General features: G+C 33.9%; 2 long non-coding RNA genes across 6 annotated transcripts; one reads left to right on the forward strand and one right to left on the reverse strand.

Annotated features, from left to right (window-relative positions):
• Nucleotides 1–3,711: 3,711 nt before the first annotated feature.
• On the reverse strand, nt 3,712–59,991 carry LOC144318576 (uncharacterized). 5 transcript variants are annotated; one of them, XR_013384621.1, is made up of 8 exons: nt 59,761–59,981; nt 58,279–58,386; nt 55,866–56,018; nt 54,369–54,533; nt 26,715–26,822; nt 18,680–18,836; nt 6,670–6,756; nt 3,712–3,841 (listed from the first exon to the last, which is right to left on the reverse strand). It is a non-coding gene; the product is annotated as an uncharacterized LOC144318576 (long non-coding RNA). The 5 variants fall into 5 exon arrangements; XR_013384623.1 differs by lacking the exon at nt 6,670–6,756 and adding an exon at nt 24,634–24,878; XR_013384622.1 differs by lacking the exon at nt 6,670–6,756 and having other exon boundaries at nt 59,895–59,991.
• LOC144318573 (uncharacterized) lies at nt 41,060–67,326 on the forward strand. The gene is made up of 4 exons (XR_013384616.1): nt 41,060–41,172; nt 64,237–64,268; nt 66,182–66,319; nt 67,142–67,326. It is a non-coding gene; the product is annotated as an uncharacterized LOC144318573 (long non-coding RNA).
• Nucleotides 67,327–144,179: the final 76,853 nt, after the last annotated feature.

Consider the following 144,179-nt stretch of genomic DNA (forward strand, 5'->3'; position numbering starts at 1 on the left):
TCTTCAAATATATCCTGAATTTAACTAGTTCCATTCACTTTTTCTTGTTGTTACCACCCATCACCTGTTGTCAGCACTATCTTAGTAACTAGCTGGTTGATTTGTTTCCAAGTTGGTTGCCTTAGACTCTGTTTTCCAGGCAGCAGCCAGAATGATCATTTAAAAAGTTAAACACACACACACACACACACACACACACACACATAAAAATAAAAGATAAATAAGTTAAACACATCATTCCCTGTTTTGAACCATTTTATAACTTCCCACTGCTCTCAGAATAAAATTAAACCTCTTATTATGGTCTAAGAAGCTTTGCATAATCTTTTACTGCATAACTGTGGGGCCTGCTCTCTTATATTGTTGTTCTTGCTCACTGGACTTTATCCAGTTTGACCTCCTAACGATTCTTCAAAACACCAAACTCGTTGCAAGTGTATAGACTTTAGTCTTGCTCTTCTCTCTGTCCATACATATTTCTCCAGATCTCTCATCTTTTTGTATCTTTTTTCTCTTTTACACAATTATGCATCAATTTTCATTCCAGCATTCACAAAATCCTCTTATCTTTTTCATTCACTTTATAGATTGTATCACTATCTCATCATCTCACTGATAAAATAGACACAGAGGGTGGCTACATTAAAATGGTAACTAATGCAATAATAACAAAAAAAGGTGCTTAGGATCTTTCTTAGCACATGATGATATTCAACATCATTGTCATCTTCGACATCACATCTACGAAAATATTTTACTAATTTATATGTATTATTATTGAATACTGTCTCTCTTAGAATAGAATGAAGTTCTATGAGGGGAAAGACTTTGGCTCGTTTACCTTTTATAACAAGAACTAAGTATAGTGTAAGGCATGCAGTGAGGAGTTAGGAAATATTCACTGGATGATTTGTCTAAGAATTGTAGTCCAAATAGTAGCTCTATATTAGCGCTTTTAGTTTTCAAGAGGCACAAGTATTCTCCTGTTACTCAGGTGGTGGTACTTATGTTAAGAGAACACAGGGAAGCCAAGGAGAGAGAAAACCCAATGCCTTATCAAAAGGGCAAGATATCAAAGAGCACTAGAAAATCATTTATCACCATTCAGACCATAAAAGTAGCTCCAGTGACCCATAAGCAACTCTAATGACCCGGACAGTAGATATAGTGAGCCAGTAATTTTGTTGTTGCCTTTGAATCAGACATCTATTGCTTTTTGGTCTAGTAACCTGCCACACTGATGACTCTTTCCTCCCTTGTCTGTTATGATTTCTACTTTCAGCACTTCTTAACTATGTCTCTCCTTTCACTGTGTTATCTATTTAGCCATGTGTTTAAACTCTCTATTATGGATTTGATTACATAATGATCATCTGTGGCAGATGCTGACATCTTTGGTTGTCTACTTAATAGCCATCACTCATATATTTTTGCTAACAGAAGCTCTATTTTGTTTAGGTACCAGTGGTCAGTTATGGTTATTATTCATAATTGCTTTAGTTCAGTTATGCTTGTCTGACTCCCAGTGAAATAGAATGTGAGTGAGAAATTAGGGGTTGCCTATTAGAGAGCTTCTGAGAAAGGTTTTTGTTTCCTAATAAAAATTGAGTGTCATGAGAAGACACTTTTGCTCCGATTTACTTCCATTTCATACCCCATGCTGTCTTGGGACCACATGATGCCTGAAACTGTGACAGCCATCCGAGAGCTGTGAAGTTTGAAGCCTGAGATCTAAAGATAATATGCTGAGAAAGGTTTCATGTAATGATATAGTTATGCCTCAGTGTTGTTCTTGAGTGGCTCTGCTCCTCAAATAGCTACTTAAGTGAATGATACATTTCCTGTGGTTCAAGCCACTTTGGGCCAGTTTTTGTTACTTTCAGCTGAATAAATCCTGATACACTCACTACTCAATGGATAAACATATTAATGAGTTGGTTTCTCTACAAAGGACACCAAAACATCATGAAATGCCTTTAATTTCTAGGGGAAATAATTGATCTAGCATGTTGTGACTATGGCACTGGAGTCACAAGATTCAAAGATGGCCAATAATGGGTAAAGGACTATTTGTATCCTCTATGCTCAGAAGATGATGCAGTCTGAGAGATACTCCATATATTGATTCCCAAGCGGTGCCAAATAAAATGCCACCATTTCAAAATTTGAAGAATTAACTTTTTACATAAGACCCATAACTGATCACAAAACAGCATAGATGTGTTGTATATCACTGACTAAATCTTTGTCCTGTTTTTCCTTGCCTCATGCTCCCTTATCCAACTCTTACATAAGTTTCCAGTGGGAGAAGATGACTCAGAACTTTTGTCACATAGAAGAAAAGTGGATGTTAAAAAGGTGGTAGGTAATTAAGGAGATACAGATTATTGGGTGCAAAATAATGCTGTGCTCTCACCTCAAAGACTAGAATGCAAATATTAGAACCTAACACAGAGTAATTAATGGACAGTGTTATATAAATTTATAAATGCGTATTTTTTAAACCAAAATCACCAATATAGGGCTAGTCTTCAACAAAAGGCTAGTTATCTACTCTATATCTAAATACACAAGTAGTTTGTTAAAAAACTTCAGAATAAGTGTACGTAAAAAAGCCCAAAAAATAGTCTATTCTACTTTTGAATATTTCTAAATTGACTTACTCTTTGTGTTCCCTAATGTACTCAGAGTTCATTGTTACTTCTCTTCTTCATAAGTAATGACAAATAAGCCGCTTAAGCAAATCTGATTATTCTCTCAGATAACCCCTTTATAATGTATTTTGTGTGTGTGTGTGTCTGAATCAAGTGTTTGTAGTACTTCTTTGAAAAGAAGGAAACACTCTCCAACTGAACTGAATTATTAGCATTTCCAACAATTGTATTTTTAAAGTATGTCAGAAAGTGACATAAAAGTACTAGTTACAGTCAGTCATGAAACCACGTTATAAAGTGGCCTATCACATTTCAAACCTTGCATTTTGTCATTCTTAGAAGTAGTCTTCTTCCTCCAAAAGAGGAAGGGGGGGAATCTATCACTAAAAAATGACATGAATATCAGATACTGCTGACAGACGGAACCTGTCACCTCATCCGTGTAGTGCTGTAGGCTGCTGAGGGTTTGTTGAAAGATGCACAGTGACAGAAAATTTTATATACCCAGTTTTTTTTATATATGTTAAATAAATAACTCAAAGTGATGTGTTATAAAGCAACATTTCTTAATCTATGGTAAATACTTAGAAGGAATTATCATATAAATATGTAAAACATAATAGTTTATTAACACATACCTATAAAGCTTTAGAAAATGGCTAATTCCGAGTCATTTCTTTTCTTTTTTAAAAAGATTTTATTTATTTATTCATGAGAGACACAGAGAGAGAGAGGCAGAGATACAGGCAGAGGGAGAAGCAGGCCCCACGCAGGGAGCCCGATGCGAAATTCGATCCCAGGTCTCCAGGATCAGGCTCTGGGCTGAAGGTGGTGCTAAACCGCTGAGCCACCCGGGCTGCCCTTCCGAGTCATTTCTTTTTTTTTTTTTTTTTTTTAATTTTTTTTTAAATTTTTATTTATTTATGATAGTCACAGAGAGAGAGAGAAAGAGGCAGAGACACAGGCAGAGGGAGAAGCAGGCTCCATGCACCGGGAGCCCGATGTGGGATTCGATCCCGGGTCTCCAGGATCGCGCCCTAGGCCAAAGGCAGGCGCCAAACCGCTGCGCCACCCAGGGATCCCTTCCGAGTCATTTCTGATTAAGAATACTTTTTGAAACCATGCAGGTAAAGTAAATTCGTTCTCCTTTAATCAATAACTTTTTTCTTTTTGCCTTCACATCATACCTGTAATGGTTTAACAAATTATTATGTCACTTTATTTTATATCATCACACATATTTTACTCATTGGATCTTAAAACTATTAATTAGCTGACCCCAGCAAAATTACAAGATACTTAAGAAATTTGTCGATTGAATCAATCTTACTTACTATACTTGTTTTAGCAATAAATTACTCTTTTTTTTAAAGATTTTATTTATTTATTCATAGAGAGAGAGAGGCAGAGACACAGGCAGAGAGAGGGAGAAGTAGGCTCCATGCAGGGAGCCCGATGTGGGTCTCCAGGATCACACCCCAGGCTGCAGGCAGTGCCAAACCGCTGCGCCACTGGGGCTGCCCAGCAATAAATTATTCTTAAAATATGTTTTAGTGTTTTGTGGAATTGCATTATACATATAGGCAGTGCACATGCGATGTTCAACTTGACGTATTGCTGCAAACTAAATACACCCATAGCAGACATAAAGTGCAAAAATCTTAAATATACAACTCAATTTTTATAGATGGCTATATATGTATAGTAACTACCAAAATTGAAATACAGAACATTTCCCACAACACACAAGGCCCTTCCTATTGATTCTGAGTCAGTATGCCCCCAAAGCTAATCAGTTATTCAGACTTGTGTATTCAAAGAGTATATATTTTTGCTCTGTTCTTTTTTCCCCCATTCTTTTCTTTCTTAGAGTATTCTGTTTATATATTTTTATATTGAGTTGCTTATGTTTACAAATTCTGTATTCTGCTGTGAAACTCATTAAGCACCTAGTTGTATTTTACAGTTTTAAAATACCCATTTGGGTTTTTGTTTTGTTTTGTTTTGTTTTCGTTTTCATCCATTTTACTTCACTGTTGAAATCCTCAATTTTAATCAGTTTTTTTCTGATCTTTTCCTATATATTTTTTCAAAGTAGTAATCACAAATAAAAAAAATCTCGTCTGCTATCCCCAGAGACTAGGTTATCTATGCATTTGCTTTCTTTTATCTCTCCTTTGACTTTTGGTCATATTTTCTTAACATTTCATGTACATTATGTGTTTTTGTTATATAGCTAGACAAAAAATTATAGAAGCTTCAAATGACATCTTCCACAGGAGAGGGTTTTCCTTTGAGGCTGAGAGTCTATTCACCGCAACCAGAGCTAGGTTGCTGGTTTAGTAAGACCCAGTCATTCTTGTTCTTCAGGATGACCCTCCTGGTATTTTTAAGACCCTTAATGGATCTCTGACATGTTAGACCTTTGGGACTTCAAGAGTTTCAGTTCTGCCCTTAAGATTTTGTGCTTAGCTTTTTATCCTTCTGTCTTACATGACTTCAAAAGTCAAAAAGGAAAATATTATTTATTTATTTTTGTGTGTGTGGTAGATTCCTTCCTTTAGTGGAACTTTGTCTCCTAAAGTGTTACTAAGCTCTGGAAGATTTCATCCCGCCTGGCCAGTTCATCCCATTCATCTCCTCACTGTACCCAGAAGTTATGGTTAAGCCCAGCTATGAATTTGAAGCTCTCTTGGTTGCAGTCCATCATACCAGCCCTAACCAACTGCCAAAACATCATTGCTTTCTTTCCAACAATAAAGTCTCTCTGCCTGGGCCAAGCAGCATTTTCAGCCTATGCTCAGAAATGGCAAGCAACTCTGCATTTTAAGTTTATCTGATCCTCATTAATTCCACAGTCCGTCAGTGTTTTTATTTATTTTTTATTTTAAAGATTTTATTTATTTATCCATGAGGGACACACAGAGAGAGAGAGGCAGAGACACAGGCAGAGGGAGAAGCAGGCTCCATGAAGGGAGCCCGACGCGGGATTCAATCCTGTGTCTCCAGGATCAGGCCCTGGGCCAAAGGTGGCGTTAAACTGCTGAGCCATCCGGGCTGCCCTCTTCAGTGTTTTTTTTTTTTTTAATTTTTATTTATTTATGATAGTCACAGAGAGAGAGAGAGAGAGAGAGAGAGGCAGAGACACAGGCAGAGGGAGATGCAGGCTCCATGCACCAGGAGCCTGACATGGGATTCGATCCCGGGTCTCCAGGATTGCGCCCTGGGCCAAAGGCAGGCGCCAAACCGCTGCACCACCCAGAGATCCCCTCTTCAGTGTTTTTAAAATAAAGTTTTAAAGCTTATCTGTCTTCAGCAGCATTAAAAGTTTTGGCCAAGATTTTCCCCATCTTTTGTCATAATGATACTTTCCATATAAAGATGTATAGTGTAAGAGATTTCTTTTTCCCTTCTCCTTCCAATTAAGCCCTTACCTGCTCAGAGTACTGTTTCAGAAATCTAATTTTTAGAAAGATTACAAAAGCAGTAACATTTTTAAAAAAGATTTATTTACTTATTTTAGAGAGAGAGAAAGAGAGTGAGCATTAGCTGGAGGGGCAGAGGGAGAGCAAGAGAGAATCTCAAGCAAACTCCACACTGAACATGGAGCCCAATGCACAACTCAGTCTCACAACCCTGAGATCACAACCTAAGCCAAAACCAGGAGTGTGAAGCTTTAACCAACTGTGCCAGCCAGGTGCCCCCAAAGTAGTGACTTTTTAATACACATATGCGTGGATGTATGGGTGTATGTATGTGTAACCATTTGAAGATGTTCCAAAAATATGTCACATTCAGTGTATCATAATCAAAGTCTTTTCCATCCCCACCATAATTTTGTTTTTCTTCCATCTCTATTGCAAAGTGCCCATTGTGGTGGCATAAGGCTAGAAGGTGGGACATTATCTCTTTTATCTCTGGACATGAAACTTATAAATGATTCCTGAGTTTCTCCTTGCTAAAATTGTCTCCCTTTCCTCCATTACAGCTTAGTCCAAGTTCATTTTTTTAGTACCTTCATTACAGCCACCTCCCAGTGAATTTTTCTCTTCCAATTTGATGCCTTTCTGATCAGTCTTTGCCATAATTGCCATTTATATTTCTAAGAGAGGAAAGAATTATATAACTTTTTTTACTTAAACATTTCTGAATAAATTTGTTAGTAAGCACAAATATATTGGCTTTGTACATCATGCATTTCATAATCTGATTTCTGCCTACCCTCCAGTGTCCTACTCTTGTCTTCTACACCCTTTATCTAGACTATAATGGCCCCTGCAGTGTCCCAAATGCAGAATGACATTACCATCTCTACATTTTTTTATGATGCTTTTCTCTCTACATGGAATACATTTTAAATTTTCATGTGTGAATAACACCTACTATTCCTTCAAAAGCACCCCCACATGTTTGTCTTGATGTCTCATGAGTGTTAATAGAGCCTCCTTTGTTGAACATCCAAAATATCTCCATGCATACCTCTGTCAGGGTGTTATCATAGTCATTTTAAATATTTGCAGTGTTTCTCCTGCTAGAGTGTAAATACCTTGAGAACAAGCATCTTATTTATTTCACTTTATATTCTTAAGACTTATCACCATATCTGTTACAGAGTAAAGTTTGTTGAGTAGAGTAAGATTGTATTGATGAATAATCTACAAATTCGTTTATTGTGCCTTTATTCTTTCCCCATATTACAGTGTTAAATCAGTAGTGTAGGCATATTACTCTCAAGAGGACAACTTATTATGGAGCAATCTATTATTTTTATCTTTGAGTTATTCATTTTACTTTTAATTATTTTCCTTCCCTCAAGAAAGTTTTAGATGTTTTGTTATACTTTTCAAAAATTCTTAAAGGTCAGTATCCATTAGGTAAAACACTTATTAGATAAACCTTTTCCTAAAGAATCATGTTTTCATTATTTCATTTTCTGTCAATGTTATTTATTGGTAAATACTGGTCTGTTTCAGGATTAAAATTTAGCAAGAATATCCTATTTATGTGCCATTTTTTGTCAGATTAGCACACGATTTCCAAGTGATTATCTAGAATTAGAATTAATAGGTTTTTATTTTAGCCATGAAACTTTGTAACCATCAATATGAAATCTTCATAATTTGAGATAAAATTCATCTTACTGCATCCTTTTTCCTTGACTTTTCACTGAATTAAATATTAGAAGCTGGTAACACCCTAAACTGATGCCATCTGCTGTGAGGACAGAATTTCAACATTGTGACAGCAATGTCATATCAAACATAAAGACTGATAGATTTAGGGAGAATTAAATAGTGTAAAAAGAAATGTTGAAACAATTAGTAAATATGTTAGTGAACATTTTTTAAAATGTGAAAGGTAAATGGTATGATACAGTTTCAGTTTCCTGATTTTTCTCTTTCGTGGAAACAATGCGTTCACCATGTTTTATTGCAGTAGTATTTTATTTTATTCTATTTTATTTTTTTAAAGATTTTATTTATTTATTCATGAGAGACACGGGGGGCAGGTGCAGAGACACAGGTAGAGGGAGAAGCAGGCTCCATGCAGGGAGCCCGACGTGGAACTCGATCCCGCAACTCCAGGATCACGCCTTGGGCTGAAGGCAGCGCTAAACCACTGAGCCACCAGGGCTTCCCTGTAGTAGTATTTTAATCAAAATAGAACTTTTTTATGGCAGTGGATATGTTCTCTATATATAGCTTTCTATGTGATATGATTTCAGGCCCTACACCTTAATGGTTTACCTAAAGGAACAGCTCTGGATTATAGAAAAACTCCTTAGCATAAACTTGGTTGCAGTATAGGAAAAAAAAAAGAAAAAAAAAGTTGTACTGGTTAAAGATGCTTACCACAAATATTATAATATAAGATAAAAAAAAGTGTTGCATGTACTAAGAGATGCTAAGCAAGTATGGTCACTCATGTTTCTTTTTGGTTTCTTAAGTCAGAGGCACTATTATACTCAACTCTTAGCACAAGTAAGAGGCTACAAATGTTTAATACCAAAATAAACCTAAAATCACATAGTGAAAAAAATCAACTTTAAAATAGGCACTGATTAGTATATCAAAAAATGAAATATAGAATATACTCTTCAGGTCTATAACTCTCAATGATATAGGATATCTGTAAAAAATTTGATGAATCTGCAAAATCAGTGTTAATTTTAAAATGTGTATCAATTACTTTTTGTGAGATAATTTTAATTATTCACTTTTAATACTTTAATAAATTTTATTGTAAACTGATATTACAGTAATCTATACACAGTACTTAATACTTTACTGAAAAAATGTAAGCTATTATATTTCTAGTAGAGTTTTACTCTACTAGATCACATATATCTAATCAACTAATATATCACATAGGCTTTTAAGTGCTGAATTTTATGGTATAGATAGGAGTTTATAGAAAGGAGAGACCACAGCAGCAGGTCAAATATTTAGAAATGTTACAAAACAACTGGATTTTGAGCTGGACCTAAAATAATGTGAAGTTTTATAAAGTTGAACATAATTTGAATAAAGTAGTATTATAGTATGAATAAATATAAAATAATTATTGTATTCAACAAATCCATAATAACTTCTATAGATAATAAATATGTAATAGGTATATATTTACTTCAAAATAAAATGCACATATCTTAAATATTCAGATCAGTGAATTTAGAGAACTATAAACGTAGGTAGCCAACCCCAAAACAAGATACGTAACATTTCTGTCACCCTAATGTTTCCCTCTTGTTTTTCCAGTGATGTTTCTCTCTTTCTGCCTCACACACTCCCAGTTTCTGGCTACCACCTTTTGATGTCTGTTGACATAGATTGTCTGTTTTGTCTGTTCAGGGGCTTAATAATAAATTCAATTATACAGAATGTAGTCTTTTGTGAATGACATTTTTTTTTCTCTGCATATATTTTTTTTAAAACTCATCATTATTTTTCAGAATCAATGATTCATTCATTTTTTTGCCAAAAACCATTTCATTGAATAGATTACTACAATATATTTATCCGTTCACCTTTAGTGAATATTTGAGTTGTTTCCAGTTGGTGAAATGTTATTCATAATTGTGATAAATATTCATGCACAAGTATTTGTGTAGATAAGGTGCTTGTTTGCCATCAAACATTCCTTTGGATATTAATCTTTTATGTTATTTTACTTCTTATTGGTATGTTATTATGTAAGTGTTCTTTATATATTCAAGATAAAATTCCTTTTCAGATATATATATATATATATATATATATATATATATTCACATATGTGGCATGTTTTCACTTTCTTAATGTCTTTTAGAAAGAAAAGACGTTTTAAAATGTCTTCAGAAAATACACACACACATGCATGTATGCAGTCTATTTCTAGAATTCCTGTATGAATTCTGAATGCCAATAATATATTCTTTTGATCAGTATAGGTTGATAGCTAGCCTTAAAATACGAGTGTAAATACACCAACCTAGTCCTTTTTCAAAATTGATTTAATCATCTTAAATTCATTGCATTCTCATAGAAATTTTAGAATCAGCTTGAAGCATTTACAAAAATATCTTGTTAGAATTTTTGAGATTGTGTTAAATATATAGATCAATTTGGAGAGAATGAATATGTTAGTAACTGTAGATGATGCAAACTCTGAGCTGAGAGAATGATAGATCTTTCCATTTGTTTATGTCTTTTATGTTTCTCCCAGCAATATTTCATAATTTTCAGTATACAGATATTATGAGCTATATTGTGTTTCCCCAAAATTCATGTATTGAAACCCTCATCCCTAGTATCTTAGAATGTCATTGTATTTGGAGTCAGGGCCTTTAAAGAAGTAATTAAGTTAAAATGAGTGGGCCCTAGTCCAATGTCTGGTGTTCTTATAAGATTAGGACTCCAAACGATGCCTGGATAGTTCAGCGGTTAAGTGCCTGCCTTCGGCCCAGGGCATGATCCTGGAGTCCTGGGATCAAGTCCCACAACGGGCTCCCTGCCTAGGGCCTGCTTCTCTCTCTGCCTATGTCTCTGCCTCTCTCTCTCTCTCTCTCTGTCTCTCATGAATAAATAAAATCTTAAAAAAAAAAAAAAGATTAGGACACAGAGAGCAAAGGTCCCACCACGTGAGCACACAATGAGAAGGCAGCCATCAGCAAACCAAGGAGAGGGCTGACCTACCACTTGACCCCAAATGCTTGAAATCAAAAGACACATCACCCAGGCTAACCAGACCTGAGAACCCACAGCTGATCAATAAATTTGAGAGAGAAATAAATGGTGCCTTGTTGTATGTCAGTAAGTTTTGGGGGATCTTTTTATATAATAAATATTAATTGATATAATTTAGATTGAAAACAGAAATAACAAGAATTATAATAAACTTTAATCAAATTGTAAAGTTCACAAACAATTATGTACTGATAAATTTGAAGGCATAGATAGAATGGAAACATTCCCAGAAAATATAGAGTGTGAAAATGTAATAAAAGAAAATACAAAACTTTAAAAGACCTATGATGAGTAAATAAATATAAATCAACCCAGGGCAAGATGATTATAAATACGAGCTCTATGAAATTTTCAAATAAATTTGTTCCAGGAAGTATAAACATCAGGAAACTCAAGTTTTCATTTGATACAGTAAGTATAATCTTGGCACTATACCAAAGATTGTACTAGGGAAAAAATATTGATTTTATTTATTAATATAAATGGCAAAAATCCAAATATAATTTTTTAAAAAAATTTTACATTGTGATCAGGTAGGATTTTTCCCAAGAACTGAAAAAATAGTTTTATAAATTGTTTATATAAAAATGGTTATATATGATTTTATATGTCTATATCACTAATGTAATTATATCAATACCCTAAAAAGGGGAAAATTATATCATGGTTTCAATATTTGTAAAAAATGTATCTGAAAAATTTCAAAATGTAAGTAAGATTAAAATTCTAAAAACACTAGGAGGAGAATAAAATTTCCTCCTATAGAAAAACTAAATTAAGAGGGTTACAGACACTTAAGACACTTAACAGACATTTAAGGTCAGAAATAAAACATGGATTGCTACTGTCATTTTTGCTGTCCTTTATGGTATTGGATGTTCTGTTTAATACTTTAAGTAAAGAGAAATGTAAATGATTACATTAGTTTGCTGGGGCTGCCATAAGGAATTACCACCAGGACAGTGGCTTAAACAACAGAAACTAGAAACTTACTGTCTCACAGTTCTGGAAGCTGGAAGGTAGTTTCTTCCGAGGGCAGTGAGGGAGAAACTATCCCATTTTCCTGCCCAGCTTCTGGTGAATCACTGGCAGTTGTTGGCATTTTTGGCTTGTAGAAATATCACCCTTCTGCCTTTATCACCCTTCATAGTGTTAACTGTGTGTCTCCAAATGTCCCCTTTTTCCAAGAACAGCAGTCAGTTTGGATTAGGGCCTAATGACCCCCACTTTAACTAATTACATCTGAAAAGACCCCATTTCCAAATAAGGTCAGATTCTGAGATGCTGAGGGTTAAGACTTGAACATAGACTTTTGCGGGGGAGGGGGTGTCACAGTTTAACCTATAACAATGCTATAAATTTGGAAAGTATCATTCACTTTAATGCACATTAAAGGCAAGAGAGAAATAACAGACTTATAAATAAATAAAAGATTTCTGTATGTTTTCCAAATTTGATGATAATATCTAGGTACCAAAGTTTAACACGTGAATATAAGACATTGCTTGATCTGGGAGGTACAGCCCAGGGAAGCAAACATGATGAGAAATGCAAGTGGCGCAAGAAATAATGTAAATCATTGCTTTTGAGTTATTGCTTCATAAGAACTAACAAAAAGAGCATTTCCTCATTGGATGAATGAGTCTGTTCACATGGAGGAATTTTGTAGAAACTTTGCAGCTGGAAGTATGTCTTGAAGCATCTACATACGAGATAAAAGAGATGGAATTTTCTTCCTGGTTGCCTCACATCTGAAGTAGCCTGTTGATCAGTGTTTAGCCATTGGTAGCAAAATTTCTCACAGTTCTGATTTGCTTTTCTGGCAAAACAGCTCTTTTACATAATAAAATAAGATGCTAGTGAGAGATATTATTCCTTGAGCTGCAGTGATAATAGGTGAAGAAATAATACCTTAAGTATTAGTAAAGCAACCTTGGCTAGCTAGAAGATTTATCTACTGTATTATAAATTGCTTCTTAAGTTACCGTTTTTTTCCCTTTACCTGGTAACATTAGCAGAGCACTAGAAATTGTGCAACCACTAATCTTTTCTGTAAACCATATTGCCCAAATGAATGTGGAAAAATAGTGAGCATCTCATTCAAATAGGGATTTCTAAATATACCAATATATTCCTGAAGCTACATCCTATTGTTATGCTATACATAATCTTTCTGCTTCTTTAAATATTCATATCTAGGGATAGAGATTTTAAAAGGAGGGATTGATGTATCCTGCATCATTCATTAGATACTTTTAGTGTGGGCATTATTTTGAAAATGTCTAACCACCATTCCTTTAACCTTTAATCTGCTGCCATCCTAATATCCCATCTGTTATCATCTTGGAATTATTACCTAAAATAAAACAAACTGAAATAATGAAATAATGAAATAGTGTGCATGCTTTGAGTCAGATCTATTGCCAAAAGCAGTAGTCCAAAGGGATCAGTCCCTTTAGTTCTTTGTTTGCCCGAAAACATAAAGATACAAGATAAAGCTGTGTTTCAATTAAATATCAAACAAAATCAAAGTCATTAGATTAGTGTAGACCACACAGGGTTCTTATGAAGAAACTTTTGAAAAGTGTGTCATGATAAATCCCCTAAAATATATTGACTTTGCCAGCGTTAGTCCACATGGCAGATCTTCCATTCTGCAACCAGCCTATTTCATGTAGAGATTAACCCAGTGATCCTACACTTGAAAGAGAATGCTCTAGGACTTAATTTATATTCAAGCCTCACTGTTCTTTGGGGAAAGGCTGGGTAATCCATACAAATTGCCAAGTGATGAAACCGAGAGCAGAAATGGAAATGACAAAACTGTCACTGAGTTAGCTACCTTTAGAAATAAAACTTAAAAAAAAAAAAAAGAAATAAAACTTAATAGAAACTGGTTAAAATATGTTACTGTTGACTCCTTATAAATCATGACTTAAAAGAATACATCATTCTCATGATAACATGGAAATTTTTGGCTATTAAATTAATATTTTCTGGTCATAGTCACTGACTTTAAGGCTGCCTAATATTTAATGTTTATAATTAGGTTATACATTTATTTTAAAACTGCAAAGTTTATGTTTAAAATATCATATGGGGTGGGGGCACCTGGGTGGCCTAGTTAGTTAAATGTCTGCCTTCAGCTCAGGTCATGATCCCAGGATCCTGGGATTGAGCTTTGCTTTGGGCTCCCTGCTCAGTGGGAAACCTGCTTCTCCCTCTCCCTATACTGCTCCCCCTGCTTGTTCTCTCTCTGTCTCTGTCTCTCTCTCTGTGTACCAAATAAATAAAATCTTAAAAAAAAAATCACATAGGGAAAAATTCTTCTTAATAAAACAATGAAAAACCAGTAACAATATATCACTGCAATGTGAAATTTATGATTTCATTAAATGAAACTTCCTTTGTGATGGGTCTATATACCATAGTTATATGGTATCTATTTAATATACATAATACGTAGATACAGATAAACAACATCTGATTTTATAAAATGATAACTTTTATATAAAGTTGAAATTATATGAATTACATAAATGAAAAAACAGTTGAATATTGAAAAATCTTGGCATATGAATAGATTAGTATAACTCCAAATATATAGTATGTAAACACAATGATTTTATACTTCTTTTTTTTCTAGAGTATCTCTTTTTTTTTAAGATTTTATTCATTTATTCATAAGAAACACAGAGAGAGAGAGGCAGAGACACAGGCAGAGGGAGAAGCAGGCTCCATGCAGGGAGCCCGACGTGGGACTCAATCCAGGGTCTCCAGGATTACACCCCAGGCCAAAGGTGGCGTTAAACCACTGGGCCACCAGGGCTGCCCTCTAGAGTATCACTTTCTATGTGACATATACATCCAATGATAAAAATCTCTTATTAAACAATTTTAGAAACATATTTTATCATTCATAACTACTGAGAAAGCAAGTGCCAGGTATATGTGAATGTCATAGGATGATAGAAAGATATTCCATTCAACAAATTTAAAATATAGTGGCATAGAAAGATTTACACACAGTGATCTACAAGGTCAGATAATTGGTATCAGGAAGATATAAACAAGGTACTAACAGTAATGGTGAGTGGAATTCCAGGCAGAGGGAATGCTGCACAGAAAAAAAAGTAAGTAATTCCTACGTCCTAGATTCAAGAGTGTCTGGAGACTAGAGTGTGAGTTTGTGTTGGTGTCTGTGTATAGGTAAATAAGCTCATCTGTGTTTATGGAAGTGGAGTTGTAATGAGCTTAGATTTTAAAAAATTTAATTGAAGTTATGGGACTTTCTATAAACCAGTTCCTACAAAAAGCACACCAAGTTGCCACCTCCATTACTTCTGTGAGTTTACAAAACCACATTGAACAGTGGATGCTAAAGTTCCTCTAGTTTCTCAGAAGCTGTAACTGAGCAATCCATCCAAAGGTGTCATAAGTAATTTGTGTACAGACAAGAGACAAACAAAGTAGAACAATAGGTCCCTCTTTTTTGTTCTGTAAATCTATTTAAGTCATCTGTCTCTATGTGTTAGGGCCACGTCCAAAGCTTCTCATGTTTACCAATTGACAGACATTCAGACAGTTGTTAAGGGGAATTAGATGAAATAAGGCTGTGCTATTTGAAATAGAAAACTAGATAACTTTCTTTATATGTCTATTGTGATATAAAATTCTAAAAACTAAATTTCTTAAATAGCAACTATTTATATGGTTACTGATAGAATTAATTTAGTATATTACAGGATTTATAGGATTTAAGTTTGCTTGTTTTTGATTTAGGAAATATGGATTAAAAACACTTAAGTTTATAGAAAATTAGTTTGAAATTAGTTTTTGTGGTTTTTTCATGTTTTATGTTTTCATTTAAATTCTAGTTAGTTATTGGTTTCAGGAATAGAATTTAGTGATTCATCTCTTACATATAGCAGCACCCAGTGCTCATCACAAATGCCCTCCTTAAAACCCATCACCCATTTAGCCCACCTCCCAACCCCCTCCCCTCCAGCAACCCTATTTGTTTTCTCTAGTTAATAGTTTGCCTTCATCTTTCTCTTCTTTGTTCTCTTCCTTCCCCTGTGTTCATCTATTTTGTTTCTTAAATTCCACATATGAATGAAATTGTGATATTTGTCTTTCTCTGCCTTATTTCACTTAGCATAATACACTCTAGCTCCACCCATGTCATTGCACATGACAAGACTTCATTCCATTGTGTATATGTACATCACTTCTTCCTTATCCATTCATAAGTTGATGGACATTTGGGCTCTTTCCCTAATTTGGCCATTAATACTGCTGCTATAAACATTGGGATGTATGTGCCCCTTTTGAATCACTATTTTTGTATCCTTTGGGTAAATACCTAGTAGTACAATTGCTGGGTCATAGGGTAGTTCTATTTTTCTCTTTCTGAGGAACCTCCATACTGTTTTCCAGAGTGGCTACACCAGTTTTCATTCCCACAACAGTGTGAGAGGGTTCCCCTTTCTCCACATCTTTGCCAACATCTATTGTTTCTTACATTGTTAAATTTAGCCATTTTGACAGTTGTGAGGTGGTACATAATTGTGATTTTGATTTGTGTTTCCAGGGGATCCCTGGGTGGCGCAGCGGTTTGGCGCCTGCCTTTGGCCCAGGGCGCGATCCTGGAGACCCAGGATCGAGTCCCACATCGGGCTCCCGGTGCATGGAGCCTGCTTCTCCCTCTGCCTGTGTCTCTGCCTCTCTCTCTCTCTCTGTAACTATCATAAATAAATAAAAATTAAAAAAAAATTGATTTGTGTTTCCCTGATGATGAGTGATGTTGAGCATCTTTTCATGTGTCTGTTAGACATCTGTATGTGTACTTTGGAAAAATGTCTGTTCATGTCTTCTGCCCATTTCTTAACTGATTATTTACTTTTTAGCTGTTGAATTTGAGAAGTTCCTTATAGATTTTGGATACTAACCCTTTATCAGACATGTCATTTGCAAATACCTTCTCCCCATCTGTAGATTTCTTTTTAGTTTTGTTGACTGTTTCTTTCACTGTGCAGAAGCTTTTTATGTTGTTGAGATTCCAGGAGCTCAGTTTTGCTTTTGTTTCCCTTGCCTCCAGAGATATGTCTAGCAAGAAGTTGCTGCAGCTGATGTCAGAGAGGTTGCTGCCTGTCTTCTCTAGGGTTTTGATGGTTTCCTCTCTCATATTTAGGTCTTCCACCCATTTTGAATTTACTTTTGTGTATGGCACCAGAAAGTGGTCCAGTTTTATTCTTCTGCATGTTGCTGTCCAGTTTTCCTAACAGAAATTGTTGAAGAGGCTGTCTTTTTCTCATTGGATATTGTTACCATATAGTTGTGGGTTCATTTCTGGGTTCCCTATCATGTTCCATTGATCTGTGTGTCGTTTTTGTGCCAGTACCATACTGTCTTGAGGACTACAACTTTGTAATATAGCTTGAAGTTTGAAATTGTAATACCTCCAGCTTTGTTTTTCTTTCTCAAGATTGCTTTGGCTATTCGGAGTATTTTGTGGTTCCATACAAAGTTTAGGTGTGTTGGTTCTAGCTTTGTGAAAATGCTGGTGGTATTTGATAGGGATTGCACAAATGTGTAGATTGTTTTAGGGGTAGTGTAGAAATTTTAACACTATTTGTTTTTCCATTCCAAGAGCATGGAATGTTTTTCCATTTTTTTTGGTGTCATCTTTGATATCTTTCATAAATGTTCTATAACTTTTAGAGTACAGATCTTTTACCCCTTTGGTTAGGTTTATTCCTAGATATCTTAATGGTTTTTGGTGCAATTTTAAATGGGAATCAGAATTCTCCAAGGCGTCACCTCATTCCTACTGAAGAAAGTGATAAAAGTATAATGTTTTATTCCTTTTCTGACATTATACTCTTTCAGTCCTGCCTTACTGAATTTTTAGATAGACTTTTCTTGTCAAACATTTACTGGCTATATTTTATAATCTCCTAATTATATGATTTTGCTTGAGAGAATTAGAACTATTTAAAAATGTAATACAATTTTAAATTAATAGATTAGTTATAACTTCAAGCTTTGTATATTTTTTATCTATATTTATACTTTATGACCTACTGTATAGTGTGCATACAAAAAATCCTTGCTATTACTTGTGTTGCTTACAAAAATAAGCAGTTTAGTTATAAATCAATGTTTCTCTGTTTCGGATTCTGAGCACCTGTCTTTGTATCTTATAGTAAGAACTATAGCTATACTCATTAGGATCTCCAACTTTTGACACAAGAGTGGTTCATTTATTTATGAAAAATATTTTAAAAAAATATTTTGGCCGCTTATTGTGAACTAGACACTGTTTGGACTAATGGAGAGCTAGAGAGATATGAGGCATGCAATAGCTCTGTTCTCATAGAATATATATTGTGTTAAGTGGAAGAAATTGATTTGCCTTATGTTCTTCCTACAGTATGTTGGTATGTTTGGGGGGGAGGGCAAAAGTCTACACACAGAAAGAGAGAGGGAGGGAATTAATATTCAATTTCTTCAGGTTGTTTCATTCATTAATATTTCAACAGCACATTTTGGAATATGTAATAAATTCTAGAGCATATTTTAAACTACTGTTTTCTTGCTTTGTTTGCAGCATGTGCCTTTCTCAATCTGTATTGTAGTTATCTTGTCATACCTCAACGGCGGTGCTCTATTGCTCTGAGGGAGGACTGTGTCCATGTTCTTGGGTCCCTAAGATTCTTTCACATTGACATCAGTTTAGTTGTCCTTAAAAAGCCATTGCTTTCCCATTGCCCTTCAACATTATTAACATTCACTTACCTTCAAAAAAGTCTCTTTCAATTGGCTTATATGTTGTCATTCTTCTCAAAATGATATTTAGACTCTCAAAACTCTCTTCTTAGCTTCCAGTAGTGTGGAACTAAGACTTATTGATCTTCAGATTGGAATGTTGTCCAATATAATTTGTGTTTATTCACTGAAAAATGAAATTAAAATCAATCACTCTGGAAAATTAATATTGGAGTTCCCAGACATACAACTATAGAAAGGTTTGAAACACATACATTTCTGAAATCATCTCACTAAAACCATGAAATAATGTATAACCCTACTATGCTTAAAAGAAAAAAAATTAGCCCTTTACATTTCTCAAAATAGATATTGAATATTTTAAGCAGAACTGTCAAAAGTGTATTAGTGAAATTTATAACTTTTCATGTTTAAAAAGAAATTCAGATAGTTTAGTTTATGCAATATTATATGTATATTATATTAAAGTAAAATTATAAGTTATATATGCCATATATACAGTGTAATATAATAATACATATTGATGTATAAGGAACCTAATTGTTAAAGCTAAGATTTACTGTTTATAAAAAACTCAAGCAACCAGTGTGCCCATCACTCTCTGATATTATCTCTAAATGTAATTAAAGGTCAGAAGGTATGCAGATTAATTGATTTACTTGTTATTTTATGTATTTCTGTCTTTCCAACATCACATTTAAGATTTTACCAGGACAAAAACCTTCACAGATTTAGTCACAATTTAATGCGCTGTACTTAACATGTTGTCTGAGTTCACAAAAGGAGCTCAATAGACATTCAGTCAATGAATTGTAAAATGAATACTTTTATTATGTTTGTAAAATAAAATGTAGCCAATACAAATCCTGAGCATTTATATAAAATATGAAAAGAAAGCAAATATAGGTACATAGTATTACATTAATAGTTTTATTGAGAATTCCTTGTGCAAATGCTTTTCTGAAAAAAACTCAGAATACAAAATGTTTAAATGCAGCATTTGATTAGAAGCAGACAGTCATTTCAGAGTCTCACAGAGATGTCTTTTCTAAAGTCATGACATATAAACAAATGGGAAATAAGCCTCTGGTGCTATTTGTGTGTAAAGTGAAGGAACAAATTGGACACTGAGACAAATGTGAGGCATGGGCAAAAGAGGCAAAAGAGAGAGTAGTTTACGTGTCTGTCAATCTGTGGGGGGCATTAGGAAAATTAACAAGATGATAAATTTGCTTGCTTACTCCATCCTTAATGTCATTTATAGTTAAATTCAATTTTTATTATTTTACCATAGAAGTTCTTGTTTGACCAGAAAGGGGGGGGGGAGGTAAATTACTAAAAAAACCCTCTAGATTCGAAAGTTATTTATACATATTCGAAAGTTATTTATACATATCATTGAATACATATTCATTGTATTCATATTTATACAATACAATTGTATACAATATGTATACATTGTATACATATTTATACATATTCGAAAGTTATTTATACATATCATTGAAGAGCAAAACTATCTAAGGACAAGAATTTTTACCAGTTATGTTCCTGAAAAAACAAATGATCATGATGTTTTGCCCTCTAAGTCATTAGTAAACTAATAGTGACTGAAGACATGTTTCTTTTTTTATTCACTATGGATTAAGCTGTTGATTGAAATAGAGGCAGAGAATATCATCAATTAAATTACTAAGTAAATATACCTTTTCATGAACCGGATACAATTTAATTTTGAACACTGAATGAAGAAGAGTTTTATGTTTCCAAATGGTGATCTTTACTCATCATTAAAAAAATAAGTAGGTATTCCATCTTTGACATCAGCTTATTAAATATCAGTGAGTTAGTCATTTGTACATGAAGATGCTAATGCCACACAAAAAAGACCTAGCAAAGGTAAGAATTTAATAAGAGTTTAACCTAATCTTGAAATTCCTGAATAGAGCAAGAAGAGCAAGCATGTACTAGGGACTTCAATCCATAGTAATGAATTATTTGACATTCAAGAATCCATTGAATTCATGGCTAGTCATTTTCATGGCTAGTTTAATAGTTTTCTTTGAACTATATGCCTGTTTTTTAAGGATTTACAAAACCCAGAATTATCCAAAAAATTAGAAAATACTTTATTTAAAAGTAGGTTATAATCTAAATAATGCTTTCAGAAGAAAAAAAAAAACTTTACTCCTCTGAAGTAAAAACTTCTGCAACTTGTAGCAGAGATCTAAAATTTCATTAAGCTGGAATATTTTTCCCCCTCAATTTAAAGTGTTAACTCTGCATCAAGATAAAACACCAATATGGGATAGCTGTATTTGAAAATCTAAAGGAAGATTTGATTGAAAATAACGAGTCAGGAGCCTTCACAGGTGAATGAGAATGATTTCCCAGATTGTGTAGAGCTAGAAGAGAGGAAGCCAAGAACAGAAAGGTTAGGGACCTTAGTATGGAATGACCAGGATGAACTGAATCAGTCATGTTAAATTACTGACAAAATTCTTTCATACGTGGAGAGAGGGGAGAGGGGATAGACAAAATGGGTGAAGGGGAGTAGGAGATACAGACTTCCACTTATGGAATGAATAAGTCATGCGGGTAGAAGGTACAGCATAGAGAATATGGTCAAAGATATAATAATAGTGTTGTATGGTGACAGTAGCTATACTTGTGGTGAGCATAGCATAAGGTATAGAGAAGTTGAAATGCTGTGTTGTACATTTGAAACTAATGTAACATTGTGTAAACTCTACTTCAGTTTTTTTTTTTAAAGTGTCAAAGACTCAGAAAAAAACAAAATCGTATATACATTTGGTCAAATCACAATTCCATCCTCAAAAATATTTTATATAAAGATGAATGCTGATATTAAATACATATTTATGATTTGTAATGATAATATTAGGAATATTTTTGTGCATGTACAGAAACAACAAACACTTCAAAGTATTCCTCTTATAAAAATTAATAAACACATTAATATGATTTATGCATTGCATGAGAACTAATACAATTATTTTGCTCTATGTAATATTTCACCATCTTCTTAACATCTATTGAAGTCTTTTGTAAATAATCAAATAATATAAAATATAACTCAGAGAAGCATTTATAATCTATAATATGTATAAAAATTATATATGAAAAGTAATGATTAAAATGGAATGTAAGTGATACATATGCAATGCATATTTAATTTTTTCTAAATATTAAAATTGCTTATTACTCCATAATCACCATTTTCTAGAGGAAATGTTTTTACAATTCAATAAAATTTCATTAAATGGAGGAAGTATGTAATTTGTCATTATTCAAATGAGAAATTTCAATTAAAGCCTAAAGTCAGTATTTAAATCTATTTTAAAAAATCTATTTTAGCTTTAGTAAGAGTTAGTAGCCTGATGTTGCTGACTCATTATGTATTTGGCTATAACTTAAAATGTATGCCCTTCAATTATGTATCTTGCACCTGGAGTATATAGGTTTCCCCCAGATCTGGTTTAGGTCATTTTGAGGAGCACTTTTCTTTGGTGATTGTGATTATTCACCAAATATTTTTTAATTCTTCTTCCTTCTATTTACATGTTAGACTTGCATTTTCTGGCTTTCTCATAGATTATTGTAACTGATTAATAATGGTTAACGAGAATGTTACTTCCAGACTGAACATTTAATTACTTTTTTGAGTCTTTCTAAAACATCTTTGCCATGGCAACTAGCAATGTTTAAGGCTGTGCCTACTCCATCATCCTGAGAGAATTTTCTATCTTTGATAAGTATAGTGTGACCAAGAAATAAATTTTTATTATGGTAAGCCACTAAGATTTTGCAATTTTTTTTTGTTACAATAGCATAATTCAGCCTATCCTTACTGATGTAGAAATCGGTACCTGGATCGGAGATGCTACTGTAACAATCAATTACAGATGATTTGGCAAGCAAAGCAAAAACTATAATTAAAGGGTTGGAGAATGGAATTTGTAATGCAGTGGAAAAACATTGGGTAAACTTTTGCCTGCAATGGTGTTAAAACAAATGTACCTAAGGAGTTATATTCCAAAAGGAGAGGTCAGAATATAAGCAATCTGTTCATTACTATTGTCTGTATTTACAAAACACTACAAGGAAGAGATGAACAAAGAACAATGAAAAGAAATAGAGGGTCTAGAGATTGGGGGAGTAGGTGAGTTAGAATAGGCAACTGCCACTCATCTCTAATGTAAATAGTGTACAATATAAAATACAAGATTTTGAGCAACAAAGTCTGCTTAGCACTTATCCTTTTGCATGGTTGAAATCAGAAGTATAGTAGTTACACTCACTCATATACTCATTGCCAAGATAAATGTAATTTATCACCTGTTTTTCTTAATATCAATTAAAGTAATCATCACTGTGTGTGCATGACTTTTCTTCTGAAAACTGGCAAGCCCAACACAATGTAAAGTTTTCAAGTTATAGAGAAACGTGTATCTGAACAAATAACAAACGAAAATACTCTGTGAAATTGTTATTACATGGATCTTGGTAGAAGGTAGAATAAGGAGGCTAAGTTTGTGGAATGCACCCCAAGAAATGATAATTTTTGTGACTTAAAACAACCCTCTGCTCAACTTTCTGGATATGGAGCCATACCCAGAATTCATGTAAAGACTATCATCTCTTTCTGACTTCCTGGACTCTGGGTTAGTGTAGGAACTAGATGAACTCCTTGAAAGCAGTGAGGGAGGTAACACATTTTTAGGGTGGGAAGGAGGGTGAGTTTTTGAAAGATAGAAAGGAGGATTAGTAGTTCATTGCTGCAGTTTGCCAAATATCTCTATTCCCCTCCCCTTTTGGGTGAAATGGTGGGATTTTGTTTCTGGTTTTGCTTATGTTTGAATGGGAATATTTGAATAGTTCTGGCCTGTGAATTATATATGAGCATAAGTGATGCATGACATTCCCATGCTAGGCATTTACTTGGCTATTCAAAACCTCAGGAATAACATTTTCTCTGGAATGGCATACAAAATTTGATTGAAGCTTCTCTATCAACCTAGAGAACTAGGTTGGCTGATTAGGGGACTGTCCCTTCTCTACCCATAACTGACTTATAATACACATGTAGCACAAGGAAGAAATATACTTTTGTTGTTTTGTTGAGATTTGGAAGTATTTATGACTGACACATGATCAAGCCTTTGGTAACTGACACAGGGAAGTATGTAAGTTTGGTGAATTCTCCATTCTCAGTGGAGTCAACCTCTCAAAGGCCCACCTAAACCATGAAAATTAAGGCTGCGTGTAGTATGACACAATTTCAGTATGTCCTGTATTATTGAAGAGGAAATGGGTGAGGATACCAGGTTTCCTTATGTTGTGTTCCCAAATGTGGTTTGGTGGCTTATTATGGCTGGTATTACTATGAAGGAAAGTTTTAGTAAACTACAAATTTATGAACTGGGAAAACCAGGATCCTCATAGTATTTGTGACAGAATTAGATTCTGACCAATAACCTCCTGGTTTAGTCATTATGACTTGTCATTTATAAGTTGAGGCTTCTCATTTTATGATTAAAGAGGTTGAGTTACTTTCTTCCCTAAGTATTTAGTAGATTACAGAGTATAATCTTAGGACTGTCAAACACCTACGTAAGATTAACTATAGATCTAAAAGTACACCAACCAGGTAGTCTTTAATAAGATCTTTAATAAAAACTTTTAAGTCATAGAATAAATTTAAGTGCAAGAAAAATGTTCCAAACCTATAGGTATATCTACTAGAAAAGTTTCCTATGTCTCAAGTATAATTTAGGAATTCTAGTAGATAAAAAAAAATCCTCAGACTAACAGGAAATTATAGAAGTTTGGCCAAATTAAACAACATTCTTACTCTTGGTATGACCTTTTTTTGCAACACATTTAAAAATAAAATAAGATTAAAAAAGGAAAACAAATCTGAGTCTGATTAGAAAAGTCACCTATTTCAATTTCACTCTTCACCCTACTTAAGGGATAATTTGATAAGAAGTTGCAATTGCAGAGTGAGACGGATAGGATGCTGGATCATTTTGGAACATTTTGAAAGAGCAGAATATCAGTTTGTTTTTTTCTGCCATTTTTGCTTGAGGAAACATCATTTCTTGTTAGGTCATTGTCCATAGTGCTGGGCCAGTTTAGGCTAATGATGTTCACTCCCAACTGGGCCGTCATTACTACAACAATCCTGGGAGAGGAAGTGGATAACAAGTACTCTTAAGCTGAAGAATTTTTAACCTCCTTTCAATAATAGTTTCTATAAACTCCTACATGTTTTACATAGCATAACAATATGATTCATGAATTTGACAGGAATTCACAAAATTACAAAATCATTATTTTAAACTAAATTTTAGGGCAATAGAATAAAACTGTTAGCTAACCCCAATGTTATCCCATGTTTACATGAACAAATCAGATTTTGCCAAATAAAAGAAGAAATGTGAAAGGGTCAGGAGGTTTTTCTGTGTAGTGTTTGGTGGAAGCTCTAATGATGGCAGTTACTCAAGAGCAATTTCTGCAAGGAAGGAGATTACTTGTATACACTACCAAGATTTCTGTTTGTTAGGTTTTCCAGATAAATAAATAAATAAAATCATCCTTCCAGGCTATAAAAGGATAAAATTCAAAGCAGAAATGATAAAGGCACACTGCTTGTATTCAGAACCAGCAATAATTCAGGTGGGGAGAAAAAAATGAGTTTTGGTACCTGAAAATAACTTAAAACTCTGAAGAACAAATATTGCACATGTGGAACTTACTTAAATTTTAACAACAAAAACAAAGTAAAAACATTGGTAGGAGAAACAGTCAGCAAGATTGTCTCTAGAGTCATGATTCCTCTTTAGAAAAACAAAAGTACTTGGTTTAGCATTGAAATAATTTGGCTTTTAACACAAAGATGAAATATAACCTTTGATTTCCAGATCTCCTAACTACCTGGGTAAGAAATTAATGTATTGCATTATCTGAGAAAATTCTTCTGAAGTGTATTCTACTGAATAGAGTGACATTTTATGATTTATTTTGATTCTTTGATTAAAAATAGGCATGTATGATCTTATGGATTTTATCTTATTTATGTTATTCAGCTTAACATATCAGATACTGATAAAATACCAATTGATAAATTATCTCGGATACTTATTTTTTATACTTAATTTCTCCAAGAAATAATTCTTTACAAATATGTAAAGAACTAAATTTATAGTCTTTGTGGGCAAAGACTATATTTACCTGTTTTTATTGGGCTGATCAAGGTTGTATGTGTTCAGGACAATAGCCTGTCAGGTATACATGTTAGGGTCTCTCTGGGGCTAAACTTGCCAGAATGTTTATCCAATAATTAAAAAATACTTTCAGCTACATTAAATCATTCTTTTTAATTTTATTTGAAGGCCTTCTCCTAATTTGTAAATTTAAGTATACTATTATATTTTTGGGAGTTCAGAAACAGAATTAAGGTATGTCAATTAACTTATCCATTCAAAAATTGCTTATTGAGACTAGGGCACCATGCCAGCTAGGAAAATCATTCTCAACAAGAAAGACATGGAGCCTGGATTCCAGGAAAATCATTATCAAGAAAGACATAGACCTTACAGTCTGATTGAGGAAATACACAATTGCAATCATCATCATCATCATCATCTTCATCATCATCATCACCATCACCATCATCACACAAATTTATATTTAATTGTGATAAGGTACTGGGAGGCATATGAAAGGAAATTTCCACGTTAAATATTTCTTTAAGAGAAATTTTGTTTATGCTGGAAATCTGACTGTGGACTTTTTTGATTAAAAAAAATGTGGAGTATACCAGGAAAAGAAACCATCATGTTTTTGGAAATGAAATAAATCATGACAGTGTTGTAGAAAACTCTGCTTACCTTATTAGTAAATGGGGAGAAAAAGAAGTGGTATTTAAAATTTGTAAATAGGTACTCCAAAGAAATTCAGAATGCTATCCTTTCATGCTGGGAATGAGAAAATTTGCATGAGAAAAATAATTACTTACTAAGCATTAGGTATCTCTCTACCCCATCTCAACCCAGGAAGTATCAAGAGCTAATGGACTCATTTCTCTTTCAGAACAGGCTGCTTATGACCATGTAGATGTCTTCAACTGGTGGGGAAAATAAACAAACAAAGATTTAATTCCAAGTTTCTACTTAGATGTATATATTCTAAGTAGAACTGTGAGTGTAGGTGTGCATGTGTGTGCATGCACACACATGTGTACAGGCACACAACACATATGCACATGTCCACACATGCAGGTTTGGGGAAACAGAAGCCTCTATGTCTTAGATGCTGCCTTTTTCTCTTCCACATTACATAGAAACACAGGCAGAAGAAAGCTGAAGGTGGGGATTTCCTCTATATGAGAGTTAAATTTCTCATCCTGACATTAAAAAAAAAAAAATCAAATTTTGACTACTTTATAATAAACCTCCTTGTTTTTTTTTCTTCTTTCTTCTGCTATAACATGATGATTCCCTATGCTAGGATAGAATACAATAGCCTCAATTCAAATTTTTTTTGGTTCACTATCTATTTATAATAACCACAAATTTGATATGGGATTTAAAGATGTACATCACAATAGACTTCTCTTTTACATCTAGACTCAGTGGAGATCTGCATCTCAATTATCTTAAATGGGACTTTAAACTTAGGTATTTTAGCTAAGTCCATATTCACTTGAAATAACCATTTCCTCAATCAATTTATATTGCTTATTTTCTCCATACATTTGAATCCCCACTAGATTATAAACTAATTTGTATGTTTACTTTGCTCTGCTCTTTGCATATGTTAGATGCTCAATGAATAATTTCTAAACATTCCCAAATGTAACTCAGTTGTACAATTCTTTCCCATGTAAGACCACACTATTACTCAGGTTTCATACTCTTACTCAGGTTTCATTCAAGGGTATTCTTTATGTGTGTTTAGGGAAATATGCTATATATAGATCTCAGCATTAATTATATTTATATAGAAGAATCTATTCATGTAAATAATGGATAAAGGTTTACTCCCAGTTTCCTTTTTCTCTACAATGGTTATTCTCATAAAAAAAAAAAAAAAGACTTGAAAAAGTAGAGAAGCAGTGAGGTTAAATGTAACAATAATGAGATTCCATATGCACAAGTTGACTTGTTAAGATTTTTTAAAAAAATTTTTTTGACTTGTTAAGATTTTAAAGACTGATTGTTAGGTATTACCAAAAAGAGAATTTTATGATGCATGGCTTCATTAGTCCTTTATGTGACATGTTGAATGTTAGATTTGTAGTGACCAAAATGTTTCTAATAGTACATCCAATATTTGAGAAAAAGTCAATTCATTAGGTCAACTATTCAATCCAGTTACTCCTATACGTGATTATAAGACTTTAAATAAAATTGAACAAAAAGTCATCTTCCCATAGAGTTCTCAAAAAACTGTCCAAAGTCTCAGTATTTGAACTGGGTGCTAAAAAAATAATGAAGCATCTTGATAGGGATTGCATTAAATGTGTAGATTGCTTTGGGTAGTATAGACATTTTAACAATATTTTTCTAATCCATTAGCATAGAATGACTTTTCATTTCTTTGTGTCATCTTCATTTCTTTCTTCAGTGTTTTATAGTTTTCAGAGTACAGGTCTTTGACTTCTTTGATTAGATTTATTCCTAGGTCAACCTATGTTTTTTTGGTGCAGGTGGAAATGAGATTGATTCCTTAATTTTTCTTTCTGCTGCTTCATTATTGGTGTATAGAAATGCAACAGATTTCTGTACATTGATTTTGTATTTGGCAACTTTACTGAATTTGTTTATCAGTTTTAGCAATTTTTGGCTGTAATCTTTCAGGTTTTCCATGTACAATATCATGTCATCTGCAAATATTGAAAGTTTGGCTTTTCCCTTGACAATTTAGATGCCTTCTATTTCTTTTCGTTGTCCAATTGCTGTAGCTAGACTTTCTATTGCTATGTTAAATAGCAGTGGTAAGAGTAGACATCCCTGTCTTGTTCCTGACCAGAGAGGAAAGGTTCTCAGTTTATCCCCATTGCAGATATTAGCTGTGGGTTTTCATATATGACCTTTATGATGTTGAGGTATGTTCCCTCTATCTCTACTTTTTTGAGGGTTTTTATCATGAATGGATGCTGTGCCTTGTCAAATGATTTTTTTTTTTTGGCATCTATTGAAAAGATCATATGGTTCTTATTCTCTCTCATTAATGTGATATATCACATTGATTGATTTGTAAATATTGGACAATGCTTGCAGCCCAGGAATAAATCTCACTTGATTGTGGTGAATGATTCCTCTAATGCACTATTTAATTTGATTTATAGTATTTTATTGAGAATTTTTACATCTGTGTTCATCAGGGATATTGGCTTATAGTTCTTTTTAATAGAGTCTTTGTCTGGTTTTGGTATCAGGGCAATGCTGGCCTCATAGAATGGAATTTGAAGTTTTCCTTCCCTTTCTATTTTTTGGAATAGTTTAAAAATAATAGATATTAACTCTTCTTCAGATGTTTGGTAGAATTTGCCTGTGAAGTGATTAATTCTGAACTTTTGTTTGTTGCAATCCCTGGCAAAACACCAAAAAGATTTTTCATAGAGCAACAGCAAACAATCCTAAAATTTGTGTGGAATCACAAAAGATTTAAAATCACCAAAGCAATAATGAAAAAGAAAAACAAAGCTGAAGGCAGCACAACTCTGGACTTGAAGTTATGTTACAAAGCTGTAGTGATCAAGACAGTATGGTACTGGCAAAACAATAGAACAGAATAGAAAACCCAGAGATGAACCCACAATTATATGGCCAATTAATCTTCAATAAATCAGAAAGGAATATCCAGTGGGAAAAAAGTCTCTTTAACAAATGGTATTGAGAAAACTGAATAGCAGTACAAAAAAGAATGAAACTGGACCAGTTTTTTGTACCATACCTAAAAAAAAGTCAAAATGGATGAAAGACCTAAATGTGAGACTTGAAACCATAAAAATCCTAGAGGAGAGCACAGGCAGTAACTTTATTGAAATCAGCCATACTGACTTCTTTCTAGACATGTCTCCCAAGTCTAGGGAAACAAAGGTAAAAATGAACTATCAGTACTTCATCAACATAAAAAGCTTCTGCACAATGAAGGAAACAGTCAACAAAACTACAAGGAAATCTACAGATGGGGAGAAGGTATTTTCAAGTGACATATCTGATAAAAGGTTAGTATCCAAAATCTATAAAGAACTTTCAAACTAAACACCCCAAAAAATAATCAGTTAAGAAATGGGCAAAAGACATGAACAGACATTTTTCCAAAGAACACATACAGATGTCTAACAGACACATGAAGAGATGCTCAACATCACTCATCATCAGGGAAACACAAATCAAAATCACAATTATGTACCACATCACAACTGTCAAAATGGCTAAATTTAACAATGTAAGAAACAACAGATGTTGGCAAAGATGTGGAGAAAGGGGAACCCTCTCACATTGTTGTGGGAATGAAAACTGGTGTAGCCACTCTGGAAAACAGTATGGAGGTTCCTCAAAAAGTCAAAAATAGAGCTACTCTACAACCCAGCAAGTGCACTACTAGGTATTTACCCAAAGGATACAAAAATAGTGATTCAAAAGGGGCACATACATCCCAATGTTTATAGCAGCAGTATTAACAATAGCCAAATTATGGAAAGAGCCCAAATGTCCATTGACTGATGAATGGTTAAAGTAGTAGTATATATATACAATGGAATATTACTCAGCCATCAAAAAGAAAGAAATCTTGCCATTTGCAGTGATGTGAATGAAGCTAGTATTATGCTAAGTGAAACAAGTCAGTCAGAGAAAGACAAATATATGATTTCACTCATGTGGGAATTTAAGAAACAAAACAGATGGACAAGGGGGAAAGGGGAAGAAAAAAGAGAAGGAGGCAAATCATAAGAGACTTTTAACTATACAGAACAAATTGAAAGTTGCTGGAGGAGAGGTGGGTGGGGGATGGGCTAAACGAGTAATGGGTGTTAAGGAGGGCATGTGTGATATGTATGGAGTGTTGATATAGAAGTGATGAATTTCTAAATTCTACTCCCAAAACCAAATTTATATTACATGTTAACTAACCAGAGTTTAAATAAAAAACCTGAAAAAAATAAAAAATGAAAATAAATAAATAAAAACCCTGAAACAACAAAAAATATTATATTTTAATAGTATTTTTAGAACAAATATGCTAACAGAAGAATAATTTATATTAAAAAGAGAATATATTTATATAAAACTCAGTACAGGGGGGGATCCCTGGGTGGCTCAGCAGTTTAGCACCACCCCAACGCCTGATCCTGGAGACCGGGATCGAGTCCCCACATCAGGCTCCCTGCATGGAGCCTGCTTCTCCCTCTGACTGTGTCTCTGCCAATCTCTCTCTCTCTGTGTCTCTCATACAAAATAAATAAATAAAATAAATAATAAATAAATAAAATCTAAAAAAAAAAATAAAACCAGACACAGTGTAAACAAATTGTCAAGCTGACTGCATTGTTCAAAAGAAGATGAAAATCTGGGCTCAGTGGTCTGCTTGCCTGCCACAATGTATATAAACCCAGCCCTATGACTGGCTACATGCCTCATAGCTTTGGACAAGTTCTTCTTCTGCTTCAACTTCCTCATCTCTAAAATCAAAATGGTGTTTACATTAAGCTACAGGGGTTTGGTAAAAATTAATGAATTAATATGTGAGAAGTTCTTGGAGCTGTGCCTGGAATATTCCAAGAAGTCAATAAATGTTTGTTATGAAGATGATGGTGGGTATGATGATGATGAAGATCTTTAGAAACATTAAAGTGTGGAGGAAACATTCTTTTGTTCATTTAAACTCTATAGTCAAATAATTTTCTGTGATACATTTCACTCTATAATTAGAACTTACGGTTTTGCACTTGCATTCTCCTTCTATTAGCCAGTACTAATCTCATTCCATTTCTGATATCTCTCTGGGTGGGCCACTGTTTTTGTAAAAAACACCATGTGTCTTGTCTCCCCTTAAAGTTCAAGCTCATAGAAACTGGGATCTCTTTATTTCTTTTGTAAACATGAATCCTATTATATACCTAGTAGGTACTTAATGAACAATCAAAAAAAAAATAACCCCACTATTTGTGACTACTTAGTCATTCTAGGTCATCTTAGGTAATGAAATGGATGCAAACAAATGATCTTATATATTTTAAATACCATGACTTAACATAAGTACACATAGCATAACCTGCCTGAGTTTCATATATCTTGACAAATCGAGTCAACTGATACTTATTTTAAAATACTACAAATTACAAGCCCTCAGTGAACAAAATTTCAGAAATGTTCATTTTGATTGGGCACAAGAAAGAAAGGGCATAACTTAGAAATGAAATCTGTAGTTGAGGTTAATCGTGACTTGTGAGGAAATATTTCATAAGTAAATGTCTATTTCATACTATTTTATCTATTCTGGATGTGGAAACTGTGAGTTTTAAGTCCAACAAAGCAAACAAACCACCACCACCACCACCACCAACAACAACAACAACAAAAACATCAACCAAAGAAAAGAGAAAGAGATATTTCTTGAAAGAAAAAAATCTGGACCACTTTGGCTTCAAACATTTCATTGCTCATTTATTTGATTATTGGCCTAAACTTAAGTAAAATTTCAAATAAAATAGCTTTTCTTCATATCAGTTTTTGGGGTACAAATGAGGACACAAAGTAATAAATATTCGGGGAGTTTTGCCCTCAAATCTATCATTTTTCTAGTGTCTGTTGCACACAAAGTTTATAGCCACGTGTCCAACTGTATTTCAATATTTTCAGTCAAGAAATCTTGAAATTTATATTTAATTCATTTACTTAATCATTTATTGATTCTGTATCAAAGCTTTACTCCACATAAGACTTGAAAGTGGAACTAAAATCTATTTTCTTAATTGGACCTTCAGTACCTTATCTTAGTAGAAAGGGATCCTGGATACATATGCTGAATCAATCAATTAAACGATAAAAGATGTTATGTAATATCTTCATTGTAATTAGGAAACAACTGAAGACCTTGCACATTACCTTGTTAAAGGTAATTTAAATGAAATTACCTGATTAGTATTGAAAAGCAAAAAGTTCATCAGAATTTAGGCACAGATGATCTTAATTTTCAAATTTGTTCATCAGACTCTGACTCTGGATTGATTAGGCATCTTCTTGTGCACACACACACACACACACATACACACACCCTTCTTTCCAGGCATACATAACAAGAACATCCATGCCTAATTTATTTATAATATGATATTTGAGAATTGAAGTACTTGGCTTCATATTCCAGGTGTGACATTTCCATCACTGTAGAATCCTGAGCTCATTTTTTTTGTTTTTGCTTTTTTTTTAGTTTTTAATTTTTAAAATTTTTAATTTAAAAAAATACTTTATTTGAGATAGAGTAAGAATAAGAGAGAGAGAGAGAGAGAGAGAAAACATGAGTGCATGAGCAAGGGGGCAGAGGGAGAGAGAGCTCTCCACTGCGCAAGGAACCCAATGCAGGATTGTATCCCAGGACACGAGGATCATGACCTGAGCCAAAGGCAGATGCTTAACCATCTGAGCCGCCCAGGTGACATGCCTTCCCCTTTTTAAATCTAATGTTTCATTTAAATATCTGTAAAAGTGTCAATAATAATGATGTCCTTCTCATGGAATTATCTAAAGGATTGAGTGGAATGATCCAACTTGAAAGGGCCAGTATCATGTTTGACAAATAGTGGTTATTCAGTAAATGATAGCTGCTATTAATATTGTGGCTATTATGATTGTTCTACATACAGTAAAAATGTCCTTACTAGCTTCCAAAGTTAGACAACCCTAAATCTCATCTGCTAAATCTCAAATAATATCATGGGGCAAGAGTTCCCTGAGTCAAGAATACTCAGTATGTTTTCCTTGAATCAGCAATAGCTGTAGTTTATCATGGTTCAGAAACCTGTGGCTTAGTAGTCAACAACCAGTCACAATACCTTCAATATATGATCATGTAGAAACAGCAACAACAACAACAAAACAGAGACAGGCAGGATAATTGCAGTATTAAACACCATTTGGAGGTGAATAGAAGATACACAACATGCAAATTTCAGTGTTGAACTGCATATGTCCTATTTATCTGGACTGCGATATCAAAAATTCTCTGCCCTGCTGGCCAGGACATGAATTCTGCATTCTGTATATGTTTATCTCTCTTTCTGTTCTCTGAAAGGATCTATTTTGATAAGTTTATCTATGGCCAGATCTCAGAGAAGTGAGGTGGGGTCCTTAAAGCTTTATCAGAACTCTTCTTATTCTTGTCTATTTAAGAACTGGGGATTTGCTTAGGGCTGGGCAATGCCCACGTTGCCAGATTAAGGTATCTCTGGAAGTATGACTCCCTTAAAACTCAGTTCGATTCCACTCATTCCAATTGTTGGAAACTCCACAAACTACAAGCAGGAACCTCACATCTTTGTTACAGTCCTTGTTCTCGAATCTCCTTTGCCTTACAGGGACATAGCCACATCAGCTTATTTTGTATTTTTTATTAAGTATTTTCACATTATAGCTTTTTATATCTTTTAACTTTTAGTTTAACTACTTTCTTATATTTAATATGGACTTACTTTAGACAGTATATAGTGAGATCTTTTTTTTCTTTTTTTTTTAAAGTTCTATTTATTTATTCACGAGACACACAGAGAGAGAGGCAGAAACACAGGCAGAGGGAGAAGCAGGCTCCATGCAGGCAACCTGATGTGGGACTGGATCCCATGATCTGGGATCTCGCCCTGAGCTGAAGGCAGCTGCTCAACCACTGAGCCACCCAGGTGCCCTGGGATCTTCATTTTTTGAATCAATTTTTTCAATCTCTACTTCCAAATTGAAATTTTTATACACCCTAATCTAATGATTGATTTGGTTGGATTTAATTCTACATCTAGCTAAATATGGTTATTTTCCTATTTATTTTTAGTGTTTTTCTATTCCTTTCTTGCCTTCATTGGGACTATTTTTATGCTTCCATTTTATTTCAACCATTGCTTATAAGTTACAACTTCTTTTTTACTTGTTTGTTTACTTGTTAATTTCGTTTTATTTTGTTTTTGATGGTTGCTTCAGAATCTATAGTGTGCATAATGAACTTATCACATCTACTTTTAAATGATATTATATTGCTTCAGTTATAGTGGAAGGACTTATTATAACACTGTAATTTCATTCCTACCTCCCATTCTTCATGCTATTTTTCTTATATATTTTATTTCCACTTATGCCATATGCCCCCAAATACACTCTATTGTCAGTACTTTATCCAGTCAGTTCTCTTTTAGAGAGATTTTAAACTGAGAAAAATATATGTATCACATATTTATCAGTTCCAGTATTATTCACTACATTTAGAACCAAAATTCTGGTATCATTTTTCTTCTACTAACATCTTCAATGTTTTATAGTGTTGATTTGCTAGTGATAAATTCTGTCAGTGTTTGATTATCTGAAAAGGTCTTTATTTCTCCTTCCTAAAAAATATTGACTTATAAATGGTATAAAATAATCTGCACATAAGTACATAGTTTGATGGGTATTGACATATATATACAATCTAGATAATGGATTTTGCATCAACCCCAAATTTTCTCAAATTCTTCCCTTCTGCCTCTTACCACCCACTCTGATCACTGGCAACCACTGAGATGCCTTCAGTTGCTGTAGATTAGTTTGCATTTCCTACGATTTTATATAAATAGAATCTTACAGTACGTACTCGATTTGTCTGGCACCTTCAACTAAGCATAATCATTTTGAGAATCATCCATTTGGTTGCATACAAGAATAGTTCATTCTTTTTAATTGCTGAATATTTCATTCCATCAGGGAGAGCAAGGAATAAATGATGGAGTCAGCATGTGTTTAACGTTTAGAAACTGTCAAATTATTTACCACTTTCCCAGAAGGCTATGAGACTTTCAGTTTCCCCACCATCTTGGCAGCACTTGACATTGTTAGTCTTTTTAGTTTTAGACCTAATAGGTTTGCAGTGATATCTCACTAGAGTTTTACTTTCCTTTACAGCTAATAATATGGAATATCTTTTAGTGTTATTTGTCGTCCATATATTTTCTTTGAGTGTTAATTTAAAAAAAATTAATTGGCTTTTATGCTATTTATTGAGTTTTGGGTTCTGTATATGGTTCTGTATGTTTTGTTCTTTAATGTGACTAGAATATATTTTCTCCAAGTCTGTGCCTTCTCTTTTCATTCTCTTACCAGTGTCTTTTAAAGTAGAAATTCTTAACTCAGATGGATTTCAGTGTATTGATTTTGTCTTTTATGAGTTATGCTTTGGTGCTGCATCTAAGAAATCTTTGCCTAACCAAGTTTACAAAGACTTTCTCAAATGTTTTCTAGAATTTTTTGGTTTTATATTTAAATATATTATCCATTTGATGTAATTTATGTAAATGTGAAATATAGGTACAAGTTCATTTATTTTTGCATATACATTTCTAAAATTCAGAAACTAAAACTTATGAAAAGACAATTGTTTTTCCACTGATCTGCCTTTGTACCTTTGTTAAAAATCAAATGACTGTATATTTGTACATCTGTTTCTGTACTTTTTATTACATTACATTTATCTCTTTGATACATATACTACATTGCCATGGTTGCTGTACTTAGAATATGGGTAATCTTTCCACTTTTTCTTCTTTTAAGAAAAAAAATTCTATTCTAGGTCCTTTGAATTTAGAAATAACTTGTTTATTTCTACCCAAAAAGAAAAATCTCCTGAGATTTTGATCTGAATTCGAATGTATCTAGGAATAATTGATAGCTTAAAAAATGTTGAGTTTTCTGATCTATAAATATATCTCTCTATTTAAATAGATATTTTAGGAATTCCACATATTTTGTAGTTTTTAGTGTATAAAACTTGCACAGTTCAATTTCTCCCAAAATATTCTATATATCTGATGCTACTGTTCAGTATACCTTTTTTTTTATATTTCAATTTCTGATGACTGTTGATAGGATATAGAAATATCATATAATCTGTATAGTCATTTTTATTCCACTGCTATGCTAATCTCTTATTTGTTCCAATAGCTTTTTGTAACTAACCAAATGATGTTTTACATAGATGATCTTCCATCCGTGAGTGAAAGACAGTCTACTTCTTTCTCAATGTGAAGATCTCTGATTTCTTTATTTGTCCTATTCCTCTAGCTAGAAATTTTAGTTTAATATTGATTAGGGGTTGTGACAGTGGATACCTTAATTTTTTTTTCCTGGTCTTGGGGCAATTTCTGTTCTTGCAGTCAAATATGATGTTAACTGTAGTTATTCCAAAGGAGCCTTTTAGCTAGTTGAAGAAATTTCTTTGTAATTCTAGTTTATTGAGTTTTTTTTTTTTTTTTAATCAGGAAGGAGTAGATGCCAGTTATTGTTAAAGTCTATTTCTATATGCACTGAGATGATTTTCTGTTTGTTAATATAATGAATTCCATTGATTTATTTTTTAATATTAAGCCAACCTTCTGCTCATGGATCAAACCAAATAGTTCATGATATTTGAGCCTTTGTATATATTTTTAAATTTAATTTTATTAAAATATAGTTTAGAATATTTGCACTGATGGTCCATGTGGGATATTTCCGATTTTTTTTCTTGCAATCTCATTGTCTGTTTTGTACCATTATAATTCTGGCCTCACAAAGTTAGTTGTAAAGTCTTCCTCTGCCTTCTAACTTAGTTTCTTGAAGGGTTTTGTGTAAAATCTGTATGATTTTTTTCCAAATAATGAATATAATTCACCAATAAAGCTGATTGTGCTTGTAGTTTTCTTTGTTGAATGATTTTTACTTATAAATTTGATTTTTTGATAGATATAGGGCTATTCAAGTAATCTGTTTTTCATCAGTGAGCTATTCAATTTGTATGTTTCAAGATATCTATTGTTTTCTAAAGTGTTCAGTATATTTGCATAAAGTAGTTTTCAAAATACTTATCTTTTAAAAATATGTATAGTGATGGTATCTCTCTCTCTTTTCTGATATGAATAATTTATGTTTTCCCTCTATTCATGATCACTCTGGCTAAAGACATTATTTTTATCAATATTCTCAAATAAGTAGCATTTGCTTTTAGTAACTTTATTTTTTATTTTATTAATTTTTACTCTGATCTTTATTATTTTATTTTTCTCTCAATGTGGTTTTATTTATAGTCTTTTGTTTTTATAATTTCTTAAAGTAGAAACTGATATGGATTTTTGTCCTTTGTTCCCCTCTAATGTATGTATTTGATGCTGTATATTTTCTATAAACACTGCTTCAGCTGTACCCCTTGAATTTGGCATTTTGTTTTTATTTCCATTCAGTTAAAATTACTTTGCTTCTTTTTTTTTTTTAATTTTAAGTTTGTCATTGACCCATGGTTAATTGGTGTATGTTATTTCAATTGCAAATATGTGGCAGACAGTTCAGAAATCTTTCAATTGTTTATTTCAAATTTAACTCCAGTTTGGTTGGATAAAATACCTTTTATGATTTTCATTTTTATCTATGTTTCATTTTATCTATCTCTCTTTTTAAAAAGTATTTATCACACAACCTTTATCATCTCAACCATTTTTAATTGTACTGTTCAGTAGTGTTAAGTACATTCACACTATAGTGCAGCCAATGTCTAGAACTTTTCATCCCACAGAACTGGAACTCTATACCATTAAGCAGTAATACCATATCCTCCTTCCAGCCTTTGGTAACTGCTATTCTATTTTCTGTCTTTATGAATTTGATTACTCTAGGTGCCTCATATAAATGAAACTATGCAGTATTTGTCTTTCTGTGACTGACTGGTTTATTTACCTTAGTATAGTGTCCTCAGGTTTCATCAATGTTCTTGAATATCATATACTTCTCTACCTTTATAAAGGCTGCATAGCATTCCATTTTATGTATATACCACATTTTGTTTATCCATTCATCCATAGATGAACACTGGGGTTCCTTCTATTTCACAGCTATTTTGAATAATGGTACTTTGAATGTGGGTATACAAATATGTCTTTATGACCCTTGATACCAATTATTTTCATTTATATACCCAGAAGTGGAATTTCTGGATCATATGATAATTCTATACTTAATTTTTTGAGGAATTGCCATACTCTTTTCCATAGAGTACTCTTTTCTTTGGGCTCTGCAAAATGATGAGGAAAGAAGGTGATTTCTTTCTTGCTGCATGTAGTTCTACATGAAGTATATGCCCCCAAATCAAGTTATCTTCCAACTTGAGAACAAAAAAAGTAAAAATGGCTGTACCATTTTACATTCACATCAGAAGTGTGCAAGTATGCTAGTTTCTCCACATTCTCACCAATATTTGTTTTGTTTTGTTTTCCTGTTTTTTTGAGAGTAGTCATCCTAATCAGTGTGAGGTGATCTCATGATTGGAGGTTTAAAAAAAAATTTTTTTTAAGATTTATTTATTTGAAAAAGAGAGAGAGAAAGAGTGTGAGCAAGTAGGGAAGGGCAGAGGGAGTGAATCTCAGGGAGACTCCCCACTGAGCACAGAGTCTGACATGGGGCTTGATCTCATGACCCCTGAGAGTAGGACCTGATCTAAAACCAAAAGTTGGACACTCTACCAACTGAGTCACCCAGATACCCTTTGATTTTCATTTTTATAGGAATTCTTTATATCTTTTGGTTATTAATCCCTTATCAAAAAAGTGAGTCGCTTGTGTTTTTCCCATTCCATAGATGGCTTTATTAATTGTACCCTTTGATGTACAAAATGTTTTAATTTTAGTGCAGTCCAGTTTATCTATTTTATTTAATTGCCTCTACTTTGGTATCATATTCACATAGTCACTGCAACATTCATGTTATGAAACTTTCTCCCTTGTTTTCTTCTAAGTTTCATAAGTTTGACTCTTATTTTTAGGTCTTTGCCCTATTTTGAATTATTTTTTGTGTGATATAAGAGAAGGGTCCAACTTAATTTTTTTGTGTAGAGATACCCAGTTTTTCCAACACCGTTTGTTAGAAAGACTTCTCTCTCCATTGAATGCCCTTAGCACCTTTGTCAAAAAACATTTGATAACATATGCAAGAATTTACTTCTGGGTTTGCTATTTTTCCATTTGTCTGTATGTCTGTCTTAATGCCAGTACCACACAATTTTGATTACCATAGCTTTTTAATTAGTTTTGAAGTTAGGAAGTATGGCTCTTCCAATTATATTCTTCCTTTTCATGATTGTTTTGGCTGTTCAGGATTGCTTGAGACTCCATATGAATTTTAAGTTGGATTTTTTTTCTATTTTTATAAAAAAATTTTTGGGATTTTGATAAGAATTACATTAAATATATAGTTAACTTTGTGTAGTATTAACAGCTTAACGATATTAAGCCTTCTGATCTGTAAACATGAGGTGTGTTTCTCTTTAATTGTTTTTAATTCTTTTGTCAATTTTTTGTAACCTTCAGTTGTACAGATGTTTCACTTCCTTAATTAAGATTAATCCTAAGTATTTTATTCTTTGTGATGCTATTGTAAATGAAATTGTTTTCTTAATTTCCCTTTTGGATTGTTCATTGGAAACTTTTTTTCATAGTTGAGAATCTTTCTGGAAAGATATTCTAGGTACCCCTAAAAAGAAGTTGGAAATTTCATTTGCTGTATAAATGTTTTTCAGGTCAAAAAAATGTTTTTCAGGTCATGTTGGTTAATAATTTTGTTGTTGTTTGTTTTTGTCTTCTATACCTACTGATTTTCTGTCAAATATCCCATCAATTATTGAGAGGGGAATATTAAACTACCCAGCAATATTTGGTGATTTACAGTGACATCAGTTTTTGTTTCATGTATTTTGAAGTTGTTATTAGGCACAACCATTTAGTGTTACCCTATCCCTGAATTAAATGACCCCTTTTTGTCCTTATGAAATCATCCACTAAAGAGAGTGATCTAAATGAAAATGACATTTGAATTAAAACAGTTGCTAACATTTCTGAGATAGAAATAGAAAAAAAAAAGATGAAGGAGGGGGGAAAGAAAAAGGAAGGAAATAAAGAGAAGAAGAGAAAGAGAAGAAGGAGAAGAGGAAGAGGAAAAGGAGAAGGAAGAGGAAGACTAGGAGAAGAATGTAAAACAAATATAGATTTTACTCTAAATACAGTGCCAAGCCCAGAGAACAAAATAACTATTAGACCATGACTATGTTAGTCAAGTAAGAACTTTTCTGGCCTTTGATAAATTTCTTTTTTTTTCTATTATTTTTTTGAACCCTGAAGAAATAAAAAACAAAGTTAGTATACAAGAATGAGAATATAGAAGAGCAAGGTTGGGAAAGGAAGACACCTACCATAACACCTTTTTCCACTGAAGGTATGTACCCTGCCAGAGACCAAATTGAGATAAGAGTAAAAGCTAAGCTTTATCTTAGCTTATAAATTTTAATTATTAATTTGGACTGGCATTAATTACTGACTTGATATAACTTTTATGACTGGAAATAATTATAAGAATTTATGTTACTAAAGTATGGACGGAAGCCACAGAACTTTCTCTGATTTGCCTGAAAAGTCAGAAATTGCACTGTGAAAGATAAAAAGATGGTAATTTCTGACTTTCTCTCATTATATTGCTTGTTTAACCTAACATTAACTTTATCATGATGTCTTTCCAATTTGTCTTTGGCTTTTTCCTAGGCTACCTTGATCTGACCTTCTTCTTATTAGATGCCAATTTGTTTAAATTCTACTAAGCTACTTTCTTCTCATCTTTTAAACACCTTAAATTGTCAATAAGATGACAGATTTTTAAATCAAGATGGGAAATGAAACTCAGAATCTATTCTTTACTGGCTTTTCTTGTAAAGCAATTAACAAGTATTTTGACTGAGGAGCTTCTTTACTTTGCAAAGAAAGCTATTACCAGGTTATTTATCAAAGAGTTTTGAAGAGACCTCAAAAAAGCATCCTTCTTACACATATTTTGCCTCCCTATTCTTCACTTGACAATAAAAAAACAATTGAGTTTAGCTATATAAACATTATGCTAATCACATTCATTTCTGCAAGCTGCTTAACATTGTGCCTAATTACCATGAAGCACAATAAGGATTAGTCATATTATTAAATATGCTAGATAATTTTGTTGTAAATTTTATTTGATTAAAACCCTAAATCCTGCTCATATGTGTTCAGACATCATAATATGTTGCTCAGGAAACATAGTCAGCTACTCACAACTTAGAAAAGAAAGCTCGTACTTTCCTTCTTTTTGTTGTTTTCTGTTATCTTGCCGCTCTGAAGTTCTCTTGATGGCTTACATGGTCTTTAATTCCAAGGTGGATAGCCCTAGCATGTTGAGGAAATGTATAGGGAACAGCTTATTGATAATCTTATCCTTTAGACTTTTCTCCTTCAATCTCTTTATAGGTGGTAGAGTTTCTCAGGCGATGTCATAGGTCCCCTTCTTTTATTCAGGGAGAGTGTAGACTCTCATTTTTATTCATGGTTTTAGGTTTCATCTATATGCAGAAGATTCTAAATATTTATCTTTTATCCAGACTGCTTCCCTCTTCTATTTCTCAACTCTGATTAATTCACATCTCCACTTTGAAGATTCAAAAGCATTTTCAAATTAATGTATCCAAAGCTCAGCTTGTGATATTCTACACAAAGCCCCCAACCCATAGTTGTCATTATCTCAGTAAGTGCTACCACTTGGTTCACTCATTAAATAAGTGTTAATTCAATGCCTGCTATATTAAAAAAAAAAAAAGCACTGATTTAGCTCTACATAATAGCTTTAAAAAAGACAAAGCCCTTGCTTTCATGGTGCTTATGCCTCAGTATACACAAATGTTCAACGAATACAATTATGAGTCTCTTGAGAATTCTCTTTCTCTTTAACTTTGTAGATTTAACTTCCAACATAAATATCAAATTAGGTGAATATGACACTGAAGCAGAAGCAATAAAATCAGACCAACAGGAAAAGAGGATTAAAACACCTACAGACTAGGACATACTAGTATAGCTATATACTAGTATATATACAGACTAGTATATATACAGGGTATACAGACTAGGACCTACTTCAGCCACAACAAGTACTAAATGTATGGCCATGAGACTAATTACACATCACACTGGCTATTAAGTCTGAATGGACAAATAAAATGCCTTACCTGATAAAGATTTACTTGGAGACAAGATAGAGCTGATACTTTACATGGATGTCAGTTCCTACATTTTAAAGTGGCCAAAAGAAGGGAAAAATTGACACAACACATTTTGCCAGTAATATTTAACTGAAAATACTTGGAGTGCCATAGTGCAAAAAGCAGTCAAAAAGGGCATCAATGGCAGTTATCCAGTGAAAACATTCCATTTGTGCTGTGAAATTGTGGGCCATCTTAGCTAGCTATAACTATTTACTTCAAATAAAATACTGGAACAAACCTTGCTATTACAAAATCTTTGCCAGTAAAACAAACACTTTTCTTTAAAGCCTGTATTTGGGCTGTTGGTACCAAAAACCTTCACATTGGTTTAGGAAAGCATGTATGTTATTTGAAAGATGCACTTTAATGAAAATACTATTTATATGCACTTTTTATTTGTTTCCTACTTGTTTTAAGGCAATTACTATTGACATCATGATATTCAAAAATTCCTTAAATGTCTCTGAGTTTGAGTACTGGATATGCTCCCAGTGATATGTGTAATATTATAACAGATAACATAAGCACAAAAAAAAAAAAAAAACATAAGCACAATTTTCTCTTCTACACAGGGGATAAACAATAACTTTGATTTTTGTAATAATAACAAGTGATGGTATATATGATAGCTCTTTGTAAACTATGTCACTCTCTACAATCCTAATATTATAATAAAACTATTTTTTGAGCAACTTCTACTCTAGTGATTTAATTCATTTAATAAAATAATTATTATTATTACTGAAAGATTGTTAAAATGTAAAGTTAAACACACACACGAATGCATATACACAAATATGTCATTACTTCATAGAGAGATCATCTCAAGGTCAATATTACAATGGTTGGAGAACTGCCATTGTAAAAAGAGTCCCCTTGAGACGTTTATATGCTTATTTATTTTCTAAAATATTACTCATTTCAGTATGCTTTGTTAACAATCATTTAACTGAACTCTCTAGATATATTAGTATATTATTCAAATAGTAAAGCTTTGTTCCAGACAAAATTAGTGACCTGAATGCTTTTGCTGCTCATTATAGTAAATTTTTGCTAATTCCAAAATGATATAATCTTATATTAATATATCAAATCCATGACAGAGCTGTTTGATTTAAGAATTAATTTTTTTCATTATTGTGTAAGTATAAAATCTGATAGAAACTACAAAAAAGTTCCTAGAAATAATAAAGATATAAGATAAATATACAAAAATGTATGTCTATATACAAGCATTAAATGACCAGAAACTAAAATAAAAATAATTTAGGATAGTAAAAAAAAAATACTTACCGAGTCTTCTAAACCGGGAACATAGAAGAATGCCACCATTTATTTAGATCCTCTTTAAATTCTCTGATAAATGTTTTGCAGCTTTTTATGTACAGGTCTTGCATGTTTCTCATCAGATTAATCTCAACATATTTCATATTTGTAAATCCAACAAAAGCTGTGCAAGACCTGTATACTGAAAACTACAAAATATCATTGAAAATTTTTAAAAGATCTAAATAGATAGGGCTATAATGAGTTCAAATGTCCAAAGACTCAATATTGTCAAGATGTCACTTCTCTCCAAATTGATCAACAGATACAAGTCAATTCTAATAAAAATCCTGGTGGGAACTCCAAGACTTACTATAAAGCTACAGTAATCAAGTCAATGTGGTATTGGAGAAAGAGTAAACAAATAGATCAATAGAATAAGACAGAAGGTACAGGAATAGACACTCCATTAATATAGTCCAGTGATCTTTGATAAAGGAGCAAAGGCAATACAATGGATCAAAGAAAGTCTTTTCAACAAATTGTGCTGGAACAACTGGACATCCATATGCAAAGAATCTGAATCTAGACAGGCCTTATATGCTTGAAAAAATTTTATTCAAAATAGAACATAGACTTAAATGTAAAATACAAAATTATAAAACTCCTAGAAGATAACGAGAACCTAGATGATGCTGGGCTTGGCAGTAACTTTTTAACTACAACACCAAAAGGATAAAAGAAAAAATTGATAAGCTGGATTTTAGTAATATTTAAAATTTTGTTCTACATGAAAGACATTATCAAGTATATTAGAAGATGAATCAAAAACTGGGAAAAATTATTTGCAAAAGACACATCTGATGAAGGATTGTTAACCAAAATGTAGGGGGGAAATCTTAAAACTCAACAATGCAGTATCACCTCACACCTTCAAAATGGCTAAAATCAACAATACAAGAAACAACAGATGTTGACAAGGATGTGGAGGAAAAGGAACCCTCTTGCACTGTTGGTAGGAATGCAAACAGGTGCAGCCACTATAGAAAACAGTATGGAAGTTCCTCAAAAAATTAAAAATAAAACTACCTTATTACCTAGCAATCACACTACTGAGTATATACCCAAGGAATACAAATACACTAATTCAAAGGCATACATGCACCTCTGTATTTATAGCAGGATTATTTACAATAGCCAAGATATGGAAGTAGCCTAAGTGTCCATCCATAGATGAATGGATAAAGCAGAGGTGGTACATGTATGTGTTTGTGTGTATATCTATATATACACATATATAAATAATGGAATATTATTCAACCATAAAGAATGAAATTTTGCTATTTCCAATACCATGGTTGGAATTGGAGAGTATAAAGCTAAATGAAGTCAGTCTGAGAAAAACAAATACCATATGATTTCACATATGGAATTTAAGAAACAAAACAAATGAGCAAAGGAAAAAAGAAAAGAGAGAGACAACCAAGAAAGTGACTGTTACTATAGAAAACAAACTGATGGTTACCACAAGGGTGGTGGGATAGGTTAAATAGGTGATGAGGATTAAGGAGTGCATTTTCAATGAACACTGGGTGATATAAGAAATTTTTTTTTATATATATATTTTATTTGGGTAGCCCGGGTGGCTCAGTGGTTTAGCGCCTGCCTTTAGCCCAGGGTATGATCCTGGAGTCCTGGGATCGAGTCCCATGTCAGGCTCCCTGTATGGAGCCTGCTTCTCCCTTGGCCTATGTCTCTGCCTCTCTCTCTCTCCCTGTGTCTTTCATGAATAAATAAATATTTTATTTACACACATAGAGAGGCAGAGACACACATAGAGAAGCAGAGACACAGGCCGAGGGAGAAACAGGCTCCCCACAGGGAGCCCGATGTGGGATTCAATCCCCAGACTCGAGATCACGCTCTGAGCCAAAGGCAGACACTTAACCACTAAGCCACTCAGGCATCCCTGATGTAAAGAATTGTTGAATCACTATATTGTACAACTGAAACTAATACAACACTATGTTAACTAATGGAATGAAAATTAAAAACTTAAAAAAATATATCTCAACAATAAAAAAAATAATAATAATTAATAATTGGGCCAAAGACCTTAACAGATACCTTGGCAAATATATAGAGATGGAAAATAAGCACATAAAAGACATTCCACATCGTAAAGTCATCATGAAAACAAATTACAAGATACTAGTACATACCTATTACAGAGTGGCCAAAATGCCTAACACTGGCACCATATGCTGGTGGGGATGTGGAGCAACAAGAAATCCCATTGATTCCTGGGAGGAATGCAAACTGGTGGAACCACTTTGGAAGGGAGTTTGTCAGTTTCTTACAAAACTGAATATGCTCTTACCATATGATCCAGAAATCATGCTTTATTTAGTATTTACTCCGAATTGTAGAGGAAACTTAAAACATGTTATTTAATGAAAGAAACCAATCAAAAAAGCTACAAATGGCATGAGTCCAACTATATGACATTCTAAAAAAGGCAAAACTGTGGAGACAAGAAAAAGATCAGTGGTTCCCAGGGGGGACGAGGAAGGAAGTGAGGGGTAAATAGGTAAAGCACAAAAGATTTTTAGGGCAGTGAAACTATTCTGTGTGATGTACAATGGAGGATACATACCATTATACATTTGTCAAAACTCATGGACTATATAATGTCAACAGCGAACCCTAATGTAAACTATGGAATTTGGGTGATATATGTCAACCTTAGTTCATCAGTTATTACAAACACTTCAGTCTGATGGGGCATGCTGATAACGTATGAGGCTGTGCATGTGTAGGGACAAATGGTAGACAGTAAATTTCTATACCTTCGTCTAAATTTTACTATGAAACTAAAACTGCTCTTATCGAAGTCTATTTTTAGAATTATTTTGGAAATGACAAATGGATTCTAAAATACATATGTCGATAAAAAGAACCTAAAATAGCTAAAACTACTTTTAAGATGAAGAACTAACACTACCTGAATTAGGAATTTATTTAAACACTTCCTGATTCCAAAATTTATTTAAACTTAACCAAGACAGTGTTACTGGCATAAAATAGACATATTGGATACTAGAACAAAGTGTACATAAATGGATAGACAAATTACAGACTACAAGAACGTTAATTATTTTCCCAAGCACATAGTATAGAATCATCATCATCATCATCATCATCCAGAATCAATTATTTATTTGCTTATTTCTTACGATATGCCTGACACTGTGCTAAATGTTTTACATTACTTATTTAATTAAATCATCTGAAAATCCTGTAAGAAAGGTATAATTTTCTTCATTTCACACATGAGTAAAGAGATTTGAGGGATTAGGTAAAATGTTTAGTTCAAAATCAAAGCATCTGAAAGTGAATGGGTGTCTAGTCTTTTCAATACCCACCACCTGACCAAATAAAACCCAGAATTATTGGCTCATGTAAGAATTATTGAATAAATAAATTGAACACAACAAGGGACAGACATTGGCTTTGGCACTCAACACATCAGCAAAAACAGACCTTGGTCAGTGATTGAACTGCAGCACCCTGACTAACCAGAGTGTATTATTTTATATAATTATTAATATATTAATAATATAATATAATATAATATGATTAAAGAAGATTTGTGACTTTGACTTAGGCAAAGCATATTTAAAATATAACTTCAGAAGCACGATCCATAGAGGAGCAAACTGATTGGATTTTATCAAAATTTTAAATTTCTAGTTTCCATAGACACAATTAGAATGGGTTGGTATATTTTATTTATACCTGTGTTAATTTTCAGTTTCCTACTTACCCCTTCCTCCCTCACTCCTGGACTGAATACAGTCTCTCTTCTTCCTTTCTTTGCTTTTCCTTCTAGAAACTGGTACTGCCATGTCATTTAAGAGAAATTTTAATATCCTAAGTATCACTTACTTAGTACATCAACACATCACAGTAGTTAATGGGTTTTAAGCATATAGATATGTGAAGATACTGAAAAATAGAAAACACTAATTTGTGTGGGTTTTGTCCTCCTTCTCCTGTTTGGAAAGAGGAGAGATTTTGAAGATACAATTAAGATAAATACAGATGGTTCCCAATTTACGATGGTTTGACTTACAATTTTACAACTTTACAATGACGTGAGAGTGGTAAGCACTCAGTAAAAACCATACTTTGAATTTTGAATATTGATACTTTCCCAGGTTAGCTATATGTAGTGTAATACTCTTGTGATGCGGGCAGCAGCAGCTGTAGCTCCCAGTCAGCCATGCAATCACGAGGTAAACAACCGACACACTTGCAACCGTTCTGGACCCCCACAGCCATTCTGTTTCTCACTGTCAATACAGTATTCATTAAGTTGCGTGAGCTTTTCATCAGTTTATTATAAAATAGGCTTTATGTCAGATGTTTTTGCCCAGTTGTGGGCTAATGTAAAGGTTTTGAGCACATTTAAAGTAGGTTAGGCTATGATGTTCAGTATATTAGGTATATAAATGCACTTTTGACTTCTGATATTTCTCACTTATGATGAGTTTATTGGGACATAACCCCCTTGTAAGTCAAGGAAGATCTGTATAATTTCTTAGTAATTCTTATTATGGATATAATTATTTAGAAAATATGACTATGCCCAGATGGTTTGTATTTACTTCTCACTCCCCTCAGTGGTTCCCTGCTTTTCTGAATGTGTTAACACAATGTGAATTTCACTTTACTAATGGAATCAAATCTGAAGAAATAAGAAATAATGGCTCCTAATTATGCCAAAAGACCTTCCTGAATTAGCCCATCTTCCAAATAGCATCTAGTTTGGTTTCATATTTAGACTCTTAACAGTTTTAAATCATATCTATGGCAGTATGAATTGCATTACTTTTCTATATTCTGTAAAATATTGGCTGACTTCCCCAAGTGAAACTCTTTTTCTCTGTTTAGCAGAATCCAAGTAATTAAAATGCATTTTTTTCCTCAGTTTCATTTAATCTTTCTGAAGGTGTTTTTATCTGACTGAAAAGTAATGCTTTCAATTTTCTTACAGATTAAAATATCCTAGTAGAAATTTTCGCATTTGCTGAATAGGTTTTACATTTCCAGCTTTATATTTCTTTCTTTTTTTTTATTTAAACAGTTTCAGATGTAGTGTTCAATAATTTATCAGTTGCATATAACACCCAGTACTCATCACATCATGTGCCCGCCTTAGTGCCTATTACCCAATTACCCCATAACCTCTCCTTCCATTCCAGCAACCCGCAGTTTGTGTCCTAGAGTTAAGAGTCTCTCATGTGTTTTTTCCTCTCTGATGATTTCCCATTCCATTTTCTCTCACTTTCTCTATGATCCTCTGCACTGTTCCTTAGATTCCACGTATTAGTGAAACTATATGATAAATGTCTTTCTCCAACTGACTTATTTCACTCCAGCATTATACCCTCAGTTCTATACAGGTCACTGTAAATGGAAGTATCTATCCTTTCTGATGGCTGATATTCCATTGCAGTTTGGCTATTGTGGACATTGCTGCTATAAACATTGGGGTGCAGGTGCCCTTTCAGATCACTACAGTCATATCTTTGGGATAAAGTGGTAGTGCAAATACTGGATTGTAGGTTAGCTCTATTTTTAACTTCTTGAGGAACCCCTGTACCATTGTCCAGAGTGGCTGTACCAGCTTGCATTCTCACCAACAGTGTAAGAGGGTTCCCCTTTTTCCACATCCTTGCCAGCAAATGTCATTTCCCGGCTTGTTAATTTTACCATTCTGAGTGGTGTGAGGTGGTATCTCATCGTGGTTTTGATTTGTATTTCCCTGATTCCAAGTGATGTGGAACATTTTTTCCATGTATCTGTTGGGCATGTGTATGTCTTCTTTAGAGAAATGTGTTTTCATGTCTGCCCATTTCTTGATTGTTTTTTTGGGTGTTGAGTTTGAAAAAGTTCTTTATAGATCTTGAATACTAGCTGTTTATTGCTAAAGTCACTTGCAAAGATGTCCCATTCCATAGGTTGCCTTTTAGTTTTGTTGACTGTTTCCTTTGCTGTGGAGATTTATATTTATTTCATTGGGCCTTTGACTGATTCCCCAAATCAAAAAGAGTAAATTATTTGTCCTCATTTTGGAATATGTGGAGAAAAGAGGCTTGAATATCCACCTAGTCTTAGGTATTTCTTTTCTTAAACTTGGTCATGTTAAGTATCTTCCAAGTTATTGTGACAGGTGGAAAGTAACACAGCAATTACTGAAAACACTTCCAAAAGAAAAACCTTATGCTTCCTGAAGGGACTGTGTACTGTTCAAAACATCAAGTGACCAATTTGCTTATTACATACAAGAATCAATCTATCTGAAAACTAAAATAAATAAACTCTTAGTATATATAAGAACAAAATGTATGAACAATTTGACGTGAAAAATATATTTACACATAAAAATAAGGAAACTTGTTCCACTCTCACCAGTAATCCATTTAAACCATATATTAGGTTAATGTCCCGTTTGCTAAATAATAATACTGGTAAGAATGTGGTGACACTACTATACTCTGTTACTGTTGGATCATACAGCCCTTCATTTATTTAAGACATTTAGTAAACAGGTATTGTGTGTTAGGACTTGATGACATAATTCTGATCACAGCAATTCACTGACATGTTACATTCCATTGGTACAATGTATATGTATTTATGTATATGTAAATATGTGTGTATGTGTTTACAAAGCTATGAGAACTTGGAAAATGTAAATGTGCATCATTGGTGATAGGTAAAACAAACTTTAGAGTGCCCACTCTTTTTTAAGTCCATAAAACAAATAAAATACACATAAGTGTTCTAAAATAGAAAAACACCAAGACAAAAGATATATATATCTTATTTCTGTGTATGACTAGTATGTGCATATACAGATATACATATATACATATTCTATTTACTTCTAAAATTATTTTTCTTCATATATAATCTCTATGTTACATATGTAGAGATAATAGACTCACAAATATGAGTGTGTTCATTTGGGTGGGAGAGTCATTGTATGGATGTATGATGATCTTTTATATAAATCCATAAGCCTAAGTGTGCACTCAAAACTGTAAAACTGTTAGGGATGGTTACATCCAGGGTGAGGATTCTGGGAAAGTGATGAGTAATAAAAGAGTTATTTTTAGTTTGCCCTATTTATTTTGGTTGAATGTTTTACAGAGAATATTTTCACATATATCTATGTAGTAAAAAAAAAAAGAGAGAGAACCAGATTGGTATTATTCTTTAGAATATTAATTTTTGACTTAATAAACTAATATGTTATTAATGAAATAGATTATCTGTTCTTGCTTCAAATCTTTTTTTTTGGCAGATTAGGAAGTATTTAGACTACTTTGCCAATTCTAGACTCAACCTCATTCTTACACCATATGTTGTTTGAAGGGGAAGTGCATGGTTGTAGGGAGGGGTTATGTCCCTGTTTCTTCCTTGAAGAAGTCTTTGAAACACTTAAATTGTAAAAGTCTATCAATCATATTGTGGAGTGAGAGTCAAGGTATTGTCAGTTTTATAATTCAGTTACATTTGTTAAAGTGTATGTTTATTTCTCCAGTCTGTGTTCATCCCTGTACTAGGAGAAAGATATGCTTTATATAAGTCAGTGGTTCACAAACTTTGCACTTATCACTTACGGGGCTTCTGAAAACAGAGATTTCTGAGCCCCTCCCATGGTGGCTATGATAAGCCTTTTGAGGTTAGAATGGGTTAATGTGCATTGTTGTTAAAGCCTCAGATGATTCTGAAATTGCGATTTCAGGCACCATACTTCGATAGTCAATGAGACAGGGAAAAGAGAAGAAATTCCCCCAGACTTCATGGAATTTAGAATCTAATTGGGTTTTATTAAGCTTCTTATTGTTGCTATAACAAATTACTATAAAATTAGTTGCTTAAAATGACACAGATCTATTGCAGTTCTTGAGGTCAGAAGTATACAATGGTTTTCAGGACTGAATCTTTTGGGGACTCTAGGGGAGAATGTTTCCTTCCTTTTCCACTTTATAGACACCAGCTGCATTCTTTGACTTGTGACCCCATCTTCAAGGACAGTGTCTTCAAATCTCTCTCTTCTCTGCTTTGTCATCACATCTCCCTCTCTGACTTTGACATTCCTGACTTTCTGTGATAAGGAACACTGTGATTATGTTGGGTCTACCTAGATAATCCAGGATAATCTTCCTATCTCAAAGAGCCTCAGTTTTTGCTCTTGTAAAGTAGCATAGTTAGAGATTCTCAGGATTAGGATGTGGGCATGACAAGATTCTGAACCATAGAAAATCATATTTATAGGTATGTTGGTAAATTAGAAGTAGTGTTGAACAATAAGTAAAAACATATTTTGCCATGGAGTTCTGGCTTTCAGTAAACCAACCAACCAACCAACTGTACAACCTTGACTAAGTCAATAAATCTCTTTCAAACATTCATTCATTGTTTAAATAGTTGTTTCTGAAACACCTAATAGTTTTTACTACTATGTTTCTATAACTATAAGCTAGTTTTGATTTTTTAATGTCAATCATATGTAAAAATAAGTGCAGATTTAAAAAATGCAAGTAGTCTAAATTTTAGGATTTATGTCTTTATATTTCAATACCCGTGTATCTTCTTTTGTGTTATAATTTCTGTGTGTACAATTATGCTATGTTTACTTGTAGAAAATATTGTTTTTCTTATAGTAGAAGTCTGGAACAAATGTATTTTATTTATTTTTTTATTTTTTATTTTTTTTTAAATTTTTAATTTATTTATGATAGTCACAGAGAGAGAGAGAGAGGCAGAGACATAGGCGGAGGGAGAAGCAGGCTCCATGCACCGGGAGCCCGATGTGGGACTCGATCCCAGGTCTCCAGGATGGCGCCTTGAGCCAAAGGCAGACAGACAGCCGCTGAGCCACCCAGGGATCCCCAGAATAAATGTATTTTAAATGTCATCTAACATATAATCAAGAATAAGACATTACAAGAATAAACTAGTTAGTTGTGATAATTGCATTCCTTTAGAGTCCTATGTCAGCAAGAGAGATGTGGGTTCTCTAACCTTTAAACAGAGATAAACAACATGATGAGAGCTTGTTGAGGGCATGGGGAAAACTGGGTGGTGATATAAATTGGTAGGTGGTTGAATAAGGAAACGTTCAGACTTTGTAAATTTTCCCTAGATGGTAATTTTTTTGTCAAAATTCAAATGGAAAGAGAATCCATCAAATAATCTAATTTAATATTGTAATACCATTCACGAGCACAGGCAGGGTGGAATATTTCTTATGTAACAAAATTTGTTTTGCTTAATTTCTAAGGAAATGAAATGTCCCACACAACATTCAAAACAGTTAGTTTAAGCACACCTATTTGTTAATACAAAATATAAGGTTTTAGTGTTTTCTACTCAAATATGTGTAAATTCGGAATTGGCTGTACCAAGAAAATGGTGTTTTCAGTATATTTTGACATTTATTAAGCACCACTAGAGGGCAGGATTATTTCTCAGTTTTACTTAAATTGATGCGGTAACTATGAGATTAACAAACTAATGGCGTCATACTTATATTTTCTCAAGCAATTTCTATATGATAGAAGTTTCAGATTAACTTCATTCTAATATTTTCTTGAGCTGTCCTTTAAAATAATCTCAAATTCCATCCTACTTCACAAATTATTTTACACATTTAAAAGAAGACATTCATAGTTTAGAGACAGAACATGCTGTTTTGAATTTAAACCATTCCTGGTTAATTTAAATATAAAGGAAGATGATTTTTGTTTTTGGTTTTGTTTTTCAGTCCAGAAGAACATGAAGGAAAAAAAATAGTGGAATCATAATATATTGTAAAAAGTTTAGCTTAAAGTCAACAATTAATTAAACATGTCTTTATTGCAGGCCATTTTGTTAGACTGTAAGCACAGAAATATCTCATGTTTTTTGTTTTTTTTTTTTTTAGGTATATCTTCTTTTGGAAACCAGTCTTTATTCCTTTTTATAGAAATGAATCAGAGTACATTCTGTATGCTTTTGTACTTACCTCTATTTCAGATAAAACATTGAGTTATGGTCACCCTCTGACTATACTCCCTCACAAGACTTGTGAGCTCCTTGGGCACAGATCCAAGATTTTGTTGACATTATAACCCAGTATGCCAAGTGGGAATTGCCAGAAAGCAGATAGATACTCAATAGAAATTTGTGGCTTTATTATAATAATGGTATGGAAAAATCAATGAAAAATTAATTATTTAATATGGTAATATCTATACCGTATATTATTTTATTCAATTTCACATCAATATAGTATTGATTTTAAAATGACATATGGAGAAGAGTGAACCAACAACTTAGTTCTCAGGGATGTGCAATTCAGCAGTCATGTTTTAGGAAACTAATATATTTCTTGTATTATGTCCAGTGCTGAGCATAAAAATACCAAAGGACTAGTCTAAGCCCTTAAAAGACCAGTACAGATAAAAGTACATAAAACAAATAGCTTTAATCCTTAAAATTAAGGTTAAACATTTTGGTCAATTTGTAACAGGTCTGCAGGCCAGCTAAGGAAAATATATGTTCACCATTTGGATTATGCGATGGCACAGCATTGGGGAACAAAGGTTCTGCCAAATGACTGTAACATAGTAAGGTCAAACTGTATCATGAAATAATGTCAAAATATTATATGAAAATAATGGGTGAACCACTCAAACAGGTGTGCTCTTGGGCAAGTGATAGATAGCTTTTAAGAAGTGCTGCTTCATTGGCCTGTGAGCCCTGGGCTCAAAGCCTCGAGTGCAAAAAGCCACAAAAGTGTACCAGAGTAAAAAACACTACCCAGCAGTACCAGACAGTAATTCAGGAGATTTTGAGCATATCTGTTGTTTTCTAAATTATCTGTATTTATTCACTCACGTGTTCCTTTTACTGCATATTTATATAATGTGTATTATATAGTCAGAAAAAAAAACATATACAGACACAGACACATTCACACATTCACCCACACAAACATACCCACATGGGAACAGCTACAAACACTATAACTATATGAGATTATGTGATTATGTGATTATTTGATTTTTCTTTGTAAACATTCGATGAAAACTTAAGCCAGATGTGACATATATGAAATATGACATACACATATATAGTCTCTATTACAGCCTGATTCAAAATTTCCTTCTCTTAATTTGTTTTCTGTCATTTGCTGGAAATTACATATCTGTGATACTCAGTTTTACAAATTCTTCCCTATTATTTGGATATATTTTTGCACCAAAGCTGTGTCTGCTTTTAATTGTTTAAGTATATTTTTAAGGTACAGAGTTTTCAACACTGTATTTTCTTTTTCCTGCCAAATAGTTCTGTTTATGTTTAGTCTTAAGTTGATTTATAAAAATTTGGGAAAATTAATGTGAACACATATTTGAAGTGGTAGTCCATAAAGATTACTCTATACAGGAAAGGAAGTGAAAATTAATAGAGCTAAATGGATTGGAGGAAAAAATAAAAAAGTGGCTTAACAATGGAGAACCTTCTTATTAAAGGAGTAGGCCCATCCACGTCAAAGCAAATGGTGAGTGTTGGTCTTTTCTGATGGCTGAGTAATATTCCATTTTATATATAGACCACATCTCCTTTATCCATTCATCTGTCGAAGGACATCATGGCTCCTTCCACAGTTTGGCTAGCAAATTGAATTTAAACAAAATAAAGTAAGAAGGAAAAAAAAAGAAAAGAAAAGAAAGGAGTTGGTCAAATATACTGGGACTAACCAGAGAAAGAGCTGTTAGAGTAAATATAATCAGAGAGAGACTTTGTGATTTCAGTGTTAATCAGCTGTCTGAATAAAAGAAGAAAAAAAATTTTTTTTTTTTTTGCTTTGCTGCCAGGACATTTCTTGGAGTGAGAGATACTTTCTGAGGATGACTTAAGTCTCTCTATTCTCATTTTTAAGGACTGTATATACTTTATCCTGACTTCCTATATGCCACATCTTTTACAAGCAGCAGGAGTTTGATGTCCTTTGATGTCCTCGAGTACTTGTGATTTTAAAGTATAAATGTATATATGAAATCAATTATATTATTAGCATATAATTATGTATAGAATTAATTACAAATGTACATATATGTATATGGGAAAAAACCTGATGGAATTCATAGTTTCTTTTTCTGCCTTTTTCTGTTATATGCAGGAAATATCTACTTTTCTAAGTTAAGCAGTTCTTATTTGTGAACACTGAGAATGATTGCTCTTGTCCTTGAGTGCATTTACTAACATAGGAGGGTAAATATTTAGAGCAATACATAGGGATTTAGCCTTGTGATTCCCATTATTGTGAAGAAATGTAAATATTTACAGTATATTTATCCCATGATGTTTGTCCTGGGACTCAGAATAATGAAATGAAACAACTGTTTAAAACAAGTTATCCACAGCCTTGAATAAATTTGTGACTTAACACAATGTGGAAGACATTATGGCTTCCTACTATCTTAGAATGCACTAAAACATAATCAGTGCCAGTATAGCCAACACTTTTTAAAGATGGAAAAACTTAAAATTGAGACTATAAGTAATCTGTAAGTGGCTTAAAGAAATACATTTTTAAGTGGAAAACTGGAGAACTAGTTAATTATAATTTTCTACCTTATATCATAAACATGGAAAGCCAGCAGGATAAATTTAACTTTTATTTTAACACAATATGTTATAGACTCTACCAGTGTAGAAATATAAGTAAATTAACTTTAAATGATATTTTCTGAAGATTTGTCATGTTAGCAGAAGGTAAGAGTAAGTATTGTACAATAGCCACTTTTGAGAATAAGAAAATAATTTCCTTTTGCTTTCTCTATTTTTTCTATCAATTTATTTATTTAAAATTCACAGTCCTAATTTGAAGGCATTAAAAGATCAGTTTTTTTTTTTTTTTTTTTTTTTTTTTTTTAATATTGGAAAATAGTAGCTCTTTGGAGACCAGCTCAGGCATTGACATTATTCTCCTTGCTGTGAACTTGTCTACTCTTGAAAACATTTCTGGTTCTCCAACTTGCTAGCTATGTTTCCATCAGTTCCCATATTAGGAAAGTTGCTTGCAAGAGCATATTCTGTAGGTGATTTCCTACCTTGGTTGGCCTGATTCAAGGAGGAAGATGGCAATAGTCCTTTCTTACCAAATGCCTCTCTTTCTGATTGGTAGGGAAGCCTTTTTTGTGTGTCTCCCCACCATGTGCTTATCACTATTGTCACCCTTACCACACTTAATTATTATAATTATTTATATGGTTACCTTTCCCAGTAGACAATACACTCTTTGAGAATAGAGACTGTGTCTTAAATCTATGTGTCTCCAAATTTTTTTGGAGACCAAATTTTTTATATCAATGTATATATTTTTTATTCAATGTATCTTTGATACCAAATTTTATTCAATGTATCTTTGACTATTTATCTAATTTTCACCATTTTATCTATATCTATAACCCTATCTTGAATTGTGTTAGAAAACATGGCTTAATTGTGGAAATGCACTTTTATGAAAATTAACATTCCACTGAATAAACCTAATTCCCTCTTGTTTGACACTGGGGACTATCTAAATAAAATTCCAAACTATTCTATGTGGCTCAGGTTTTACATTGTTAATTATCACATAAAATGGATTTGCACAATTCTCTTGGGATTTCAATTCTCAAAATGTGTTTAATCAAACATTAATTTAGTTTAGTTTTTAGTTTGCCAGTGAAATGATCTAGGGTATAAAATGAGTATGTATGTGTGTATTTTGGTCTGAACAGATTTATAGTGTCTATAAATTAGTGAACAAATAGTGTTATTCATTTAAAATAACAGAGTTGGGAGAAAATATTGGAAGTGCTCATTTACCAAAGGACTGTTTGTTTATACTAGAGGGTAAAAAGTAAAGATACTATCATAAATACCTATTGTTTTAGCCTTGGATAGATGCATTAGGGTCCAGCAGAAGGGCACTAGAACTGCCAAAGCCAGGAAAGATACTGCGCATATGGGTTAGCATAAAACACAAACACCTTAAAAAAAAAAAAAACACAAACACCTTTATTGACCAGACATTGTGTTTTAAACACTGTTCTCCACTAAAAGTGACTTAGGACTCCTTGGAGAAATGATTGATCCTAAGGCAAGGGAAGGGAAGTACAAGGTGAGCCTAAATATCTTATTGTATCAGAAAGTAGAAAATATTTTTATTTTCTAGAAATAAAATTATTTTTATCAGATAATTATTACCAGTTAAGGGATCACGTTGATCAAATCTAGGAGAATTTGGATATCAAAATAAATAAAATAATAATGGATCATACTATAGCATAAAGGAAGAAACCATGATCCATACTTATGTAAAAACTAAATGGATAAATAAATATTTGATAAGAAAAAGGATATTCGGGGATCCCTGAGTGGTTCAGCGTTTTGGCGTCTGCCTTCAGCCCAGGACATGGTCCTGAAGAACCGGGATCGAGTCCCGCGTTGGGCTCCCAGGATGGAGCCTGCTTCTCCCTCTGCCTGTGTCTCTGCTTCTCTCTCTCTCTCTCTATGTTTATCATGAATAAATAAATAAAATCTTAAAAAGAAAGAAAAAGGATATTCATATGATCTCAAATTATCTTCGAACAAAACACAATTACAAAAAAAAGAGTAAACCTTACTGACAACACCTTTACTGAGCATCTAAGTAAATATAACTAGTATTAGAACAAATTGAATTTATGTACTAGATGATATGAATGCAAAAGAAAAACACAGCATCACTCCTGCAGTATTCATGCCAAAGATACAAAATGTGAATCATATCAAAAGGAAATCTCAGACAAACCTAAGTGTAAGGGCATTCTGTAAAATAGTGGGTCCTGTAATCTTTTTTTTTTTTTTTTAAGATTTTATTTATTTATTTATTTATCTATCTATTTATTTATTTATTTATTTATTTTTATTTGAGTGTGAGAGAGAAAATGTGAGTGGGGTGGGGGAGGAGGATGTGAAGGAGGAGCAGAGACAGAGGGGCAAGCAGATTCTGGGCTGAGCCTGCACAGTGAGGGGCTTGATCCCAGGACCTGAGATCATAACATAAGCTGAAACTGAGTAAGACCTTTAACCAACTGAGCTACCCAGGCACCCCTGGGCCTATAATCTTTAAAAACATTAAGATCATGAAAAGAGACACCGAGAAATTGTTCCAGATTGAAGGAGGTTAATAAATGAATGTAACTCTATTTCTGAACTGAATTCTTTGTTAGAACAGATTTGTTTAGGACAATGATTGGCTAACTTGAATGGGGTTTGAGGATTGGATGATGATGATGTATTATTCTAGTTATCTATTGTATATGAAAACATTCTCAATTTAATGGTGTAAATTATAATAATAATGATTGTATCATGCTTACAGATTCTGTGGGTTAGGAATTTAGAAAGGGCCCAGTGAAGATAATTTCTTTCTACTCCATGAAACCAGAGAGTCGTCTAGCTGAAAACACTTGTTGGCTGGAAGCAAGAATCATTTGTTATGTTATTCACTTGCCTGGTGGTTGATTCTGGCTATTGGCTCAGAACCCAGACCTCCATGTTAGGCTTGTATTTCGGCACACTATGGTAGCTGGGTTCCAATAGTGAGTATCCGGAGAGAATCATACGGAAGTTCTATCATCATTTATGACTTAGCCTCAGAAGTTACTCAGATGCAAGGACAGTAAATAAAGACTTTCCCACTTTCTCCTTTTTTTAGGCTGAAACCACAAATTTGATGGGAGAAATGTGAAGCTCACTTTATAAAAAGAACATGTGAGATGGAAGAGAGATTAGGTTTTAGTCATCTTTAGAAAATAAAGCCTGTCTCATGTGCAATGATAATTGACTGATTTTGATAGTGTTGCTGCAGTTTTATAAGGCAGTCACCTTATATATAGAAAATCATAGTTAAATATTCAAGAGAGATGAGACATTATGTTGGCAATGTATCCACACATGGTTTCAGAAAAATATTAATTTATGTATGTATGTATGTTCCAGAAAAATATCTAATGGAAATGTTCTATTCTTACAAATTTTCTGTAACTTTTTAGTTGTTTGAAAACAAAAGCAAAAGCAAACATCTAGAAATATAAAGGGAGATTTCCAGGAGGACCAGATTAGACTACTTTGTAAAATGGAAATGAAGAAAGCAAACTAAAATAATGCCCCTGGGAGGGGACGGGAGTAGGGAGGGTGGATTTCCATTTGTAGGAGATGATTAAGCTGTAATGATAAAACTGTAACAATGATGACAGAAATGGTAAATAGAAGGCTTCCTAGGCTTTCTCTACTGGGAAGAACTAACTTGTTTTACAGAAATATTCTAGTATTCATGAATGGAGGAATTAGGTGTTCAGCTCCAACTTCAAGTGGAAAATAGCCTATCCTGCCAATAAAGTTGTTTTGCTTTTCCATCAGTAAAGATTTAAAACAGTTCTTTTCTACCTATTTTTCAGATAGTAAACTGGTCTTTTAAAGATAATGTAAATATAGAAATAATTGAAGAAAAGATTTTTCAGGTTAGAGAGAATTGAAGAATCACATTCTTAGCTGTAATATTTAAGTATTGTTTTTTTAAATCCTTAAGTGAAAGAGAAATTATAATTGCTGTCAAAATCTGCTTTTTATCCTTCAGAACAGCACTGCACAATGGAAATATAGTGATGACTATATACATGCTATTAAATTTAATAGCCACATTATAGAAAAAGTAAAAAGAAGTTAATTTTAACAACATATTTTTAACCTGACATGAAGAAAATATTATTTCAATATGCAATAAATAGTAAAAATTGAGATTTTTTTAAAAAAATAATATTTATTATTTATTTGAGAGAGAGAGAGAGAGACAGAGATCATGAGCTGGGGGGAAGGGCTAAGGGAGAGGGAGGCTCCCCCTGAGCAGGAAGCCCAATGTGGAATTCAATCCCAGGATCTGGGAATCGTGACCTGAGCCAAAGGCAGACCCCTAACCCACTGAGCCACACAGGCACCCGAGATTTCTTACTTCCATTTTTTGGAAGAAGTCTTCAAAATCTGAATTGTATTTTACACTTAATGCACTTTTAAAAAGTTTCTATTTATTTTAGAGGATACAGAGAGTGCAATTGGGGAGGGGCAGAAAAAGAGGGAGAAAGAATGTGAAGCAGACTCCACACTGAGCTCAGAGTCCTGATGCTCAATCCCACAAGCATGAGATCATGACCTGAGCTAAATCCAGCAGTTGGATACTTAACCTTCTGAGGCACCCAGGTGCCTCTAGAACACATTTTAACTGGACTAACCACTTTTAGGAGTATTCAGTAGCCCCATAGGACTAGCGGCTGCTATATTGGGCAGTGCAGCTCTGTAATATGTATGTGTACATAGTACTCATCATAGGATTTTTTAAATAAATATTTTATTTATTTATTCACAAGAGACACAGAGAGAGGCAGAAACATAGGCAGAGGCAGAAGCAGGCTCCCTATGGGGAGCCTGATGTGAGATTCGATCCCAGGACTTGATTCCAGGACTTCAGGGATCCCGACCTGAGCAGGAGGCAGACGGTCAACCACTGGACTACCCACGTGCCCCCCGCCCCCCCCCCGGAATAGGATTCTACTACTGAGTATGAACTCAGTATTTGTCAGTAAACCTTTGTGGTATATTTAAAGTCCTGGATTGAAGAATTCTCTTCAGGTACCATTACATCTGAAATGTTTGAAGCCTCACTTCTCAATCCAGTAAATACTCAGGTACACAGTAGTATTGTTATACAAATACCTTCCCTGAGACTTATTCACTGTGGGCATAGCAAGCATTTATTCCAAAAAACTAATTAAAAAGGTTATTTTGTACCCTAGCTTAGATAGTATAAAATACTTCTCAAAAGGGAAGATCAAAATTGAAGATATTTTGTTGAAGTGTCAGGTATTTCTTGACTAGGAGGACATTGAATGTCTTCTGAGTGACAGATGCAAGATTTTTAAGGTAGTAGTAGAGGGAATTTCTATACTGGTAACTGGGCAATGACTTCTTGAAAAGTTTGCTTCTACTCTTTTGCTGCTTATCAGCTGCCTGTGCCTCCTGAGGTTTATGCGAATGTTACTAAGATGCAGGAAAGCATCAATCTATACTTCACTAAAATATTTAACCAAGAAATCTTCTGATTTAGGAGCAAATGGAGTGCAAGAAAATCAATCCTATCTATTTACATAAATACTAACATTTGGGTCTAAACAGAGGCAAGAGTTAGAGTATATTTACTATAAACAGAGTTAAGTAATTTATATGTATTTGCTTATTTAACCTTGAGAATAACTCTTAAAGGACCATATAACCATCAACCACCAGTATTTCTTATGGGAAACTGGAGGTATAGGGAAGTTAAGGTAATTGCCCAGGTCATGTAGGAGCTATATTCAGGATTAAAACTCAGGATTAAAACCTGACTCTAGAATCAGGGACCTTAACATCTATACTACCTGTCAAAAAATATGAAATTGTTTCTTCCATGGAACCACCTGCTTCTTCAGTTATTCTTGGTATACGTATTCTTTGGAGATGTCATATTGAAGGTTTTTTTTGTTTTGTTTTGTTTTGTTTTGTTTTGTTTTTTATCCAGTAGTTGACTTTGACTTCATATGAATAAAACTTAAGTTTATTTTCATGCTTAGAACACTTGAAATTATATACCTCTACTTTCAGACAAAATATCCTCTTAATGGTGCCTAGTGGCCCTCATCTCCATTGGCCTCACTAATCTTCCAAGAGTTTTTTGTGTGTGACCACTTTGGATTCTATATGTTCTTCCTCTCTGTGTGACTAACACTATTTTTTTCCCCAACTTTGAAACCAAATGAAATTTAGTACTTCAATTCCCCTCTGACTTCTAACTGATTTCTTCTGTTCTGAGCCAGTGGAGAATAACAACAGGCAGTAGAATTTCTCTGTGTCCCAAACTATCCTTGCTTATTCTGCTGGCTGCATCAAAGACTCTGTAGCTGGCATTTTACTATGCTGCTAGAAATTTAACAGTAAACAGAGCAATATCCAGTGTACTCCACCCATCAATTCGTGCACACAAACCTCACTCATCCAGGACTCATGGGGGTAATGAAGTGTTTCTCTGGCATCTTAGCAATAGACCCCATTTATTTCAGAACAGTGAAACTGACAGTGCTGCCAAAAGATCATTCTGTTTTGAAGACTTTCCTGACTGGTGTCAATCTTGTTACTGTTTTGTTTTGTTTCTTTTCTTTCTCTTTCTTTCTTTCTTTCTTTCTTTCTTTCTTTCTTTCTTTCTTTCTTTCTTTCTAATTTCTTTCTTTCTTTCTCTTTCTTTTTTCTTCTTCCTTCTTTTCTTTTCTTTTCTTTTCTTTTTTCTTTTCTTTTCTTTTTTTTCTTTTTTTCTTTTTTTTTAATTTATGGCCATTTCAAAGTTTGAAAATCCATGGTCTCCCTAAATACTCTATTTGAAAATGCAAGTGCTTACTGACTCTATGACTCCAGGCAATAGGGATACCAGTTTTACTTAACAGGAAATACCCTATGACTTTCCTAGCAGCTTCTTTCTAGTTAGATTCAGTTGGGACCACGTGGCTTTTTTTTTTTTTTTTTTCTTAACTGGTAAAGGATGCAAGGTCTACTTTTCATGATATGTTTAGACTAAGCTGACACAAAAATTAACACATGAAAGAGATTATTTTATTTGAGGGTAAAAATAAGTGCCGGGAGGTTGATCTCTCTAGTTGATAAAGCAAGCTAAACTAATCAGTAGTCTATCTGAATGTTCTGTTTTCATGAGAAATAAGTCAGTTGTGCATTGGGATGAATAATCTTAAGTAAAGAATTCTATTTTGCTTTTTTAGGAGGCTCCCTACCTCCTGTGGTCGACTTAACGGTAAGAATAAAAACATTAAAGTATGATTTTTCCAAACTACTTCAGTTTCTATCTTTTATTGCTTCCTTTTGTAAAGCAAGCACTGGTAGTCTTGGCATACAGTGGTGACACGGTTACTTAAAATTATCACCTGTAGACAACTGTATTTAAGCACCTAGGAAGAGAAAGGAGGAAGAAGGCATGATAAGTAGTTGCTACTATGAAACACTTCAGTGAAAATAAACAGTAAAATTGAGTTGGTTGTTAACTTATAAACACAGTGGAGAACTTGTAGAAATAAAATCATGAGCTCAGGGTCATAAATCTTTCACTCCAGTTCAAGGGATTAGAAGAACTCAAAGACTACCCTGTAAGAAATTCTCATTTCTTATAGCTACATGGTTGAGATTTCTGAAAACTAAACCAAAGTCTGTTCCTGCAGATAGGGGAATTACAATGCAACTTGAATTCCTCTGCTTATAGGATCTCTTATATTAGATAAAGGGTATTGGTTTGGAAAGACTTAGTTTCTGAAAATTGGAATGGAACATGAAGGCAGATTTTTATGAAACTGGGGACCTTAGTCCCCTAAATTTTACTGAGCCTCATTTGATAGTAAGAGTAGACATCGCCTCTATTTTAGGAAGTGAATCTGTCTTTGCCTGAATCTCATAATGTGTCTTTCTAAGGCACTGTCTATCCTCCTCAGAAGATAGCTTGTAGATATACAACTAGACTTAAGTTCCAATTGGTCCCAGAAGATGAATTAAAAAGTATGAACAGTTAATACTATGACATACACCAAGATAATTGCATTACTTTCCTAATCTATATAGACAGGAATCTGGGGGAAAATATGAGAAAATGGGTCCCAAGGGTCTTGAGTTCAGTTGGAAAGAGTATAATATTTGATTGGGCTGAATCTATTGATGTAAGATTCTTAGTTGAATTATTAGCTCAAATAGAAAGGAATAGATCTAATAGTTTGATGATGACGGACATATGGACCCAAATGTGGCCTACACCTATGCTAGAGAAAATTTAAATACCAGAGCTTTCTGAGTATATTGTAGAGGAAGTTATCCAAAGGCTTAGAGAGATTAGAATGTTAGATATGACTTATGAAGTAAAAGTTGCCTACTATTCCTTTAGTATATCACCTAGAAGGGTCCAGAATCTACTCTTTCATGAGGAAAGCTTTGAAGAGCTATGTTATAGCTCTTTATTATTGAAGAGCTGTTTTGTTTTTGTTTTTTAGAGACCTATTTATTTATTTGAGAGAGACAGCACTTACAAGTGTGCACACAAGGTGGGAAGGGGCAGAGAGAGAGAATCTTCAAGCAGGCTCTTCTCTGAGTTCAGAGCTCAATGTAGGACTCTATCCTATGACCCACAAGATCATGACTTGAGCTGAAATCAAGAGTCCAGTGCTTAACCAACTGAGCCACCCAGGCACCCCAAAGAGCTGTTGTTTTTATTCATTTTAGCCTAGAAATGAAAAATGAGAATTGCTACTATCAAACCAAGGTCCCTTAATGCAGTAAGGATGATGAGATCCCAAAGTGGCTGTAACCAGGTTGAGGCTGTAAATTATCAAAGACGTAGGTGCTGTTAACTTAATGGGAAATAGAGATAAAGCAGTAATCTAATAATCTTATCTGCAGATATATTTGGCATTGATGGGTCATGTTTCCACAGATGGACAGACTACTAAAGATCTCACTGATTTGTATGAGTTGAAAAGTTTAGGTCCGGTGAATAGAAATCTGACTTGAGTTACTACTATACAGGATTTTGATTACTTAACCAATTCCTTGGTTATGCCATTTCATGGGCACAGAACCATTTAAATTAAATTTAAATCTTGGTTTATAAATTATACTGGACAATATGTATTACACAAAAATAGATGTCTGCTGTCTGCTATCCCGAAGCCCAGTTACAGTATGGCCTTGAAGACAATAACGATGGAAGATCCTTTCAGTAGACAGAGCTTAAAGCAGTGTGCTTGATTCATTTTTCCTGGAAGAAGAGATGCCAGAGTTAGAGATCAACAGATATTCATAAGCAAGGTTAGTAGTTTGGCTAAATGGTCATAGATTTTAAGGAAGGTAATTGAAAATTGGTGAGATGAATGACTGGGGAATATTTATGTAGCTAGACCTCTTTGAATGATCAAAGAGCATGAGGATATTTGTGCTTCATGTGAATGCTCACCAAATAGAAATCTCTTTGCAGAGAAGAATTCATATAATTTTGTGCATAGCAAGACCCATTCTGTGGATACCAGTCAGCCTGTTACTTCAGACAACCTGGTCATTCCCCAGTGAGCTCATGAATAAAGTGGTCTTGGTATCAGGGATAGAGTGCAAATACAGGCTCAGTACCATGGTCTTACACTTGCTAAAGGCAACCAGACTAAAACTATCGCTAAGTGGCTAACTTGCCAAAAGAAGAGGCCAACACTGAGATCCATTGTGGCTCCATTCCCTGAAAGAAATAGCCAAGCCTCATGTATTGTATTGATTATATTTGGATTACTTCTATCACGGAAAAATCATCAGGCTTTTTGTTTTGCTTTGTTTTGTTTCACTTGAATAGACACTTACTCAGGATCTGGATTTGCCATCCTTGCACATGATACTTTTGCTAAGTCCATGGACTTACAGAAGCTTAATACATGATACTCAAACAGAATTTTATAGCAACTGAAGGGCAGTAATGTGGCCATGTTCATGGAATTCACTTCATTTTACCCATCTTGAAACAGGTTGTCTGGTAGAACAATGAACTGTCTTATAGTAATATGTTATGTTGGTGCACTGTGGTAATGTTGTCCAGGATATGTCTTAGATCAGAGACTAATTTATGATGTTTTTTTTTTCTTTCCATAGCCATGATTCACCAGTCCAAGAGTTAAAGGGTGTCTTTCTTACTCTCAGCCCCTGTAAAAATGTTTGTTTCCTATCCATGCAACTCTGAACTCTAATGGGTCTTAGAGATTCTAGTTCCCAAGGGGAAATAATTCCATTAGGGGATAAACCAATAGTTTCATTAAACTTAGAATTGAAACTTCAAATAGTTGCTTTGTGTCTTAATGCTGAGAGAGAGGGAGAGAGAGAAAAAACAATCAGGTAAAGAAAGTCAGGGTTGGAGTAATTTACCCTGACTACAAAGGAGTATTGGGTGGCTGCTGTACAATATGGGGCAGAAGGGATATATCTGGAAGGCAGCTGATTGCCCCAGGTGCATCTTAGAATTCCCATGTCTTCTGATCAAAGTTAAGAGAAAACTATCACAATCTAATCTTACAGATTTCTAATGACCTAGATCCTTCAGGAGTGAGGATTTGGTACAACCCACCTGCAAGAAATCTTGATTAGTGGCATGCATTGCAATAATTATGAGTATTTCATCCTCAGTGTGATATTATGTCTATGCATATATGAATCTATTTTTTTCTTCCCCTCTCCCATCCCCCTTCCATCTAACATAAGTCATGTTAATAGTAGTTTTTCTTGTAATCACAGTGTTTTAAGTTATAAGATACATAAGACTATGACTCATCTAGAAGAACTTTCTTTTGGAAAAAAATTGACTTTTGGCAGACATTGTTAGCATATTTTCAGTTGTGGAAGGAGTGCTTTCAGCATGTTAGGCAAAGTCATGGCTTGTTCTTGTCTCTATTTGGAAGTCATTTGGTTAAAAGAATCTGTAGATGGAAATTCACCAAGGAGTGGACTTGAGTGAATTCACACTGTATTAATTTGGCTAATCCGGGACTGTGTTACCCCAAATTCCCTTCACTGTGTGGTTCTGTGTTAGCATTGTCATAAGAAGTGTTAAAAAATTATCTGGAAAGCAAAGAGAAGTAGGAACTGTATCTTTTCATACTCTGAAGACCTATGTGGGGAGCTACAATAGCTCTGATGTGTTGTCACTAATTCTATGGCTCATCTTCTTGGTGTAAGGAAGCACCTGGACCTTCAGTTCCTGCCAACTTCTCTGAGTCCTATGCCAAGTGCATGTGTAGCTCTGAGATGAGGAACAGAAGCTTTCTTAACAGGTCACACATCACATCAGAGTTGGAGATAGTACAAGACAGGTGTGAATTCTGTTTCTTTCTTTTGGGTTCCATTTTGCCCTTACTCTTTTCTATATTCAAGTTTTCTTTTTTATTACTGTCGGCCTAAGCCACAATGACTTAGGTGTAACACTGGTCACAGAGACATTAACCTGCAGGAATTTTTCCATCAACTCCCACAGTTGCTTAAGATCCAACCTCTGTACTAAATTAAATCACTTATTCTACATCACTCATCTTGATGCTGCTTGTCTTTGTACCTCGACTGATATAAATATTAAGTGAACGTAATGAATTCTGTAGTCCTGAACCTTAGAAATGTGAGTTGTGTGAAGTGTTTGTTCAACATGCAGAAAGATTAAAAGTGACCAGGATAACCATAAACCTACTTAAAAAGTATCGCTTCCTCTGACAAAATAGCAAGAGGAGAAACAAAATCAGAGTTGGTTTATCATAATCTTTTTAGAAACTAATAATGAAACAGAGGGGAAAAGTTAAGAGTAGAGAGAAAGATCAAAGATTAGATAATGGGACTCACTAAATATTGACTATATCTATCCTCTGAAAGATGGTAATATTTCATCTTTATTCTTTTTTTTTCCTTCAGCCACCTACTGTGCACCACTTTTTTTTTTTTTTGAGAGCAGAGGAAAAAAAAAACATTTAAATGATAATCTGTGTATAAACTGTCTTCTGAGACCAGCACTTCCAAGGCCTATTTTACTTTTCGAAATGATACTCATGTCACAGAGACTGTGAATAGCTGGCAGGCCTTACTTTAAAAAAAAAAAAAAAAAAAAAAAAAGTCCCACAATGCATACAAAGTACTGCAACTACTGTTGATAAAGATCTTTCTGACTTTTTTCTAGCGGTGCCTCTATATGTTTAGAGACACTGAAATTACCTTTACCTTTTCCAGCGATATTGATGTGTCAGTTCTCATTTCAGGGGTAAGCTTGACATTATGTGTCTTCATCTGTGGATTTTTTGTTTAATCCCATCTCTATTTCCTTTGCTCTTCGTTCTCTTTTGTTGGGTCTTATATTGTAGGTTTCTAATAATACTAAAGAGGATTTCATTCTGTTCTTTGTATTTCATTTTAAATTACTTGAAATCTTGTATTCTGATGCTCATAGTTGGTATCATCATTTGAACTGCAAGTCTTCATGTATGAGGTGAGAAAACTTAAGCAAACAGAAGATAAAAATAATCTGAGAAAAATTCCATTTTTTAAAATAATCTCTACACACATTTATTTCTGCCAGGAGTATTACATTTAATCATCAAGAATTGGAATATATCAATGCACTCTCACCCCCATTAAGTTTAAAGTAAAGTGTGTGTGTGTGTATGTGTGTGTGTTATTTTTATATTCAAGCAGTTTTACATTATTTTTAAATCGGAAATTTTTTTCTCTTTGCAACAGGGTTTTTTTCTCAAAATGTAGCCTTTATGATATATTCTAAATGTTTTGCTATCAAATTTTCATCTCATTTTATATTTTTTTAACTGAAAATACATTAAAACTCCCCTTTTTGCTCACACCTGCTCACCATCCACAGTGGAAAACAGCACTGCCGTGCCCAACCCCCACATTCAGCCCTGAGACCAGGAAATGTTCCTGCTGCTTCATCACACCAAGCAACATTTGGTGGGGGGGTCATCTATTCCCAGTTTGAATTCCGAGTTTTAGAATCCTACTCTACATTTTTTAGATTAACAGATGTTTTGTGGTATTTTATGTTCCAAGAAGCATCACTGCAAAGATTGATCTATAGATGAGTAATGATCAGTGAAAAGCTGACACAGAGCACAAGGTATAATAACTTTTATGGTTAGGAATCTGATATGCTGCCAGCAGAGTTTCTTCAATTCACACCTCCGTTTACTTATTGCCTTGATGCTTGGATATGGCGCAGGGAAAATGAGAGTGAGACCGCAGATGAAAGTCTTTTATAACAAAAAGAGGAAATCTTATTGATGAGCTGTTTCAATCACTTATTTTGATAGATGAAAAAACTAAGGCCAGTGGAAGTGAAGTGACTGGCAAAGTCTCAGAGAAAGAGAATGGCAACTAAAAAGCTCATATGGAAAGTAAAGCCACAGAGTGGGTTGGGTAATCTCAGGAGTGTAGTCTGGCAGACACATGAAGTAGAGCATGCATGAAATGTTCACAGCTACAGACATGCTCAGATGCACTCTCTCTTCCTTCAGTGGCAAAGGTGACCCTGAAAGAGCTTCTAACCAAACAGGTGCTTTACCTTCACTTGCTCTCTCCTCCTGGCACTGGGACGTGGAAAGGAAGAGTTAGTCCCTCAGATGATATTGTGACAAGTACACTACATGAAGGCCTGGGAGTAAGTATAATCTGGCAGCCCTGTGAACTCAGATACTATCTAAAATAGGAGACTGCAGCCATTTCAACCCTTCATATACACAACGAACCCCTCCAACCTCTACTTGCAAAGGAAAAATGAGATTATGAGCACAGCTATCAAAACACACAAGGAGGGGCGTCTGGGTGGCTCAGTCCGTTCAGCGTCTGCCTTCGGTTCAGGTCATGATCCCAAGTCTTGAGATCAAGCCCCAAGTTGGGCTTCCTGCTCTGTGGGGAGCCTGCTTCTCCCTCTCCCACTCTCTGCTCATGCTCTGGATCTCTGTCAAAGAAATAAATAAAATCTTAAAAAAAATGAACTTTAAATTTCTGAGCAAGATCAACCATTAAAAACACACTCACTACAAGTACAATAGAAAGCTATGAAAATGGTAGTACCATTTTTCACATGTTAAATGGTTAAGAATAATAAAGACTAAATAAATATAATCTCCTCTTAAAAAGACCCAGCATTTTCTCATGGAAGTGTATGTTAGAAAGATTGCTTTTGGGGCATTTTTGTGAAATGATAAAAGAAAGATTATTAGACTTTAGATAGACAGTTGTAATCCCAAATATGGTTGGATGTGGCACATACCACACACAGGTGACTTACATTATCTAGGAGATATTTGATGTGTGTGTGTGTGTGTGTGCATTTTGCCTATTCCTACATAACACAGTTCAGCTGGGTACGGTTTTCTTCATTCACCTAATGTTTCTAGGGTACAAAAGTACACATAAGGAAATGAAAAATTTGCATTATGCTCAATTTTTTCTTAAAATATTAGTTGTGTTGGAACCAATATGTATTTTAAAAACAAGCATGACAGTACTATTTGTAATTTAAAATTCTTCAGCATTGCTATGTATAGTATGCAGGAGTTACAAATTTGGCTTCAAGAGGTATAAATTACATCAGGGAGATATTTATTAAGACCCCATTTTGAGTGTGATGGGATTTTATTAAAATAAAAGAGATTACAGAGCACTATGGGAATACCTGCAGGAGTACCTCTCCTGGTTTGAGACTGAGATGGCTATTGCAGGTCTGTGAAATTTAAGCTAAGACTGTAAGTATATGTGGAACATAGGAAAGTGAATTGGCAGAGATAATTTTATTGGGAAAAAGAACATCCAAGGGGCACCTTTGGCTCAGGTCATGATCCCGGTCCTGGAATCCAGTCCCACATCCAGCTCCCTGCAGGGAGCTTACCTCTCCCTCTGCCTGTGTCTCTACCTCTCTTTCTGTGTTTTTCATGAATAAATAAATAAAATATTAAAAAAAAAAAGAGGATCCAAGTTTCAGAGCCTAGAGACAAGGTAATACAGCATGTCTAAAGAACAGGTAAAAGTTTAGTTAAGTCTGCAGCATAATTCGTAAGGGAGAGTTTGCCAAGAAATGAAGCCAATAACTAGGATCACGATAAAATAAATATTGCACATCAGCATCCATAACTTTGCTCAAAATTCAGTAGACACCTTTGTAGGCTATAAACAAAGAAACATTCAAATAAACTCTTTTAAAGATTATTCTTATAATAGTTTGGAAGACAGTTTGGGTTACCAGAAGATTAGAGGCGGGTACGGCACAGTTTATCAGGTGATAACCAAAAAATGAATCACCTTCCATCTTGGCACAAAGCTACATCATATTTTCCAGACTTCTTTCATTTGGTTAAGGCAAATAACCAAATTCTTGCCAAGAGAATGTAAGTGGAAGCTATGTGAGCAATCCCTGGATTAAGGCTATTAAAGAGCCTCTGAGTTCTTTTTCCTCTTGCTAGCTGGATGTAGATACAATTAAGGAGTCATGAGTTGGAAGGAGGTGCAGTCTCTGAAATCTGCATTAAAAATAGCTGTGTGCAGGCCAAAACCACTCAACTTGGACTATTATATGAAAAACATGATACTTTTATTGTGCTTGAGCCATTGTACTTTGGGGCATAAGGAGAGAAGCCCTATCTCACCTCTCCCCCTTTTTTTGCAGCTAGGCATATCCTAACCAATATAGGCAGAGATTAGTTACAATAGTCCAAATGTGAGATGAGGGACAGTTGGTAGTAGTTGAGATGCAGAGATATGGATGAATTAACACATATTTAGAAGATTGCACAACGTTACTTCATGGTTAATAGGCATTGAAAAGAAGAAGAAAGAGAATAAATCAAGGATACATATGACAAAGGGTTTGCATATAAACTTCAAAAGACCACACATACCTCATTTCATCCTTTGACTGAGAGATTAGATTAATACATTTATTCAATTTTCCTGAAAAAGTATGTTTCTGATAGATCAAGAAAGTTCTGTATATTCTTCATCCTCCCTTTTATATTTGGGAATTATGTCATAGCTCCAGAAGATTTTACACTAATATTTTTCTGTGATTTAATTTAGTTTTTTTTTTTAAGATTTATTTATTTATTTTAGGAAAGACTGAATCCATGGGTGAGTAGGGAAGGGGGTGGGACAGAGGAAGAGGGAGAGAGAATCCTCTAGCAGATTCCTCACTGAGTGTGGACTACAAACAATGTGAGTTCCAAAGTTTTCCTGAATATTATCTTAATACTTTACAGCATTCTGGAAACCTCACTTATCCTGAGCTTTCAGTTTTTTGTCTTTTTCATTTCTCTGAAGACCAATTTGAAATGTGCTATTAGAATAGACTGTCCTGCCGAGCTTTTTCTCCTATGCTACTTCTTCATGCTCCCTGTTCTCTAACTCTAAATAATTCACACTGGAATTCTTTTCTTTACTCAAAGGTGGTATACTGCAACTAGCCTCATAGCCTATACACATGTTATTTCCTTTTGCCAGGAATGTACTTCCCATTAAATTGTCTACAAATCAAGAAAAGGACTTGATTTACTCTGACTTATAATTCAGATTATAGCTCAAATACATTTCCTCATGGAAACCTTACTTTACATGCCATGTTAAATAAAGTCTACTATTAAATGCTCTTAGTATCCCTCTGTACATTTTCTTTAAAAGCTCATTGTTATTTGTAATTACTTGTGGATTATTTAATAATTAACTCAATATTTTCTAAGCTCCCTGAGGTCAGAGGCAAAATCTATGTGGAGATTTCAAGGAAAGTTTTTCTTGCTCTTAAAATTTGATACATAAGAAACAGTACCTCTTCTGAACCCTTCTTGAGTTCATGAGGTAAGGAAAGCAGAGATGGCAAGGCAGAGCAATGGAACGAATCCTGGTATTTAACATTGGTAAAGACACCAAATTTATCCACTTCAAAGCTACATTACATTAAAAATCTTATTTGATATTAAAATATTTAAATCCATCAGTGAAATACTTTTCCTAACATTTTATTTTTATTTTATTTTTCAGGAAGCTATGTTTTCTAACATAGTGTTATATGTACTTACCAAATACTTATTGAAAGAATGAAAGGGGGCAGCCTGGGTGGCTCAGTGGTTTAATGCCGCCTTCAGCCCAGGGCGTGATCCTGGAGACCCGGGATCGAGTCCCACGTTGGGTTCCCTGCAAGGAGCCTGCTTCTCTCTCTGCCTGTGTTTCTGCCTCTCTCTCTGTCTCTCTCTCTCTGTCTCTCTTTCTCTCTGTCTCTCATGAATAAATAAATAAAATCTTAAAAAAAGAAAGAATGAAAGGTATATATACTTAGAGCCTAATAAACAATGCATATAGTACATGGACATGTTTCCAAGCTTTGGCAATGATATTTCCTCAGCCTTGAATATTTTTCTTATCCCCACTTGACCAACTCAAGTCTTTCAAGACTCAGAACATATCCCTATCTCCAGGATGTCATTTCTCTCATATTGTTAGGCCAGCAGCCCCTTTTTATACTCTAACACCAGCCCAGACTTCTACCATAGCCTACTCTTATATTCTTATTGTATCTTTACTTGTGTGCCTCTTCCCACATTTCAACCAAAAATCTCCATGAAGAAGAGAACCACAATAACTAAGGCTGAGCCTGGTATTTAGTAGATACTGAATATATAAATGCTCTTCAGAGGGAAGGAGTTGCATAAACTGAAATAACTAAGGAAAGCTTTGGAGAGTAAGTGGGAACTTAGTTGAATCATTGCAGACAGCTAGATCTTTATAATGTGTGGAGGGAGAAAAAGCATTGCTGTAGAAGATCATAAAATGACAGAAAACAGACTTTTGTTTTCCTTAGGAAATTGGTGATTAGAGTATATATTGGTAGAGGATACTATGAGGAAATATTGGTACAGCAAATCTCATTAGAGCAGTATCTGAATGTCAGTCAAGGGAATTTAGAAATTTAGAATTTATTTGCAGTTATAGGAAAGGCATATTGAGAATGCTCATTTGATAGTCCATAAAAAGTTGGTGATGTCAGGTAAAGTGACTTGCAAAAGTCAATCATAAAAGGAAAATAAGGCTCTGAAAACAGGTGCTGGGAATCAATATGAAAAAACATCTTGGAAATAAAAAATAAAAAGAATATATTGTCAGGTCAGTGAGTTTTTTGGAAACTAAGTTTATCCACAACCTATGAGGTGGAAAGATCACAGTTTTCCTTATTGTAAAGTCTATTTTCACATATTTTACTGAGGCAGTAAATGATATTGACAGTTCTATCAGGGATCATTTTGTGCATCCACATGATGCACATCATCTATTTTTGTCATCAAGTGTATTGAATTTCCACCAAATGTATAGCTTAATAGTGGTATATTCGATGGAAGCAATTTGGACATTTTTATTTAATAATTACACTTATACAACATATAAAGCAGTGAAAAAAACTGTTGCTCTGTATTTTACATGTATTAATTTGGATTTGGAAATGAAAAGAGGGATGGATTATCTCAAATATGAACTTGAAATTCAGGATCAAAATGTCTGGAAGAAGAGACCACTTACTCAAATGTGCAGATGTCAACACAAAGATACAAGCATGATGAAGAATCATGCAAACATGAAACTACCAAAAGAAACTAATAAAGGTCCAATATCTGCTCCTAAAGAAATGGAGATCTATGACATGCCTGACAAAGGGTTCAGAATAATAATTTTAAAGAAATTCAGGGAACTACAAGAACACATGGAGACACAACTAAACAAAATTAGAAAAAGGTAAAATAAAATGAACAAGTTTAAGAAAACAAAAATAAAAACAACAAAAAACCCTCAGAAGCCCCCCAAGAAATCCAAACAGAAATCCTAGAGCTGAAGAATTCAACAGAGAAGTTCACAGCAATTGGATGAATCAATAAACTCAAACACAAATCACTTGAAATAGCCAGAAAACAATAAATGAAATGGCAACAGAAGTCTTTGCCTATTGTAACTGCTTCAAAGGTAAATAACTTATCTGATGAAAAGATATAAAAAAAAGAGTAAAAAAAGTTCTGTTGCTATGCTAGCTATAAGAGACTTACTTTAGCTTTAAGGACACACATAGGCTGAGTAAAGAAATGGAAACAAACAGAAAAAGTAAAAAAGTAAGCAAAAGTAAGCAGAGGTAGCTGTACTTACATCAGAAAAAAATAGACTTTAAGCTAAAAATGGTCACAAGACATAGAATATCATTGTAGAATGATAAAAGGAGTCATTTCATCAAGAAGCTATCACAATCATAAATATTTATGCACCCAACTTTGGAGCATTAAATATATAAAGCAAATACTAATAGAACTAAAAGGAGAAATTAATAGCAATACAATAATAGGGAGTTTAGTACCCCACTCTCAACAATGGGTAGATCATGCATACTAAGGAATCAGTGTTTAGAAAAGGACTACAGACCAAATGGACCTAATATACATGTACAAAACATTCCACCCAAGAGCGACAGGATACACATTTTTCTTAAGTGCACATGGAACATTTTCTAAATCATTTGTAAGGTCACAAAACAAGTCTCAAAAAATTCATGGAGATGGAAATTAACTATATTAAGTGTCTTTTCCAATCACAATGGTATGAAAACTAGAAATCAGTAACAACTAAAAAATGAACAAGTGATAAAAAAAGAGTAGAAATTAAACAACACACTCCTTAAAAACCAATAGATCAAAAGAAGAAATCAAAAGGTAAAATGAAAAAAATCTTGAGATAAGCAAAAATTGAAACACCGCATATCAAAACTAAAGGCCAATATCAGTGATGAATGTAAATGCAAAATTCTCAACAAAATACTAGCGAACTGAGTTCAATGGCAAAATAAATGTATAATACACTATGATCAAGTAGGATTCAACTGTAGGATGTAAAAATATTATAAAATATACAAGTAAGTAAGTGATGCATCACATTATAGGATGAAACATACAAATTAAATGATCATCTCAATAGTTGCAGGGAAATCATTTGACAAAGTCAACATCCTTTTATGATGAAAAACTCTCAACAAATTAGGTGTAGGAGCATACCTCAGCATGACAATCTGATATCATGATCAATGGTGTGTAACATCACACAGCTAATATCATACTCAATGGTGAATGTTTGAAAGATTTTCCCTTACGATCAGTAACAAAATAGAGTGCCTGCTCTCATTAAACCTATTCAACATAGTATTGGAAGTCCTAGCCAGAGCAATCAGGCAAGAAAAAGGAAGAAAAAAAAGTCACCTAATTGGAAAGGAAGAAGTAAAATTATCTTTGTGTGCAGATGACATTTGCAGATTTATATGCAGAAAACTCTAAACTCCACCAAAAACACTAGAACTAATAGATGGATTTAGTAATGTTTCAGGATACAAAATAAACATACAAAAATCAATTGTGTTTCCATGCACTAACAACAAACTATATGAAAAAAGAAAGGAAGCAATCTAATTTACAGTAGCATCAAAGACAATATATAACTTAGGAAGAAATTTAACCTCATAGATGAAAATATATACATTGAAAACTACAGAATACTAATGAAAGTAATTGAAGACCCAAGTAAATGGAACGATATCTCATATTTATGGATCAGAAGAATTAATATTGTTAAAATGTCAGTATTATCCGAAGTCATCTATGTACTTAATGAAATCTTTATCAAAATTCCAATGGCACCTTTTACTGAAATAGAAAAACTGTCCTAAAATTTGCTTGGAAACATAAAAGACCCTAAATAGCCAGAGCAGTCTTGAGAAATAACAAATCTGGGAGCATCACACTTCCTGATTTCAAACTATATTACAAAACTATTGTAATTAAAACAGTATAGTAATGGCATAAAATAAAATATAGACACATAGAACAATAGAACAGAATTGGAAACCCAGAAATAAACTCCTACATAGACAATCAATATATATTTGACAGGGAAGCCAAGAACACTCAATGGGAAAAAGGTTGTCTCTTTAAAAAATATTGTTGTAAAACAGGATATATTCACAGGCAAAAGGATGAAACTGGACCACTTTCTTATGCCACTTAAAAAATTTAGCTTGGGGATCCCTGGGTGGCGCAGCGGTTTGGCGCCTGCCTTTGGCCCGGGGCGTGATCCTGGAGACCCGGGATCGAATCCCACGTCAGGCTCCCTGCATGGAGCCTGCTTCTCCCTCTACCTGTGTCTCTGCCTCTCTGTCTCTCTCTGTGTGACTATCATGAATAAATAAATAAAATCTTTAAAAAAATAAAAAAATAAAAAAATAAATAAAATAAAAAAATAAAAAATTTAGCTTGAAACTGATAAAAGACTTAAATGTAAGACCTGAAATCTTAAAACTCCTAAAAGAAAATAGAAGGATACATTCCTTGACATTGGTCTTAGCAATGATTTTGTGGAAATGGCACCAAGTGTGTCAAGAACAAAAGCAAAAATAAATAGGAAATATTAGATCAAAGTAAAAAGCTTCTGCACAGCAAGAAAATGATCAACAAAATGAAAACAGCTTATGGAATGGTAGAAAATATTTGCAAACAACACATCTGGAAAGGGATTAATACACAGATTACATTTTTAAAAAACCTCATACAACTCAATAGCAGAACAAACAAAAAACAAATAATCCAACTTAAAAATGGACAAATACCTTAGGAGGCATGTTTCCAAAGAAGATACACAGATGGCTAAGAGATACACGAAAATGTATTCAACATCAGTAATTATCAGGGAAATGCAAATTAAAAGCAAAAAAGATATCACCTCACATCCATCCATTAGAATGACTATTATCAAAAACAAGAACAAAAACAAGAAATAACTAGGTGAGGATGTGGGAAAAAAGGGAATCCTTGTGCACTGTTGTTGGGATGTGAATTGGTACAGTCACCATGGATAATACCATGGAGCTTCCTCTAAAATTAAAAAGAGATCTATTATATCCAGCAGTCCCACTTCTGGATAATTCTGAAGAAAATGAAAACAATATCAAAGAGATATCTGAACTTTAAAAAAAAGTTTTTTTTTAAAATCCCAGTTAATATACAATATAATTTTAGTTTCAGGGATACAATATAGTGATTCAACACTTCCATACAACACCTACTGCTCATCATAGCAAGTGCATTCCTTAATCCCCATCACCTATTTTCTCCATCCGTCCACCCACTTCCCCTCTGTTACCTATCAATTTTCTCTCTATAGTTAAAAGTCTGTTTCTTGGTTTGCCTTTCTCTTTTTTTCCCTTTGCTCATTTGTTTTATTTCTTAAACTCCACATGTGAGTGAAATCATATGATATTTGTCTTTCTCTGAATTTTTTGACTTAACATAAATAATACTGTAGCTCCATCCATGTCATTGCAAAGAGGTATCTGGACTTTTATGTTTACTGCAGCATTATTAATTGAAACAACCTAAATGTCCATGGATGGTTGAATGAATAAAGAGGATATCACACACACACATACACACACATCAACATACATGCACGTATACACACATATACATATATATATATACACACACACAGTTTAATATTATTGAGTCATAAAAAGAGGAAATTATCCCATTTGTGACAACAAGAAGAAACTTTAGGACATTGTGCAAAAAGAAAGAAATTAGACAAAGAGAAATAATGTGTGATCTCACTTATATGTGGAATTAAAAAAATTATTGAATCAGAGTATATAATGGTAATTTCCAGCAGTGGAGGGGTAGAGAATATGGAAGGAGGTGGTCAAAGTGTACAAACTTCTAATTATAAGATATATAAATTCTGGCAATCTAGTGTACAGAACTTTATGTGAATGTGATATCTGTGAATGATAATTAACATTGTATACTTTAATGTTGCTAAGAGAGTAGATTTTAAATGTTCTCAGCACACACACATACACAAAGGTAACTCCATGATTTGAGGAATGTGTTATGGAACCATACTGTAGTAAGTAGTTCACAATATAGACATACGTCAAATCATCAAATTGTATACCTTAAATTTACACAATATTATATGTCAATTGTACTTCAGTAAAGCTGGTAAAAATAAAAAAGATACTCAATATCAACTTCAATTTAGGTTGGTGTTCTGATCTTGATAGCTTGATTGAAAGACTACTTAATGAAACAGATAAGTATTTTTTATGTTTGTGTGAGTTTTTTTTAAGGGGGTTTATAATAAATTTTAGTAAAAACAAAGATTACTGATTAGAATGTAAAATTTTAATATTTTTATTATAAATAGAAATTAAAGATTCATATTCCTGGAAGTGTTATTCAAATCATACACCTATAGTCTTTGGAGGCACGTCCTCCAACTTTCTTACCACTAGGAAACATTTGAAAATTCTAAGTTAGGAACAAAATTCTTGGTTGTATATTAACCATGTCATGAACTCATCATATCATCAGTTTTATGTAAATCTCTTAACTTCTCTGATCCTACTCTCATAATTTGTCAATTTAGGAGAGTTAATTAAATTATTACTAAAATGCTTCACATGTTATCTAAAGAATTGAGAATCCTCAGAAGACAATGTAATGAAAACACTAATAATGAAAATATCAATGAGCATACCATATTTCTTCTGGAATTGTGTATCTTTCAGAAAAATTTTAGTTGATAAGTGAACAACTTAACTTTTTACATTTTCTTTTTTTTTTTTTTAAGATTTTATTTATTTATTTGAGAGAGAGAGAAAGATAGGAAGAGAGAACATAAGCAGTGGAGAGAGGAAGAAGCAGATTCCCCACTGAGCAGGGAGCCCAGTGTTCAGGCTGGATTCCAGGACCTTGGAATCATGACCTGAGCCTAAGGCAGACACTTAAACGGCTGAGTCACCCAGGTGCCCCACATTTTACATTTTCAAATCGGTGTAAATGGATTTACATTTCCCCATCTAAACGTTTCCACTAAACTTTAGTTCTGGCTAAATGATGTTAAGTTACCTGTACACCTGTCTGCATTTAGAAAGATTGGCATCCTTTTCATGCCCAAGGTTTTCTTGTGCCTTATGTTAATAGCAAAACAAATATGATAGTTTGCTTATACCATATGATGACATATACATAGACAATTAATTGAGTTCTTACTCCTAAGGTACCAGCTTTTACTTTGAATCAGTTATTTGCCTTCTTAAAATTCATGCTATTCATCCTAATTATTTGTAAGTTAAGCCTGTCAGTTATTCTCCACCATTTCCAATGCACAACCGGGGACATCTGAGAAATTTAATCATTCTCAGTGCTTACATTTGGTCAAAGTATATCAAAAAGTATTTCAGGATCATTCACAAAATCATTTCAAAATAAGGTCTGGTCTAATTTTTTTTTCACTTATCCCTTTATTGTTTCTATCTGTCATGCACAGCCATGTGTGATAAGCAATTACAGAAGATCCTTTATGAAATTGCATTATGTTTTGCTATGTTCTATGTTCTATGTAACCTAAGGCATTTATCTTTACAGCATTGAATCAATTAAAAGAATGTGGAATAATAGAAAGATAATAAGAACAAGTAACTCAATTTGACATTTAACTCTTAAGGATTGATTCTCAAGGTTATATCAAATATAAAGTTGTGGGGGTTTTTTTTAATCCTTTTCATCTTTGTATTTAGAAGTCTAAGAGAACAAACAGCAGAGAATACAGAACATATTTCATTTTAGCTGTGAGTAACTTCCATTGTGAATTAAGAATTCATTCAAAACACATCTGGTTTAAGGATTTCCTTTATCAGTAAAAATGACAACTCTAACCTTATCAGAGGTGAAGACATAGTGATTGTACTTTTTAGAGATATACAGATTCTTAGATTTCATATAATTACAAAAGGTTTCAAATGTAGAGGAAAAAGTAAGCCTTGTAGTTATTGAAATAATGAAAAATTCCACCTACATAGGAATACCAGGGGTTGTCCCTTCTCTCTCCAGTTTTCACTCAGCTTGGTTTTGGTATTTCTGAACACTCTGGAATTAAAAGTGCAAAGTGAAGAGAGGTAAAGAGGGGCAACAAAGTTCTTACTTGACTACTACTGCCAAAAACTTAACACTAAGTTTCTTAGACCTGGCTAATATCTAAAGATTCCTTTCTCTCAAAGGGGACTTTTATGGTGGGTCAGTTAACTTTTTCTGTGGGCAAACTATCACAATACTTAGTAACTAAAACAGCAGCTATTTATTATTTCTCAGCCGTCCATTGGTCAGCAGTGTACTTCTGCTGTTTGGGCCAGGCTGGTTTTATCTTGATTTAGTTGACTTATATGTCAAAAAATGTCTAACTTGGGGCTAGATGGTCTCACAAAGGCTTCGTCATATATTTGGAGGTGGTATTACTGTTATGAGAGACAGAAAGTTTAGGTCATAGTCTCATCTTTTAAGAGGATATCATGCCGTCTTCACATGACAAGGTACAAAGAACAGTAAAAGAGAGGGTGATCTCTGATGTATGAGTACTTTTCAAATTGCTGCTTGTGGCATTGTTGCTTATATCCCATTGACAGAAATAAATTATGTGATAAAACACAAAGTCAGCATGGGAAGGCATAGGGTGTGGTTTCAAGGACGAATGTCAGATCCTCATCAATAATTTATCATGTATGCACCCTTCAGAGATTCAATCCCTTGTGATCTGTCATGTATTTTTACCTTATTGCTGCTGTGTCTTGCTGCCTATTACTTATTTGGTAGCCCCCCCAAACCCACTGATACCCAAGGCTTCTCTTTACAGAGGTTTCCAGTATATGGAAAGTCTTCTTGGACATTATTCAAGAAAATGTTGACCACCTCTCTTATCAACATGGCTGAGCTGATCTCTGGGAAACATTCATATTCTGTCCAGAAAAACTCTGGAAAGTAAAGACTGAGCCCAAGTCAGTTCCCTCTGATTTGCTTCCACATTTGAAAGACCTAGCCATCCCACTCCTCCCCTTTCAGATTTACTAGCAGGAGTCCAACAGTATCCACTGTATCACCCCAACTTTAGGAAATTCATATCAACTCTTACACACTTCTGTTGAAGCTAGTCTCATCAAGCTTGAGATAGAGGTCAGGCATCTGTTAATTACCCTTTATGTGTGGGAATGGTTAGACCCATAGTTCATCAACAGTTATCTCCAAAATATAGCTTTCAAATCTTTATTGATCACCAACAATGTGATTCTTCAAGAGCCTGGATGTAGGTGAGGAATTAAGAATTGTGTATCCAGATTTTTTTCCCTTTGAAATATTCATCTTAGTCTGACATCTCAGTTTAGAGTTTCATAAATATCATACCTGTGGTCTTCAGGCTCCTCAATTATGATTGCCAAATTAGCATCTTTTTGTATGTGGTAAATGACAAAATTTGTGATAGGCAGTTGCCCTACAAGTGAAAAGGATGTTAAAGTAAATCATAATAAAAATGTACTTAATTTTATACATACTGATTTAAACTCATTGTCATGAGCTAGGTAGATCATCTTAAAGACCACCTGTTAATTACAGCATTAGCTCTTCTACTGAGACCTACGTTAATTAAGAATCTGATGATTGCACCTTTATTTAAATAAATGGTAAAACTGTTGAAAACTAGAGAGCCAGTAACAAAGTGCAAGTCCCTCCATAAAAGAATTTCCTACTGATGAAAATAGTCATTCATAATGTATTCATTAAGCATTCTAGGTTATTAGTATAGCAGATACTTAAAAGGCAAATATCACATGAGAACTCTAAAGGAATGAATTACATGAAGTAATTTACATAATACCTGGGATCTGACACATGGTAAACATACAACAAATGTTAGCTATTTCTATTATTATGATAACAACAAATAATAATGTTTCCGAAAATACTTAAGTTAACAATTGTTAGTATTATAAATTTCTCATGTGTTCTCTCATCTACCCATCTGTCCTCTGAACTCTCTATCACACCAAATACTCAAACAGCATTTACTATATAGACTTTGACAATTCATTAATTTTCTTGAAATAATTGAAAAATGTATTTCTCTAGTATGTACTATCCTGAGTATAGGATAAACGTTCAGGATAATAGTCAACTATTTCTATCTTTAAGTTTGCACAAAGTTGCTGCTCCTCTCTGAGAAATACTAGAATCCTGTCAACTCCCACACATATGCTGCTATCTGAAAATTACTCTCTACGATCTCTTCTATCATCCTTGAATGTTGAGAATTTAGGTCCTGTTCTTCCAGAGACAGGAATTGAACAGACTTCTTCTCTACCTGGACCATCTTATCTATCCTAGGGTAGCCTTCCCAGATTTCTTCCTTCCCTTCACCTTTTGGAGAAACCCTTTCTGGGGAGCTCAGAACTCCAAGGCAAGTCATTCATGTAGCCTAAGCATGGGCCTCTTATGATTCTTTTGTATTTGTCCCTGACTTAACACTCACCCAAAAAGTGATTTTGTTCTGTCCCTCAGTTTCATCTTCTCACAGCAGACAGTGGTTCCCAGACCTCTCCAAATACCAGTCTCCTCTTTTTTTTTTTTTTAAATTTAATATTTTATTTATTTATTTGAGAGAAAGAGACAATGAGATATGGTGAGGGGCAGAGGGAGCAGGATAAGAAGACTCCCCACTGAGCAAGGAGCCCAAAGGGGGGATCTATCCCAGGACCCTGGGATCATGACCTGGGCAGAAGACAGATACTTAACTGACTGAGCCACCCAGGGTCATCTCAATCTCCTCTTTATTCATGTCTCCTTCAAGAAGTTGCTGTGATATGTCTCTTTTTATTTCTCCTTCCTTCTCCACATAGAAAGTAGTTAGCTACCTTGACTCATTTTTCTTAGGAGTCTATAAACATTTAATATATTTATTTTTTTTCTAGTGGACTCCCTGTTCCTTTTCTTTGTTTTTATTATGGTATTATATGTTGGGGACCTAGCACTCATGTATCATTTATTTTAATAAAATTCAGTCTAGTCTCTCAAACTAGAATGTGGATCAGACCTAGTCTTGCTTACTACTTGTATTAGTCTGCTCAGACTGCTATAACATAATGCTATAGACTGAGTGACTTACACAACAGAAAAATATTTTCTCATAGTTTGGAAGTTGGGAAATTAAAGACCAAGGTTTTAGTTGATTCAGTTCCTGGTGATTGCTCTCTTCCTGGTAGATAGCTGCCTCCTTCCTGTGTCTTCACAGAATAAAGAGAGAGAGAGAACTTTCTGGTGTCTCCTCTTAATAAGGACATTAATTCTTTTGGATCAGGCTACCATCCTTCTGACCTTAAGTGCTTCTTTATTCTAAATAGTTACATAGGGGGTTAAGGCTTCAATACCCAGATTTTTGGAGGACACGGTGTAGGCCATAGCATCACTGAAGCCCAGGACCTAAACAGTGTAGAACATAGTAGGCTCTTGATAATTATTTATTGAATTAAAATATAAACGAATGACTGGAATCTTTCTTTGCTTAAGTGCCTTTGTACTACAATATTATAAATCAGTTTTCTATCAAAATGATTAACCTGTTAGTCCTCCTAAAGAGCCTTTCTATATATATATAACATTTCTGTTATGAAAATGTCCATTTTATTCTTCACTTCACAGAATAGTACAAATATTCTAGTTCATGGTCAACCAATTTATAACATTTATTGAGTTCCTATGCTATAAAAGTATATGGGGTTCAGACACACCTTACTCTTCTCCAAAGTGAGTTTTTTCTCAATCTAAAAAAGCACAGAATAGTTTAAACCATGGTAGAAAGAAAACAATACCAAAAGGGAAATATAAAAATAAACTTTGATAATGTCTAAGAGGTTATCATAAATAACTTTTAGCAGGGGACAGAATCAGGGAAAGTGTCATAGGAGGTTAGTTTGTTTTGACAGAGGTTACTGTAAGAGAGAAATGTAGGTAGATGTAAAAATCAGAGACAGGAATGTCAAGTGGTCCAGTTTCAGAGTGAAAGAAGTCTGGGAGTGCTTAAAATCCTATTAGTTTTTTCCTTAAACACACCAGACATGTTCTTACATGTTTATTTAACACTCTTCATTGAATTTGAATTTGAATCACTATAATCTTAGTTTTCTCTAAATTTTCTAACCCTTATGTTTCATGCAAAAGGGACACTCAATAGTTTTTCTTGAAAATATTCTAAAGTTAAAAAATAGTTAAGTTTCCTCAATTCTGAAATCAAATATTAGAAGTATATCAGTAATGATTGGGACTTTGTAGGAGATAGAGGAGTAGTGGGGGGAAGTAAGTGATCAGAGAGCTGTGGCCTCGAGCCACTTCTAGGCCACTATTCTCTCAGTGAGAATGCAGAAGGCAGCCATGTGAATGCTCCTCCTGCAATCAACTCCTTTCATTCACAGGTGTGAGACTTGGCTCCCCAAGAATCCAAATTCAGTTATTTTCTGGACTCATCTCTTTTCTGTGGGTAGTTCCCATGATGTAGATATATTTATTAGGTGACTATTGTGTTAGGTGGTCTGGTTATAAGGATATATGACATGTGATTTTAGCACTCAAGGAATTTATATCTTAGTGAAAACATAGTTACACATCTAGTTTGAATAAACTAAGGTAAGTATAATGAAAAAGTAAAGGACACATGAAGACATTTACCACATGCTGGTTTGAAGCATGACTAGGAAAAGAAAATTGATCAAAGGAGACTTCTTGGAAAAAATTAGTCCTGCAACTCGAAATAAGACCACAAGGTTAAATAAGAGTTAGCGAAGTAAAGGTGACAAGTACCAGCATTACAGACAAAATAGCCTACTTAGAGAGTATTTTTTCCCTTTTATTCACTAATGTATTCTAAGTACTGAAAATTGGGTCTTACATAGTAGGCATGATATAAATGTATGTTAAATGAATAGATAGGTAGCCTTCCAGAGACTAGAAATGAACAGAGTAGAGAAATATTAGCATTTTATTTTTTTAAGATTTTATTTATTTATTTATGAGAGATACAGAGAGGGAGAGAGAGGCAGAGACACAGGCAGAGGGAGAAGCAGACTCCATGCAGGGAGCCTGATGTGGGATTTGATCCTGGGACTCAAGGATCATGCCCTGAGCCAAAGGCAGGTGCCCAACCACTGAGCCACCAGGGGTCCCAATATCAGCATTTTAACTGGTTAGTACCAGTGGAATGTTGGGAGTGAAATGAGTCGTTGGAGAGCTTTAGGACAGTTGCCTCGGAGCAGCGGCAGGATTATGAGAAGGGGAATGGCATGGTGAGATTTATTTTATAATAAATCTCTCCAGTGTAGATGAGAAGGATGGACCGGGAAGAGCAAAGGACAAGGTAGCAGGACCAGGTGGGAGGCCACTACAAGGGCACACGTCAGAGGTGATAAGGATTTCCATTGGAGCATAGAGAGGGAGAGGAGCTCACAGGTGAATCTTTATAAGGCTGCAAAATCCTTATAGTGCTGGAAGTTCAAGCTCCCTTGCTGACATGGCATCTCAGGATTGCTTGTGTGTTTCCTGGGAGGTAAAAACAATTCAGTATCAGAGTGGCCAAAATGTAGCAACGTAATTTTATCTAGAAATTATAAGCTCACAGGGAAGGGAAAGAAAATTTGGACTCATTACTGAAAAGAAGAGCTTCTGAATAAATAAAAAAAAAAAAAAAAAGAGGAAAGCAGACATTTCACAAGCAAATATTGAAATGGCTATTAGCCCATTTAAAAAAAATGTAAAAGTATTCAATATCATTAGTTATCTGTGAAAAGTAAATTAAAACCATGTTGAGATACTACCACATACTGGACAAAAATGGCTAAAATAAATAATAAATGTCACTAAACACTAACTTAGCAGCTGGAACTCACATAGATTGGTTTTTGGTGTGCAAAGTAGAATGGCCACTTGAAAAAGCATTTGGCAATTTTTTATAACATCCTTCTTATAAAGTCAAACATACACTTACCCCATGGCCAGCAATTCTGCCTTCAGACATTTATCTGAGAGAAATAAAAACATATCTCGACAAGTCTTGTACAAGAAAGTTCACTATAGCTTTATTCATAATTGTCCAAAATGGAGACAACTACCAGTGCTTCTCAATAAGAAAATGTATAAGCAAAATTGAGATAACATTCTACTTTGGAACATTATTTGGTGAAGATCCTGATAGATGCAACAACATGAGTGTGAGGAATCTGGCTTTAGGCCAAAATCCTATGTGTGATCTTTCAGGCCAGAATGCTAGAAATTATAAGGCTTTGCTTAGCTTAACAGGCCTCAAGGGGGTGGTAGGATCGGGGAGGACTGTCCTCCCTACACCAGACTTGGTGAACAGCCGTTTTGAGGGAATTGCAGTTAAGGACTCAGGTACCCCTGGGCCAGCCATGCCCAGTATAACTGTATTCCTGGTCCAGGTGCCTCCATTCAGAGCTTCATTATGGGGGCCTTGATTGAGATATTCTTCTCCATTAGTGCTCTACCTTTCTACTTCAAGCTTTCCTTTTTCCTCCCATTGGACCATGATCCATAAAGAGGCAGAAGATTTTTGTTCAGAGTTCCTTGGCGGTGGAAAATGGAAAATGAAATACTAGGAAGTTGAGACTGCTTTTTGCCTCTTGTTTTCATTGTCACAATACATGAACAAATGTTTGATTGTTACTTTCAACTTGGTTCATTGTCCTAATTGATCACCTTGATAACCTGATTGGTCAACTGGGTGGATCTCATAGACATTATGCTGGAATAAAAGAAGCTGACCACAAGTGAGTGCATACTGCATGATTTCATTTACATGAAGCTTAAGAATAGGAAAAACTAATTCATGGCGAAACCAATAAGAAAAGTAGGTTCCTGTAGCTATGGCGGAAGGGGAGATTGTAGTGAATTATTGTAATGGGAAATGGGGTAACTCTCTCTAAAGGGTTGGAACCATTCCATATTGTGGTGAGACATTTGTTAACATTCATTGAATTGTAAAAATAAGATCTGTGCATATTACCATACCTAATTTTACCTCCAAATTTATAAATAAAATAGAACAAAAATACAAGTTTGGTGGCCATTACCAATTAATGTGATTATTGTGATTATAACCAATATTTTGAAATCTGCAAAACCAAACTTCTAAGTCAAATTCAATGACATTAAATGAATTGAATCTTACACATGTGTGTTCCAAAATCCTATAAATGAGAAACAAGAAGAGTTTTCTTCTGGTTTTAGTTGTAATTATAATCACCTTTGTTTATGCAAAGTTTATTATTTTCAAATTACTCACCAAGGATCTGATTAAAAATAGTGTGCAGGCTTGTCATTCTTTAGTTCAGTAATGTGTTCCTCAAAGACAAAAATGCTTATTTATGCACCCAAGTTAATTAAATTCAGTAAACTTATTCATTAAACCTCCTTCGATAATGCACCTTTCAGTTGTGCTACTGGGATTAAAGAAATCTAAAGAAAATATAGAAGGAAGAAAAATAAAATTAAAATAAAATGAATACCACTCAAATGTACACATGTAGCTACTGGGGTAGAAATCGTGCACAAACATCAGAGAGAAGAAAAATATCCCCATCTCAGGAAACTATTTCCTACTACACATTTGTTCCCAGCTTTCAATATATGTTCCATTTGCTGGGTCCTAAGGATCCTTAATTTCTTAAGACATTTCTAGTGGGTTTTACAAGTTTTGTATGCAAGGCAGATGAAACAGAAGAAATTTCACAAAAGGGAATTTGGACTGAGAATTAATTAAGAATATAAAATCCATTGTCTGTTGTAAAATGTAGGTAAACCTGTGGGTAAAACATTATGTTGTTATAATATATGCCAGTTGTTACTACCATATTAATTCTTAGATTGAAGACAAAATGCAGTCAAACCATTTTAGTCTCAAAACAGGTACAAAATTAATAAACCTGAACATAGATACAGAAATAGTAAAAGCAATAATAACAAGAGCAGATGTAGATGAGCGATGGAGATAGGAGAATGTGCAGATGTGAAAACAGAAGTGAGTATAGGTATAGGTTTAAGTGTCAAAACTTAGCTGGAGATATTAAAGGGGTAAGAAATGGAGAGTAATAAGAATCACGATGAGTAAGGCAATAAATAGTTTTCTGGAAACCTGCAGTAAGGATTAAATTTACCACCAACTCTCTTAGATACTAATGATATAAAGCTTAAAAATTTCATTATTTTTAAAACAAAACAAAACTATGTCCGTTATTCAAGAATAATTTTTTTATTTCTATTTTTTTTAAACTGATTTCCAGGAGAGTTCTATCATGTGGTGCTTTAAATCACGAACAGAGTCACATAATTGACAGTGTCTTAAACAGCAGTTTTTCGGCATTGGTCCTTAAAGGCCTGGCCTAGTTAATGAGCCCCTCTATGGTTAAGTCAACAACCAGATGTCTGCAGGACAGTGAAAAAATTGTGATGTTATATATAGCCTTACAGGGCTAAGGGTGAAAGCAAAGGGTTGATAAGCAGGGTTCTCTAGATGTGGGCAACTGAAGTTCCAAGGACTCAATTATCAGCTATAAAACATGCTTTAAATGCTTGAGCATATATATATATATGCTGTATATATATATACAGACACACACACACATATTTCTGTATGCTAGGAATCCATGTATAGTGAAATTATAAATATGAAGCTTAAACTCAGAAATGCAAAGAAAAGAATGATATTGTATTTTTAATAACTGCTTCTCAGGTCGTGAACCATTTTCTCTGGGTCCTTCAATACTTGGAGATCCTCCCCTATCACTTTTGACTGATGTGGCTTCTTCTGGTGCTGGAGATCCCACTGAAGGCTGCCTATAGCTTCAAGTTGGCCTCTGGTTGTCTGTCTTGAAGCCATAGACCACAGAATACTTCCCCAACCTCCCTGATCCCATACATAAGCCTACATGTCCATTTAGAGGTAACACTGAAAGAGGAGTTCCCATTTAGCATCAAAAGCTCCAGTTTAAGTTCCCCATGGGGCAGATGGAAAATTATGGATTCCTATTATTCATATTCCGACAAGAGGAACCTTAAAAGTAGAAACTCAGGTTCTCCCTCTCTGCCTCCTCACCACAGCACTGCCATCACTGTGCTGGACACTGCTTTACATGTGGTGATAGCCTGTCCCTGAGCAGCATTATTGAATTGCCTCCTCAGAGATCCCCGTGGGGTGTGAGAAGCCAACATTCCACTTTTGATTTCCATGACCCAGTCTAGCATTCCTTGTCCATTAGAGTATCACCCCTTGAAAAGAGATTATAGTGTCCACGTTACAGAACACATGCCTGTCTTCTCTCCAGTATCTCAACCAGTAGGTTCTTCTTGCTCAAGGGGCGTTCATCCTTTCCTCTTTCCTGGGGCTTTACTATCAGTATGATTTCCCAAACTGATTGAAAAGGAAGAAGAAAAAAAGAAAAAAAAAAAGGAAGAAGAATAAAAAGCATACTTGTTTATTCAATAGTTTCAAAATCTTATCTTAATTATACCTGATTAATTTCCCAACTTAGTCTCCATATGTAGTGCTGCCTCTGACATGACAGTTTGGATACTCTAAAATTTTAGATGACACCTATAAAGCAATCTTACATTTTTCCTGGCTTCAGGGAGAAAACACACAAGTGCATTTTCTAGATAAGTGAATCATACCCCTGGATATCACTGCTTGAAATTATTTAATCATTTTAACACATATTTCTGAAATAAACACTATCTCATCTTTTCCTCATAAATAGCTTATTAAACATAATCTAGTTGGTTTTTCTAGAAATTGTTATTAAAATAAGCAGCTGCATAGCAATACAGTGTGCTAATATCCCCCCAGAAACCCTTGAAAAGGTATGTAAGGCTTTTGTTAATGGCTGTGTATGCCTTTGGGTATGTTTGGCTTTAAGCCTCTCTTTGCAATTTTGTCTTGATATTGTCAATGTCACTGTCAATGAAATACTTTCTACTTGATGGTAAGCAGCAAAGGCTGGATTCAGAACCTTTGCTCCTTAATTAAAAATCATGTGTTTTTCTAATTATAACATGTTATCTATGAAAACTATATGTCTCAAGACCATAAGAGCCCTAAAATTATCTGATTCTAGAATCAAGATGCGGTAAGTACTGATCTATATTGTATGTCTGTTCTTGTGCCAATACAATGTTGTCTTAATTACATTTACTTTCTATAAGTCTTGAAAGTGAGAGGTGTCTTCCAAATTTGTCCTTCCTTTCTAAGATTATTTTGGCTATTCCTGATCCATATAAATTTTAAGTCAAATTGTCAGTTTCTGGGAAAAAAAAAAAAAGCCAGCTTGAAAGTTGGTAAGGATTATGTTGAGTATAGGACTTTGTCAGTAGGTGTGTGTATGGTAATAATTGTTATGTATTTCTGAAGGACTATCCCCTTTTATCATTATGAAATGACCTCCCTTGTATCTAAAAAAGATATCTGCCTGGAAGTCTATCTTTGTATATAGTTGTAGCCACTCCAACTCTGTTTTGCATGATATTGATATATATTTTTCTGTCCTTTTATTTTCAACCTATTTGTGTATTTATGTCTAAAGTATGTGTTTTATAGACATCATTGAGTTTCTTCACTTTTAAAATGAATTCTGAAAAAAAATAAAATGAAGTCTGCAAAACTTCATTTTGATTAAGTTTACTGTAAAAACTAATAATGTAGGATTAATATTTGCCATATTCTATTTGATTTCTGTATGTCTTATGTTCTCATTACCTTCTTCTATTACTGCCTTCTTTTGTGTTAAATATTTACTAGTAAATTAAATATTCCTAGTTAATATTTTCTATTTAAAATTCCTTCATGTTTTACAGCCTATTTGAATTATTTGTCTTCCTTTTTTTTTTCTTTTATTGGTTGCCCTGGGGATTAAATTAATAGTTGTTATGGACTGTATTTATATCTTGCCCCAATCTCATATGTTGAAGTCCTGTTCCCCCAACATGATGGTATTTGGAGGTTGGTATTTGGGAGGTAATTAGCTTTAGATTAGGTCATAAGAGTAGGGCTCCCATAATGGGATTAGTGTCCTTATAAGAAAAACAAGAGAGACCAGAGCTTATTCCTTTTGGGTGTGCATGTAGAAGAGATCATGTAAGCAAGCTGTTAGCCATCTACTAGCCAAGATGAAAGACTTAAGACTAAAACCTGTTGTGCCAGCACCTTAATCTTGACTTCTCAACCTCTAGAACTGTGAAAAATAAATGTCTGTTGTTTAAGCAGCCCAACTGTTTAAGCAATACTGATACCCTGTGGTATTTTTGGGGCAGCCTGATAAGAAGTAAGACAACATCTTAACCTAGAATGATCTAGTTTGGGTTAATACCAATTTAATTTCAATAATACATAAAAACTATTTTCCAATATAGCTCTCTGGTCCCTCGACCTTCTTTGTGCTAGTACTGTCATCCAAATTACATCCTTATACATTACAAATCCATCAAAATTGTTTAATAATTATTTCTTTTTGAATTTGCCTTTTAAATCATATAGACAAAGAAAAGAATCATAAACAAAAATGTATTCAGTGTCTTTTATATTTAACATTGTAGTTACCAAAAAAAAAAAAAAAAACATTGTAGTTACCTTTATTGCTACTCTTTATTGTATGTATGTGTTTGTGTAGATCTGAATTTCTGTGTATTTTCATATCATTTTAACCTAGGGACTCCTTTTAGTATTTCTTGTAGGGCATGTCTTCTAGTGACAATTTACTTCAGCCTTTGTTTGACTGGAAATGTCTTAATTTCTCCTTCATATTTATGGATAGTTTTGTGGCATATCAAATTCTTATTTGACCTTTTTATTTCAGCACTTTAGTTCTCTTATTCCACCACCTTCTGGCCACTATGGTTTCTGGTTAAGTCATTTGTTAATCTTATGAAGGATCCCTTCTATGTGATGAGTCCTTTTTCCTTGTTTTCAAGATTCACTCTTCATAATTTGGCTTTCAAATTATGAAATTTGACTATGATGTGTTTGGCTGTAGCATTTATGCTACTTGGAGTTTGTTGTGTTTCTTGGATGTGCAGATTAATGTTTTTTCATCAGATGTAGGAAGCTTTTGGCTATCATTTCTTCAAATATTCTTCTACCCCTTTGTCATATTCTTCTCCTTCTAAAAACCTGTCATTCAGATGTCAGTAGCTTGATGGTATCCTGTAGGTCTCTGAAGATCTGTTCATGTCTCTTCTTTTTTCTTTCTGTTTCTCAGCATAGATAATCCTGATTGACTTCTCTCTGATTTGCTGATTCTTTCTTCTGCCCATTCAGATATACTGCTGAGTCTCTCAAGTGTTTGTTTTCATTTCAATTATTGAAATTTTCAATTGCGGAATATCTATTTGGTTGTATTTTAATAATTTCTATACCTTTATTGGTATTTTCCATTTGGAGAGACATCAGTCTCACCATTTCCTTTAAAATTTATTAGTTTCCTTTAGTTCTTTGAAAAATATTTGTAATAGCTGACTTAAGTCTTTGTGTAGTACACAGTGCATCTGGGCTTCTAAAACTATCTTCTGGATAGTTTTCATTAACTCTTTCCCCCTCACCCCGGTGCCGGTCATGCTTTCCTGTTTGCTTGCACATTTCATTTTTGTTGTTGTTGAAAATTAGACATTTTAAATGATATAAAGTAGTTATTCTGGAAATGAAATTACCTTTCCCCCTGCACAGGGTTCTTTGTCATTGCTGCTATTCTTGTTTGTTGATGTAATTGCTTTCCTAAACAAACTCTATAAAGTCTGAATTCTTGTTGTGTGTAGCCACTGAAGTCTGTGTTCAGTTAGATTAGGAGTCAGCCCATGATTAAACCAAGATTTCCTTAAATGCACTGAATCATAAGATTTCTATGTTTCACTAAGGACTTTATGGGTATGTTGTTGATACACAATTGCCACACTCTGCAATGTGTACCTTTGCCTCTTGATTGTTCAGGACTTCAGGATTAGCCAGTGGTAGAAGACAGTCTTCTTAGTCCTCCCCTTGGATGCACACACTCGTGCACATGAGAATGTCCTAGAAACGCGCCCCATCTCGTCTGATCTCGGAAGCTAAGCAGGGTCGGGCCTGGTTAGTACTTGGATGGGAGAATGTCCTAGATCCCCAGGAATGTGTCATAGACTTTCAAAGCCACAGTAGATATTCCACTTCACGGATGTTCCTTTTAAGTTTTTGCAAAGTTTCTTGATTGTCCAACTGGTGCTATTTCCTCCTTGGGAAACCCCAATATTAAACCGTTGCTGCTGATTTTATACATTTTTAAATTTTTTTTAACAAAACACTGGGGATAGGGCTTTTCTCACTGAGTGGTCTCTGAGTCCAGTCAAATCAAGACAAGCCTTTGGAGTAGGCCTTCTCCAGAGTGCTAATACATAGGTCATGTAGTAACATTTCTCTAGTGATAAGAGCTTCTGAGGAGCTTTGAACCCTCTGTTTACTGCCAGACTACTCATTTTCAAAGCTTGCTTGGCTGTGTGATTGATGGTTTTCAAGTCTACCTTAGATCTGGGAAAGGAGGATGGGAAAGAACAAATAAAAATGCCACAATAACTTCCTATTCTTCCCAAGATTCAGTTATTTTCCTTGAGAAAATACTCCTAAGATTATAGCAATCCTTTGGTGAATTCCAGGGTTCAGAAAAGTTGATATTGACCATTTTTTACAATGTTCTCATTCTTCTTGCAAGAGAGTAGGTTTTTGGATATTCTCACTATACTCTTCCCAAAAGTAAAATGGATTTTAACAGAAAAGAAGGTAAATATATCTGAGGTGTAAAATTGACATTAAAATTTTCAAAGTAAAAAAATAATAATAAATAAAAAAAATAAAAATAAAATTTTCAAAGTAAAAAAAATGTGTACTGGTAGAGGTTGAATATAATCTACAAATCATGAAGTAGCCTTGGAGAGATCAATTAGTGGTTTGAAGTGACAGAAAAATACTTTAAAACTGCATTGGATAGGAAACTATTGACGGTGTATTCTAGTAATGTTGCACACTTATTCTCTATTTTATTTATTTTCCTCAAAACTCTATGTTTATAGTGGATCAAACATAGAAAGATGAAGTAATTTTTTTCTAAGAGAAAATGAACACAGGCCTAGGTTAATCTTTCAGCTTTAATACAACTGATAATAATACAACACCATAGAGGGCCCTATGGTTTTGAGATAGTGATATAGAAAAATCAAGTATATCATTTTTCAGGATTGTTAATTGTCTGACTTATAATACTGATTCACTGTTTAAATTTTTCTATTGAAATTTTTATGTAATGAATCTCTGGATGCCTCAGAAGAGATAAATGAATATTTTTTCTAAAAAAAGAAAAATCAAAACTATTTGAAATTGTCCTTGTATATAAAAACCTTTTAGTAATGAAGTACTGTCTTTAGCCATCAAATACACTAGTCGTCTCGTGTGACCCTGATCACTTGCCCTGCCACTGTTCAATTAACCTGTCATCCAACGTTCCAACAAAGGACACAGAGCATTACACATCATAAATGGCTCTCAAGTGAGCTCACTCAGCTGTGGTAAATACATTATGAGGGCCTCCTACAGAAGAGAAACTCATAAAAATACTCTACTATCCCTTTGTGTTTGGTTAAATCCTTCTCAATAATCCAATTCACCATTCTTCTCAGCTCCCTGCAATCCCTCTCAGTCAGAACAAGTGACCATACCAAAAGAATATTGGACACTGGTATGCCATATTCCCGTCACAATTACTGTCTTATTCCGGGGAAGTGTGTAAATGGCAATAAGTTAACGACTATGCTGATTATGTATCTGCCTCTTCTATAGAGTGCTTGTTCTCAAATTTGTTTTTTCGCTATGACTAGCAGAGATCTTACACGTAACTTTCTAACTATAAATTCTGTCCATTTTCCTACTCTGCATTAAGTATGTTTGACTAGATGATTTTTTTTAATCCTCAGATAATGTCAGCACTTTGTTTCTTTTTAATTTGAGATTTCTTCCTCAACTTACAGAAGTGAAAGGAGTGGGTGCAAGGTTAATTGTGATAGCAGCACATTAAAACAAATCTTTTAACTTTACCTTGCTGATTTAGGGGTATTCAAGATCGTCTCCTCATTGGGAGCTCTGTCTAGGTAATATATTTAAAAAGTTGTCTTTTTTTTTTTTTTTTTAAGTTTGAGGAGCTACTTTCTGCTTCATTGTTTTGCTTATGTAAATATAATTAATTCATTAACTCTTGCCAGAAAGCAATGTGACTGGTATTAAGTGATTTTTCTACATGGGATTTCACAGACCATTTTTTACTTTCCAATTAAGAGCCAATTTGCTGCTAATCATAGAGCCATCTGTGTGAAACTCAGTGTCCTTCAATGTAAAAAATGAGGAGTTTGGATCTCATATGAGAAGGAGTAATGCAGCCCATCCCTCCCCCTGAGAAGGAAGACTAGGAATCCAACAAATATGGAATTTGAATCCTGGGTTAATATTTACTATCTATATGTCCTTTACTGAATGCTTTACCTTCCTGAGCCTCAGTTTCCTCATCTGAAACATAGGGTTGATGGTATTATTTATCTCATAGGTTCCTTTAGAATAAAAGAGATAATGTATATAAAATTCCTGTAGCCTGGTAAAGTATGTAGTGCATAATAGGCACATATGTTTTAAAACATATATATATATTTCCACTTCTTTTTTTAAGATTTATTTTATAGAGTAAGCAGTGGCGGGGCGGGGGGGAGAAAGAGAGAAAGTCTTAGGCAGATCCTGCACTGAGTGTGGGCCTCCATGGGCAGGGGGTGGGTACGGGTAGGGGGGTGGCATTCAACATCAGGACCCTGAGATCATGGTCTGAGCCAAAACCAAGAGTCTGACACTTAACTCACTGGGCCACTCAGGTGCCCCTGTGTGTTTCCACTTCTTAAGACTCTCCTCTGTCTCATTCTCCCTATGCTGTACATGCTCTCTCAGGATCTCTCTCACACTCTCACACACACTCAAACATGCAGCGTGAAGCAAATAGAATATGCTCTATTGGGACAAATAAATACATCTTCTTTACCTGAAATAAGGTTGTACTTTATTAATCTCAGCATTTCTAGAAAGCCTATTGTCAAATGAGTGTACAAAACAAAATAGAGTGACTAATTAGTTGCTTTCAGATGGTTTTTGAGAAGACATTCAATTCTCTGTGATTTTGATTTTGTTTCTTTATCCATTACATTTATTATTCTTGCACACATTGTCTAATTGTAAGAGTACTAGAGAGTGTTAATTTATGAACTAAAGGCACTTACATTTAGTTAACTCTTAAATAAACCATGAGGAAACTCCACTAAGGCAGAACTAGGAAGGCCTGATGGTGAAATAAAAGTTTTGTTTCTCTTGTTGTTATTGTTTTAATATTATATATTTCCTGCTGACTACAACTTATATTAGTTTTTATAGTGTCACTCAAAAGTTACCTCTCTCTGACAGTAGCTCTGAAAAAAATTATGGGGATCACTATTTACACCTGCATTAGACTAAAACCATCAAGGACACAGAGTTTGCACACAGTAGACTCTCAGTAAATATTTATTGAAATGCTGATTAATGAATGAATGAATGTTAAAAATGTGTCTGTGACATCAATTTCTCAATAAAATGTCCAAAGCAATACTTCACCTAGAATGGAAATTTCACATACCATCCAAAGATTATTAAGATTTAATAGAGGTCAGTCACAAGTTACTTAATATATCAAAAATAAATTGCAGTTTAATTAAAAGTTTAAAAATAAGCAGGATTACAAAAGATGATTTTTTATCTAACAGAAAATCCTACTATAATTTCATTCTTTAAATCAAGAAACTCAGAGTTAAGTGCTTTTGAAACTTTAATACCCAAACAAGTTACCTGGAGATCTTTTAATATGTAGATTCTGATGTAATAGGTCTCTAATGGGGCCAGAATTCTTCATTTTGAACCAGCTTCCAGATACATTAGTTCTGCTGATCTGGGACCACATGTTGTGTAGCAAGTACCATCTCATAGAAAGTTCAGTATAACTGGAGAGGAGGATCAAGTAAGCCCAAGATTAAGCAGGGAGGAGAGAAAGACCTATCTGTATTAAGGGATGCTGAACAAGATGAGGTCTAGAATATTGCTGGAGTCAGTACTAATGCTGTTAGGTGAAGTGGACCAAAGCAGGAACAATTGCAGCTCCAGAAAACTAGTTACAAGCTGGGGACTCAGAAATACTAGGAAGCAAGAAAACTTACTGTACTATGAAGATAGAAGATGAACAACTGGTCCTAGGGAATATAGTTCCCTTCAGGATCAACTGAATGAAACAATATTATTATGAATTATTATTATTATTATTTGCTTTAATCTGGAGATTATCTGGTTTAAATGGATTCAACTCCAAAATCAAAGTTGTGCATGTATGTGTGTGCTTTTTTCTTTCTTTCTTTCTTTTTTTTTTTTAGTTTTTTGTCTTTAAAGAATCTTGTTCAATGATGAATGGTTTTCTCTCCAATATCAGAATCTATCCTCAAATATTCCTAAGCTTCTCATTAGTTGTGTTCATTTATTCATCCATTGTACATCTAATGACAGCCACCACACCACCCTAAATGTTTTTGCATATTCAGTATTTTTAGCTAGACTGTCAGCATCATGTGTCAAGAGTCAGGGTTTTTTTTATTTCTTTGTTTCATTTAGCACCTGCCACACATATTTTTTCCAAATATTTTTAGTTTAAATTTTACTTTAAATACATAGATTTTTAAAAGTTGAATCTAAAACTTATCAAATCAACCTTATGATATTTGATGTGTACTACTAATCAAAGACTTAGAAAAACAAAGGCAATATGTATATTTCAAAATCAATAAATTGCAGGCTATTTTATTTTTCACTTATATATTCTGTGCTTGTTTCTTCTACCATTTCATTATTTCTTTTCACTCAGAGAATAAGAAAAAAAAACAAGTGGTATATTGAGAACTATCGCTCATAGAATAAGTAGAGGCAGTAGAAGACAAAAAGATGAAGATTCAAGTAAGTAGAGGTATCAATTAGGTCATAAGCCCCTAGATTGGGGTGTGGGGGTCATTGGAAATATTGTCTTAGAATGGTAGGGACTGAAGTCAACAGTACAGCATAGGAAGAAAATATGTGGTTTGGAAGCAAGAAAAGCAAATCTAAAATAACTGCACTTAGAATATCAGTGATTGAGAACAGTTTTCCAGAATTTAAAAGTAAAGGAAAAGGCCTGAGATGAGAGCTTAAAGGGAAAGAGAAGTTAGTTGCTTATAGATAGTTATAGATGGAAGAGGGATAGTAATTAATAATTTAAAATACCATCGGGATTGAGGAAAACTTGGACAAATGGAAAAGATAAAGGTAGAGACAAAAGCTGAAGAGAAAATGAAATATTTATACTATATTATGTATCCATATATGTGTTTCACGCTATAGGAATTTGATTGCAAAAATGTCTCTCATTCTCCATCCCACCCTATACTTATACCCTTTAAAGACGATTTAATAATATTTTTCATCAAGAAATGGGAGTATATTTTCCATCCTTCAAATATTGGCCTTATGACTTGTTTAATTAATAGAGTGAGAGTGTTGTGAAAGTATGACTTTCTGAGCCTTGTTCTCAAGAAGCCTTACACACTTCCTCTTTTCTGTCTTGCTACTTTGTGTTCACCATGAGGGTATGTCTTGATTGTCTGCTTAGACTATCATAACCAGCCCAAGCTAGTTAATAAAAGATGAGAGTTGACATGATACAGGGATAAAATGTCCTACCTAAGGTTATTATAGAGCTGCTATTCCCTAGTTCACTTGCCAGGTAACCACAAACACAGGAGATACCAGCTAAGATGAGCTTATCTTGACTCAGATGACCAAACGCACCTTGCTGACCTATAATGTAACAAACACAAATAAATATTTATTGCAGAATGCCACCAAGGATTTTGAAGTTAGCTGTCATACCACATTGGTATTGTTATAGATAACTGATACATCCATCCAAGACCATTATATCTTTGAAACATTAATATCATATTATTTTCAATGATAGTCCCAGGATCTGTCATAGGCTGTGAGATAATAAATGGATGTTAAAAATTATTTGTTTATGAATGGATAGATGATGAGTAGATGAATGAGTCAATTAATGAAAGAGATATTGAAAAAGAATAATAGAAATTTCCTGCTGGATGTTAGGTAAAGACAGTGTCTGATTTTATGTCTTATATTAGGATACTACATATGTGATCAAAGTTGGATATTTTTAATGCTTCTAATTTTTTATCTAGGTATAATTTGTAAAACATTGCTGTTATTTTAAGATACTTATAGCAGTTTAAAAAGAGCTTTCACATTTTATTCTCCTTTGATTTCACAGTAAATTTGTTCATCAGTTAAGTATTTGAATGAATATCTTATAGATGTGAAAGAAACAGGGTGATTAAATTAATCACCTAAAGCCCAGCATTCTAACATCATACACTCTAATTTTCCCACTATATCACAAAGATTGGCTATTTTAGGAAAAGTAACTTGGTGGGATGAGAGACATATTAGGATTTTAATTTGAGACATTGATTAATATTTTTAAAAAATGCGGGGCAGCCCTGGTGGCTCAGCGGTTTAGCACAGCCTACAGCCCAGGGTGTGATCCTGGTGACCTGGGATCAAGTCCCACGTCAGGCTCCCTGCATGGAGCCTGCTGCTCCCTCTGCCTGGGTCTCTGCCTCTCTCTCTCTCTCTCTCTCTTTCTCTGTCTTTCATGAATAAATAAATAAAATATTTTTAAAAAATAAAATAAAATAATTTCCTAGGAACATTTTGGACATTAATAGTATGCATTCCTTTTTTCTAAAATTTTGTAATACTATTAAGCTCTTACTTGATTTTTTGATATTTTTGTTTTCTTTCTTTAATAAATCAATGCAATAAACAAAAGAGGAGCTGTCAATAAGTGTAAGTGGTATAATAAAAATAAGACTTGAAGGCATGAACATGATTATGTCTAAATAATAGTAAAATCTTTTAAAAACTATATCACAGCAGTAGTTATTTGAAACTTGTTACATATATTTGATTCATGTAAAGACCTACAAAAAAACTGCAAGTCATTTTTGCTCTCTGTGTCACCTTGATCATCTAAGTCTACCTAATTTTTTTTACCACTCATGTTCCATAGGAGCCATGAAAAGCCACCAGGTCTATCAATCAGTAGTATATAATTCTATAAAGATAGTCTGATATTTCACTGAAGCTCACTTCAGTGATTATTGTTTGTCGTAATTATGTATTTCTCAGAGTAAACACGAGCTGCAAAATTAGTTATATTCTATTTCCCCTTTCTTAACTACCCGATTGCCCCCCGCTGAAATGTATTTCTTCCTAAATTGATTTTTGAAATTATAATGCATTTAGTTTCCCACCTTTTCCACTCCATCAGATTTTCTAAGATATCTGTTACTGACAACTCCTTGGTTTTTTTTTGTTCTGTAAAAATGATTATGCCAACCTACTTCTGGGAAAAAGTTCAATTAAGAAAGGATCATGGCTCCCCTACTTTAAAGAATAAGAATAAAATTTTAGTGAGAGAGTAATGCTTAGTAGGATGGGTAATATAATTGCTTGACAATAACTTTAAGACATGAAAAAACTGAAGCACGCTTACTACAAAACATTTCTTTCATATATTTAATCATTCATCCATATCACATTAAAAAAAAAAAAAAAACCTACTACTAGCAGGAGCCAGAATGTTTTGAGATGAAGAGACAATAATAATGAAGAAAGTAAATTGGCTAATAGAGCATAGAATTCAATGGGGATGGTAGGCAACTATAGGAGAATTAAAAATATGTGATAAACTTTTAGTGATGGACAGTCCTATGTAATTAGCATAAATTTCAATAAGATAGAATGAAGTTAAGCAAGAAAAGAGAAGAAAGGATAGAGGGAGGAAAGAAGAGAGATTGAAAGAAATGCTTACTCTTACCTTATATATGCTTTCATGATCCTAAACCATGAAACCCTCCAAGGATCCTGATAGGGAAAATCAGAACAGTCACAGACAGAAGAACAAGGGTTAGTAAATGTTTGGAATATATACCAACAGTTCACACATTTAAAATTCTCTTCAGATACCACATTACTAGATCCCAAGGGGTCTGTCTCACTTCTCAACACCTGCCTCAAAGGTGCTGTCCAAATGGTTCATGGAACTATATATGTATATATTATCCATAATATATATGGAACTCTACTGTATTCTGAGGGTGAAAAAACTGTGCTACCTTAAAGGGAGAACACAAATAGGAAACACAAAAAGAGAGCTATAAATTAAAATATATTTTGTTATCTACATTAAATATACTCAACCTCGAGATTTCTGATCCAACTGCATAGTCCCCTCAGTGTCCCGCATATATAAATCCATTAATAGGTACTAATATGCCTAGTGGGGAAAATAAATAAATAAATCCATAAAGATGGTTTACTTCTTAATATCTTTTATGAAGGAAGAAACATTTCCCAGCAGATCCACAAAGCCAGAGTGCTAGATCCAATGGAAATCAAAATGGTGGCCTGAATGAGATTATAACTAAGTTAGATTAATTAGAACATACTCCTAAATCATGTGGGAGTTGGATAGTCCTTAAAATGGAGATTTCACTAATACAGAAAAAGTGGGTAACAACTTTAACTCAAGAACACACATTGTTTGTTTTTAATTTTATTTATTTATTCATGAGAGATATGGGGGGTGGAGGCAGAGACACAGGCAGAGGGGAGAAGCAGGCTCCATGCTAAACCCCTGAGCTACTTGGGCTGCCCCACACATTGTTTTTGTTAAAGCCAGTTACATAAGACCACCTGCCATGTAGTCCCAAGCAACCATCAACCACCCTGCTTATCATCCCTCCTCCTCCCTTCTCAGCCCCCTCCTTTTCCTCCTCTTCCCCTCTCCTCCCCCTCCTCCTTCTTCCTCTGTCTCCTCCTTCTTCCTCTCCCTCACCTTTTTTGAAGAGTGACTTGCATTAGTTAGAGGAACTGGGGAGGGAGGACAGGTCCATGTCTCTAAGGGAGGATATAGAGAAAACATTTATTTTTTCTTATTTTTATTTTATTATTTTTTAAGATTTTATTTATTTCTTCATGAGAGACAGAGAGAGAGAGAGAGGCAGAGATACAGGCAGAGGCAGAAGCAGGCTCCATGCAGGAAGCCCGTCGTGGGACTCAATCCTGGGACTGGGATCACACCCTGAGCCAAAGGCAGATGCTCAATCACTGAGCCACCCAGGCGTCCCCAGAGAAAACATTTAATGCAATCTACATAATTGGACTTATAATATGAGTTACAGAAAATAAGGCCCAATGCTCTGTGTATTCTGGGCAACATATGAAGTAGATGTGTCTATTTAAAGGGAGTTAATAGGAAAATAAGTATAGGTATATTAAATTTTGCAATATAGGTAAGTGATTGGAATTCAAACATTCTTAATATTAAGGTATATTTGCACTGTGAATACTTAGAATTGTAGATATTCACTAGGAAAATTATACTTTACTAGAAACCATATTACTGATCCTTTATACATACCAATTTTTTTCATTTTTAAAATTATAATATATTGTGGCTTTAATGTAAAGAAATATTTTGTATATATATGAAGTCCCAAATACATATACAATATTAAAACAAAGCATAGTTAATACATATTTAAGGAAAAAGTCACATTTAAAAAAAGAAAAACAGTGGAGAATGTTTAACATAAACTGAATCTGGAAAACTTTGTGATTGAGGCATTCCTTATAACAAATGGATTTGGGGGTTTATCACTTAGACTTTTCAGTTTTCTCTCTGTAAAATTAAGAGTGTTTTAAGGTTTCCTTCCATTTCCAATATGTCTAAATTCAATAAAAATAAAAACCAAATATACAGATGAAGAAATATACAGTTTTTCTACTTTTTTTAAAAAAAGTAAAAGCTTTCTGTTTTTCCTCTTCTAGTGCCATGGTAAAATATTCACGTTTATTTAACTTAGTATCAAATACTTCCTATAGTCAAAGTCCACTGCTTAATAAGATGGCCTTTAATCTCTGTAAAGCTAATTTAGCTTTTTTTCTTTTTAAAATATATCCTATCTGACAACTTTTATCTCTCACATTAATGCACATGCAGTCAGTAAGCCAGAGATCAGTGCCTTATTCCTGGCCATTTTTCAGCTCTTATCACCTCTGAGTATCTTTCTGTCTCTTCCTTATCATGCAATTACACAGTCTTTAGTGGTTTCAATTCTCTCTTCTTCTCAGAGCAGTACTGACTCTAGCATATCAGTGTGACAAGTTGCACATTTCTAATGGAGCCATATTCTTTTGGTGTTGACCAATAGAATGAGAAAGTAAATTCATTTAAGATTGATTCAATGCATCAAATACTTTTCAAATTATGAGGTTTATTTCAACAATAAAGAATGTTAAATCACCAAACACATACAGTTTTATCAATATAAAATTGTGTGTATAGAAAAAGAGTTTGGTTTTTATTGAGAGAAATTATGGCATATGATTTGAGGCTCTCCTTTTCACTCACTGGAAATAAGCTAGCCTGGCACAGTACTTGAATAATTCATGAGAGAAGAATAAAAGATTTACCAATAAAAACATGGTCAGGTTTCCAATGCGGAGCTTTAAAATATAACTATATGCTAGAACAACATCAGAAGAAAGTTATATATTTGAATGCTCAATTTAAGTCCAGTACAGGCCTTTGTTAATAACTTAACATAGGAAATTCCCACCTTACCACAGAGCCTCTGATATTTCAGATTCACTGATTTTTAAATATTACTCTGGGGGAAAATCTTCTCATGCCTCTGAAATCATTTTCCACTATATCAGTTTTTAAGAACCACTCAAGTATCCTTAACATAGTAAGATAAGTGTTTTCTGTCCACAGAGGCACTTATATAGCTTCATGCAGCATGGCATTTCCGAAGAGAGAATCACGTAGACTTCTTGTCATCTACAGATGATGTTATGTTTGATTCACGTATATGTGTGGCTATAATATATTTATGCTACATATTCTCATATTTGATGAAGCTATAGGTGAATGCTAAAGCAAGGCCATGTGGGTGTGATTACACCTCAGGCATACATTTATCAGGAGTGGAAGAAGAACTGTCAGCTAATGTCCCTGCATACAGCAATCATAACAACCCTGACAGGTTGCTGCCAAGCAGGCTGGGGCATTCCAGAGATAGCACAACTGCCAAAAGCAAGACAAATGCTTTTAGAATTGGTAATAAATCATATCAGCTGTCTCAAACTTCTCCTTAGTGTATTGATTATAATTAAAATAAACTAATTAGTTAGAATTATAATCATGATGCACGTAAATGTTGAGCTCACAGATGAGAGGGGAATGGCACTATGGATTCTCGGGGTGATGTTTAACATCGATAAGGATGAACTAAATTTGGAAACCTCACCTGTGAAACATGTAGAGAAAGTATTACAGATTTTTTTTCACACAAGTATTCTGAGCATAACAATTTCCTACTTAAAGGTTTTTGTGGGTTGTTGGTGTTTTGCAGGGGAATGTTGCTTTAAAATCTTTCTCGTAGGAAATATCCCCTCCAGGAAGGTTTAATTAGTTGGTCACTTTTAATGATATTGCTTTAAGTGTGTCAAACAGTGTCAGAATGCACATTATTTAAATTATTAATTTAATTATTAATAGTCAACATATATATGAATTTATAAGGCATATACCTGATAATACACTTTAAAAATGATTATATTGGTTCTTAAAATCACATAATGATTTTTTATAATCCCATAATATTCCTCACACGTTTGACAGTTCATCATTTATGGATAGTAATAATGAAAGGCAGCCCCTGAGACTAGGACTTGCTAAAGTTTCTAAAACTTTAGCAAATTTGCTATTACTCTTAGCCATCGTATCAGTGTCTTAACAACAGTGCAGGATTCTCTTGGCAGATAATAAGCAGTTTACTAAATGTGAACTTATATTATTGGGAACGGGATATAAACATCAATATTTATTTAGAGTCAGATTACAATAAAGACCAAAATAAATACCAATATAATATTATTACATATGACTCTTTAAAAAACAGATATTTTTCTCCTTGAGAATTGTTTTCATTAACGTATAACTAATTCAGAATACTATATAGAGAAATATCAAATTTAAAATAAATTCTGCAATCTACATTGCTGAAAACATTTTTTTTTATGAAAGAGTGAATGAGAGACAATGAGTCAAGTTCTGACTAAATAGTATTTCATGAGCTATACCTACAAATGTTAAGAGTTGTGTTTTTAGAATTTTAATGTGTTGCTCTTACACTGTCAGCTAAGAATAGCATTTTTAAAATTTGGTGAACTTGTAGTCAGAAGTGATTTCTTAATTTAGTAGGACCTGGTAATGGATATGAAAAATTCATAGCTTCAACTAAGCAATGAACTTTTTTAATACCCAAATATATACACACACACACATATATATCATATATATATATATATATATATATATATATATATCAGCATTGAATTAAGCTATACTACATAATCATCCATAAAGTGCTGTTATTACTACCTGTTTTCTTAAGATAAATCTGATAATAACAACAGCTAATACTCATTTTATAAATAGTATTTGCTAAGGACTGTGTATGAACTTTATTTACATATTTTTTATTCTTTATTTTAACCCTGTTTATAATGTAGATATTATCTCTGATACACTTGGAGTGGTGTGTCTTTCCTAAGATAACAGAGTAGCAGTGGCTGAGTCAGCATATGGATTCAGGACAGAACAGGCTTTGAAAATAAGGTCTTTGGTCATAAACATAAAAGCAAGGATTATAATAGATTAAGGTTTATAGGATGATATAGCCTATTATACTATTAACTCCCAAATGTAATCAAGAACAAAGCTACAGCCCTTGAATGATGAAAGCTAGGATTCACAGATGGTTTGAGGTGAAAATAGTTTTTATTAAATACATCAGCAATTGACCTAAGGGCTTCCTTATAATTAAACACCTGCTCACCTTACTACTATTACACACATGAGCCCTTAAGGATAAAAACCATAACAACATTAGACTTCCTTGAAGTACTTTACTTTTAAAAACAATTTCTTAGAAATGTTTAAGTAAGCAGAAATTTGTAAAGGATCCCATTCAATTCAGCATGCATATATTTTTAATGCCCAATGCATAGAACTGGTCTATTGCAGTAAAAAGATAGATAAACAAAATAAAGCCCCTACCATTACACTCAATGCAGTGGGAAAGACAAACAGATAAGTGCAAGACAATTTGATAAGTGTTGAGATAGAGATATGCCCAGGGTGCTACTGAAATAGAAAAGATGGCCCAAGTTTGTCTGCCTGTTTCAGTCAGGTTTGAGCAAAGAAGCATAACCATTAGGAAATGAAGAAAACACACTTCTAGAACAAGTTAAGTGATTATATCAGCACTGCAGGATACACGGTTAATACACAAAAAATTATTGCTTCCCTATCTACCCGCTGAACTGGTGAAATTTAAATATAAAACACAATACTTTCTACATTAGCACCCCAAAAATAAAATACTTAGATATAAATTTCAAAAGACACATATGTAAAACATCTATATGAGAACAACAAAACACAGATGAAAGAAATCAAAGAGCTAAGTAAATAGACATTCCATAGCAGTTCATGAATAGGAAGACTCAATATTGTCAATGTCATTTTTGAGCTATAGATTCTCTGTAATCCCAATCAAAACCCAGCAAGTTATTTTATGGACACAGACAAGCTGATTCTTAAGTTTATATGGAGAAACAAAGCCAGAATAACCAACATAATATTAGAGAGAACAAAGTTGGAATACTGACACTACACAACTTAAGACATACTGTAAAGCCGTAGTAATTAAGACAAGGTGATACCAGCAAAATAATAGATAAATGTATCAACGGAACATAACAGAGAGCCCAGAAGTAGACCCACATCAATGTATTCAACTGATCTTTGACAAAGGAGCAAAGACAATACAATGGAACAAAGATAGTCTTTTCAACAAATAGTGCTAGAACAACTGGACATATAAATGCCCCCCCCAAAAAAAATCTAAACACAAACATGATATCCTTCACAAAAATTAAATTCAAAATGGATCACAGACTTAAATGTAAAGTGCCAAGCTATAAACTCCTAGAAGTTAACATACAAGAAAATTAAAAAAAAAAAAAACAACCTTGAGTTTATTGATGACTTTAGATATAACACAAAAGGTACAATCCATGAAAGGAAGAATTAATAAAATGGATTTCATTAAAACTTCTGCTCTGCAAAAGACAATGTCAAGAGACTGAAAAGCCACGGATTGAGAGAAAAATATTTTCAAAACATGTATCTAATAAACATGTTATCCAAAATATACAAAGAACTCTTAAAAGTCAACAATGAGAAAACAATCAATCTGATTTAAAAATGGGCTAAGGATCTTGACAGACACCTTACCAAAAATGATATAGAAATGGCAAATATGCATATGAAAACAGATGTTGCACCTTTTACATCATCATGGAAATACAAATTAAACAACAGTTAGATACCATTACAGACCTTTTAGAGAATGGCCAAAATCCAAGAAACTGACAACAAGAAACTCTGGTGAGGATGTGTAGCAATAAGAATTCTCATACAGGGGATCCCTGGGTGGCGCAGCGGTTTGGCGCCTGCCTTTGGACCAGGGCGCGATCCTGGAGACACGGGATCGAATCCCACATCGGGCTCCCGGTGCATGGAGCCTGCTTCTCCCTCTGCCTCTCTCTCTCTCTCTGTGACTATCATAAATTAAAAAAAAAAAAAAAAGAATTCTCATACAGCGCTGGTGGGATGACATTATGATACAACCAGTTTAGAAGACTATTTGGTGTTTCTTTTTTTTTTTTTGGTGTTTCTTATGAAATAAAACATACCCTTACCATATGATTCAGCAATAAAACTCCTTGATATTTATCCCAAGGAGCTGCAAAGTTCGATCTACACAAAAGACAGTACCCAAATATTTATATCAGCTTTAGTAATAATCACCAAACCTTGGAAGCAACCAACAGGTCCTTCCGTAGGTGAATGGATAAATAAACTGTGGTATATCCGAAGAGTGGAATATTATTCAGAGCTATCGTGCCGTGAAAAGACATGGCCAAACCTTAAGTGGATATTGGTAAGTGAAATGAGCCAATCTGAGAAGTCTACATACCGTACAGTTTCACCCTGTGACATTCTGGAAAAGACAAAACTATGGAGACAATGAACAGGGTGTGGGGGAGGGAAAGATGAACAAGCAGAGCACAGAGAATTGTTAGGTCCATGAAAATACATTATATGATACTATAATATATTGCACATTTGTCCAAATCCGCAGAATGTATGACATCTAGTGAAACCTAATGTAAAATATGGACTCTGGATATTCATGATGCGTCAGCAGCGGTTCACCAGTTGTAACAATTGTACCCCTCTGGTGGGACATATTGATAATTAGAGAGGCTGTGTATGTATAAGGACAAGGAGTTATATGGGAAACCTCTGTACTTGCCCCTCAATTTTGCTGTGAACCTAAAAATACTCTAAAAAATAAATTTCAATCAATCAACCAATCAATCTTTAGAGAGGGAGGTATTACACACCAACATCCCAACTTAGATGAGTAGGCATTACAACAGAATGGGAGAATTTGAGATGTTTGCATGCTGAGAATCTGCAATGGCTTGAATTCACACCCTGACTGTACCGTGTATCCAGTACAGTTTACTTAATGTCACAGCCTCAGGGTTTTTTTTCCCCTATGGCATTTAAGTATTGATATTATCTAGGTCACATTGGTTTTTATTATTGTTAGAATCTAAATAAAATATTTCATATAAATGGCATCTCTTGAGTGTTCAACCAACTGCCAAGCACTGTGGAATTCTTTTACAGAGTGTAAATGTACAGGGTGTGGAAAGGTGCACGGGGCGGGGGGGTTAGTTTTGCTTAGATCACTGTTTCTCTCAGCCCTCCACCCACCTCCCTATCACAAGTGTTCCATATAATGTTCCTTCGACTTTGTTTTTGGGAGGCACACTGATTGTCTTAAATACGAAGCATCTTACTTCAGCCTGTTACCTCCGTTAGTGTGAAAGTCACAGTAATGATGACACCCTGTCCCGGTGCGCACATCATTATAGTCCACCTTGCTTTCTTCATACCATTATGACATGGCTTCGATTTTGCTAATTTATTTTCTTCTCCGTGCAAGTGGACATTTCTCAAGTTATTGCTACTGACACTGATTCCTTATACATTTTGCCTTGGAGATTCATACACAGTTTTTAGCTCCGCAATGCTTATTTGCGCAGCTACCAAATCTATATGTTATGATTTATATGGATAAATACATAGATAGAAAATATGTAATATAAATATTAAATGTGCATATATTTAATAGTATATACATATATATTAGTATCTATAATTATTTACAGCTGTATCAATAACTATATCTATACCTAAAATCTGTACCCCTTTCTCTTCAACCAGAGATCTACTTTTCTAAATAACTGTTTTCCCTTAAGGTTTACATGTATAATACTAAATTATATATATAGCAGGCTATCTACAACGTAAAATCTCATGTTTTCTATTGCTATAATCCTAGATTCTACAAGCTTTGCTAAAGTTTAGTACCCACTAACATGATTGATTGTATCATATGAATGGAAATAATGTAAGCTGTACCGAGTATTTGTGTAAAGAATAAATTTAGCTCCTAAATTTCCCAAGTATGTCTGGTGAATCTCAGTAACTTATTCATGCTTAAGACCCACACTGTCATGTTCTCCGACATAGACAGTTTCCTGTCCAGGAATCTACCTCAAGGGAATAGAAGGTCTTCTTTCTACCACATTGCTTAAAGAATCCTGATTTTTTAAGTCATGGGTTTGCTCTCACATTTTTCCTTTGAGATCTCAACGTGGCACCTTAGCTCCCTAATCCTAATATAAACAGGTCATTTTTGGAATGGGGAAAATCTGCCCACCACACTAGATACCACTTTTTTTTCCCCTCATTCGGACCCTAGAGCAATGATGTTGTGGCTTTGAAAAGTACATCAGCATTTATTTGCAAGACTTCTTTCTGTACATGTTGGACTTGTACCTACAGGTGCCTGAAAACAAAAATTTAAAAATATATGATTGATTCTTGCTGATTACAGTATTTATCTACTACAAAGTTGCCACAAACACTGACTTAGCTATACTGAACCATTTCTCCTCAGGAAATAGAGGATCAGGTTCTTGAGAGTCTCCAGTCACAATGTTTTGTCAACTGAAATGCCATTTGCACTATAGAATTCTTCGGTGGAATTTTTATAAAACAAGCTCTTCTCATCAGCATTGAAAATCTGCTGTTCTACGTAACGTTTTTCCTGATATAATTTAGCAGGTCATCAAAACTTTTTCCATAGCTTCCCAATCTGTAGAACCTGTGTTGCCTGAGAGTTTAACATATGACCCATGCCATATCATCTTTTGAAACAGGATCCAACCAGAACGAGCAGGAAAAGTTTCCTTATCCTGGGTAACATGACAGAAAATTTCTTTGTATTTCAGCTCACAACAATGTTATCTATTACACACTTTAAAAAAAAAAAAATCTGTCTTCCTTGGCTGGATGTATGTCATTGTTGATTCATTAGCATTGAACTCACAGCCAACAATACTATAACTCATGACTGAATGAAGCTTATCTAATACACATATTTTCTCCATAAGGCACGTTGCAACTTCCTGCACTTAGCAACACTAGACATCACTTCAGCACTATACTTATGGGGCATTTTAAACAGCAAAACCACCAACAAAAAGCACAAAAATGTAAAAAAAGAAAAAAAAAGCAATAAATAGATTTTGAAAAGAATACTTTAGAACGGTATAAAGACCAAAGCAAGAAGGCAGAGCACAATCTCATTTTGCCTAAACTGGAAACAAGTGAACTGAGTGATGCAAATTTCACAAATTTTTCTCCCTCTGAGCATGTCTGTGAATGACCGCAGAGTACCTGTTAAGTATTACTTTTCGGGTTTCATATACATTTTAATGAGTAGGCTAATTTGCAAACACAGAATCTGAAAATAACAAGAATCATCTGTATAATGCTGTTCCCTAAATTCTAATTTTCGGGTATTTTATGAGATTGAACATATTTTTTCGGTTCCAGGAGAACAAGAAATATTAATATGAAATACATAAAATAGTAGCTTATCTATTCTATATTGGTCATTCGCACTATCATCAAGTATAAATAATTTCTTCAATTATGCGATTATTTTGTAGATGTTTTTCATTCCAATTGATATTAGGAAAATCTCAGATGATTAAATATGATTAGGTATCTAATTTGGAAGATTTGTGTCTTTTGTTTTATTATAGCTTGCCTAATCAATGATGAAATACTTAGAGGTTCACAGGATAATGGCATAAATTATGCTTGTTTTATCATTTTATAATATATTACAGAAATATTTTTCAATCAATATGTTTGAGTTTCATAACTACTAAAGGATGGTAAACAGTGTTTCCCACAATTGAGACATTATAAGCAAAACTACTAGAAATGAACGATCTTAATATAAAAATTTCTAGACCTTCCCAGAACAGTACAGTGCCCATCCTGAAATCAATCTTGCCTTGACAAACACATCTTTTCCTTTTTAAGATTTTTTTTTTTTAATTTGAGAGAGAGAGAGCATACCTGTGCAAGGAGAGGGAAGTGGGAGAGGGAGAGGGAGATATTTCATGCGGACTCCCCGCTGAGCATGAAGGACCCCCACACAAACACATGAGGGGCTCAATCTCACAACCCTGAGATCATGACCTGAGCAGAAATCAAGAGTCAGATGCTTAACCAACTAAGCTACTTAGGTGCCGCCCCTTTTCTTATTCTTTTATCTTAAGGTCTATGGGGGCTGGGAAGACTTCTTACAATAACATGCACTAAAAAAGGGAAAAATGAAAAGTGGGAATTTTATGGAAAAGTAAATCCCATAGACAGAGATTTATTTTTCATATTTACTACTACTTCTTCAAATTACTTAAGAAATTGTTTTCTATACAGATCTTCTTGAATGAAAATACCATTAGATGTCTGCTAACACTCAAGAATTAGCATTTTCCAAATTGTTTTTCAGAACTTCCTTTGATATGTTCACTATTCCTTTCTGTACAATTTCCACGGTCAAAATAAATGTAGGCTGCCCTACATACGATGTGCCTCTTGAATATTCAAAATAAATCTTAAATATTCCAAAGTATTTTGTATTCAACTGATTTTTTTCCTGTAGAAGCCAGTGTTTCCCAAGTTTATTTGAGCAAAAATACATATTTTACAAAGTGTGGGCAATGCTTACGGTTACAGGTTATTAGACCAACTGGCCTAGCATCCTAGTTTGACTGCTTACTAGCATAGGAAACCAAGGCAAATCTTTTAGCCTCTCTCTAGATTGATTTCTTTGCTTGTAACATGAAATAACAGCATTTCCTGGTCTTCTAGACTTCTGTGAGCACTCACTAAGAACACTGCTTACTCAAATTATTTAACAAAGCATTAGTTATTACAAAAAGAAAAATGGCCTTCAGTAGAAAATGGCTTGGGAAACATCATCCAAGAAGATTTATTTAGTGCATTTGATACTGTCTTTTGACTTATATTTATTCCAAATTTGAATTACAGAAATTTCACCCTGGGCCTTACATGCCATTTACTTTTGTGCATGAGGAACACAAACCTCGGAAATACTAAATGACTTGCCCAAGGTCACACAACTCATTTGTGGTGCAATTAGGTTAAGAAATCCCATCTTCCAATTGTTAATTGAAGAGCATTTTCTTTGCACTTGGCTGCCTCTCATATGCTCAGATGTTCACTTATTGATTCTCTTTCAATCTAAGGGAAAAGACACTATGCAAAGGGAAAGGTGTTAGGAAATCAATTTCCTATTACATTAGTCATTAATGCTATCGAATGTCATGCTTTTTCATCACTAGTCACTCCTTATCATTGAAACACTTCAAGGTTACAGTCCATGATGACACAGAAGTACTAGTTCACCAAACTTTATATCCTGTCAGTTTGTACTTCTCCCCAAGGTATACTATTCATTACTTAGTCTTTAAATATATTTTGTTAGCATGTTATTACTTTTCTTCTTAAACATGGTCAGTTTTAATTTTAAACTTATTTCACAAGGGCACAAGCATCTTCCATTTTCAGCATTTGTAGCTTGTAATTTGTTCAGCTATTTGACTTAATAATGTGCTATATGATACAGATAATCACTAGATTATTTCAGGTTAATATTAACCCATCCATAGCAATGGTTTTCATGTAACATTTAAATTGGTCAATTATATGATTCATTCTTTAAAAATGCAATTTTATCAATTCCGTATTGAATATCCTCACATAGCTCAGAATGAGAAAGTTTGCAGACGCCATTATTTATTAAAATACATAAAGGATGCTTCATCTTTACTAGAAAATGATGAAAATATGCCAATTGAAACACAAATAACTTGTACAAGAAATTTATTTTTAGCAATCTAATATTAAATATTTAAATTACCAACTTTTTAAAATCAGAAAAGAAAATTAAAACAAAATCATGTTCAATAGGATAATTAATGCATGCAAAGAAGTAACCATTTACATGAACTGCTTAAACAATTCACTTGCATGAACTGCTTTGCAGGAATTTTCTGAAGGCCATTTGGGCATTCTCCCAAAGCTAAATAAAGGGTGAAGGGAAAGATGTAGCTACAAAATACATCTTACAACGTTCTTTATAAAAATCCAGATTTAGAAATTTCTAACCTTAAGAATGTTGATTAAATACATGATGGCACATAGAATATATCAGAATACTATAAAAATGTGGAGGAAGGATATTACATAAATTTGCTGAATGATTCTTTTTTTCCCCCTTTTTCTAATTTAGGTATGTAGCAGTGTCTGGATAGCATAAGATTGGTTAAAAATACCAGTCTCTGAGATGTGGGAATTTTGATGTATTTTATTTTATTCTTTTTTGGGTTTTTTTTGCCCTTGAGTGTGCATTACTTTAATGATAAAAATGTGTCCACTTAAAATTATAACACCATAATAATTTGTATTATATTACTTCTCCATATGGAGAAATCAGAGCCATAAAAGTCAAGTCATTGTTAATTTTTAATTACTTCAAAAGTAAGATTCCATCAAAATCCTAGAGAAGAACACAGGCAACACCCTTTTTGAACTCGGCCATAGTAACTTCTTGCAAGATACATCCACGAAGGCAAAAGAAACAAAAGCAAAAATGAACTATTGGGACTTCATCAAGATAAGAAGCTTTTGCACAGCAAAGGATACAGTCAACAAAACTCAAAGACAACCTACAGAATGGGAGAAGATATTTGCAAATGACATATCAGATAAAGGGCTAGTTTCCAAGATCTATAAAGAACTTATTAAACTCAACACCAAAGAAACAAACAATCCAATCATGAAATGGGCAAAAGACATGAACAGAAATCTCACAGAGGAAGACATAGACATGGCCAACATGCATATGAGAAAATGCTCTGCATCACTTGCCATCAGGGAAATACAAATCAAAACTACAATGAGATACCACCTCACACCAGTGAGAATGGGGAAAATTAACAAGGCAGGAAACAACAAATGTTGGAGAGGATGTGGAGAAAAGGGAACCCTCTTACACTGTTGGTGGGAATGTGAACTGGTGCAGCCACTCTGGAAAACTGTGTGGAGGTTCCTCAAACAGTTAAAAATATACCTGCCCTACGACCCAGCAATTGCACTGTTGGGGATTTACCCCAAAGACACAAATGCAATGAAACGCCGGGACACCTGCACCCCGATGTTTCTAGCAGCAATGGCCACGATAGCCAAACTGTGGAAGGAGCCTCGGTGTCCAACGAAAGATGAATGGATTAAGAAGATGTGGTTTATGTATACAATGGAATATTACTCAGCTATTAGAAATGACAAATACCCACCATTTGCTTCAACGTGGATGGAACTGGAGGGTATTATGCTGAGTGAAGTAAGTCAGTCGGAGAAGGACAAACATTATATGTTCTCATTCATTTGGGGAATATAAATAATAGTGAAAGGGAAAATAAGGGAAGGGGGAAGAAATGTGTGGGAAATATCAGAAAGGGAGACAGAACGTAAAGACTGCTAACTCTGGGAAACGAACTAGGGGTGGTAGAAGGGGAGGAGGGCGGGGGGTGGGAGTGAATGGGTGACGGGCACTGGGTGTTATTCTGTATGTTAGTAAATTGAACACCAATAAAAAAATAAATTAAAAAAAATAAATAAAATAAAATAAAAATTTTACACCTCCAAAAAATAAATAAATAAATAAATGACAATCATAATATAAAAAAAAAAGGTATGGTTAAAATTTAGAGCTTGAAAATATGATTTGACTATAAAAATATAAAAGAAAGATAGAGGAATGTGGACAGAATTTACTTCCAGTAATGTTTATTTATTTTTTTAAGATTTTTATTTATTTATTCATGAGAGACACACAGGAGAAAGGCAGAGACACAGGTAGAGGGAGATGCAGGCTCCATGCAGGAAGCCCACCGTGGGACTCGATCCTGGATCTCAGGATCATGCCTCGAGCCAAAGGCAGACAGACACTCAACTGCTGAGCCACCCAGGCATCCCATCCAGTAATGTTTAAAATATATAACCATGAAATTAGAATTCAGAATAATTTTTTTAAAGATTTTATTTATTTATTCATGAAAGACAGAGACACAGGCAGAGGGAGAGGCAGGCCTCCTGCAAGGAGCCGCAACTCCAGGATCATGCCCTGGGCCGAAGGCAGGCACTGAACTGCTGAGCTACCCAGGGATGCCAGAATTCAGGGTAATTTTTGTCTAAGTTAAAAATCTTCATTATCAATTTCACTATTATCATAAATAATTGGCAAATAATATAGTTATGCTTTTGTTTGTTTCCAAGGGACTTCTTCCAGCAAACTGGTTGCTATTAGGAAATGTAATAGTCTTAACAGATAAATTAGCACTTGCTATTTTAAATTCTTTAAAAAGATTGCTTAGAGTAAATTAAGTACAATCTTTATGATTTCTCATTTTACTTTACACACAACATCATCATGCATCATATGTGCTCTGTGAAAGAGATCTTTCTATTCACATTATTTCTATTATCAATCTGTATCCCACAATGAATGTTCAGTCCACCCTGAGTCTGCATATACAAAGGAAATGAGATTGTACCGGCTTTTGTTTGTCAACTAAATAAATTTTTCATGATGATTTTATTTAACACAAGCCTTTGCATGAAGAGAAATTGTCATCACTTCAGCTTTCATTCAATAAGCAAGCTTGCTTTTGCAAGTGATGTATTGTTTTGTACTGAACAATCAAAGGACCTCAAAAACTCAGAAAGGATAATAGCATGATCAGTAGTCCGTGGCGGGGCCCACCTCGTAGGTGAGCGCCTGGAGAAACCAAACGTTGCTGATAAAGCACCTTATTTTGTTTGTAAAGGGATTGGTTATTTGTAGTTATTCATACCATTCTAAATATAAAGGAGGTTAATATAGCTTTTGTGCTAACACTTTTCTAACCAAAACATAACAGAGCTCAGAAATTGAGAAATACCCTTTATACTCCAATGCTTTCTTCATTTCCAAAAGGGCTTTGTTTTAACTAATGCTTCTTGTAAAATATCTTAACTCATTATCAAATAATAAGAAAGGAGAATATTCTTTGCAAATAAGTTACACGGTGAACATTTTTCTTAAAATGTGGTCTCCAAAACTATTTGGAAATGGAAGAAAAGGGCAGAGATAATCTTATTAGTGTTAGCAGGAATTTAAACATAACAGATGCCAGATTGTTCTACCTATATATAATCCATCTTCCTGGGAGTTGCTGACCTTTGGAAAGGGCACTGAGAGTTGCCTAACTACACAGAGAAAAACCGTCCTCTGTAAATACCTCTGTATTACAAATAATTGGGATTGACAACATATTTTGTATTCCTATCCTCACCTACTCTATGCATCTTAATTTGTTAAAAGTCTTCTATTTACCCTTCAAATTTCCTAATATCATTTATATTAGGACACTATACTTGATCTCATTCCCCATTGTATGTACATACATAAAACATATCCATTAAAATAGACCTGCCCTACGACCCAGCAATTGCACTGTTGAGGATTTACCCCAAAGATACAGATGCAGTGAAACGCCGGGACACCTGCACCCCGATGTTTATAGCAGCAATGGCCACAATAGCCAAGCTGTGGAAGGAGCCTTGGTGTCCATCGAAAGATGAATGGATAAAGAAGATGTGGCTTATGTATACAATGGAATTTACTCAGCCATTAGAAATGACAAATACCCACCATTTGCTTCAACGTGGATGGAACTGGAGGGTATTATGCTGAGTGAAGTAAGTCAGTCGGAGAAGGACAAACATTATATGTTCTCATTCATTTGGGGAATATAAATAATAGTGAAAGGGAATATAAGGGAAGGGAGAAGAAATGTGTGGGAAATATCAGAAAGGGAGACAGAACGTAAAGACTGCTAACTCTGGGAAACGAACTAGGGGTGATAGAAGGGGAGGAGGGCGGGGGGTGGGAGTGAATGGGTGACGGGCACTGGGTGTTATTCTGTATGTTAGTAAATTGAACACCAATAAAAAAAAAAAAAAAAAAAACGTCATTGTGATATCTGAATCTACAGAATTTCCTAAATAAATCCTTAAGGATCAGGTAATCTCCTTCCAGTTAATGTTTCTTATGCTTGAACACAGTTTGAGTAAAATGCTTTCTTAACACAACAATAATAGTACGAAGATGGAATAGATGTATGTGTTATACAAAATCTTTAACTTTTTTTTTTTAATTTTTAAAAAGATTTTATTTATTTTTTCATGAGAGACACAGAAAGACAGAGAGGCAGAGACACAGGCAGAGGGAGAAGCAGGCTTCCTGCAGGGATCCCACCGTGGGTCTTGATCCTGGATCCCAGGATCACACCCTGAGCCAAAGGCAGACGATCAACTGCTGAGCCACCCAGGCATCCTGAAAATGGTTAACTTCTGATTTATTTCCTTCCTCCCTTCCTTCCTTCCTTCCTTCCTTCCTTCCTTCCTTCCTTCCTTCCTTCCTCCCTCCCTCCCTCCCTCCCTCCCTTCCTTCCTTCCTTCCTTCCTCTTTCTTTCTTTCTTCTTTTTTTCTTTTTGATTTTATTTATTTGAGGGAGAGAGATAGAGAAAACATGAGAAAGGGAAGAGACAGAGGAAGAAGCAGACTCCACTGAGCCAGGAGTCTAAAGTGGAGCTCCATCCCAGGATTCTGGGATCATGACCTGAGCTTAAGGCATACCCTTAACCAACTGAGCCACCCAGGCACCCCACCTCTGATTATTTTCAAGACTGTTTTTAGTTTCATGATAATCCCTCATAAAATATTATTTTCTTTCAAAATAACATGGCTTAGGGGTGCCCGGCTGGCTCTCTTGATTTCAGGGTTGTGAGTTTGAGTCCCTGTAGTGTTTAGAGCTTATTTAAATAAATAAAAACAAAAAAAAAACATGATTTAGATTTTGATTGCTTGAATTCAATTTTACTGGCACAGCAGTGATATGTTTCTTTAAACAATAGTAATGAATGTTTTCATCTCAAAATAAATTACTAGCAAAATCCAAAGCAAAGAAAGGCAACAGTCCCGAACTGACCCGTCACAATCTGCACTTGTTATTCTTGGTGTTCTCGATTTTGCCTCTGTTCTACAGAATGTGTACTTGCTCATAAAGTCTACTCATTTGTGCTAGCTCTCTACAAGGGCACCTTTGAAAGTATGGATCTGGAAGCTCTGCAGTATTTCTACATCGATGGGCACCTCCTCATTATACATTTCCTGGCAGTTTCCCCCTTTTGTATGGTAGTACTCTCATCTCAGTCTTGTTTCTGCTTCTAACCTCTATATAATTTTTACCATCAGAGAAAGGAGAGTGAAGATGCTTCATCTTTTATACTGACTGACTGGAGACAACTGCCTAGTAGAAAGGATTTGAGGCTGCACTATACCTCCTTTGATTACCACCCCCCCAAAAGTCCTATAAGAGAAATAGCGCATCTTCCTACACGCACCCCATAGCAACTCGCTTATGCCTTTATGATAGCCACGTCACATGGTACTCTTGTTTTAATTTGCATGACACTCTCGTTCACTAGGTAAGTTCTGAGCCAGAGCTTATCGTTTTCGCTGCTCTGTTCCTTGTTCTTACCCCAGTGCCTAGCTCAGAGAAGCCACTCAACAGATGCTTTTCAATAATTGAATAAATGGAAAGTAAATGAATAATGCCACATTTTATGGAGCTTTGACTTTTGAGTTCACTGTTCTAGACAATTTGCTGAAGGAATTTGATCCTTTATCAGAAAGGAAAACAAAAATATTTCTTATGCATACCATTGTATTGATCAATAAGAACTGTGTAACTTGACTTACAAATGAGATAAACTGAAAGGATCCCCCACATTTGTGAAACTTCTGCTGAAAAGAATGTGTCTTTTTTTAATTGTTGAAGATATTAATAGCCCCCAGCACAGCCTTCTGAGAGGAGTGAACAAAATGACCCAAATTGGCACAGTGAATGTTATTTTACCAGTGATCACATTTTATACAGTTCTAAAAATATATATAATATTTTGAGATCAGAGGTTATACTTTACCCTTATGTTGTATATATCTTATAGAAATACTATAATGTGCCAGCCAGTGTGAGAATTCAGAAAATATACCAGCCACAGTCCCAGATTCATTGCCTCATTATTCCCACCCCCCCCCCCTTTTTTTGGTTTGTTTCTTTGTAATAATCTGCTCAAGGGTTTGGTAATAATTGGGTTATGGCCATGGTGAAAATGAATGAATAGAGAATATCTTCTCTGATCTACTTAGTATCTTACCAAATGGAAAACAAAGTGTGATAAAGTGTGTGATACTAATTTATTATAACATCCAACACATCTTGCAAATGTTTTCCAAAAACATGAGGTTCTCCATAAAAAAGAGAAGCATCTCTAATTATGAAATATCAATATTTAATCTTTTGTTATGAACAAAGCTACTGACAGAACAAAGCCACTGCCCCTCATTTCCCCAACCTCACACATACATGTATGCAAAATAGACATAGCAGTTATTTGAACAGAAATTCATTTGGATGGTGTTACTTTGGATTTATATGCAAATAGGTCTATAAGAAGTATTTTTGGAATATTACCTTGTAATTAAGAAACTACCATCTCTTTGTTCAAGTGAACAGACTTGAAATTTGGAAGTCTGGCTCTCTAAATCAGAAACAGATTATAGCCTAGTTTACTTCATAAAATTATCATAAAAACTGAAAAAAAAGAAAAAAGAAAACTATTTCTTGACCTCCTTGCATGATTCACTCTAAAATTCTTAAGATTCTGATCAGTTTTTTTTTCTCTTTTTTCATTCTTTTCTTTTGTACCTTCTTTAAGTTCCTGCATATGTTTTCATGAGCAGTTTTTAGATTTGCTGAGTTAAATTGCATGCTGTATTTTATTGTTTTGTTCTAGTAATTTCATAACGAGATACTGTAACCACCAAACACTTTTAACTTAGACATTGATATATATAATTTCTTTCTTGGGAAAGCATTTGGATTGTTCTTTAAAAATAAAATATATTTCTAAGTAGTTAAAGGTAATTCTAAAAATTTGAATATTGTATTTGGTACTTGTAATTATGAACTTGAGAGCCATAAATGTAGCTCCTCTTACCCGTCTTTTAAATAGGATTAAAATAAGGGTAACTTTTGGGACGCCTGGGTGGCTCAGTGGTTGAGTGTGTGCCTTTGGCTCAGGTCATGATCCCAGGGTCCTAGGATCAGAGTCCCAGAATGCGCTCCCTGCAGGGAGCCTGCTTCTCCCTCTACCTATGTCTCTGCCTCTCTCTGTGTCTCTCATGAATAAATAAATAAAATTTTAAAAAAAAATTAAGGCAGCTTTTGAAGCAAACGTCCAGGGATGAATACTGTGATCTGTGGCTCAAATGATTAAAGTAGCAATAAATTCAACAAAGCATATATGACTTGGTTTTAAAACAAAATATTTTATGAGTATTTTATTTTAGTTAAACTTCTAGAGCCTAGAAAAGGCAATACAAAGGCTATAGTCTGACACTTTTTTTTTTTTTTAACTCTGAAAAAACAAAGAGTCACATTGTTTCCCTCCAACCTTCCCTTGATCAAATGAATGCAACCTTTCAAAATGGCCTAGGGTGACAGCAACATTTCATCAGTGATCTCAAAACACACATTCAAGAAGTTATGTTTCTTTTCCTTTTTTTTTTTTTGAATCTCTCATTTTCAACAGCAATTTATGTGACAAAGCATATCTACTCTTTTCACAAAATTTTCGAACATCATGTAACTTTTGCACTTTCTAAAATAAAATAGAATTTTACACCTTTATGTGATATGATGCATTTGCTCTGATAATATCCAATTTTAATTTAAACTCGTCAGATGCAAACAAGTTACTTGACTCTATTTTTTTTTCTGTAGTTCACTTTAGATGTTTATTCTTTCAGTTTTTACATACTCCACTGTAAATTTTTTGAGAAGCTTTACTGACCTATGGTTTTAATTTTGTGATAGGACTTGCCTTATTTAAACTAATGAGATGAGTTTAATGTAGGTTATACACTTCACAGATTTCAAATTTCAATTTATGACTCTTTCAGTCCCATTTTCTTTCCTTATTTTTTTTTTATTATCATTGACAGTTCACCCTAATCATTTCTTTTCGAAGTACTCCTAGTAACCTCCAATTAACTTGCAGGAGAGTGATGATAATTTACCTCCTGTCCATTCAGGAAACACCAGCATCTTCAGTGGTTGCTGCCCAGTTATTTTTCAGCAATGCCGTTTGTTACAGGCTCTTCTCTTCCTAAAGTTCTTTTTTTTTTTATTTCCATCTTTAAGGTAGGATTTCTGATCCTGGCTTCGTTAACTTTCCCAAAACTATGATATACTTCATTTGAACATTCTACTGATATTGCACTCCTCAAATAGTTCAAAGCATGGGTATCAGAATTATATGTACTCATTGAAAAATGAATATTTCTTGCTGCCTGGTTTAATTATCTTCATTTCTGTACATATCTATTTGTACTTATTACTTTTAATTACACCAATGTAATATTTTCACATTACATACATGATTATATTCTATCTGTATGATAAATCTGTGAGAATAATGTTGCTTGAATTTACAGATACAGAAATGTGAAAAATCGCCATCCCTTCTGGTAATTGGACAAATCCTAGCACAAACTCCAACAAAAGTAAAGTTCAGTGATCTTTCTAGAGTGCCATAGCTGTCACCTGGGAAGACAGATATAAGAGAAAATGTATCTACATTGGGGAGAATTTACGTGTTCTACTCACCTTGAAATGTGCTCAAAAACGTGCTAATTGTTGATGAGTACCCATAAATACTGAAAATTATAGCTGACACTGACTTCATTAGATAATTAGTAAATGATTAATTGATAGAAAAACTATGGAACACAGTCAGTTTGTAATGTGCATTATTTCACCGAGGGTTCCGGGTATTATTTTCTAAATATGCACTTCATTGATTCAAATGCTGAAAGACAGGCTACATACCTGAGAGTTCAGGTAATATATTAACTTTCCATTTACATTTCCCTTAATTTACCTCCTTATCCTACTACCTTCTCAACCTCAGATAATAATTTATAGAGATCTGTAATGAAAAATGTACCCAAATATCGCATTTAATAGTACTAGCTATAGGTAATGTATGAAATTGTAATATTATTGATACTGGTTAAATAATTAACTTTCTGTTAGCCTCAGGAAAAATGCACATGTTTATCTCAAAATGGAGACTTTTTTTTTTCATTTCAAACATGGTATCAAAACAGTAGTCTCTTATTTTCCCATATTTTCCATAGTCAGTGAAGTGAACAGATACTCCTTTCTATGAATAATTCAGTAGAGTGAATTCTAATTTAAATCAGCAGTCTTAGAGTTTAGAAAGCATTAGTTATTAGTTATTAGTGATTATTATCAATTTTTCAATTTACTTTTTTCTAATTGTGATTTTATTTTATTTTTTTAATTCCAGTGTAGTTAACATACAGTGTTATACTAGTTTCACGTGTGCAATATAGTGATTCAACAATTCCATACAACACCCGGTGCTCATCACAACTGCACTTCTTAATCCCCATCACTTATTTCACCCATTCCCCCACCCACCTCCCCTCTGGTAATCATGAGTTTGTTCTCTATGGTGGAGAGTCTCTTACTTGACTTGTTTGTCTTTTTCCTTTGCTCATTGTTTTTTAAATTCCACATATGACTGAAATCATACAATATTTTTCTCTGACTAACTTATTTGCTTAACATTATACTTTCCAGGTCCATCAATATCATTGCAAGTGATAAGATTTCATTGTTTTTAGTGGCTGAATAATATTCTATTATGTTCACATACATACACACATACATACACACACACACACACACACACACACACATATCTTCTTTATCCATTCATCTGTCAGTAAACACTTGGGCTGCTTCCATAATATGGCTATTGTAAATTTAGTTTACTTTTAGTTTACACAATTACTTTTAGTTTTATTTGTGAAATCCTAAAGATTAATAAGAAAATGGTACAAATTACATTTATCTATTTAGGGAGCTGAATTATGATTATTAACCTTTACTTTTTACATAATTGTTTCAACTTATTCTCCCTCATTTTTATGGTACCATTCAGTGTGGTGTGGGTGAAAATGCCTTTTCAGGTTCTTCTCTGAAATAAAAAATTATCTGAGGATCAACCATATAACTTGTTCTCATTGATATATTTACACTAAACATTAATTTAGTAGAGTTTACTAAGTGATCAGAAGTGGCACAGAAGAAGCCACCCAATCAATGCCAACCTTTATGAGCAAGGGTTTTGGAAATAAAATTATATATATTATGATATTACATATGGTTTATTATCTGACATATTGTAAATACAAATATAGCCTTAACATATAAATAGTTATTATATATCAGTAATATAAATAATATCTTAAGTAAATATATGATTACATGAACAGACATTTAAAAAAGAAATACCAAAAAAAAATAAAAAAATAAAAAAATAAAAAAAAATAAAAAAGAAATACCAATGGTGAATATATATTCTTAAATAACTTCAGCCTTCTAAAAATCAATAAAGCAATTATAATAAAACACATTTTTGTTGTGGTTACTCATTTAAATAATCATCCCCCTCACATATACATTCTTAGAAATAGGGTTAAGAAACACACTTAAAGAGTAATATGACAATATGTATACAAAGTTTTAGAAATATTCATACTCAGAAATAGTAACTCTAAGAAGTTATTCAATGGAAATTGTCTTAGCTTAAATGTCCTTAAATAATTGTAAACAAGAATGCTTAGCACTGCATTATTTATGATTGTGTAATAGCAAATGTATTAAAGCATTATTTACCTGTATATAGAGCTTAAGAAATAAAGTATCGCATATAATATAATATAATTGTAAGTGAAAGTTCAAAAATAAAGCTTCATATAGTGTAAAATACAAATTTTATAAATATACATGCATTTATATATGGATATCATAGGATAAAATATACCACATTTTAGAATGCTAGGTAATATTCATACCTTTATTTACTAAATTATATTTTCCTTTTTTTTTCAAATTTCATCCAGTATGTATTGTATTTATAATTAGAAAACATATTGCCAAAACATTAAAAAGCCATGCATTCATATTGGAAAAAAATAAAATAGTGGCATGTATAGTAATACAACAGTAAAATTCTTGGTAAGCTGCAATTAAATCAGTTTTTAAAAGTTAACCTCTGATAAATGACCATATATAAAAGGAAAAGAAAAAAATACAAAAGACAAGAACAGATAATCCATCAAAGAATTATAAATAATTAATAGACGTGGTAATAGTGTTCGTAATCTTAAGCAATCAAAATTATATAATATAACCATTATAAAATTTTCAGTTCTAAATTTGGCAAAGTTTAGAGGTACCTGGGTGGCTCAATCAGTTAATCCTCTGCTTTCTGCTCAAGTCATGGTCTCAGGGTCCTGGAATCGAGTCCCATATAGTATCAGGCTCCCTGCAGGGAGCAGCGAGGAGTCTGTTTCTCCCTCTCTCTCTCTCCCTCTGTGCACTCTCTGTCTTGCTCTCTCTCAAATATATTTATAAAATGAGAATAATGATCATGCTTACCTCATAGGTTTGTCATGATAGTTAAGTGAATTTACATATATAATATGTAAAATTCTTAGAACATTTTCAGCAATGTTAAGCATTCAATCAACATTACTTTTATTGCTATTATTCATAGTATTATTGACTTTATTAGAACCCATTTTAAAAATAGAAGGAGCCAAGCCTGTATGAGGAAGTAGGAAGAACCACACAGGAAAGAGTACCTACAACTCTAGCCAGGTTTCTGATCCCTAAAGCTATGCTTTCTACTCAAAACTATAGTCATTCCTCCTCTGGTCTTGGCCAAGCACTCTTTGCCTTTTATTTCTTTGGCTAAAACCTGTTGTATGACCCTTCATTCATTTTCCCTTGAGTGCACTAAAACTATCTAGGAACATTTTACTTTTTAGAGAACAAAAATGAAGTCAATGGAAAATAATATAGAAATCTGTATTACATGCTATTTTGTAAAATTATTTATCTACAGCTACAGCCTATGAGGATGTCTCATTCTTACTTTTCTCTTACCTACAATAAGATCCTCCCTTCCCTCAAGCATGATTGAATTTTTTTGAAATAGAGATTCAAAGAGTGATTCCCAAAACATGTGTTCTCCCTTCAGTCTGAGACCAGATTACCCTCCTTCCTATATCTGGTTCTCTTACCAGAGATTCCACTTAGGCAAGACGGGACCACTCCTATCTAAAAAGGGCTGTAAGCTTATTCTATGATACAGCTTTTTTGAAAAGCAAGATGGCTTTTCAAACTATCACACAATAAGTCTAACAACAGCTACTAAATAAAGCACCAGAGCCAGTTGTATTTTTACAGATATAATAAAATATGTTTATAACAGTGTTATTTACTGTAGTAAATCACTGGAAACCAGCTTAGTATCCAGCAAGAAAGAAAGGTGCTAGTATGTAACCATAGGATATAATGTAAATATATTAAAAATAGGTTTTCAAAGAATTGTAATGCAAGAAGGTAAAAAAAAAGCATGATACAAGCATGTCTTTGAATTATGAAAACAATTATATCACTTATATGTATGGATGTGGGTGTATGTGAACAAAATGAGACAGATTGTCCAGCTGTGTGTAGTGAAGAAATGGCTTATGGGAAATATACCATATTTTAATGGGGGTTATACTAGATTTCTGGAACTACAGATAGTGATTTTTTTCTGTTACAATTTTTACATTTTCAATATTATTTTCAATCAGAAAATATTCAAAAAGCTTAAATTACTACTTATATTTCAACCATCAGATTTAAATGTTTCAAATAGGCAAGATATAGGCATGAGTGAATTTAAGACTATTATTGACCAGGGCAGCCCGGGTGGCTTACCGGTTTAGTGCCACCTTCAGCCCAGGACCTGATTCTGGAGACCCAGGATCAAGGCCCACCTTGGGCTCCCTGCATGGAGCCTGCTTCTCCCTATATCTCTGCCTCTCTCTCTCTCTCTCTCTCTGTGTCTCTAATGAATAAATAGATAAAATTAAATATATAGAGTCTTCTCATTATTCAGTGTACCTAAGAAAAGAAGCACACTCACAATTTCGGAGAGTATTAATAGATGCTGCAGTTTTGGAGAGAAAAATGAGAGCAATGGACATCTGTTTATCCTTGCCTAGAAATCCCTAGCTATGAATTAAACTTGTTCTAGTAAAAAAAAAAAAATGTGTAAAGAGAAATATGTATGAATAGTTTATATGATTTTTTGTAATAGCAAAAAATATGTATTATGTATTAATGCAATGGTTAGTGGTGTGAAATTAATGCAAAGTAAGATATAAGATGTAGAACATCCTCTAAGGTATTTTGTTAATTAAAAATTCTGATATCAGAATGATATATAAATTTTTTTTTACATTTTTACATAAAATCAAGATTAACCAAGAGGATTTCAATTATTTCAATCATTTATAAGATACAATTATACATATATTTTGTCTGCCTAGAAAATTTAGGAAAATATACTGTAAAAATCTCTGACAGTGATTATCTTTGGTTAGTGTTGATTGAGGTCTAGGAATTTTTACTTTTCACCCTTTATTCCATGGTGTGTACTACTTTTAGAACAGTACTATTATAGTTAATAATGAAAAGAAAACAACTATCACATATTCACTGCCATTAACGTCAGAGCTGATTTAATTTTCCTTAATTAGTATGCTGAATCTCTTGATACTGAAAAATTATAAATGCCATCTTTCTTACCAAGGGAATAAACATTTTCACTTTCAGAATAATGACCTGCTTTGTTCAGTCGTATTTTATTACTGTTAGGTCGGATTTCACTAAATCCTTTGTGTCATCTGGATATTATGTAGAATAATAAACATTTTATTGCATTTAATTATTTTAACAATTGAAGGCTCACTACTGATTTCCATTTTTACTTTTTTTCCAAATCATTATTTTTATTCACCACAAGTAATTCTTAACAAGATTTTTTAAAAATCTAAAAACTAGAAACTGAAACACTCATTCTAGAAACATTCAGGATGTCCAGAAGAAAGTGGTATTTAAGCCATCACAAAGAAGTATTTTAATTAATAATATAGAAAATAAGTCCAGATATTAGTTTCAGTAATACCTAAAAACTAAGCATGTAAATTCTCATTTTAAATAAGGGTCATGAAGTAATTATTATCATAATAATCAATTGTGTTGTATCAATTACACCATTGAACTCAGGTAATATAGAATATACCAAAAACAGAGGAACTTTAAAATCTCAACCATGGCTACTATTTTCCCCACCACTAATTTCAAACACATGTATATCCTAAAATAGTAACTCATTGTATGTAAGTATACTTTACAATACTCTGAGTTCCAAAGAATCATCTTATAGATAATATAATGTATCCCTAAAAATAGGCAAATAAATAAAAATAATACAGTACTCTAGAAAATCTATACATATACATAATAAACATTAAATATTTTAATTGTTCACATACATCTCATAAAAAAAAAGCTACAAGTAAACCGGTGATTGTTTCCCCAAATTGAGATTTCCCTGTTCAGTATCTTTGATCTTTTTAGTAAGCCTTTGCCAAACTCATTTTCCACATGAGATTTCACTTCAGATACAGGATAAAATACAGTGACTGGGCTTAATTGTTCAATTCAAGTTTTCTGATTCACCTAATGTTTCTCTTTTTAAAAAAAAATGTTTTTGGGGGGCACCTGGGTGTTGGTTAAGCCTCTGACATCAGCTCAGGTCATGATCTCAGGGTCCTGGATCCATTCACGTTGGGCTCCTTGCTTCTCCCTCTCCTTCTGCCCTTCCCCTTGCTTGTGTTCTCTCTCTCTCTCTTAAATAAAATTAACATTCAGTACTTTTTATCATCATTTATATAGTTTTCTTCAATATGCCCTCTTGACACCGTGAAATACAGTTTGAAAACTCCACGTTTTGAAAACTCCTTACCCAAGTTCACAAAATAGCTCTCTCTTTACGTTAAACATGATCATCTGAATAGTCTCCTTAGGAACCTTCACTATTAACAGTTAGTGGAAGGAGTGCCTGGGTGGTGCAGTCAGTTAAGTACCTGAGTCTTGGTTTCAGCTCCAGTTGTGATCTCAGAGTCTTGAGATGGAGCCCCATGTCAGGTTCTGTGCTCAGCGGGGAATTGGCTTGAGATTCTTCCCTTGTCCTCTGCCCCTCCTATTCGTGCTCTCTCTCTCTCTCTAAAAAAAAAAATAAATCTTTACCACAAGAAATTAATGGTAAAACTAGTAACAGCTCTTTATTGTTTTTGAGGCAGTTATTAAGACAACAGAAGCATATCATATTAATATTAGATGCGTACCCCTAATCTGGGATACACAGATGAGCTTGACTACATCCTAGACACTGGAAAAGCCTGCAAATTGCGCGTGTGTGTTTCCATGGGCGTCCTACACCTTCTTTGTCTTTTTTTTTTTAAGAATTTATTTATTTATTTATGAGAGACAGAGAGAGGCAGAGACACAGGCAGAGGGAGAAGCAGACTCCTGCGGGGAACCTGTGCGGGACTCGATCCCAGGACTCTGGGATCATGACCTGAGCCAAAGGCAGATGCTTAACCACTGAGCTATCCAGGTGACCCTCATTGTCTTAAAAACAGTGGAGAAACTTCCCCTTTCACAAAAGGGTTAATAATGGGTTAAGCAATTACAAGTCATCACTCAGTTTTTTTCTCTACTGAAGGCTGAAACAGTGGTTGCTAGTCTCCAGCTTTAAGGAAAGCAACTTATTTCATAGTATTCATCTATATCAGGTATTGATTTTAGAATAATAATTCAATATTGTGTTGCCTAAATTATTTTTAAATTATTTATCAAAAGATCATAATACATGATTTTTAAGGCTTTTTAAAAAGATATAAGAAAAAGAGTAGATTACTTTGATGTACAATTAACAGAGCAAGAGAGACTCTAAGATGAGAAATAGTTGAAACTAAGACATGCTTTTTATTCCTCAATTCCATTTTACTAACTGAAAATATTGATTAGAAAATAATAAATTTAGACCTTAGTGTCTCATCTATCTTCTTGTATTAAGGTAGCATTAATAGAGAAGCTCCTATTAAATATAGGTGTCATTTTTATTCCTTATGCACTTCTTTCTATTCTGTACAGTTTCCTGAAGGGTGTGAAAATAAACATTCTTAAGAGATTTCACAAGAACTCTAAGTATTATTTCAAGGTGATATGCTGCAATTTGATCCCCCCTGCTATCTTTTTTATTTTCTTCCAAATAAATCAGGTCTTTTATTACTGTGCCATTTACTCATATTTTGGGCCTTTAATCTGTATTTGTGACTGTATGCAGGACATAAATGCCATAATTAGTATGAAAAACATCTAAGTGGAACAACAACTAATGTTGGTTAAAAGTAACAGTTCCATGGCACTAGAGGCTGCATTCCTTGTGTGGCACAAGTAGAAATATGATTAAACAGTAGAGCAGGACACCTACCCCCCAAATACTGAAGTACAGATGTGTAACTTGTGTAGCATACAAAATGTGTGTTTTTTATTTCTACATGTATTGAGACAGAGGCTTAGGTATTGTTTTATTATTAGTTAATAATTTTATTGACTTATAATCAGAGTGAAATTGGAATAAAAATGACCTATTTTAGAGTTTTTGTTTGAAAATTCTTTGTGACCTATTACACAAGCATGAAGAAAATATGGATCTTCTATTTTCAGGTATAGGATCAATCTATCTATCTGTCAATGAATTCACACAGGCATATAAAATCAAATTTAAAAAATTTTAAATCAGATTATCTGTTCAACTCTTATTGTTTCCTCACTAAAATTTTCAGACTTTATTTAATAAATCATTTTATTAAATTTTTATACAACTTTTCTTTGACCTTACTCGTTTTTAATTGCTTTATCTATCAGTCTCTGAGACAGATGTGTGAAACCTCCCATTGTGATTGTGGATTTGCCAATTTCTTCTTTTAATTATTAGCATTATTTAAAAATATTTCTAGTAGTAATTTTAATAGCATTCTATTGCATTGTTATTGTTGCTGTTACAAACATTCCTCTAATTTCTGTATTTATGCAAATATTCTTTTTAAAAAGGGGAAGGTTAACTCACATTTTACTGGACTAAACAATGAAAATTAAAACTGATTACTTTGTAATATTGGGTACTGGCATCTGATATAAGGAAAAATAAAGCTGTGTAGAAATAGGATGCAATGGCAAGTCCCTTTGAGCTGTTGGCTTTGGAACAGAATACTAAAAATGCTTAAGAGATCAAATCATGTCAGCTACTATGCAAATAGTGTCCCGGGAAGTAACTGCATCTAGTTACTAGTATTTACTAGGTGCATTTTTCTTCCATCAGTTATTTGGTATATTCTAGGTAGTTTTGTTTTATGAGTATCTTTAAAGAGCACCTTACAGCTTGTTTTTTTGTTTTTAAATTGAATTATATTTGACATAAAACATTGTAAAATTTAAGGTGTACAACATATTGGTTTGATCATTTATATTGCAATCTGATTGCCATAATAGCATTCATTAGCTAACACCTCTATTGTATCACACACATAATTTTGTTTCTTCTAGTGTTGGGAACAACTAAAATCTAGTCACTTAGAAAATTCAGTGTTTATAATAGTTTTGTTGTCTATTACTACTGTACTGTGTATTTGATTTCCAGGACTTATTTATCTACTAGTTAACAAATATGTACCCTTAAACAACATATACCTCATTTCCCCATCCTCCAGCCCCTGGTGACCACCATTTTACTCTCTGCTTCTATGATTTTTTTTTAATTCCACATATAAAATATGTCATCCAGTGTTTTTCTCTATTAGACTTATTTCACTTCACATGGTGTCCTCAAGGTCCATCTATGTTGCTACAAATGATAGAATTTCCTTTTCCTCAGGACTGAGTAGTATTCTGCTGTATAAATACACCACACTCCCAAGTTTACTGCATCATTCATTATTTACTATAGCCAAAATATGGAAAGACCTAAATATCTGTCAGTGGATGTTGTTTGTAAGCAACAAACATGACTTTGTTGTAAGCAACAAACTATGACTGTCAGTGGATGTTGTTTGTAAGCAACAAACATGCTTTGTTGTAAGCAACAAACTATGACTGTCTGTATTTTTGATAAGAAAAGAATGGTCTTCAACAAAGTGCTCTCTAGATATAGTTTTGTGACCTGGGGCTAATTTACCTAAGTTTTCTAAGTTACAGTTTCCTCCTTTGTCAAATAGGAATAATTACAGTAGTTATATAATGGGTTTATTTGGCAGAAGTAAAACATTTGAGATATATATGAAAAGCCTTTAGAACAGTAGTTTGTGGAAGGGCTTAATGTTAGTGTTTATTATTAACTAAATATATTTCATTCACATTTGTTGTAATTAGTGATTTTATACACAAGCATATACATATATGCAGTTATTTGTAGTATCTTATTTTGAGTTTTCTTCATTTATTTTTTCTTCTAGCTTTAGGTTGCATTAATAGATTTTTTTTCAACTATTTTCTTCAGAAGCTATACATTGCACAAGTTCAGAAGTTATAAATTGCATGTTTGCTCTGTTAGTGGTTATCCAGTTAAGAACTTCTTAAAATTCTGCTTTTAGAAGTAAAGAAAGAAAGTAAACGATGCCTTTTTATGAACTAGAAGGGTCTTGAAAGCAAAACAAAAAAACAAAATAACAGTGCCATGTCATTCTAGCTACTGACTAATATCTAGTAATACTTAGTATACTCAATTACGCCTTACTGAACAAATTAATTAAGAACCCTACCCAAGGAGTTGGGTTTCAAATAAATAAGTACAAGAGAAGTGAGCTATTGCTTCTAGTATAATAATTTTTTATATGGACTATTGAAAATTTTCAGGAAAAAAGAATTGAAAAAAATCATTTTAGAAGGAATCAAAATAATAAAGTGATCTATTAGTTACTGACTTAGAAGGCTGTAGTGTATACCTTATTTGTTTGAATGATGCTTTGAAAATAAATCAACTCATTTTGCTTCTCCTATTAAAAAAATGAAAATTGTGGACTCTATCCAAACTTTGGTCCAAAAGAAGACATCCTTCTAATAACTGTTGAGGGGTGTTACCAGGGCTAAGAGAATGTTCTGCTTTGAGGACTATAGATGGAACTGATTATTTCTTTTGTTCTTCATGGGATTTACCAATTAGATCTCTTTTAAGACCTGTCTTAGTTGATTAGCCTATGTTAAATGGGGTAGAGATTGGAAAACACAGTTTCCTCCAGTGCTTTGATTTTTTAAATAACTATATACCAAAAAGAACTAAGTTCCAAATCACCATTATTAATTTTAATCAGAAGTTTCATTTATTTAGGAAAATTGTTTACAAGTCAGAGAAACCAACGGAAACTAGCTTAAGCAAAAGACAATCAAGTTCATTATGGGGATGCAGAGAGAGTGCATGAAACCAAAGAAGAGACAACTATTTCCATCTTTCCTTTCTGCTTTCCTCAGTCTCTGCTTCATTCTACTCTGACTCTATGCACTGGCTTTTCTGTCTCTAAATCCACATGACAACGGTCCAGGCTTTTATGCCTTCTCTTTTTAAAAGGCAAGCAGATATTGAAAATTAAATTCCTTGGTCACAATTCTAAATTTCCGGAGAAATGACTGTAGATAAGAAAATACACTTGGTCAATTAACTGGCATGAACTCTGATTATTTTCTGTGTATTGAAAGTGAGTCTGGAGAAAATTCAAATCTTTTCACTACCTACTATGAATATTGTACTGTATTATTATCTGAAGATCAAAACATCTATTTTCTCTTCTAGTGAAGTAAATTTATATCCATAAAGAAGCTATGACCTCTCATTTCTATATGTGCATATAATTCTGGTTATTTTGGTTATGGACTTATTTCAGGGTCTGAGACTTATTAGGTTCTTAAATATTACTTATTATTAAGATATGTTTATTTTTTAATTTTTTAAAAAAAGATTTTATTTATTTATGAGAGAGACAGAGAGAGAGGCAGAGACACAGGCAGAGGGAGAAGCAGGCTCCATGCAGGGAGCCTGATGTGGGACTCGATCCCGGGTCTCCAGAATCACGTCCTGTGTGGAAGGCAGAAGCTAAACCACTGAGCCACCCAGGGATCCCCTTAAGATATGTTTATATGGTTCACATTCCTATGACTGACTTGGAAAAGATAAATATCTTTAGATGGGAAAAAACAATTAAATGTGGGGACTTAAATCCTACTTCTTAATAGTCCATTGCTTCTAAATACATGTCAGTATATTTTTGATTACATATAAAATCTTCATATAGTCAGTTCTCTATGAAACAATATATTGAGTATATTATATATACGTATATAAACTCATATATGTAATATATTGAGTATATGAAGAATATATATTATTATCCATTATTTGCTATTTTTTTTCTTAATACTGATGGAAAAGAACCAAGACAACCTAGATTATAAATGAAAATATGTTTATCTATCATAGCTCTTCTATTAATTAGAATGAGACTCAAAAATTAATTTCTAATAACCTTCTGGGAGAATAAAAGTTCAAACTTGTTTTCCCATTAGTTCCTTCTTGCTTACCAACCAAAAGCTCTTAGTTGCCCTTTCTGGCCCATATGCATTATTGAAATACCACAGCTACAGTTCAGCAATTGCAGTGCTCCTAAGATCTGTGCTGGTAGGCAACACATAGTCATGGAAGCACACTATTAAACTTAAAGTTTTCCAGTAAAATCGGTTTGAAAATATTTCAATAAAAAATGAATTCAACCCCCTTTTTAATATATCATGTCTATAACTGAAAGTTTAGAAGGTGAAGAAGAGAGATTGTCCAAGAAGTTGTAAATTAATCATATGTATTTAAAGCAGTTAAGATTGAAATAAAGGGGACACCTGGGTGGCTCAGTGCTTGAGCATCTGCCTTTGGCTTGGGGGTGATTCCAGGGTCCCAGGATGGAGTCCTACCTTGGGCTAACCCTCAAGGAGCCTGCTTCTTCCTCTGCTTATGTCTCATCTTTTTTCTCTCTTATGAATTAATAAATTAAATTAAATTAAAAGATTTAAATAAAGGTAGTATAAGTTCCTTATTCCCTCCTGGCTTAAAGTCTATCAATAAGACCAATATTTTGAATTATATATTATTGACTCTAGGCTAGAGCTAGGAAGTTAAGTGTCTGCATATAATATGTAATATTGTAGTCAATGAATTCCACATTTTAAACTCTTTAATTACACAATACAAAAGCCCAAAGAAAGATCATAGGGGTGCCTCGGTGGCTCAGTGGGTGAAGCACCTGACTCTCTTTTTTTTTTTTTTAAGATTCCATTTATTTATTCATGAGAGACCCAGAGAGAGAAAGAGGCAGAGACACAGACAGAGGGAAAAGCAAGCTCCCTTTTGGGAGCCCGATGTGGGGCTCAACCCTTGGATCCTGGGATCATGACCTGAGCTAAAGGCAGAGGCTCAACCACTAAGCCACCAGGTGCCCAGCACTTGACTCTTGATTTTGGCTCCCATCATGATCTCAGGGTGGTGGGATCGAGCCCCACATCAGGCTTCATGCTCAGTAGAGAGTCTGCTTGGGATTCTTTCTCCCCATCTCTCTATTCCTCTGTCCCTGCCCCTTGCTCACATTCTTATCTCTCAAAATAAATACATAAAATCTTTTTAAAAAAGATCAGAGATCATCTATATATAAAATATTTATAAGGCCCTAGTCTTAGTGCTGTAGATATTGTTGGTTTGGAGGAATTTTGATAAAAATAAGTTGATTACAAAATTTTGTTTCAAATGGCAGTTGGTACATTCTAAAGAATAGCCTAGTCTTATATTTTGTTTTGTTCAAAAATTCCCCTTAATGTTGAACATCTAACTCCATAACAAGTAATACAGAGTAGAAATAATTCATTATCTAGTTGCATTTGTTGAAAATAGATAAAATGCTGAAACATACATTAATATTTACAATGCCACATCATGTTTATTATCAAATTATAATTTAGGCCTAAGCTTGCTGTAAATTAAAATCCTTTCAACAAAATTGCATGTAACTCTATCACTCACATCTTTTCACTAGCTACTGTGAATATTGTGCTGTATTATTTTCTGAAGATCAAAACATCTATTTTCTCTTCTCGTGAAATAAATTTATATCCATAAAGAAGCAATGACCCCTCATTAATAAGCAAGCCATGTATTTGATGAGTTTGTTGCTGAGAAAAAAACAATTATTTCTATCATAATAATACTTTCTAGTAGGTCATGTGGATGAGGTTGAAAACTGGGAATACTCGTGTCTTTTAAAAGGAATAGCAGAAAGGATATTTTATAACTAAAAGCAGATGAAACTGTTTTCTTCTAAACATGAGGAAGTGTGTTCTGAAGAAGAAACCCCTTCTTTAGAAGCCACAAGAGTTTTTCCACCTGAAATACCTGAAAAAGCTCTCCAGTTTTTTTCATTGAAATTCCTTAGTTCTTGGAAAGCAGTGACTTTATATCATCACTTATCTTACTATTTATATGAGCACTTTCCATTTTATTGCAAATGAGCTTAACCATCAAATATTCAAATAATTTATCTGTATTTTATGACTCGCTGCTTCAAGACATACTTAAGATTTATCCCAAGTACTGTGGTCAGTCTGCAAGGCAGCAAGTATTTATTGAGTATCAGATGCATGAATGAAACTATTTTAGGCACAGGTTACCCAACAGAGAACTTAGATTTTAGTAATTATGTTTAAAAATATTTACTATGATTTCATGTTCCCTCGCCTCTAATTTCTTAGGAAAATAACAATGTTATTAGAAATGCATATGACTATGTATTTAGTGAGATTGGTGATAATTATGATATGACTAAAAACATCTTTCTTGAAACAGTGTTATCTTGACTGCCTAATGTTAACAGCATTCCTGGTGGATTTTGTAATTAAGTTGTTATTTGGTAAATCCACATAAGAGACTCAGTTGAATAGGAATATCACTAATTACCAACTAACAGCTCATAAATACATATTAACAGTTTTCAGTTCCTCCGAAGTACTTTTAACTTTCCAATTAAAAAAAACACAGGAATATTGAATTTGGTAAAAAATTTTCTAAGACCATGTAAGAATGTCTCCTTTTATCCTCTATATGTTGGAAAACCAGACTTTTGTTTTGAAGAAAGAAACCTCATCCAGGCCACAACCCTATTCATGCGGTAAGGGCAGTGGCAGGACTCAGAAAGGCATACTTACAGATTTCTCCCAGCCTCGTTAGTGAGTGAGGAATATGTATGCCATAAACCCAGTTGGGCTACATCAGCAACACTACATTAAGCAGCATATACAATTTGCACATTTATGGACTGATATGCTTAGCATTTATGAAGACTCATTTTTCTACTGCCCGAAAAGAAACAATACTAATAGTGTGTGCAATTAAGAGCTCCCAAGAATAATGGAAAAATTGGTGACCTGTAACCACTTTTAGTACTATGTGCTGCTTTGAAAGCATAATGAATTCCTCCCTGTTGTCTTTGCACAACATCAATGCAGATAAATAATCTACAAGATTGCTAGAATAACACAGGAGACAACAAAAGGGTGGTAGGCCAAGTCAGTCTCTAAAGATGCAGCCTTACTTCCCTGTATATCCCTGGTTCCCAACTTACTGATGATTCTTCTCGATAACTCAATTCAATTCTAAAAGTGTTTATTAACAATCTCCTTCTCTTGTAGGTGTTACACAAATAGGAGTCCTTTGTCTTCGGGAATAATAAAGCACACTGAGAAAAGAGACACTTAAATGAAAAAGTTTTATAGCTCTGTACAACATACAGAGGTAAGGAACAAAATGAGTAGTGGAAATAACACTTAAAGAATCCAAGGAAAAATGCAATCAGAGGCAGAAGGAAAAATTGGAGAACTTTTAGAATGGAGTAAGAGCTTGGAGAGATACTAATGTACGAGTATAAAAGTGATGTGAGAGAAAGGAAGGGAGCATGCAAACAGTAAATGACTAAATGTGATGATGCAGGTCAGGTTATTCTGGCCTTATCCCATGCTAGTGGTATGTTCTTATTTAGGTGTGTGGCCCTCTTTAGGAGAAATTTAAACACACACACACACACACACACACACACACACACACACATTACGTGTCATTACTCCAACTGCAGGTGTAGACACAATGGAAAGATTAGGTATTCTGGGGTTGGAGTGATACCTGCGACAACCTTCATGAAAAGGGAACAGTAGGAACTCTTTCGCAGCTTAAGGAAAATATTTCTCCAAGAAAATGTCAGTTGAGAACAGTGTAAGTTTGCCGAGGACTACAGACACCGTCTTTCATGTAACTTCTTAGCAAAGACCTATTTCATCCCCTGCAGAGAATACCACTCTAAAATAGTATCAGAATTCTAAGAATTATTAAAGACTATACATTTCCAACCCCCAATGATTAGAATAAATGTTGTGGCCACAACTGGGCATTGTTTTACATGCAAATTGTTCGATATCATAGCCTTAACTCCTCTTCTGTGACAACAGTCCCTGCCTGGCCTTGCTCAAGTTCCTCCCTTTGTTTCAACTTCAGCTACGCTGATCTCATGCTAACCACCTCTTTCTATGCTTCTATCTTCTTTCTCTAAGTATCCTGCTGGCTTCACATTCTTCCTTATCTAACCATGAGTTGCTGGTTTATTTTATTAATCACTCCCTTGTGAGCTTTCTCAAGTTCTTCTATCCTGTGTCCTTTAATAACTACACTTCTGGATCAATCTAAGTATTCAGCTTCCCCATATGTGGACAGCTGGTAAGTACAACTGCAAGAAACAACCAAACTGCACATTGCTGCAGCTACAAATATACACCATAGTCAAATTTAAATGAATCCTCAGTATCTGTATTCTTATTTGCCTTAGGTCAACTCGACTTTCTGTTACCCAAATTTACTATACAAAAACTTAAAAAAAAAAAAAAAAAAAAAGAACTTACTTGCTTTTAAGTATCCTATTGCACCTTGAAATATTTTGTTTTATGAAATCTGAGGAAATGATCCAAGATATTCCTATTTGTATACTGAAATGTAAAACAGTGATTAGACCTAATGAGTTAGCAAGAAATACTGTTTTGCTTTGTTTTGTTTTTCTTTTTCTGGATGGATAGGAAATAAGCAGTATGTAATACAATTGCTTAGTTAATTTGCATTCTATATCTTTGCTTGTTCTCAAGTTTAAGTCTTAATTTTAAATTGTCTTAAAAATGTATAAAAAAAACGTATTATTTTTACCCTCCATTTGGGGCTCCCAGACCCAATTTCAATATATGCGGATAGGTCTCCACACATAAGCAAGCAGTGCTCTGACACCAACCGAATGTCCTACAATTCAACTCGATTCTGACACTCTTCACACAGAGATGGCATCACTTCCACAGGTTAAGGTTTCAGTCCTACAAAATTGCTCCTCCCTAGCTCACTTCAGATGCCAGTCACAAGCCTAGGCCTGTTACTTGTGCCTCTGACCAACCAGCGACACATCAGAGGTTCCCATGACCTCTTCCTCCACATTGATTAATTGACTAGAGCGGCTCACGGAACTAAGAAAAATGTTTTACTTACCAGATTACTAATTTATTATGAAAAGATATAACTGAGATACAGCCAGATGTTAAAGATGCTTAAGGAAAGGTACAGGGCAGGGGTGTGGAGCTTCCATGCCTTCTCTGAGCATTTCCATGTGTTCATCAACCCCAGAAAGCTTAAGAGTGATGACAGAAAGTGTAGACAGCAGCAAGAAGAATAAGATAAGAAATAGATAATGATATAATAGAAATAGATAACTATCTATCTATAATAGATAATAGATAATATAAGAAAATGATAATGGCACTGCCCAAACAGGAGGTTGATTGGAAGAAATAACACACGGAGATAGTGAGAGGGTCCTGACTTGGTATCTGGGATTTCAGAAAAAGATCAAAAAAATTCCTCAGATCCAGTTCCTGACTTCCCTGCAGGAATTATAGTGGCAAGAAGATTCTGTGTCTGAAACTACAAAACTTTGATGAACAAAATCAAAGAAGAACTAAATAACTAAATAAATGGAGAGATACTTAATATTCATGGATAGGAAGGCTCAGTATTATAAAAACATTAGTACTTCCTAACATGATCTGTAGTATCAATCCAATCCTAATACAAATCCCAGCAAGTTTTGTTTTATTTTTTATTTTTTTGTGGATATGGACAAACTGATTCCAAAGTTTATACAGAGAACAAAAAGATCCAGAATAGCCAACACAATATTAAAGGAAAACAACACGTCCTGATGTTTTTTTCAATTCAATTATTAACATAATATATTTCAAATTGAGTTCCTCAGAAAACATGTAAATAGGTGTTATGGGTTAGATTGTGTACCTTGCCCCCACCCCAAAATATATACTGAGATCCTAATCCCCTGTCCCTCAGAATGTGTCCTTGTTTGGAAATTGGGTCATTATAGAAGTAATCAAACTAAAACTATAGTCATTACGTTGGCCCATAATCCATTGTGACCAGAAGAGGAAACTTGGATACATATGAAGACATAAACAGAGATTGGAATTTTGCTGCCACAAACCAAGAAATGTCTGGGGAAATGCTATGAAAGATCATTTTTCTATAAGTTTCAGAGGTATATATCCCTGCCACCACCTTGATTTCAAATTTATGGCCTCCAGAACTGTAAGACCATAAATTTTTGTTGTTCTAAGATACCCCACTATGGCACTTTGTCAGGGCAGCCCTAGGAAACTAATACAGTGGGTATTGATGGGAGAAAATAGTTTCATGGTCAAAACACAGTGAGGAACATACACACAGCTAAACTGAACTGAACAGTTTCTCAGTGACCTCACTATATTAACCCTTATTTTGATGCTCCTACAGAGGGACTATTGCATTAGATATTTTCTAGAAATATTCGTTCATGGAGCAAAACTTTTCCCACAGTGTTCATGCCACATATCTGCTGCTCTATAGAACATAATTTGGGAAATGCAGACATAGAGTGTCTAAATTTAAAAAACTACCATGATTTTTAGAATAGTCTCAAAGAAAATCATTTTCCCGCAGGTTGAGTCGATAAACCTCTTAATTTTGCCTCATTCCTTAGCCTTGATATATGTTTTCACTAAATGTTCTTTGAATGTCAGTTGTGCTCTCGAGGGTGAATCTCAGCCTGCAAAATTTTTGTTGAACATAGAGTCTGCAAAACCAGATGCTCAGGTTGTCAAGAACATCTGTAGGAACATAACATTACATTAGTTTCAAGAATCCACCTGTCAGGTAAACATAAAACAACACCAAATGCAACAATTCAAATATTTGGTTGGGCAAGATTTATCCTAAACATGTTTCTCTTTGAATTTAATATTTATTAGCAAAATAGCCAAAATTATATATTTGAAAGACAGATGATTTAAAATAAATACTTTAAGACAATTATATAATTATGTCTTTATAATATACTGAAATATAATGCATTATTAGATATTCAAATTTATGCAGACTCCGTATGTTTATTTTGCCCATTACATTATCTATTGTGTCAGATAATGTTACTTCTTTATTAGCTCATTTCTTTTTCAAACTGGATATATATATATATATATATATATATATATATATATATATATATAAAACCAATGTGGCCATCATATTGTTAGCTCATGAAACGTGAATGGTAATATTGTGAACCAATTCAAGCCTTAGCTCTTAAAAATATACCCAGAATGTCCCCAGAATGAGCACAATTCCAGGATAATCCTGGAAACTGTTAAGTGAAAATGGTTGATTCACACTGTGGAAGGTGTCAGAACTTTTGAATCATCATTTGGAGAATTGCTGACTTAGAGCACATTTATCAAACTATTACTTAAAGTTTAGCTACTGACAATTCAGATATATCTGTCATAATAGCTGGTGTTTCTTTAACCAGAATTCCTGCCGTGTTGTGTGTGTGTGTGTGTGTGTGTGTGTGTGTGTGTGTGACAAACTGAGATCTATTAAAATTTTTGATGTTGTTTCTAAATTCACATTTTATTCCCAATTCATTCAGTGGTATTTATTAAGCACTTATAATGTGCCACATAAATCCTTACAGATAAAGGAATTTTAAAA

This window comes from Canis aureus, chromosome 8 (genome assembly GCF_053574225.1).
Source record: "Canis aureus isolate CA01 chromosome 8, VMU_Caureus_v.1.0, whole genome shotgun sequence".
Lineage (NCBI taxonomy): Eukaryota > Metazoa > Chordata > Mammalia > Carnivora > Canidae > Canis > Canis aureus.